This window comes from Phalacrocorax carbo, chromosome 7 (assembly GCF_963921805.1).
Source record: "Phalacrocorax carbo chromosome 7, bPhaCar2.1, whole genome shotgun sequence".
NCBI classification, from domain to species: domain Eukaryota; kingdom Metazoa; phylum Chordata; class Aves; order Suliformes; family Phalacrocoracidae; genus Phalacrocorax; species Phalacrocorax carbo.
Window position 1 is genome coordinate 46,720,692 of NC_087519.1, and position 144,179 is coordinate 46,864,870.

At 42.9% G+C, this 144,179-nt stretch overlaps 3 protein-coding genes across 6 annotated transcripts; 2 read left to right on the top strand and 1 right to left on the bottom strand.

The window, feature by feature from the left end:
- Positions 1-772: 772 nt before the first annotated feature.
- Positions 773-91,674, bottom strand: VEPH1 (ventricular zone expressed PH domain containing 1). Of its 3 annotated transcripts, XM_064457875.1 has the most exons (15): positions 91,380-91,674; positions 88,739-88,809; positions 81,640-81,931; positions 79,433-79,648; positions 74,767-74,941; positions 60,630-60,796; positions 58,860-59,069; positions 50,342-50,562; positions 43,442-43,651; positions 42,129-42,523; positions 27,080-27,219; positions 23,054-23,188; positions 17,506-17,623; positions 5,847-5,983; positions 773-1,108 (listed from the first exon to the last, which is right to left on the bottom strand). In XM_064457875.1, the coding sequence occupies exons 3-15, from the start codon at positions 81,775-81,777 to the stop codon at positions 872-874; spliced, it is 2,499 nt and encodes an 832-aa protein (XP_064313945.1). In that variant the 5' UTR covers positions 81,778-81,931; positions 88,739-88,809; positions 91,380-91,674; the 3' UTR covers positions 773-871. The 3 variants fall into 3 exon arrangements, 2 of the variants coding, with proteins under 2 accessions (XP_064313945.1, XP_064313946.1); XM_064457876.1 differs by lacking the exon at positions 5,847-5,983 and having other exon boundaries at positions 994-1,108; XR_010373899.1 differs by lacking the exons at positions 773-1,108; positions 5,847-5,983; positions 17,506-17,623; ... (2 more) ...; positions 42,129-42,523; positions 43,442-43,651 and having other exon boundaries at positions 50,442-50,562; positions 58,860-58,987.
- Positions 65,228-71,008, top strand: PTX3 (pentraxin 3). Its single transcript, XM_009505489.2, has 3 exons — positions 65,228-65,654; positions 66,058-66,588; positions 69,706-71,008. Exons 1-3 carry the CDS (start codon positions 65,507-65,509, stop codon positions 70,317-70,319), a joined length of 1,293 nt encoding a protein of 430 aa, XP_009503784.2. The 5' UTR covers positions 65,228-65,506; the 3' UTR covers positions 70,320-71,008.
- An 11,524-nt stretch (positions 91,675-103,198) lies between the features above and the next one.
- On the top strand, positions 103,199-121,568 carry LOC104050139 (lysosomal amino acid transporter 1 homolog). 2 transcript variants are annotated; one of them, XR_010373900.1, is made up of 10 exons: positions 103,199-103,532; positions 106,100-106,223; positions 107,645-107,990; positions 109,224-109,353; positions 110,475-110,565; positions 112,316-112,440; positions 113,354-113,449; positions 114,403-114,588; positions 119,578-119,710; positions 120,518-120,607. XR_010373900.1 is itself a non-coding variant. In XM_064457877.1 (9 exons), the coding sequence occupies exons 3-9, from the start codon at positions 107,653-107,655 to the stop codon at positions 120,617-120,619; spliced, it is 1,068 nt and encodes a 355-aa protein (XP_064313947.1). In that variant the 5' UTR covers positions 103,200-103,532; positions 106,100-106,223; positions 107,645-107,652; the 3' UTR covers positions 120,620-121,568. The 2 variants fall into 2 exon arrangements, 1 of the variants encoding a protein (XP_064313947.1); XM_064457877.1 differs by lacking the exon at positions 119,578-119,710 and having other exon boundaries at positions 103,200-103,532; positions 120,518-121,568.
- The last annotated feature ends 22,611 nt before the right edge of the window (positions 121,569-144,179 follow it).

Sequence of the window (144,179 nt, forward strand, 5' to 3'; positions counted from 1 at the left end):
AATTTTTTCCACTCTTTTTGGCTTTTTTTTGCTTTCAGTCTTTTCTACAGCACTTCCTCCACTTCAGAATCATTTGAGAGTAACAAAGAAAGTCAAACAAACTGGGAATTTTCCAAATTTGGAGAAATTTTGAAAAGGTATGAGAGAACACAATTTAAAATAAAATTGAGAAAATTACATTCAGTTATGAAGAGGAGAAAAAGCACAAAAAAGAGGGAAAACCAAAACTGTTAAAATATTTAAAATTTTTTTTTCAGCAGTATTAAATCTTAAAAATGACTCAATTTCAAACCTGAAAGAAGCAGCAAATTTGATTTTTTCAAGACACATAAAAGCAGTAAAAAGATAAAGTACAGTGAGATTAAATAAGAAGGAAAATTATCTTTTTACAGACAGAAAGTGATTGAGAAAAGCAGGAAGTCCTTACACACTTAAATGATCTCAGCAGTGTCCACAGCCACTGAGACCATGTGCATCTCAGAAGCAAAGGCTGAGGTGTTGGGGTCCAAGTTTGTTTCTAACCATGTCTCCTGGCTTGCAGGCCAGTAGGCTGAAGAAAAAAACCCTGCAGCTCACATGTGGTCGTGGAAGCTGCTCCTACACCAGCAAATGTCGCAGTGCCAGGGAGCGCTCCCGCATGGTGGCACTCCATCACCTGGTAGTGCCATCACGGCATTAGGCCTCTTGTGCTGCACAAAGCTCTCCCTGGCCCATGCCAACACTTGGTCTTCCCCAGAGTTTCCTGTGGTCCAGGAGCCGGTGGGGCTTTTGGAGGTAAAAGAGGTCCATGGTATGGCAGTGGGATGCTCTGCGCTGGAGTGGTCCCAGACACATTTGGTTTGCTGACAAGGCCATGGGGGTGCCAGCAGCTCTACAGGTAGGTGGTGGCCTCTCGGCTCTCCCGCTCTCTAGCCTGTGCGACGGCGACATTGATGCACTGGAGCCACTCCTCGGCGTTCTTCTCATCTTTGGCCTTGAAAACATAGGTCTTGCTGTCAGTGAAGATCTCAAAGGCCCGGGGCAGGCTGCGGTCCCTGCGCTTCTTTGCCACCACTTTAACGCTCTGCACCTTGCTGAGCTCAATGGGGCAGTCGTCGGGGTCGTCTTTCTGAAACACAGGGAAGACAAACAGAACCAAGTTCATCTGGTAAAGCTTACGCCCTCTTAATAAACAGTTGATGTCTCTAGAGCTGGAATTTTGTAAACATTGCTCATGTGGGCAAACACACTGATAGGGACTTCCCAAAAGAGCCTTAGGGGAGTTAGAAACCCCCCCTCCTATGCAGCGCCTCACTCACCTACTGAACACCATTGGGTTGGGTGTCATGGTCAACTGCACCCAATGGCCAAGGGTCCACAGTGATGCCCACGAGCCCTCCCCTCACCCCCAGCATCTGCACTTTTTAGTTCCAGCTCCAGCTGTCAACATGGGCTTGGATCTTCCTTCCTGTGGCTTTTAATAATGGTGATCTTTGTTAATGGAGCCATGCACAACTCATGCTGATGGCAAATGCTTCCTAGGTACAAAAATCAGCCAGTCCTCGGGGTCTGAAGAAAGCTCTCTTCTCTTAAGCAGTGATAAGTTTTCCCCTTTTCAGAGTCTCCACCCAAAAATGGAAGCAGCAACTCCTTTTGTTTGTTTTGAAAACAGAACAGATACCTCGAATCTGACCCAGGAATGTGAGGGAAAACATGGCATTTCTCAGTGGGGAATGGAGGATACGGGATATCTCAGTTGCAATTTTATTTGAAAATAAGTAGGTATGTCTAGGAAATCTTAGTGTCATTGTAAGAGATATGACACAGGAGATGGTTGTAGTACGTAGGCTGACGTAAGAGAGAGTTGTACAAAGTCCTGGAAGTTTTCTGCAGAAGAGATTTGTGAACTCATAAAAAATGAACAAATTTGGTCTCCAGGTGAGAAGTTTAAGCCCAAAGCTTTGATTCCTCAAGAATATTTATGTTTCTCCTGTGAGCTGCTTATAATTCTTACCAAGAGGAGTAAGGCAGATTTTCCAAAAGCTTTCTGCTCCTATCATACAGCAAAGATCTGGACTGATCTGAGTGAGAATTAGTGGTTAATTATCTTGCAGGAGCTGAGCATGACTCAGGAGAGGCTGCAGTGTGGGAACTGCTGTCTCCAGGGCTGCTCTGCCTGCCCTAGCTTCGTCTGCTCTCCCAGCAGGCCAGGACTGAAATGCAGGACCGGCGTCGGGCAGGGACACTTCTCCTGCAGTAATGTCTCAGTCCCTCTGGGAAGGAACAAGGAACATTTTACTCTTCTAAGGAAAAGCTGATCTGAAAAGACCATGCAAAAGAAGTCCCAAGCCCAATGGCTGTGATTCCTCTCTGGGATTTGATAGTCTCCTACCCTTACCACTGATCTGCCATTCTTCCACATCCATAAAGAATACCCAGGATGAGTTTCCCAACTTTTAGAGCTCTTCCTTGTTGCATACATAAGTATTATTTGCAGTCAAGGTCTCCTATGTTCCTGAAGTGCCATAATCCCTGGGCAGTCCCTTCCTTTCTGACTTAAACGAGCACTGAAGTCCATCCCTTGACCGGAGAAGCTCTCCAGCAAGAGAGGCTGGCACGAACCCCTCAGCAGGGCCAGTGGCTGGGTGAGCAGACACAGCCCTCTGGGACATGGGAGGTCCCTGGGCTGCAAATGGCAGCGACAGTGCAGAGCACCCGCCTTCCCAGCACATCTTCATCCCCTGGTGTTGCTGTTGCTTATTCTGGAATGGGACACTTTTTTGTCTTTCTCATTCATTCCTTGTCAGGGAGCCCATTCCAGACCAGAAAATTTTTCTTTAAGTGGAAAATTTCCCACTAAAATGTTCCCTCCTGATCAAACAACCTTCCATGAACAGTGACGTTAATCTCCAGCTTCACATGGGAACAAATGTTTCCAGAGCCATCAATGATTCCCCATGCACGACCATGGGACCACAGCAGTGGCCCACCCTCCCCTGCTTCCACGGAGACCGATTAAGGCTTTATCAACAGTATTAAGCTGGCTCTGCACTGAAATCTCACCTGAGATAAACATTAGGAAAATTTTATCACAGAAAACGCAAAGCAACAATAGACTCGAGAACCAAAGCTTTGCACCCATGAGCCAGGCCTTTAGACTTAGAAGCCTATCTAGCAAAATTTATATATTCTCTTCATTCCCACACAGTGTTTAACCTCAAATTGCTAAAGAAGGTTGATTGCACCCTAGGCACATTTCTCTGAAGGAGCTTACCACAATTTTCCAGGAGTTTAGGATGTGGCTCGCTTTCAGACCTCTTGTATTTTGGCTTTCTCTTGCCTCCCCTTTACCCACTGACCATACAGTTGCTTAAACAGAGTGAATATTGTCCACATGGTTACTCTGACAAAAGGGAGGTTCATGGTGGGGCTCCAAGAATAAGCAGGCACAGCCAGCTGGCCACCTCACAGTACCTCCTCTGTGTTAGGTTTGTATTTTCAAGTGAGCAGCGCGTAAAGTCCAAACACCCACGCAGCAACCAGCCCTGCTCCACAATGCCAGAGACGATGGGGCAGAGCTGTCATGCTCAGGCAGGCAAGCACTGTCCGGCCTCAGGGACTGAAACAAGCACCAGATGCAGCTGGGCAGGAGCCTCTACCACTGCTTTAGCCGGCCACAGCCTGCAGCCCTACATCTTGCGGTCCTTTCGGCACCGGTACTCGGCAGCAAGGTGCAGGGCTGCTCCTCCCGCCAGGTGCTGGAGGTGCACAGGAGCAGGATCTGAAAGTCACGCTTTTACTGTCCAAACCACTTCTGTGAGGCTTTATACCTCCAGCCCTGCTTAAAGGCCTTAAAATTTTCTCTTTGATGTCTGCAATAGTCAGCCCAGGGGACGCGTGCAACCTAAACCTGCGGGCTCAGGGTTGGTCCAGGCTGCAACCCAAACAATGGTTAACAGCAGGACTTGACTCTCGAGTTTAGGCCAAAAATGTAGAAGTAACAGGATAGAATGCACCAGCTTGAAAGACTGATTACCCAGACACAATAACCCCGCTGCTGCCCCCAAGGGGCTGGATGCCAGCCTGTTACACTGACAAACCAGTCCAGGTATTTGTGCTCAACTTTTAAAAAAAACAAAGAAGCCTTGAGTTTGCCAATTAGAAAAGGAAGGTTAATCTATATGAATTACACTGTTGAGCAAAATCTGCTGTTGAACAATCTAGTCTGCCAGCTTGACCCGCCTGCCATGCGCTGGACATTCCCCGCGTGAACACGGCGAGCACTGAGAACGCAAATCCAAGGAGGCGATTTCTGCGTGCTAATTGCATCCCAGGAGTAATCAAGGTATTCTGATGTGCCTTATGCCTGGCTTGTTTGGAGAGCTAATTAAAGCCATTCTGATAAATACATTTCTATAAGCCAACCAACTTGCTAAAAAATGACAATTATTCTGGCACTCTTTCAAAAGGGACGTCAGCCAGTACTGAGCTGCAGCTATGGTACATGTATGGATTAAACTGTCTTCAGAATCTCAACTAAAACACCAGAAGAAGTCACTAGAAAGTATGGAAAAAGCTGTTTCATGAACTACTTGCAGTCAGGATGATTGTATTGTCCCACGAAAGGCACATGTTCCTCCTAGGCAGGACACCCTGTTGTATTTCTTATAGGAAAGGGCTGAGGAAGCCATTTAAGCAGCTTAAAGAGCTTCACTAGTTTTCTATAATAATCAAGATTAATTACCAGACATATTAAAGTTTGGCTATAGTTGGAAGACGCTGCTATTTTCAGATTATCTGAGAGAGAGCTCTTGTAACAAAAATAGACTCTTTGGCACAATGTTTGGTAATTCTCATTGTGAAAAGCTGAAGAAAATTAGTTTCTAATAACTGAGAAGTAATAACTAATGAGGCCTGGATTCAGTTACCTGCACTTCCATGCCCTGGGACACACTTGCCTCTGAGCCCTATTGGTATAAATTTCAAACAGTTTCACAGAAATTTCAGCAGAGTGTGTCTGAATTCAGATGAGGGTAGAACTGAAAGCTAAACCCCCTCTGTTCCTTTAGGAACGTTTAGCATCACCTTGCCTTAAACGCACTTGTATTTCCTGCACAAGTAACACCAATTATAATGCCGCAATCTCAAGAACAGTTATTAATGTACAAAAGCAGGCAAGACTTTCCAAAAAGGTGAAGAGTTGCTTGATTTTGGAGGCTGCCCTGAGGTGTTCAGAAGGGCCTGACTCTCCAGGTAAGGTACGCTGAACATAACCATCTCCCCCTGAACACTGCTGGTCCCGTGAGAACTGGGGACCCAGAAGCAACAGCTCACTTGCAGCACATGGGCTGTGGCTGCTACATATTTTCCTGTCCTTTGCCATGCACTTTGCAAGTGGAAAAAAAAATATTTTCCTGAGCAGAATTTATTGAAATTGTGTTTATTCAAGGAAACAAAGAATCACTGGTCAAGACTGGAAACTATTTTTTAACCCACTGTAATTCCTTCAGGAACAGAAGCTTTTGTAATATCTGAGAAGTGACCCTGGGATGCCTCGAGGCAGAGAGGATGGTGCTCAGGCACAATCACCAGCTAGTAGGGTATAAATTACTGAGACATTGGAGTCGCAGTGCTGAGCCCTGGGCATCTGTTGCCTGAACAAGAGCAGCGCCAGTCTAACAGTCTTGAAAATCTCACGTTCTTGATCCAGAGGGAAAAATATAACTAAAGCCAATGTGCAGCCTCTTGACTGAGGTTAGCCATGCAGCGTACAGAGACCAGGGGCAAAGCTGAGTGGTAAAATCCTCTGGGAAATGCGTTGGGGAGGAGGGAAAGAGAGAAATCAAACCGATGGTCTTCTGACTTACGGATTTTCCTTTCCGAAAAAGCAGCTGATTGCCAGCCAGAGTGAAGTAGCGAGTTTTCCACCTTTTGATAAACTTCCACCGGACTTGCTTCTCTTTAAGCTTGCCTTCAATCAGAGGTTGGCCATCCTGATTTACAACTGGGGAGGTGAACACACAACGAGGGGGTTATTTCTGCCCTCCCTTTGCCCCAGCCAAAAGCCAGGCTTTAGCTGCAATGCAGAAAAGACTTTTTGCAGTTTAGCTGCCAGCTCCAAGACCACATTCCTCCTGACCTCAAGCATTCAGCTGTCACTTGAGAAAGGCATTTCAGCCCTTAGTCATGTTTTGCTTGGGAGGCCTAGCAGATGGAGCTGACAGCTCGGACTCTGCTGTCCATCACTTTTTCTGTTCTCTTAGCTATCATGTACTTATCCCCACCATTATGCCTCCCAATTGTTCCTCAGCCCTGCAATAATAATTTATAATTTTATGGAATTGAAAGTAGGCATTTATGTTGTCTCTGAGGCTTTCATCCACACTACCGAGTTCAGTACAGTTATATTCCTGCTGTGCAGAATTTTGGACAGGAATATTTTGGGGATATCACTCTCCGTTAACTGCAATAGCTTGCTTCACTGTGGCAGCAGCCCTATGAAGAAGGAATTAAGAGGCAGCAGCAAGATGTCCATGTGGGACTGACTCGGCGTCATCCATCCCACCAGAACAAGCACCAACCTCTCATAGGTAACTCCAGCCCAGAAATGTGACTTCTTGCTGAGAAAGCGGTTGGCAAGTCCCAGGGCTTTTTCTCCTGGGCATGACCCTTCCCTTCCTCACCCTCCCAAGACACAAATTCTTCCCTTGGGAAAGGGATGTATTTATTATCATCCCTCCCTTATCCAGTGTTTGAGCATTAACCTAGCCCTGCATTTTGTAGCGGTCACTCCCTGTTACAGCTTTATTATCTTTTCTACTGCTCTCTTCAGGAATATTTCAAAAGTCGTTTCACATTAGCAATCCATTTTGTAAAAAATAATCCTTACAGCACACCCAGTTCCTGTAAATCTCACAGCGCTGACCGATTGGGACCGTGATGTTTTCTATCACTTTTGTATTTCTAAAATAACATAATTTATTTTGACATCTGGACTGCCAAAGGCCAGAGCAACTCACAGCTCAGTCCCCAGGGATCCGGTGTCTGTCCTGCATCCTCAGGAACAGGCAGGGTCTTTTCATTATATTATCCATGGAGAACGTTGATGTTTTTACCATCTTGTGGCAAAATTAACTTACAATCTATTAGTGTGTCATTGGCCAATAACACTGCCTCGCCTGTACCCTGGGTGGTAAGAGCTAAAATAGCATTTCTGCCACGCGTGTGCATAAATGCCGTCCTTACTGAGCCTACTTTAAATACAAGATGGGTAACTCTGCCCAAGCCAAGAAAGGAGGAGGAGGAGAGACACAAAAGCTTCTGTCCCACTTGATGACCTGTGCTACAGCGCGTTGCCCAAGAATAATCTAAAATATAATTAAAAATACATAGTGTACAGTATCGAGTTCAATAACCGTAATGACTGTAATTGGCACAGAAGCAGAACTACAGGCACACTCAGCTCCTTTACCTTCAGCTCAGCCACTTTCCAGCCCATTCATCTTCTACAGTGGTCTGAAAAGTGGCTTCAATTTGCCTTAGAAAAATAACTTATGTTTGTCACTACAGATTTTCCTTCAATCAATTCCCTTAAAAATAAAACCCAAATGAAGTCTTTAGGAAAGGGAAAGAAACCCTTTTTTCTCCTATTGCAAAATTATTGCTATATTTAAAATTACTTTCAGAATCCAAAGCACTGCGAGAAATATTGGGAAACCTTGCACTTTCATACACAGCGTGTTCATAAGGTTGTGGCCACCTCTACGAGCAGCCCTGTGAGCATGGTGCTCACCTGTCATCAATATTCACTGGCACTTACCTCGGCTGGAAGCACCCGAGGTTTTGGGAGCTAGAAGATCATTCCCAAACCTTGCACACAAAAAGGAATTTTCCAGCACAAGAAAAGCCCGGCAACCAAGGGGGTCACCATGGGCTTTAAACCACAACCGCAGAACAAACTCGAGCCACTGCCCTTCACATATGGAGCAAACAACATAAAAATTCTCTAATACCACAGCTGGGTTTCTTTTTTCTTTCTCTTCTATTTTTACACTGATAGACAGGACGTGATGGATCAGATAGACTGAAGAGCAGTCCAAGGCGTAAGCAGTCAGACAATAGATGTTTTTTGATGTGATGTTTGATTTGGAGCCCTTCCCAGCATCTGTCAGATGGTCAGTTATCCTCTGGCTGGCCGTGCTTGCATACCTTAGCATGAAAGTTTATCCAGTAACGCTTTTGCTTGAAAGTGTTTGCTATCGTCTGTGCGTGAGCCTTTCAGAGCCTGAAATGCAGTAGGTCGGTGTGGTGCTGAGGATGTGGGGTGAGCAGGGTGGCCAAGCACAGCCACCAAAGGTAGCACCTGGGGTTTCAAAGGCTTTATAGCTTTTTGGACACATACCTCTCATCACTACCTCCTGTCTGGTAGAAGAAAAACAGACAACGCAAATACAATGCATCAGACTGAGATAAAGAATGTATTTTTTCCTCAGCATTGTTTATATTGGCAGAGGGACAGGCTTTGGGGGTCTTCAGTGTGTACTATTTCAATTTCCTCAAGAAGGACTATAAATATTTCTGTCTCTGTAGATAGGGAGTTTTTGGAAGGAGATGGACTGAATGAAAAGGGGGGTGGCTAAGTTTCAGCTTCGATGGGGAACTGCAGCTGTGATTTCCACGATAAAAACAGGTCACGCTCTGCTCCTCGCAGCCCACCGCATCCCTAGCCCGATGCAGCAGCACTTCTCTGCATATTTTCATGCTAGCACTGATGCATCACACCACCCAACCTGACACAGGACAAAGTAAAACAGAGGCTTGCTTTCTCCCTGCATCATTGGTGTCACTGCAAAATGGCACAAATTTACAGGGAAGCTGGTTTGGGGCTGCGCCCATTTCACAACATGTCCTTCCGCGGGATGGAGCCACATTTTACGGTGTGTTCCTTACTCAATAAAAACACAATAAACAGTTGTGTTAAATATTGTTCTCTAAACTACTACAGATACATGTTTTCACCTGTTTTAGAGATTTTCTCAACTGACAATCTTTTCTCTTTTCTCTTTCAGAGAAGCATGGCTGCGGTGGGGGCTGTCTTCAAAGAAATATTCAATTTATGTGAAAATCCTGGAAATGGGACCAAGAAAATGTAAAGCTGAGGGGATTTAAAGTCTTCCTTGGCTATGACGTGCAGTGAAGCGGTGCTTCTGCAAAAGCTCTTTGCTGAGGGCGGCTGCTGGCAGCCTCTGTCCTGCCTCCGTGCCCTGGTGTGCTGCTGGGGATATGCAACCAACAGCACTCAGAATGATGCATCTGGGGCTGGATACTGCATCTGGGGTGGGGCTTTTTAAACCCTCTGCTCATCAGGCTGTGCAAAGGGGAATGGAAAAGGCCACAAGGAGTCCCCTTGCTCTAGGCGGGGAAAACCAAAACAGGGCAGAACACCCAAACTCCATATATCCCTCTGCCTCCCTGGTGTGGGTTTCTCAAGCACTGGTCCAGGGAAGATGCCTTTGTGAAGGAGCCTTGTGCCATGTGGAGCCTCGTGCCCATCCCTGGAGGTATTTAAAAGACATGTAGACGTGACACTTCAGGGCATGGTTTAGGAGACAAGGTAGTGTTGGGTTGACGGTTGGACTTGATGATCTTAGAGGTCTTTTCCAACCTTAATGATTCTATGATTCTATGTGGTCTATGCTGAATTTACACTCATATTGAACACGTAGTATTAACTGCTGATGAATCAATGGCAAAAAAGTCCCGCATAGGCACACTGCCCATTTTCTAGACAAGCAAAACAATATCGTGTGGCAAAGCTCCCTAATAACAACTAACCCTGTTCAAACAGAGCAGAAAGCAGCTGAAATCCAGCTCACGCAGGTAACAAGATGCACGCAAGATATCATCAAATGCCACTGAACAAAAAGGTACTGGAGAAAATAATCCATTTTGAGGAAGTAAAAATCTGGGTTTTTTCAGATAAATTTGTTTCTGCCAAAAAACCTGGTTCCATCAGACTTGATGAGCCTTGGCTTTTTCACCTGAGCAGGACCGTGCAGCCATTTCTGCCTGTGGCTGCGCTGATACCCTGTTCGAGGGGACGCCACCTGCCAACAGCAGCTCCATGGGGGAAATGTACTGGGAACAGAAGGACTGTTTTTCTTTCTAAACAGCTTTCTAAGGCTGTATCAGGTATTATCTGACATTTCTTCAGCTGAGATTTGCTGGGATACCCATAATGGTCATCTTTGGGAGCTGAGCAGAAGAACAGTCCCATAGGGCTGGCAGCTGTCTAGCAGGTCTGAGTACAAGTCCTCGTGCTCTTGCACCAGCCACTTCATATTTGGGTGACTTCATTCCCCATTTATAAAATGAGCATTATAATTTGTCAGATTTGTGAGAATGGATAAAAATTTTTAAATTTTTATAATTAGTTGTAAACAGCATCTAAGCTGATATTTTGCTTATTGTGCAAATGCCTCATCAAATTTCTAACTTAATGATGTACGGGGCAATATCCCTGCCATTCACATAATTTGCCATTCACATGTGCACTCTCTTGGTGGAGGATTTCTCACCATGAGAATATGCAGTTTGATGTCAGGAAATTACCATCTCAGTAGCATGTGGGTGATAATAACAGGGCATGGCTCCATATCGTCTCCCAAGATGAAGTGTCAGAACTACTATGACAAAGTCTACCCCATGAGAGACAGAGAGCAAAAAGCTGTGAATCTGAGAAACTCAAACGAACAGCACCATGTAGCAAGCTTACCTGGAGCGTGCATAAAAGAAAGAGGAGAGAATTTAACTTTAATAAAAAATGACAAAGATAGGACAGGAAAAGAATTTTTACTCCTACATGATAACAATAAAGAATTCATAATGTGCACAGTGCCTTTCAGAGCATGATGACAGCTGTAAAAACATCTAGATACCGCAAAAGAAGGACTTGATATGAAAAGACAATTGCTTAGTGGTTGGGTCTTGTGCATCTACCTGGCTCCTGGTCCGATGGGAATGGCTTTGACACCAATTCCAGTTCAGTAGGAACATGCTTTAACCCAGAATAAGAAGGTGTAAAGCACAAAAAGTTCAGGGACCAGAAGATACTGAGATGGTTGGTGGTCAGGAATGCAACATGAGAAAGGAAGTGAATGCGCAATTTTGGCCTAAAGTGGATTTTTATGGCCATAATCTTCCAAAACCAGGATTTACTAAAGAAATGCTGATCTCTCTTTAAGCACCCGGTGGCTGGAAGCAACGCTAACACAGCACTTCTCATGTACATCCACAAAGAAGCCCATGGGGAATTCTGATGTCAGCTTCCACAGTCATTGTAATGAATCTGATGCCAGTATGTCTGAGGGTCTGATTAGAAGAAAAAGATTCATGAAAGATAAGAATGAAGCTCTTTTCCAATATATTTTCTAAGTCCTTTTGCTTATTTTCATTGCGGTTAACTTCACAGAATCACAGAATAATTCAGCTGGAAGGGTGCTCAAGGGGTCTCTTGTCCAACCTCCTGCTCAAAGCAGGGTCACCTATGGGGTCAGGGTGGGTTGCTCATGAATCTATCCATCCTGGACTTGAAAATCTCAACAATATCTCTAGGCAAGCTGTTCCAATGCTTGATCATCCTCATGATGGGAAAGCTTTCCTTTGTAGCCAGTCTGAACCCCTCTTGTTCCAATTTATGCCTGTTGTCCCTTGCCCTCCCACCACACACTACTGAAAAGAGCATGGCTCTGTCTTCTTGGTGACCTCCTTGTAGTTATGGACAGACTACTATGAAGTCCCCCTTGAGCTCTGCCTGCACTGGCCCTTGCCCTCAGCCCCTTCTCACAGGGCAAGACACCAGTATTGGGGGCTTCAGCCCCCAAATGCCTTGGAGCCTGTCCCAGTAAGGATTGGGACTTCAGTCACCACCATTGAATGCCTGCTATGTGCAAAGTAGGACTACGTGCATGGAGCTCTGTTAGCAAGGGGCATCATGAGTAAATCCGTACTGCCTCAGGAATGCAGAGCTTTACTTTTCTGTCTGAAATCTTCCCAAATCCAAATTCAGTAGCTGTGACCCCCACTGCTTTCCACGGCAGAGCAGGGTTATGTGAAAGAAGCATCTGCACTTCTAATACAATTAGAAGATATATTTTTTTTAAAGCAATCACTTGCCAATTGGGGTGTGCACATTACTTATACACATATTAATTATTGGTAGATTATGCTTATAGTTTTGATTTCTTCACCTTGCATGAATAAGAAAAAATTAAGAGACTTCAGAAGTGTGATACAAGAATGATTTAACACTGATCTTTCATGTGATTAGTCATATCACGGGAAACTAATGAAGTGTATTCTCCTTAATTTGCCCAAGCAAAGATCAAGATATGGCATGATGAAGTCTACAAATAGAGACTTTCTGCATAGCAGGGAAGGCCATAATGTGATGCAATGTTTAGAGATAGGCTAGAAATAAACCCACATTTTAACAGTGTGGTCAAATTACCTGAGCAACAGCTTAGGCATGTCATGGCTTCTCTTCCACTTGACTTTTAAAAATCAGGTTTAGACATCTTTAGAAAAATATGCAAAAGTACTACAGATCAAAGAGAAAACATTTCTTTGATATAAGCATTATTGGACTAAATTCTTTGACTATTGTTATATAGGAGGTCAAATCAGGTGATTGCATCATCTCTGGGTTTGAAATCACTCTGTGTGGTGGTATGCTGACATGTATGATGAGATCTGTAGCTTGGCTTGAAAAAGATTTGAAGAATTCAAAAGGTTATATTTACTATATATTTGTAATTACTTTTTTTTTTTTTACACAGAACACACAATAAATCTAAAAATATTACCTGAACTCAATATGAAGAATTTACTATAAAATATATTGCTTCTTAAACCATCTCAATACAGAAACACTAGCTGCAAAAATCAATTTAACCCTGAATAGTACCCATTGATGTAAGTGCCCATTGGAATTATTTTCTATTTATTGTAACTTGCTTTTTTTGCAGAACTACAATGTGTCAAGCTTTAAGTAGTTTGGGTACTGAATATAAAGTAAAAAACCTTCCAAACTCTTCCAAGATGAACTCAAGGCAGACAAAACCCAAAGATTAAATCTTCCATGTGAAGAAACACAAAATCATCCACAAAAATTCAGTCTGATCATGAATGATCTCAATGATAATAAACTGCTCTTAACTTGAAAGAATGGAATGTGTGGGTGGCAAGCAGACGAAGATAAATGCAATTAACCTCAGGGAATATGGATTCACTCTCTCTCGTTAATCATCACATTTGGTTTTGTTGAAAACCTGGAAAGGACACATTACCGAATGCCACTTTTTATAACGTTCAAGCAAGCCTTATAGCTGGGATATTTTGGTTCACTAGATAATCACCACTGCTAGCAAAAGATAAATGTATTCAGAAGTTAATATGGTGTAGGCTGTTCTGAGCGAATTGCTTTTTTAAAGAGGAATTAATAAAAAACCTCTCAGTTTTACCCGAATCGTTGCCCATGGGCACAATGCCTCTTCTGAAGCCCACAGGGATTACTGCAATTTCTTTGTAAGCTTCCAGAATAGGGAATGTACTGCAATTCCCACTCCAGCTATCAAGTGGTTTTACTGAATTTTTTTTGTGCAAGAGCTTGTGAAGCCAACTGTCAATATAGGAGGTTATGTTGAAACGAGGCTCTGAAAGGCCAGCTTTTCCTAACAAGAGGCACACACTGAATTTACCAAAATTTCCAATGCCTTCTATCTGTGCTTGAATGGTCATCATTTAACAACAAAAAAATACTGTAGCCTGGTTTTCCTAGCTCTGAGACCAGCTACACAGTCAGGGTGCATATGTGTATCTGAGCAGATGAGTAGGATTTGTGGGAATGTTCTTCCTGGGTGGCAGGAAGGAAACAGTTTGGGATTATTTGACAGCACTTCTGGAAAAGTGTGGTTGTGTAAGAAATGCTTTGTAATCAGAAGAATGCATGAGAAGTATTCAAACTTTCTCCGGGTTAATTGCCACTTTGAGTACATCCACCACATTGATTAAGCATAACTGCCTCTCTCCTCACAAACTCAGCCTCCAAGTATAGTCCGGCTCCAAAAATGCAGTTACACCCCCAAAAAAAAAAATCATTGATCTGGCATCCTAAGGCAAGATCAGGGCTTTAAGGCATAATGCTTTCCTGAGTCTGGAGGACAAATGGCATCTTGCAACATGGCATCCAAAAAATGCAACAAAACCCAACATTAACAAAAACCAAAAGACAATAGTAGAAAAAGAATTTGCCTCTGAATTCCTTCCTAAAGAAGAATTTGGTTGCTAAAGAGGATGGCTGAGGGGGAGAAATTACTTTCTTGTCTTTCAAAAGTATCTGAGATTTCAAAAGGTCCGTCCCACTGTGGAATGAAAACAAAAGATGTCTTACAGCCTTTACATTTCTTACCAATTCACAGACACCTCTGAATCCTCTTTCTTGTCACAGATCTTATAAACCCAAAAAGACCCAGTGTCTCCTGCTGTACTATGATTTTTCCCAGATCTACATCACCAGTACCAAGGTGAATCTGTCATCCACCTGCAGATTTTTATTCCATTGAGCACTATCTTCCATGTTCCTTTCCTACACCTGAGCTTTTTTATGACCCATACAATATTTTCTTGAGCTTCTAAAGGCTTTTAGAAGAGAAGAAAATGATGATAATCACAATGTGCCTTTCTTACAAAATTTTCTTTAAACCAAGACAAAGACAGTAATTGCTTATGAAAACGACAGTTACAGTCCAAAAATATTCTGTGCCCAGTTCCTCCCGTCCCTGACCATCCTCAAAGGCATTCCTGAACTCTCAGCCCTGGCTCTAAAACAAAGGGTAAATGGTGTTTTTGTAGGTGTTGACATTAAAGTCTTCTCCCTCCTTTCCTGGGCTATGGCAGCAGAGGCAGCCTGGTGGCTGGGCAGGGAGGAGGACAGGCTGGAAGCCTTTCTAAACAGGTGAGAGGCAGGCAGACCTGTTGGCAGCAATAACCCTGCACCCTGCAAACTCCAGGCACCACCCTTGGTGCCTTCAGCACTTGAGGAAAAAACACCTTCTTCCAAATGTCCAGGCATCCTCCACACTCTTGAGTACTTGTGATACTGGAGAAAGAGAGCAAAGTCTTAACAGCTTCGTACTGTAATTGCATTTTTTTTTCCATTGGACTTTAGTTGGACTTTAGTTGATATCATACATATACAAGCTAGGAAAAAGGTAAATCTAAAAAAAAAAATAATTTGTTTTTCCACTCTGAGGAGAGGCAGTATAATTTACAAGGGCCTATATAAGTAACAGCATATAGGAATGAATGTTCTGCTTTCATTTGTACCCGGATACACTGGGCAAGCTTGATGAGGGCAGACCCCCCTCACCCAGCTGGCCAAGTGCTCCACGCAGAGCAGATTTTGGCACTTCTTGGGAAGGACAGAAGTGCTGCACTGCTGGGTGGAAACCACTCAGGCTGGAGGGCAGAGCTTTGGAAACATTAATCCCTTCCGTTGAGCCTAGTGTGTAAATGGAGAAACGCCTTTACACACTCAGGGAAGTGGGATCAGCACATGCATTTCATTGCAGCCTTTTCACAGTGCTAGAGGAAATGGTGAACCCTTGGGAGCGATGTGACCTCCCTCATCTCTGTGGGCTATTGCGACACCAAATCTACAACCTACAACACTGCAATGGGATTTCTCACCAGCCTGAAATGACGACAAATAAGTGAGAGGCAGCACGCCAAACCCCCACTGCAGGCACTCCACGGCAGGCGTTATGCTCCCACTTCCTGAAGACCATTAGTGTCAGGCAGAATACACAGTTTACCCTACTCAAGATGTCAGCTCAAGTGCTCTGCAAACAGACTCAAGAGCCTCTTTGTCAGTGGTACAGAGAGCGTCCCCACTTTCGTAAGGTCTTGTACTAATCAGAGCACTGAAAAGCTCACTGGAAATTGCTGCCTGCTGTCGCAGTGTTTTATTGCCGTTTGCCTTGAGTTCAGACCCGTTTGAAAATACCAGCTCTATTCTGGTTGTACCAGTGGGGTCTGGATCCCGGTCCCAACACCACACTACTGGCTGTGCCACAGGGGCCTCCCCACACTGTGCCCTGCTTCCAGCCCTTCTTGGACCTCTCCTTGGAGGCTATGGCACATTGGCAGGAGAGCAACAGGGAAGCCGGGCGTCAGCTGTCCTTTGGTGTCTCCAGACTAGTGTCATCAGCAAAACTCATGGCATCAACAACAGAATGGTGTCTCATGTCACCCCCAAGGTTTGCCTTTGCCATCTTCATCTGGCCCGTTGGCTCTAATACAGCTGTCCTACCAGCATAATCAACAGCTTGCTACAAACACTCCCCTTTTAAATGTCTCTGAAAATTCAAAACAAACCTATTTCATTAAGCTTTGAAATTTTAAGCAAGACAGACTCCTTTTCCTTGTAGCTTGACATACATCTACCACTGATGTGATGGACAAACCACAGCAAGACCACAGTACTGAAATGAAATTTCAGCTCAAAGAATAATTCCTTTTATGGTTGTTGAGTCCCAGGCAAGTTGTGGAAGAAGTAAGGTGGTCAAACACCCAAGAAATGAGCACAGGCAGCCCAGCCTGCATCAGAAGCTGTGCCACTCTTGTAAGACTTACTAAATTCAGGGTTGATGAAATATAAAAAGATGCTAGCTGTTAAAATAAATAGCTGAAACAGCCAATTATTGAAAGGGCTGGCCAAAATATTCAAAATTCTTGACAAGAATTGTGCAGGCTTTTACAGAGTGGCAAAAAACATCTAAGAAAAAGGCCATTCCTCCAAATATCAGTATGCTGATCTAAAACACATGGGTATTGGAAGGCTTCAAAAAGGTCACTAGAATCTTTTACCTGGGAAAAAGTGTATTTTCCATTTACCCTTTTTTCTAATATAGCTGAAGTATTATGGCTCTTCTTAAGCATTGCCTGTTCCTAAGAAGATGCGTACTATGGATTCAATTATATTAAAGCAAATAATTCTGAGAATGAAGATGACATGAATCAGGTGTAGTATCCAGGCCAATGTCCCCAATATGTGGCGCCTGTACATTCTACAGAGGACCTGGGACATCATCCAGAAGATGCAGCTCCTTTATCTAGGCACTGAAAGATGGGTGCAGATCCCTCCCACTCCCCAGGGGATAGTAGTCATGCAGATTAAGGAGTCTACATTAATTTTGGATCATATCCCTCTAAGTATATACCAAATAAAGTTCGTGCTTGACACTATTTCTCACCAGAGGTGCTGAGACGAGAAGAGTTTAATGGAGAAGTACGTGGAACTAAAATAGATACTGCCTGTGCTATGCTGGAAAGTTTGCTTTCCTTTTCCCCCAACATCTACCACCGTCACCAGAGACACAGCATTATCTGCAAGCTTTGCTCCATCCTCCACCCACCACAGCTCCACCACCATGCACAGCCCACCAGTGACAAAGGCAGAGCGCTTACCTGTTGCCTTTTCAGGGTTATTGCACATGAAGCACTGCCAAGTTCCTGCTTCCTCACTGTAGCCGAATAAATCAAAGAACCTCACTTCTTCCAGGTGCATCTGCACGTGGTCCAGGTCCTAGGCCAATAATAAGAAAAACCAAACTCACTCACGAGGTGAGCCGCTGCACAGTTAACAGCTCATAACCCGAAATCACAGAGGGATGCCCAGCAGGTGCCAATGAGCATCCTCTTCTGTGTGCCTCCTGTGGGCAAACAACCTGCCAGGGCAAATGGGCTAAGCAGGGCCTTTCTCTCTATCATTGGCTTATATATATATAAATATAGATATATAAAAAGCAAGTCTGTAGGAGACAGAGGACTGATCTGGGGGATTTTCTGCCTCTTCAGCACTGCTGCCAGCAGTGCACTCAGCAGTCCTGCCCAGCACGTTTCCCACCAGCAGAACCACCTTGATTACCTCCAACCCTCTCTCAGGACTTTTTTCAATGGTACGCAAGGTAGTGGTCTCTGTGAACATACTACAGTGCTGGGGACTTCCTCCTGTCCAACTGGATCCCCCATCAGAGCAAGAGTTAGTGGCTGGGGACCACTTTATTTTTATTTTATCTTCTTTTTTTTAATAAGAAAGAATAGAGGCTCTGAACCCAGCCGCCTGTGAGAAGCACTAACACAAATGTTTGATATGAACGTTAATATGAACATTTCCAAAAACCCAGGAAGAACAGGGCTGATTTATCTCACACAAAACACACCCACATAAATGTGATGTTATTCTGCCAATGACAAGCCAGGGAAGTAAAGATTATGCATCTGCAAAGTAAACTGAATGTCTGACTTGATCAAAGAAACCTACAGAAAGTATACTTACAGCTTCGAGTAGGAGAAAAGCCAGAGGCTACTGTTTTTGAGGCAATTAATAACACTGTATAATTCAGTGTATTTTAAACCCTGTTATTTAATTTTAAAGCAGATTGTGATCTGTTAACGTTGGTGTTAAATAACAGCAACCAAGTTACTCACTGCAAACAAAAAGGGAATTGCCAGGACTGCTCAGAAAACACTCCTATTTATTTGCGTGGGGTCTTCACAGATCTGCAACACTGCATGCAGCAGCCCAAAAAAAACAAGGATTTACGCAGTCAGTGGGGGAAATACCATCCCTTGCCAGGGACATTAGTTCAACACACTGAACAAGGCTGTGCAAAGGACAGAGTTGTTTGATTTGGGCCTTTTCAGATAAGCTTTAGCGCAGGAGAGGAAGCAGGAGGCCGGCTGGCTCAGGGTAACCCAGCAGCACGGCATCTCTCCTCCCCAGCCTCTTTCAACCTGGGAAATGGCCAGGAAACAGATGTTTTCACAAGAACTGAAATGCCCAAGACTACTTCAGACCTCCAGCCACCACCCCGGATAACAAACTCAGCTGAGCCAAACATGAAGTTTCAACTTAACGGGGGCTCTCAGGTGCCCCACGCTCTGCATGCCAGAGACCATCTCCTCATGGATTTTAGGCCATCTGAAAGAAGAATGGCAAGGTAGAACGGGGAGCACGACTCATCCCTGAGAAGCTCCAGATGACAGAGGTTTTCTTCCCTTTCCAGCAGGAACATACAGAGAACATTCATGGGAACACACATGCACATGAGAAGACAACGATCACACGACAAAGGTCCCGGATACACGTTGGCTGTTTGCAAGAGGGTGCCGCAGGGCAGCAGCCCCACAGACTATCTCTTCTCTCTGTCCTCGCATGGGAGATGAGCGGCCAGGCTGCAGCAGAGAGGTCACCTGCACTCCCTGGCTGACTTGGTGGGCTCCCTCATAACGCTCAGCCGTGCAATTCCTTATGCATTGCGTGCCCGTTCGCCAGGGTCACGGCTGCACCCGTACCTCTGCGCGGTTGGCTGCTGGGCTGCCCTGCGCCAGCACGCTCAAACTGGCTTATACTGGAGATCATGGGTAAAACTTGGTTATTTTGCTCTGTAACTGCTCTTTATACATTGCTGAAGTTCTTATTTTCCTCAAAAGTGGAATTCTATACATATGAGGAATTTAGCTGGCTGCTGGCTGTGTAGCAGAAGCACTGTGCAGCTTCTTTCTGTATTTCTCCCGCTGGTCTGTGGGTAGTGGATCTGACAGTCTGAGGCTCACTGCCTCCCTTCAGATACTTCATGCATGGCATCGGTATCCCGAGCAGATGCCTTTCTGGGCAGGAGAGCCGACTCCTCGGGAGGGACAGACCACACCAGCCCCCCAGGGTCTCCTCTCTGCTGCGGGCTCCCAATGGAGGGGCAGATGTCACTGCGAGCAGGGGAAGGCAGAGAAGAGCATGGCCAGCAATGCACCCTGCCCCAACGTGCCCTGATCCTCCTCCTGCTGCGGCATCTAGGAGGACACAAGATGGGCAAAATAACAATGGTACTGTTCTCGGTGCATCTGTGCAGGACATTATAAGGGCACATGGATTACACTGAACAAAAAGCCTAGGAGCTTCTCCATGCTGTGACAAAGCTTTTAGTGGCTGCAATGAGCCAACTCCAGACTAAAAGAGAACAAATATAACTGAAATACCAAGGCAGCAATTTTTCTTTTCCAGTCTGTACTCTAATATGCTTGAAATAATCTGCAATAAGCCACTTATTTCAGGAGAGGAAGCACAGGAAAAAAGCCTAATTGGAGAGGAGAGATTTATCTCATCCCCATGCTCCATCATCTTGAAAATTTCAGTGACTCCATTGTGAAAACGTGGCACTTCTTTCTGCTGCGTAAACTGAGATAGCAAACAAAGGAAAGGGAAGAACAGAACTAACAACGGCCTAAAAATGTTAATTATTCTCTTGCAATGCTGCTCAACAAAAGACTCTCTTAAGGCATCACATGGGGCTCATAAAGTAGTCACCATCTCACTCTTCTGACACAGCATGAGTCAACACAAAGAATTCAGCAACAGCTCAAAACTGGCTTAGTTTTTGTAATGTAGCCTGTGTGTACTTTGATAAAGAAGTATGAAGCAACCGAACGGAAATCTGTAAGGATGTACATCTGGAAATACTTTACTTCTGGCACGTACTAAACCGTGTTGTATAAATATTTTTTGTGGCATGAACAGGCTGCCCTGTGAAACACAACATGCTTTCTGTAAGCCAGGTATTCGCTGTGATTCCTTGCACACGTATCCTGGGCCGAATTCAGAAATCGCTGCAGTGATGTAAATCCGAAACTATTTCTCAGAGTTTATTCTGGAACAAATCACTGATGTAATAGGTTTTTCTCCATGTTTGCAAAATGTTTTAGAATACACACTGAAAAAAAGTCTAAATTAATTTACTCTGGATTAGCCACAGGGTCACAAGGCAAAAGCGGAGCAATTGCAGAGCAGTGTTGCAGCACTGATTCCACTGTGGTTCCTGTTGGCTGCCGGGGGTCGGATCTTCCCCACATGCTCACAGCACAGAAATTCCTTGGTTCTGATAAAGCATTCAGACGCTGCTGTCACATGACGCATAAAACTTCATATTAAAATATTATACAGGATGCTGACACCGCATTTATATCAACAGATTTCAAAATATTTTAAATTAAAGGTGCTACACATGTTGAAACAACCACACACCCATAATTTTGCTTCCTGAACTACTGGCAGAGGAATAATATTAATAACTACAATAGTCTTGCCAAATCATTCACAGTATTTGAGGTTCTATTAGCAATGGGAAGAACTTCTGAAATGAAAACTTCAGATTACTGCAGAAACTTAGTCTGTCAAGCAAAGTAAGGACTAGGTCATGCCAGGAATGCTCTGCCTAGATCTTCTGGGAATGTAAAAGCTAAAGGAAACCTTCTTTATGGCAGGCCTAGGTCTCACTCCCAGAAAACTCAGTGGGACTTTTCTCAGTAAACTGAATGGAAATTGCACTAGAAACAAACTCATGTTCTGTATTAATAAGCAAAACCGAACCTGAGAAAGTAAATCCGGCAGCATACTGCGGAGACCAAGGCTGAATATTAGAGTCTTTTACCATTTCAGATGCATTACATCTGCCTGACTGTCTTCAGCCTCCGAAAGCTGTTAGGCATCTGCAGCTCCTGGAGTTTCCAAACTTGAATTCACTGCTTAATTCATTAAATCAGTGATCAGTATCTCATTTTCCAGCTCTGCTATTTTGGGAACTCAGATACTCTTACTGTCACGGAGTGATGAAAGTCCCCAAAATAGGCCAAATGCTATCATCTGAGCAGTAGTAGGATTATGCAACCAATGCACTGGAGACTAATCACATTTCTAGGGTGCTGGACATGTTTTGTAGACTTTGTGTGCATGATGCACTACATCTAATCCTACCCATGAAGGCATGCTCTTCCCTAAGGTCTTTATTCACCCCAAACTCATTTACACTCTATCAACTCTGACTTTCGACTAGTAGATCTTGGCACAGACTCAAGTTAAGCCAGTTTTAAACAAAAAAGCAATTCTAATGCCTTGGGATGAGTTAGGCTAGGATTTCAACAGCAGCTAAAATACTTAGTGCGAGCTCCACTATGTCTAAGTAAAACTGGCCCATAAGCTGGGTCTCAGACATGGGGATCCCCTACTCCTCTTACAAGCCACAGCAGGAGTTCCTACTTCAATGCAACATTATCTTGGGGGTTCAGAAGGTGTTCCTAACAAAACTCCTGTTTTTAAATCAGCCATAACCTTAGTAAATTAATCTTATTTAGTCAGACATTTTCATGCACACAATATTGTGAGACAGAGTATTTTAAAATCATGTTTGACAATTAATTTTATCCAATTGAGTTGGATGGAGATGTTCAGGAATAAACAGATATTTGTTTTACAATCCTACAGCATCCTTTTCCAAGAAGCCTGATTAATAACTTTGAAATAGCATTCACCGAAATCCTGGAGACAGTAAAGAGCTTTGAAAGAGTAACCTTTTAGACTGAGGGGGGTAACTAATGGTGCATGTGCAAATGATCATTTCCATATAATCCAAGTTTGTGTTTAACTAGGTGAACTTCCAGGTGGCTGCCAAACACTCCATAGTGGCAGCTAATCTGAATCTAGAGTTTGAAACTGCAAGGGGGAAAAAATCCATATGTAGCACCACTAATTTTCATCACATCAGGAACAATCAATCCACATGAAGCAGGTAGGAGGGGGTGGTGAACAAGCCTGGAGACCTTTCAAAGCACAAAGTACTAAACAATACTGTGGACCCTCAGAGAGGTTGAAAATATAATAGCTGGTGAACATTTTCAACATCCCCACAAGCTAAGTGCTTCATATAAAAGGGAGGTCAGAGGAACCCACAGTGGATCACTGTATGGCCATCCAGGAGAAGAGGACTTGGCATGGCAGTAAGTGCAAATGCTCAGAAGATGACAGAGTTAAGGCAAAAAAGGGAAGGGGCAGGGAAAGGGGTGTTGTTTTCTGTGTTTTGAGCACAGCAAAGACTTGCTGTAGCTATTTTAAAGGACTTTGTACAGCTGTTCTAAAAGTCAGGGCAAAGTTCTATTTTTTGTTCTGAGAAAAAAAAAAGCTTACCTTTTGGTGTGGAAATGTAGACTGGATCATGGCAGTTTCAAAACTGTGCATCCCCTTGAGCTGCGTCTTCTCCCACAGGGCCTTAAGGACTTGCACAGGGTTACTCTGTATGGACAAAGGTTCTGCAAACAAGCTCTGAAGAAAACAATGAAAACAGAATTTCAAATATTTTATACTTGGCCATTAACAAAGAGCATCTTGTTCTTACACTGGGACAGTTGTGCAAATAACCAGGGATTAGTTAATTTCTTTTTAAGGAGTTATGACAGATCAATACACACACAATTAGATAAATACTTAAATATTTAATTTCCTTTGAGGCTTTTTTTAATTGTACATTACATGGCTTTAAGGTCTGTATCTCACCAAAGATCATCTATCAGTTACCACTACACATAGCAAGTTGCATGTCATTTTTGTATTGAAATGCTAGTTTATCAAAATGTTAGCAGTACTGGCCTCTGTGAACCAGGCGTAGATCTCTGTGACATGCATCTTTTTGGAAAAGACATGTCATTTACCAGTTAATGTGAAGAGATGCTTAGCACCACTGCAGGTTTGTACATGTTTATTTGGACCTGACTGCAGCTCTTGGTCCTTGTGCGGGGAAGGGTAACAGTGCAATGTTTGCGACTGCACTGAACAGACGGGATGAAACACAAGAGAAAAAACTCCGCAGAGCATGTTCAACACAGATTTTGCTGGCAGAGTACTGGAATTTTTGACCCCTGAACATTCACAAGAGAAGTTAAAACCTGTGTTGGGTTTGGCGCTATCACCTCCGAAGCTCCCTATTTCAAAGGACAGCAAAGGTACAACCTAATGCTGCCTTGAATTGCTCTAGTATTTCAACAGTGTTAAGTACTTCATTGTATAAACTGCGCACAAAGTGAATGTTACAAGAACACTACTGAAGCTGAGAGAGCTTAGCATTTCTGCCTCTACTATATCTGCTACATGATCTTGTAATTAAAAAATGCATTTCCATGCAGGAGCCAAGTTAAGAATTTACAAGAAAATCTGATTTTCCATATTTCGAGTATTTGATTTCACAATATGAACAATGTTCTTTTAATGTAGGTTTCCTGGATGGATATTCCTTCTTCTCTTCCTAAGCAGAAACCCAGCGGTCGTAATCCCACTGTCTGGCATCCAACTGACACAGACACGCTTCAGTAAGACGCAACTAGGAATTTTTATCATGGCTGAGGCAATGCATTTTTTCCAGCTAAGCTGTCAGAAACAGCCAGATCATTTTGTCCAAATTAAAAAGGAGAATCAGTCAGCGCCAGACAGCCACCTGGCACGAGATGAGCAACTCTAGGGAAAGGGTTAGAAAGGGACGTGCCAGGTAGCCCTTTGCTTGCCGGTGCTACCACAGTGGTGTGACATTGTCCCACCTGATGAGGAAAATTAAACCATACATCATATAGCATTAGAGGATTATTTTAATGAATGAATCTGTGAAGCAAAGCTTCCTGTCTATCAAATAACCTCTCTAACATCACCCCTTGCTTAATTGTAAGACAATTTCTCAGATCTCCACTGACATGCGCTTCTCTTCCTACTGCCCTATGCTAATAATTTGCCATATCATAACTTCCATCCAAGGGTTTCGAAGCATGATATAACTATTCACTAATATTTTAAAAATTAAATAGAAAGCACGGTCATGAAGTTGAGGATCTGTTCGGGAGACCTGAGAGGAAAAAGTCTCTCTTCTTACTTTTCATTTTGCAGAATACAATGTCAAACACAATATGGAGCAACTAACAAAAAAAGAATAAAAATACAGTAATCAGTATTGAAATCTTCAGAAACCATATATTATTCATCTGTCTGTAAATCTATGACATCTGCTGAAAAACTACATTTTTATCACTAACCTTTCATTTCACTCATTATTAACACATTATTCATATAATTTATGTCAAATTTATCCCTTGTACAATTTCACAGGCTTAAATAACATTATCCCAGGGATGGATTTAGTAGCCTGTATTTAATTTAATAATAGTTATATATCCAGTACTTCAAAGCTGTAGGATTTCAAACAAAAGAAAAACATAAATTATCTGACATTAAACACCGTCCTGATGCACAGCAGGCTTGAACTCTCAGTGCAACACAAGACACAAGAGGAACCTTTTTCTCCCCCGCCCCCCCCCCATAAAAAAGCATATTAAGCACTGTGTTTAGAGCTTGTTTGCAAAGGGGGGATTCTGCTGGGGGCTTCATGGCATGGGAGCCCAGGACCAGGGGTAGCACTAGCACAGCCAGAGCAAACTAGCAGGACTGCAGGTAATACAAGCAAAGCTTTGTAAAGAGTAGCTGCAGTGGGACACATGCAATCACCCAGCCCAGGGCACAGAAAGCCACAGGAATCAGGGGCACCAGTGTCTGGGGCAGCGTCTGAAGGAAGCTGGGCACACGGGGATGGGGAAGGGGGGCGATGGACACCTGCATGCAGAGGAACGGGGAAGGAAAGTAACATCACCCCTGCGAGCTGGGAACTGTGTGAAGCTCAATAGTCCTGATAAAGGATGGAACTGGCAGGGCCAAATTCAGAGTAATGTGGGAAGGGGTTAAAGGGAGAGGTTTTTCAATGAAAAATGTACAGGAAAAGGCAAGGCACAAGGGATTAAAGGTGGAATCAGCAATTACATTGTCAGTAGAACTGATTCAAACCATGAACCACAGACAGAGCAGAGATCATTGTGTTAAAATCTGGTGCAGGGGCAGTGGAGGCTGTGCAGCGGTGAGCGAGGTGGGCTGGATCTACCACCTGTTCCTCTGCTTCTGCTCCCCCTTTCTCATTTTTGTGCATTTTAGCAATTTTGTCCATATTTTTCAACATCTGTTTTCCGCTCATCAGGAATAAAATTATACATTTGCAACATAATTTCTTTTCTCTAGGTCCTGTTAAAATTCAACCTCTTTCTTCAGGTTTTCATTTACAGAGTAATTCACCTCCTTTAATTTCCCCTTTCATCTTGTCTTCTCATTCCTGTTTCTGCCTCTGTTCTTCTTTGCTTCCTCTGCTTTGCTCTGTCACTATCCTCTCCTTCCCTGACCACCTCTCAGCTTGGCTCCTGACCGTCCTCGTTCCTCATCTTCAGCAAAGCCCCCATCCCCACAAACAGCTCACACAGGGACCTCCGGAGCCACGGAGACCACTTCTTGTACTGAGGCACCCAAATACTCCTACTGTCGTGCATTTTTGAAAAACATTTTTTGCATTTATTTCTAGGAGCAAACACAGGGAAGAGTGATTTGAGCTGTTAAATTCACAGCATAACTCGCCATGCATGTTTTAAATTTCAGATAAATCCTTTGAATTTCTAAGGTTGCGTTAGGGTGAGATGAACTGCAGTGAATGGCTCTGCATAGGTTAAGAAACTGAACCTTACTATTTTAACACAAAAGGTATCTGTTTCATCTTCAAGTGTGAATGCAGGGTTTTCTCTTGCAATTTCATACTATTTGTAACCTATTAGGAAATTCCACATATGTCCAAATACTTGGCTGTAATTGGAAATGGTATTAAACATGTGAAAATAGCTCTAGGGTTGGTAGAAGAACAGCACTGATCAGATTTGCAAATCCTGCTCAGTCAAAACTTCTGCAGTAAAAAATCCCAGTGGGTGCTGCACATCTAACCTCAACCTGCAGCGTCAGGTTGATTCTGGTCCCCTGCAAAGCCACTGCAGTGCTCCTGCTTGTTTGCAAGGCACCTGGGACTTACTAGAAGTTTTGCCTGAATAAGCACAATAATGTTTGGTCCCACTTTTTAACCCCAGACTTTACAATCTCTCCAGAGGGTTTGAATTTGTTGTATTTAATAGAAATATAAAAACTTACAAACTGCAAAATCACTTCAATCTACTATAAAGACTTTCTGAGAAATCGCAAGGGTCACAAAGCACTGTGGATTAGACGCATATTTTAAAATTAACCATTAAAACATTTTTTTCCCAAGTACAAAGTTAACAATAGAGTGGTGCCACTAATTTGTATTACACACACCTGCTGAAAGAGGAACATGATATGGATCCACAGTGGAGGCTGCTGGCTGATGAGGGTAAAACTGGATTTACTGTACAGGCAGTAATGGCCCTTCAGAGGACAGCTGAAGAACAGCTTTGCTACACAACTTCTAACAGTATCTAGAAATAAATATACAGAATATTAAAACCAACTACATAAAAGGCAGAAACCTAACTGTCCATTCCCAGTGTACGTGCAATCAAGCCGTGCGTGGGCATACATTTCCACTACGGGGGTATCTCAGTCTGGGTCAACTCCTGCGGCGATCAGAAGAGCCCTGCCGTGTCTGTGCCCTTAAATTAAATGCAAGCCATCTGACAGTACTAGAGAAATTTAGCCTCCAGTGCTTTAAATCTTACGTAGTAATAATTTAGTCCCAAATGCAAAAGGTGCAAGACAGCACAGTCAGGCTGCTTATCTTCTTTGTGCTTTCTCATGCATTCGGTACCATCGTGTAGCTTATCGAACCAGACAGATCTGTCAAAACTGTGCATCACTTATTCTTATTTAAAGAGTTTGTTGGAAAAAACATCCCATATTAGGAAACAGCGTACGGGGTCCTGATATCTGTGGAATCCTTGCCAAGACTTGGCACAGCTGAAAGCTGGTGTGTGTAGGGGATGGAGGAGTGCAGCACGCAGCTCCCAGCCAGGAACAGGCTCATTCAGCCACTGGTAAAAGCTGTGGTACTTTCCCTCTTTGCAGTGGACCCTCCAGGAGCCAAAAGATGCATAAATCGATTTACAACACCACTGTGCATGTACAAGCCGTGTTATAAATTCATCAACAGAAGTACCACAGTTTCAAAGACAGTGAGTGTTCACTGAACCCTGCGACACGGCGGGGAGCCAATGTGCCAGGTCCTGCCCTGCACCACAAGGGCTCCCAGCCACAGCCCCTCTCCCCGTCCACCCAGGACCCCCATCCCAAGCTCAGGTCTGCCTGAACCTGCCCATGCAGAGATGCCTCGGCTACAGACTGGCTTCTAGGGGCTCCAGGTTCTACAAACCCCACTTCTCATCAAGCACATATGCTACAGGTCTGCTTGTCATACCCAATTTTTTTTACACACTAAGCCAGAACACTGGAGCTTTTGTGTCCATTCACTGAGAGGCACAAGACACAAGAGACAGGAATCATTGCTGCTGCCAAACTACAAGGGACAATGCGACAGAGTGACTTGCTCAAATCAGGCTTTGCAGCAAAAAGACACCTGAAGAAGGAAAAGGCATGGAGCCCCAGGTCCAACAGGACAAGGGACCACAAATACATGCACAGTCACACACCGGGAAAGGTGGGATATGTCCATTCACAGCTGTGACTCAGCGCCATGCACAGTCCCAGCTCCAGCGCACTACAGACAAGGTGTCTCCAGTTCTCACTGCTCTGTCAGACACCAGCCATTTATGCCATCTGTGATTGTGTCATCTGTTGATAAAAATCTCACAGTGGTTACATGCAATCTGAAGGTGTCTTTTGGGATCAACAGCGCAGTACAAAAGCCGCATGCTATGCAACGTTACCTGACTCTGAACTTCCCGTGCTGGTTTTAACTGGAAATGAAGGCCCTGAGATACATGATTCTGCTTTTGCAAAATACTGACCTTGAACCCTCGTTTTCTGTCTTTGGATGACTACTCATAATGATAACAGCATGTTAGGCATAACTTAGTCAGCCTTCTTTATTAACTTAAAATAGTGATATCATTTCACAGCCCCTTTGAACAGGACCAAGCAGCTATCCAAGATAAAAAGGCATGGAAAACAAAAGATGAAGATCCTTAGATGATGACCTTGATGCAAACACGGGAGAGCTGAACTTGGAAGGGGAGGGGAACAACCGGCCCCACCCGCTGCTGCTGCCACTGCACTTGTTTCCTAGCTAAAGAGAGAAATGACACACAGAGACAGACAGACAAGCCACCCTGCACTTGCAGATCAGCCCGCGAGACTGATCCATGCACAAAGGCACCGGAACTCACCTCTCCTGTGGCCCTGTCCTGCAAGCATCTGCAGAGTCAAAGCCAAAGCACTTTCAAGGCGAACAGAGAGCAGCGTGGGCTCCTGCAGTCGGCCAGCCAGGTCTCACCGTACAGCTTCCACAAAATGAATCACGCAGTTGAGAAGGCTGACTTGGGCCAGCTGTGCAGGGAGCATTACTCAGAGTCTTGTGCTATCCTGGTGAGTCACCGTGCAATGAAGGTGTAAGAATAAAATGCTGTAAGAAAATATCCTAACTGGAAAACTGAGTTGTAACCTTTTAGAAAACATGGCTAATGGGAGACAGTTTAAAGAGCACAGCCTTCTAGAGCTACTGATGATGAGAGCCAGCAACAGGGAAGACTGATATCAGAAGGCAGCCATTCTGTCCAATAGGAGACCATCTTGAAATACTTGTTGGTTTTGACATTTTTAATCTAGTCAAGTTGTGGATGCACAGGAGGGAAATGTAATAAATTCTGTATTTCACATAAAAACACCACGTATGAGGAATGAGTTTACCAGAGGTACAAAAGGATGGGTCCCTTGAGCAAAAGTATCAATGGATCAGATTGTCACTAAAATCACAGAAAATTAAAAACTTGGATGTTGGAACCTGCTGAAGATGCTACAGAGAGGCCAGATGGCTGTTAGGCTGGGGGGAAAAAAACTTCAGAAGCTGGCAAGTGGAAACCACTTTCTTATCCTTTGACAAAGCTGTTTAAATTTGCCGAGAAAAGGAAGTCACCAGTGTCAAGCTGGGACTGCAGAGCTCACTGAGACTCCACTGTAGCACAAGAGAGAGGATCTGACATGACATGTAAAGGCACAGGAAGATTAAAGTTAGACTCCACAAAAACCAGTAGAGTCACTACACATACTGTGGGGAAACACACGCAAGCCAAGAAAATGCATAATATTTGGAAGTGAACACAAGAACCCAACCAGATTGTACAAACTGTAGAGAAAAGGATGATAACAGCACTGCTTCCTCAGAGGATCACTTACATGGTATCATCAGCAACATTACAGCAGATGAAGCTTGGATTATCTGGAAACCAATGGGGTATTCATTAATCTTTAATCATAGACAGGTTCATAAGCCAATATGGGGCCCGAAGGAGAAAACAGAAGAAAAGCCACAGGCACTAGGAGGTCAGAGGGTCAGACCAGGCAGTGAGTGCTTTCCTCCCAGGCAAGGGAGTTCATGAACCAGGTCAAAATGACATTGAGCGGAACAGGGCTACAAACATCATCCAGATCATTCCCCTGCAAAGACACAGGAGGAAGGACTTAGACCAGCCCCAGCTCTCCTAAACCATGGGCAAGCCAACAAGAAAGCCCGTCCATATTTGTCTCTAGAAAGTGCATTTAGTAGAGGGCAACTTTGAAGATATTTCCCTTGCTCTGAGACAGTGATGGAAAAAGGAGCTGAACTGGGGCCACTGCTCTTGGCTTCGCTGAACATACCAAAAAAAGAGGCACACTCACTGATGTTAGGAAACACAGCACTCTTTCCTCTTGCATGAGCCTGAGAAATGGATATATTACAGGAGAATGCTGCCTTGAGGAAGGGAAGAATCCACATGAAGTGGTGGCTTGATGCAACATTGGGCATTTGTAGGCTGCTGTTTGAAGAAGACAATATTGATTTGTGCACATTGACTAAATCCTGTGGGATGTCAAAGTGCCACTTGGGCCGTGTCAATCGCCCAAGTGCAAAGATCCTCTAAGATCTACAATGAGGCAATATTAGAAGCATGCGTATGACCGTAAGCTTTGAGCAGTAGAAAGCCAGGGCTTAAAGTTAAACCAACATAGAAACAAATGCTGCTAAACTGAGATAACAGTTCTGAAAAGAAAACTAACTTAGCTGCAGATCACAGATATATCATGCCCACAAGCGATACACTCACCTTAGCAGGAAAACGATGGGGCATAAAAATCTACTACTCTTGGATTAGTGGCTATGGGGAAAATTTGAGTTTAACCTAATTACCCAAATCTGCTGGTTCATACCCATGCCTGCCAGTGTTCATGTTCAATATAAATAAGGAGTCTGAGAAACTGAAGGGGTTAATGAGAGTGACCTTAAGTCCTGCGACACATTAAAGCACAAAACTAAATGACATCTCCAAGGAGGCTGTTGACAGAATGCTCTTTCAACAGCATGGTCCAATCTACAGACCCCTGGCTTATGCATCACAGATGCTAACAAAACCTTAACTTCAATACACTCAACCAGAAGTAGAGGCTTGGCCTTGGTCCATGTGTGTGAAAAGTTTAATGCTTCATTTTGGGAAATCACTCTTAGCTAAAAGTGACCATAAACCATGTAGTACTGCTACTGCAAAAAGGAGCTGGCAGTCAATGCCTTCCTCTTCTGTAAGTACAGCCATTATTTTTTCATTTACAAATGTATGAATTGACAAGAAACCTGGGAGGTATTTAAAGGCTGCAGGCCAGCTTTGGAGTGCATTAAACAACCATGCAAGGCAGCAGAGTCCAGAGCTAGATTTCTTGTCACCCACAGTAAGTCCACATCAAGCTGACTGAATGCCACCTGGGCAGTCTCCCACAGAAGTCATTGTGGCAGCCAGCAGAAGGTGGCAGAGCTCCAGGATACCAGCCCCTGGTTAGCAATTAAGAAAGGGTGCCCAGCACTAGGTGAGATTGTGTTTGATCGGACTGTGAAAGAGGTTCCTAAATGCTGCAGAACAAAAAATTGCAAAGGATATATGGAGAGATACAAAAACCTAACAAATTGCTTAGCCAGACATTGTGGATGATGCTGAGAAAAGTACTGAGGCTGATAATACATGTCAGCTCTGGAGTCCATGCTGGCTGAGCAAAAAGTTAGTTCCTGGAAAAAAGCAGCATTCATTTATCAATAGCAACTGAAAAAAGCCTCCTACTCAGTCAATCTTCAAACCTTTGGTATGAGATGTGTGATTACTCATAGCTCCTTCTGCTGCATTTGATATGCTGAATTGGGCAACGTCTGATAACAAGCCAAAGTTTACATGTGCTTTTCAATGGTTTGCAATGAACTACCAGTATCAACATATAACATATAACAGCTAACCTCAGTTATCCCAAAGTCAGTGGAAAGTGATATCTAAATGTGAGATTGGCACACTGGATGTACACACACTGCAGAATAACCAGTGGCCCGTTGTATCACTCCCACACTCATGCACAGAGACAGACCTCTAACTAATAATACGAACTGTAGTAGTCACACAGGTTGAGTCATAGTCTTCCAAAATTTGACAGCATCCACTGAAGTTGAAGGAGCAGAACCGAAAGCACTGCCTTCCTGCAGTACTGCCCACTGGAGCACTTCCCACCCAGGAACGTACACTCCTGACACAAGAAGCCAAGTGCTCAAGTTCCTGGCCAAAGTTTTGAGAGATCTTTAACCACTGCACCTTTCTCTTTCTAACATTATGAATAATAAAATAAGTTTAAATTTTTATTCAAATGTAACCATGACAGTGGAGTTCTCTTGTACTACGTCCCATATAAAAACATTGCAGATGTAAATATTATTCAACAGGTTATCAGTCTGTTGTGCTTAAAATATCCCCCAAAGTCTCAGTATTATATATGGCAAGTGTTATCCTAACACCAGCTGTTGTCAGACACTAATGTTTGCATGCTACATTTTCATTTTTAAGAAGCCAAACCAAAGCACTGAATGTTTCTAGAAGTGACACTATTACTGTTTAAAAGTATTTCCCCACTCGTGTAGCAATATTGATTCAGAGTCTATGTACTGTATCCCACTGTAGCGGAGTAATAACATTCACCATGGGTTTTGATATTTCTAATATAATATTGTACTTTTATAATATCTTATTCAAGGATCCCAAAGAACCATTACTGAAACCTTAAAATGTCCATCACAGGAGGTCATTTTTGCTGTACCTTGTGGATAAGTTAGAAGTGTGGCAGGATCATTTAGGAGCGAAGCATACACGTAACACATCTGTGTTCATACTTGTGCTCAGACACACTCTGAGAATGAAAAAGGTGCTTTTATAATCATTGTACTATTTACAAATTGCATGTACTTATGTACTCAGTATGATACACAGCTTAAGAAGATATGCTTTGGGCTTTCCTGAAACACATGTACATAAATTGGCTGAGCTTTAGGTAAGCTCTGTTGCATACTTTTCCCAGTCCATCATTGAAATGTTATATAAAATACCATGAACCAAATATACAACCTTGTGTAATCCCAATGGATTTCAGAAGAGTTAAAGCAGAGGTCATACAACATAGCAAGACCTGTTCACACCTGTGAAACTTGAAGGCAGTCATTTCTAGGGAAAACAACTCTCTGCATTTGCACTTGGCAATGTGCTGTGGCTGACAAAGGGGAATCTGATGAGTGAGCAGGGATCAGGTCTGTAGGCTTAGCTAGAAAAGGGGAGCATACAAAAATTTTTGCTAGGAAGAACAAAAATTAATCACTTGCAGGCTTGAGTTAACAGAAAAGCTTTGACGGTGAAAAAAAACCAGTCTTAGACTACAAAGGTAGAGACAACTCAGTTCCCTGAATCTCTGTGTAACTTCCCCATGTGGAAACACGTAACCACTCACCCTGACTTCACCTGGTAAGGAAAGATGAGTTTAGACCCAAAGAAACTTTCCAGATATCAGTAAGATACAACACACGGGAGATTCCTGTCAACAAACCTACTTGCTCTGCAACAGCTCCCCAGCACATGGCACATCTTGGCGAATGCCAGTAATCCAATATTGACTAAAGGTGCTTTTGATGTGATTTAAAGCAATGAAGTCCAAATTATGGCAAACATGGATCTGCAACTCTTTAAAATAATTGGTCAAAAGTATGCAAGGGAGAGAGGAAGGAAAAAATTAACTAATTTCCCTGAGGACATTAAGCTTATTACATTGGTCACATTTACAGACTCTAGAACCAGTTTTGTAGTTTAAAAACTACTGTCACTTGTAAATGTGGAAAGCAAATTTGAAGCAGGGTGTTTATGCCACTTCTGTTTCACTGAGTATCCTGTCCCTTCTGACGCAAATTAGGATTTATGGAAACAGCATATCAACCACTAGATCTATGATTCTAATAGCACTTCCATACTGCACAGGCTCATTGAGGCTTTCACTGTGGAAAAATAAAACGAAAAGAAAAAGCCCTGGAAACAGACTTGTCTTACAACTATTTAGGAGTGCTAGCTCTTGGAGCTGGACGATGGATATGATCATTTCGCTTGGGCCAGGAAAATCCCTCATACATTTCAACACATCAAAAGATACTGCACCAGGAGTAAAGGGACAGTTCGGGGACAAGATATGACACCAGGTATGTCTTCATTGTGGCACTGTCATGGGTAAATGCACACACCGCCTTGGTCTGAATGCCAGTCACCCCCATAGCTGTGCTGCTGCTGTATTACTTGCATGAAAAATGAGTTTCTCACACACCGGTGAGCTGCTGTCAGCTGAGCCACGCTCTGACTTTCTCAGAGGGAATTACGGCACATCTTCGTAAAGAAAGATGAGTTCTCCTCCTTCCTCAGCCTGGCTTTGGCTTGGTTTGGAAGGAGAGTCCGAGTTACACAAGGAAAGGATTTTAAAACGTGAATAACACGTGAAAGGCAACGCAAGGCACAAAACCACCCACATAGTCACCAAAAGCCCCAAATCGCAGAGACTAATCAAGACCCCAAGAAAACCCTCCTCCAGTCAAGGAATATTTCTCATCACATTTGTTGGCAAGTCTCAAACTTCTAGCAAGAGAATAAGCAAAAACTTGTTTTTCCTGCAGGAGGCAAGAGAATATATGTGGCAATTTTAAAGTTCACTACTAAGTGGTTGTGCCTGTGGAAAAAGAACAAAATAGAAGCAGAAGAATGTCAGTAGAGTTGTTGTTTATTCCAGCTTAACATGCTGGGCTAAACCAAGAGCGACATAGGCAAGTAGGTACAGAGTCACTGGTTCTGGGAACAACTAATGCATTATTTGGTTTATATTGATAATCCTTTACTATTAAATAAAATCTGTTAATAGGAGGAAAAGCATCCTCATAAATTTCCCAAATAGAATCAAACCCACCCATAAACATAAACCGGAGCATGAGAAATGTATAGAACTTTTAAAATTTCACTTTTAAGCCTTTTTCAGCTTCCTCAGTTTCCTCTTCCTGATCTCTTGCGTTTGGATTACAAATAAGTATGCAAGCAATAAATATAGGAAAAAAGGAAAATTTTTAAAGCAAACAGCTTCAAGAAATGCTGATTTATATTTTTTTAACACTCCTAGCTTTGCATGCGTGCTACAACTCAGTCCAATAGATTTCACCTCCAGTAAATGACACAAAAATTAATGGAGAAGGCATGACTGTACTGGGGTCTGGACAGCCACTACAATGCACTCAGTACACTGAGTCCAAATCTGAGTGGCAAAAGCCACATTTGAGAACATACAGATTAGCTTAACTTTATAAAACCTTTTGCCATCAGGGTAATGAAAAGCCTGTGTCATTTGGGAAGGTACGACAGTAAAACATTCCTGCCGCATTGTCCCATCTTGAGAAGCAAAAGTGCATTTACCTTTCCGCTGTCTGTATCAATGTCTGAAGTACAAAGAGCCTATAAGGCATGTGCAGGAAAGCAGGGTCCTGGGAAAACATCCCACTCCTGCCACTGCCTGCTTCCTCGGCGTCCCAGCCACATCCCTCAGCTGCCTCTGCCCAGCACCCCCAGCCTGGCAGGGGGCTGCCGGCTCACCCTGCCTGCACAGTGAGCACAGGCAGCTCCTGGAGGAACCGCTAGGTCTGTCCTGGTCCGACCCAGAAGCTCAGAAGTCAAAGTCCTCTGGTTTGGCTTTCCCCCTACCGGTGAGTGATAACACCACGTGACCAGGAATCTCCCAGCTGCCAGGTAAAGCGCATCTGGAGACCAGCCTGTTTAAACCGATGCTTCTAGATTAAGTGTGAAGCACATATGATTTGCTATTATCACGTATGTGAGGGCAGCAAGTTACGAGCATGTTCATGCTCCTATCACGCTCCCCGTTGCGCTGGGAGTTTCTCCACAGTCTGAGCATGCAGATCACCATGAGCACGATGACCATCCTGTGAGTTAGCACTTCCATTCTCACTCCAAGCCCTCACATTTGGGATGCATTTGAAATACCAGTCCTGTAGAATAAAATGCCAACTAATATTTCTTTTTTGGCCTAGGAGCAGCGGAGCTCATCTCTGGAAACACTGGCCTGAGCCTATGCAACTTTGTGGTCCCACTGAAGGAGCAGAGGTCCATCTGTTCCAAATCAACATTTGGCTTAAGGAATGCTGGAATTTATCAGACCGGTGCAGGGGCAAGCACTGCAGGGGAGCAATGAACTTTTCCATCTACACCGTCATATGGTACCGATTATCTCTCAGTACAGCATGAAACATAATAACAACCAGATTTAGGGCCAGCATACTGCAACCTGTTTCCCCTGCTGCCTCCTCCTCTTTCAGCATTCAGTCATTAATCCCACAAAATATTTGCTGTTTGTATTTCCTTCTGTAGTGTGCCAAGGAGCCAGGATTGACCTACTACGATAAAATGGTTATAATATTTTTCACTGGATGGCCTAGTGTTTTGAATACAGCTTCAGTGACCAAGGACTGAATGATGTACTAGATCTCCCTGGGCTCTACCTTTTTAAAAAGGAGGCTAGGCAGGCTGGAGATGTGCAAATCCTTTAGTACCCTCTAGACACATATATTATCAAATGCTTGCTTTCCAACAGCTCACTTGACACTCAGTGCTCTGAGCTGTAGGCATTAACGGTGGCATTTTTATCCCAATTATCTAAAGAGCAAGTAGAACTAGACTGGAAAACGAGGACCTGCCCTCAAGTTATAATCAAATCCAGCAGCCATACAGGCTTCTGTCTGGGAACCATCTGACACCAGCCACTCCCAGAGGCAGGATACGTATAGCCATGCATTTGATCCACCATCCCTACGCATCTTGGAAACAAGAAGAATAAGTAAAAAATCATCCAACATGCAGGGTTCAAGGTGAGACCGAGCAAGACTAGAGTAGGTGGAGCCTGCCCGCTGCTCAGGAGCCCTGTGCTGCATGCAGGGGTAACTGGGGCTACACCAGGTAAAGCAGAGTGGACTCAGGTCTCAGCTGGATGTTGTGACACTCCCAAAGCCAACTCTGGAAGGTCATAACACCAATAATGCCTAGTACAGGAATGCCATCTTTCACCTAAGCCTTTCAAAGCAACCTCCTCAAACCACTGCCAGCCCTACGTTCCCAGAAGGGGACATGAGACCTAGAAGGGCTGAAGGACCTTCCAGAGAACGCCTACTGCAGCCAGCGGAGAAACTGCAAATGCAGCGGGGAGATCTTGAACACAGGCTCTTGTTCTCAATCACTGGGACCCCAGCCACACTGAGGCAGCAGAAAGCCTGCCCAGTGTATGCTGAAGAGCAATAACCAAACTCGGGAGCATTCAGGAAATTATAGATGCACAAGTCTGAGCCACTGCGATCGGCAAGATCCTGGATAAGATCCGATAAGATATAAGATCACAATCCATCTGGAAAAATACGGGCTGATGAAAATTACTTTGCTTAGCTCCATGAAAGCTAAAGTGCCTGACAAATATGGTGGTGCTTTTTTATTTTTTTCCTCTTCTTTTGAGGAAAATATCCACAGGATTAAGATAATTAAAGTGATGAACGTGACATAAAAGAATGTCTAAAATTGCTTATAGTATGGCAAAGTGGTTCAAACTAAGCAGGAACTGAACCAAACCATCAGTCCCAGAATGAAACAAGCTAAAATAAGTAGATTTTTGTGGTTTCAGATGCCTCCTTTCTGCCCCAGTTTAAATCCCCTGCCTGACTGCAGTGTTAGTTCCAAAAGATTCACTTGTGCACATAAACACGTGCCTCTGGTAAGCTGTTGTGTCTTCTCCGTTCTTCAAAACATCCTCAACCTGACCATTTTCTTAGTATAAGACATTCTGGCCAATAGCCCAGAAGCTCTGCTTCTGCTGTAGGATCATCACCCAATTCACAACTCTCCTCTGCCTGAAGCACATGCAGCCAAAACCAGCAAATGCTAAATGAGGTAACAGAGCTGAGGACATGTCAATATTTCAATGTGTATAGGAGGCATCTTCAAACTGTCATGGACAGATCATTGATCCACTCTACAATTCTTAACCTTCACAGCTGTAAAAATCTTAAAAACTTAAGGTAATATTATATCAATTTTGACATATAGTATAATTTGAATGAGCTAATAAGTCAACAAGGAGACTGAAAAAGTACACCCTGTAAAGCAAAAATATTTTGTGAGGGCTAAGACCTACTCAGCAAATGTCTGACTCAATAGCGAAAAAGAAAATTTGCAAATTACAGAGCAGAGGATGCAAAGACATGCAGGGGGCCTGGAGTGGTCATCAGATCTGCCCCCTTGCCCAGACTCAGAGTCAAGAGTGCCTATGACATTGGGAGTTGTAGCAGCAGTACAGTTCTACAAGCTTCAGAAGAAATAAAATCTTATATTAAATCAACTGATGTGTGCTGAAAAAACAGAAGTGTTTTTAGGACCACCAACCCTTCTTCAGATCTGTCAAACTTTGCAGCCTTTCCTTGTCTGGGCCAGATTTCCAGGTTTTTTAATGTGCTTCTAACCTCCACAACCTCCTCTACCAGCACAAGCTAGAGAGTTTTTTCTACTGTTTAAGCTCAATCTTTTTAATTGGTATTTAAGCTCATTATTTCTTGCCTTGTCCAGCATGGGCTGTTCCCTTAACTGTCTTGCACATAGCTGAAAATTGTTATCAAGTCCTCCTTCAGTTTTCTCCTACTTTAGTTAAGAAACCAAATTTTCTCAGTTTTTCTCCTTTAAGAGGATGTTGGAATGGAAATTCTGATTCAAGACAGAAAGCCCCACCTGTACGTTGTTGTGGTACTGGCTCACAAAGGGCAAGTAAGAGAGCTGCGAGCAAGGAGTGCAAGAACAGAACAAGCACACAGCAGTAATTTCTCTCCTGCTCTCCTGGTACCTCTGTCTGTGGCTCCAGCATTTCCAGAGTGAGGGATGGTATTATTTTGATAACCCTTGAATGTCTCTAATCCGTGAATTTACCTAATCACTTTTGAAACCAGGTACCCTTTCAGCATACCTAATGTACTGTAGCAATCAGTTCTGCCATTTAATTACACGTATCTAATGATGTGTTAATGGGGGCCTATTTTGTGTATTTTGAATTTGCTTCCTGACAACTTCATTACATGTTCTCTAGTACCTGTATTAGGACAGACAGTGAGCCACCACTCCCAATTAATCATCTCAGTCATTCAGGATATTGCAAATCCCTATCAGCTGTCTCTTCTCCAGACTGTGGAGTCCCAGTCCATTTTTCTTCATAGGGAGGTCTCTGATTAGCCTCGTACTCCTGTTACCAGTCTCCCTTGTCCTTCAAGACTCAGGCTCCAATTAATGCAGACAATGACATAATTACGTCATTTGATGTATCTTTTTTCTTAATTCTTCTCTTGACCGTTTGCTTTTTTTTGTCAGCTGCTGAGCACTGAAATGAATGTCCTCTGTTATTCTGCAAGGCAGTGACCCTCTACAGGGAAAACCTCAGCAGCCTCCTGCTTTCATTCCTACTGCTCTTGCCATTAGTGCCCCAGATCTGGCAGGGGCCGTGCACACTAATTCTGGATGTATCCAAAGGCACGTAAGCTCCTTCTGTCCTCACCAGTACGTCATCGCAGCATCCCTGAAGGGATGCCACCCAGTCTCAATTTTAAGCAATAAGGAATTCACCGTGTTCACAGACAGTTTGCCCAAAGGTTAGACATCATTGTCATCATTAGAAAAACAAGCAGGGGTTTGAATTCTGTTTAAGTGAAGTGAAGTGAACAGAATTTGGCCCATCATTACTTAGAAATTCTTACAACTGACATTAACGCTCTGTTGATCTGTGTGTGAGCTGCTGCTTGAAAGCTCAGGAAAGGCATGACTCTAATAAGAGGTATGTGGGGAAATCTGCACTCCCCATTGTTAGCAAACTGAAGTGCTATTTCACAACACATTTTGCCACTATTTCCTTCAAGTATTCTGTTTCATGGGAGATTGCCCTGAAGTGCCTATCTTTTCATATTTTCCCTGGTTTACATATTAAATTTCCAGTTCAGCAAACTCCTATATAGCCAACATAAAATTAGCCAACTATGTATATTAATATTTTCTAACATTTTCTTACCATTTTTGGAACATCTTATTTGAAACATAAAACAGATATGGTAATCACAGAAGTCCAATAACTTCATGGTTTTTGATGGAGTGGTTTATGTAATATCTGAGATATTAACAAAGCTGTCCCCTGTGTAATGAGCCAGACTGCATTTCTTCAACTCCTTTAGAATGAGCCACATAAATCTCCTGTTCTGCACATGTGTCCCTACTCAAAGAATTTCCTTAAGAATGCTAGTTGAGGATTTTCAGGAAATTACAATAGTTCGAATGAATTTAGAAATAGTCACATGCTTAGAACATATCATAATATGTACTTCAGAAAGGAAACTGAGCAATACATTTAAAAACATTCAGCATATTGTATTTGATTAATGCAAGGTCGTAGCATTCAGTGCTTCAAGCCAGATTGTTCACTCTTTTGTTTCCATTGTAATTTTATGAAACAGAAGTTTTATCATTTATTCAACCAAATAACTATTTCAAATAGAAAACCTGGAATTTAAGATATTTAGGAAATGCTTCAGAAACATAAGCCTTTCAAATAAATACAGTTATATCCCTTTAATGAGTGGAAACTACTTTTCAACTTCTTGACCACTGAAAAAGCAAACAAACAAATCTTTAATCAACAAACGTTGATATTTGGTGGACCTGAAGTTACATAATATTAGAAGATGACATTTTAAGTGGCTGCAAATTAATTTTATTTATTGAGTCAGCTACTCTTTGAAATCACGTGGCCTATGAAAGGTTGAGCCGTAAATTGCTCACGACATCCAGCAAGTGGTTAGATGCACACAAGTTCACATTAAAGAGAGTGACTGCTGCTCAGTATAAGCAAGAGGCTCACAACCCAACCTCAAGAAAAAGAGGAGTATCAAAGAACCATCTTGCAGTGTATCACTTATCTCCCCCTTCAGTCTCACAAAACCAGTTTTCATGCACTTGACAACAAATACCCACCCTGATGAAAGCAGAAAACATTAAACAGCCCCAGGGAAGTGGTGAGATAGGATCCAACCCAAAATGAAGCACTGGGGATCTCATTCTGCTGTTTAGGCCTTTAAGGAACTTTGTATTTGGGCTTGAATGTGTTGACCTGAGGGTCCTGACGTGCTTCACTTCTGATGTATCTTGTAAGTTAACTGATTTAATATTATCCTGTTAATGAGGAAAGATACCCAGATTTTCTCTAACCAACCCAACAGGCCAAGAAAGAGGCTTAAGTATTATCATGTGCTTACCCACACGCCTGTGTAGCTGAGTCTGACCCATGGCACATGCACTCTGTTGCACTCAACTCTCTGTGACTGTTAACACAGCTCCATAACTTACAGCCTGGAACTGGGTGACAGTCAGGAGGAGAAAGACAGAAAGGCACACTCCCCTTGCGTGCCTGCCCTGCAGATGTGCCCAGAGGCACTGCCAGCCCTAGGCAACAGCCATGGCTTTTCAGCTCAGTGTGACAGGTCGTGCCCTTTTCCAGAGACCTCTGGGTTTGTTCCCTATGACAGCCAAAAGACAATCCTGACATTAACCTCATGGGAATCTGGGGTAGGTGAGGGTTGCACTATATCCCCAAAGGAAAAGAACAACAGTCTTGGAAGATTTCAAAACACTGCAGTTTGTGAACAACATTGTTTTATAAAACTAATGTTCCTCCCCATCCATGAGCTCTGCTCTAGAGGATATTTGCTGCCCATCTGCCTGAACCCCATGATGACTTTCAGTGTAGTGTTGAAGTTCTCATAATTGGAAAGGCTCAGACCTCTTACCTTCAATTACACACTGATCTGGGATAGGAATTTTCCTCCCCATCTCCGTGACATATGCTTTCACTTTACCCAGGTTTTCCTTCAAGTGCAAGTAGAGCTTGTCCTGGTATTCCATGGGGCTCGTCATGGCCTCTGTGCTTCCTTCATGGGTCTTTTCTTTAGCAGATTCTGGCAAATTTGCTGATTCCATGTAATCGATGCTTTGGTGAGAAACCAAAGGATTTCCCAGTTGCATTGCTTCAGTATCCACACTAAAAGGCAACTTGTCATTTTCTTGGCTAATGTAGATCTCGGCAAAGGAGATACCAGCAGTTATCTCCCCATTCTCTTCCTCCTGTCCGCTCTCTGAGTTTACCCCCCTCATGCGGACTGCATGCAAGGCAAGGCTTTTGGACCTGGAAGGCAATTAAGGAAAGGAAAAATATTTTGGAATACAGGTAAGACACAAAAATCATCTGAACACATGCTCTTCTGAGTTACTTCTGTCTAGCTGGTTCAGAGAGCTGAGCATGGGGCTCACTTAGCCAGAGGCAAGTATCTTTTGATAAATATACATTTCAAAAGCAAAACTCAAGCCACAGCTTTAATAAGCAAATGAAACTACATAATATCCATATATCACAACATCTGCATGCCATGGACAGAGCTAGTCAACCAATACGCAAGAAACGTATAAACCCAGCTCTGGAGTACATGTTTATTGATCACATCATAAAAATGCCATCCAGCAGCCATTTAACTGAACCAAGATTCAGTCTCCAGTTCTTCATTGCTCTGTACCTGTACACTGCAGATGAAGTTAAGCCTCCATAAGAGTAAGAAAGGTAGAAGTGAGGTGACTGAAAGGGCAAATACTGGAACAGGAAGAGAAAACCTCTGCTGTGAAGCTGCGGTGCATAGGCAGCCTAAGGGCAGCGCGGGTGCACGATGCTGTCTACGTCCTTATCTCACCCAGGGTCCCGGGAGAGCCGCACTCTTCGCACGCAGGTCATGGGCAAAATCTGATTCAAACATCTGATACATATTGTTAGCAATAATACACAAGAAAGGTCTCCGTATCTTCCTTTCTAGTAATATCTGTATGCAAATATCTTCCCATCCCTTGTGCTGTTTTAGGGCGCAGAAGAGATTAAATAAATAATTTAGAATTATTTTATTCAGCCTTTGAATTCATGGATATAAGACTTCATTAAAATTAGACTTATGATGCCCATAGGTATCATGCAAGTGGAACAAATTCTCAGTGTTTGGATAAAGTTTTATTACAAAACTGATATTCATGAAAACCACTCACACATTTTACAGAGCCATACCTGTTAAATCTCATATCCTTCCTTTCTTCTTTAGAAACCTGGCCTAAACTGTATCTCCGCACTGAGCCAGGAGTACCGCTGTCGACATTTATTTTCTCTTCAAAGGCCTGTATTTTAACTTGCAGCTTTTCATCTTCTTCATTTCCATTCATAACAGATTTTAAATCATCCAGTGGTACAGGAGATTCTGTTTCAGTATCATTTTCCATCCTGAGGAATTAGAAAGCAGAGATTTAACTCTGGCACACTGTGTTCATAGTGATACTGATGCTGCATTTCTGCCTGTGACCTGTATTATGTATCTGGTAAAATAATTATATTTCAGTAGAGATTCTCTTAGAGGTTGATTAATCACTTTCAGAAACATCTTCTAGATCAATGACTCTGTCAGATGGATCAGAAACATTGAACATATCTGACAACACTGGATTAGACACTGTGTGTTCTGTATCTGCATAAGCAAAACCCAACTCTTTCCCTGATAGTGCCATAGCAAAATTTTTTCAGCTGAACTTAAACCATTCTCTCGAGCTTGCTAAACAGCAACTTATTACATTATTTTCATAAACCAAAAGTTGAGCTAATTGTGGCATTTATAGAAGTCTGTGGTTTTAAATGTTTGACGAAAGTACATGCAGTTCCTACTGAATTATTGTACTCTGAGTACAAAAATATCTTTAAAAACTCAGCACATGGACAGAAACAGGCTCAGAAAAGTTCTAAGCAATGTGACTGAAGTTCAGCAAAAGAGAAAGAAAATGGAGAGTTAAAATGTACTTGTAGGACTGCAGGACAAGCTGTTTCATTTTAAGTTCACTTCTTATGTTAGTCTAGAATACATAACCTTTTACTGCAAAATTTTAAGATAACTTTAAAATAAATTGAAGGGAAGCTGTTCATCTTAAAGGACAAAAATAAATCTGCTGTCAGATGTACTGCTGGTAAAAATTTGCTTTCTAGTGATTAAAATATCCTCTGGCCAGTGAAAAACATCTTCATTGGAAGGCCAGCAGTGCTGCCGCAGGGGCAGTAATCGCTACCAGCCAAAGCCCTGTGGCACAGGGGAAACCCTCTGCAGAAGGGTCCAGGGTGAAAGACCCACCACCCCAACCCAGGGCAAGGGGAGGCACACCGATGTCATACCCTACTCCAAGTGCAGCCGTTTCCATGCCCAAAACCAGGTGTCCTAGATTAAGGTTTTCAGTCCGAGTGCTGGATTCCCCAAAACAAGGCTTCTGAAAACAGTTTGCTGGGTTCCTACACAGCTCACAGCCCGTGGCAAGACTCAGCTCTCCTCTGAATATTGGGTCATTTGCCAGAAACCTAAACCTTGGATATCCATGCTTTTCCTTGAAGATGCTGCTTGGTCTTTATGCAGGCAGGACTGAATTTCCCAGGGGCCCAAGCGCATACTATAGCACTGTTGCTCCTTCTCCTCTTCTTCAGGATGGTGCCTTTTGCTGAGGATTTATATGTTCCCATCTTACTCCTGCAGCTATGGAGTAACTGGACCAAAAAATCATGCAGGCAGTACAAATACCATCAGAAATCTCTTAGAGTTTTAAGCGGTATTTGACAGTATTTCCTTTTCAAACTCTACCCACAGCTCTAAAACAAGCTCATTTTGCTTCTGATTATTCATTCGGGTGGGGTTTGGGGTTTTTGTTTTGTTTTGTTTTTTTCTGACAAGCTAAATCTGTAAAATATGGATATGGAAAGCCACAAATGAGAGTTTTAACATAGCACTTTCAAAGCAGCAGAGTCTCAACAAGTCGTGCTCACAGTTGGGAAGCCTATTAAAAACTCCCAAATACTGCAAATTACCAATTGTTGGAACAAATCATATTTTAAAAAAAACAACCAACCATCACAAAATGCACTTTTTAATTTGTTTTGATAAAGGCAGTTCAGGATATTTCTCAGGGGAGTTGGCAAGTTTTGTCTTATTTTGGTTTTAATTTAGGCAAGATCTCATATTAACAATGCAGAACACTTCAAAAAAAATTATTCTTCTGTAGTAAAGAACCTCAGTATGACCTTTGCTAACAAATCTTTCTGGAGATGTGGGACAAGATTTAATTTATTAGAAAGCTGTCACTCTAACATAACTCTCAACACTGCTCCTATTGTGGGAACTAAGCACCAAGAAAAACATGTTACATATGTATATATATATATATAAAACCCTCTGGCTACAGAGAGGAGATTGATGGACTGATGGGGCTTATGAATGACAGGCTTAAACCAGCAAGCCTTGATGGTGTTTGGAAATAAAAACGGCCTTTTATAACGCACCTTTTTGCCCAGCATCCTCCCACTGAGCTCTGATGGCTTTGTGAAGGAAAGAAAAGAAAATGCTACTGCTAAAGAAACACATTAATGAACCCTATTTGCCGTATGTAAAGCAGCAGTAAGTTAGAGCATACAGGACTCATTGCTGCCTGGTGCTCCTCAAAACCACCACCTTGGTTTTGACGCTGTTGGTGCCCAGGATTTCAGAGCAGCTGCAAGCACTGTGGGAGGGAAGCAGAGTGCTTGGCCCTGGGCATGCAGGGCACAACTTGCTGTCATGTGTACCCACTTTGCACTCACGTCAATTCCCATAAAGCCAAAGCACATACCCTAAGCTAAATGTTCAATGAAGCCTCCACCCCATGCCCAACAGGATGCCTGGCAGGCCTTCCTGCTGGCCTCCCCTTCCAGCAGCAGTAAAATAAACTATTGTTTGAAATCTTGGCAAGAGACATTCAGTACATTGCTGAGGTTGCTGGAGCAAGATCAGTTTACACCAAAGCTCAGGCTGTTTTTGAGAGGAAAAGGATGCACAAACCTATCAAGAACTCATAAGAACCTGGCTTACAAAGATAGCACTATGCTACTCATTATTTCACTGCTTTTAAATTCTCTGTAGAAAGAGATCTAAATATACAGGGGTCAGCAAGTCAAAAGTGATACATTAATTTGAGGAGCATTTTTTCCAAACCACCAGCACCATTATCAACATCACCAGTCAGGTGCTTAAAATGGGAAAGAGAGCATACACAACTAGAAATTGCTAAAACTACGCTTGGTGTGGGATTGTTTCCAGGGCCTCAAGTCTGTGAGGGTGGAGGCAACACGAATGGATCAAGTGCAGGTCCTTGTGGTTCGTCAATGCACAGACACAATCATCTCCTCAAATATGATGGAAGCACAGATTTGAAGGTGGTTAGTGCTGGGTAGCAACCCCAAAACCTCCAGCACACAGTCGGGAAGCCCATCAAGAACTTCCACATATTACTAGGAACTGACTATGGACAATCATCAGCTAGATAATGTTCAAGGCTGAGGTACCACAGGGAGCTGGAGGTTGCATCCTCCAGCACTTCACACACAGCACCACTGACAGCCTCTGCGCTCACAGGTACTAATGGGGGAGGCCAGAACATTTTGATAGCTGATGCTGGTGGACACAGGCAGTGGCATGTGCTGCCTGCAGGGCTGCTGCTCCTGGCAGTCAGGCAGGACAGAGTGGCAAGGGGAGTGCCGCTTCATGCAGACAGATGTCTTGGTACCTGCACTGAGTTAAATGGCACCATTAGTCCCTTACCAACACAGGAAAGTCTTAGATGCTATTACAGCTCTCTTCACTGCTACAAATGTTGATTTAAAGAAGGACAAATAGGGTAGAAAATTAAAGGCAAATGAATGCTAAATCAATACTCTATGATACTCTATTTGTTAGACCTATCCTCTCCTTTAAGGAGAAAAGATTATTTCATCCCACCACTACACTAAAACGAGTAGCTGATATAGTCTGTTACACGGAACAAGGGCTTGGAAGTGTCATTAAATTTTCTTTCTTTCTTGCCTTCTTTTAATTGACCATGCTATACACTTCTAGGCTGGATCAGTCCATTAAGGCTTGGTATGTGTTCTTAAAAAGCACCTCTAAGACGGAATAACTTGCAATTTTGTGACAGTAAGGGGCAACAGAGCATCGCATGGTTTTAATTATACTCTCCACTAACTGCATGTAAAATTCCCTGTGTCAAACAACTCCAAGCCAGCCATCACTCTGCAGAAATCAGTTTCTTCTTGTGTAAACACATGATTCTGGAAGGAATGGTTATAATCCAGCCACACATTTTAAAATTCTGTTTTCCTTTCACAGCATAAATACTCTGGATTGCTGCTCTTTAAAAAACACTGCAATTCAGTAACTGCAGCAGCTCTCAAGCTACAAGGGTATTTCCATTTGACATCTGGACCAGTCCCACTTAGGCTCGTGCAAGTCAGAAGAAACTCCACTTAAATCAATGGAAACTCTCATTTTAGCCTTAACCGCTGCTTCATACTTGTTCTTGTCTGATCTAGCTGATACTGTGTTTGATTCAGGCCTGAAATGCAAACCCAAAGAGTACCTAAAAACTGTAATTGTGAAAAATCAGTGTTTCACTCTGATCTCTCATAGTCATGTTGAGATAATAAGACAATGACAGTGCGAGCGTACAGGGAATCGGGGTGGCAGAGGATTAGGCAGATGAAGGAGGAAAAAAGAAAATAATAAATAAATAAATCAGATAGAAAATAAGGACTAATTTCAGGAAGGATTGTTTGATAGGGTCCAGACCCTGCCACTAGCCCGAGACAGCTACGTGCGGGGCAGACCCTGCTGCGACAGACACGTCCCAGGACACCATTCCCTACCCAGAGGAGCATCAGGAACAGGCTTTCCTTCCCATCACTTCTGGCTACACTCTCAACCGCCTCGTGGTGAGCACGACTGCTTCACAGGGCCTGTCCAGTCTCATAAAAGCAGCAATTTATCCACAGAAATGTTAAAAATTGCTAACAACAAAACAAACATCATGGAGGAATGTCTATTTGAAGTTCCTTCCACTGCAGACATAAGACCAAACTCTGCTCTTGCTGAGAACAGAATAAACTCTGAGCAGCTCCACTGCAGCCCTGGGATAAGGTGGGTGTATTTCCATCACCTGCCCCTACATATTACCCTCCAGAGTCTGGCCCCTGACCCCAGAGCAACTTTCACACTCCAAAGACAGCAGTTACATTTTCATTCACTTACATGCATGGATGTGTTCAAACTTGTCACTCAGAAGCAAATACAACTTAAACAAGCAAACAACCAAAGACTTTTCCTTTCATGCTCAGTTTAATCTGGAGAGGTTTTTTTTCCTGAAGGAAAATAAGGATTTTTTTTTTGAAAAAGGCACTGAAAAATATTATTTCCTCCCTTCTCCTCCCCCAGACTCTCCATCCAAACAGTGTTTTACATCTGTAACCACACACACAGAGATGAAGAAGCTTCTATTCCTCAGCAAAGCAAGTCCTTAACAAAGGGTAATTTTTGAGAGAAATGGAGAAACACATCAACAACATTTTAATGAAATCCTTGTCTTGTTTTTTACCAGCTGTAGTGGTGTTAGGTTCACAAGATAAGGAATAGGAATATCACAACATTTTAGCAAATAAAGTATTTTTTCTACCATAATGAAGGCACATGGTGGTCTGCATGAATAATTATTATGCTTTGCTAGTGAAGCCTCCATTTCTGCATTGCTTCACTGCAGTTCCCAGAACATGACATCCTTCTGGTCCCTTTCACTAAGTGACATCTGGCATACTCTTCTTCACAGTTGAACTTGACTAGTTTGGAAAATGAGTATATCATTTCATGCTCACTTTCCTTTTTTCCACTTAGGCTTTTTCACTGTCTTCCATGAAACTTTTCATAAAACGAGTGCCAAGGGCTTGATTTCAGCAGAGGTTTCTGCCACCAGGTGAAGTTTGGATGTTTCTCGCAGCCTTGTAAAATGAGGGACTATATCAGAGTTCCTCTCCTTTTTCATTTTTAACTCTCTCCAGGATACCAATTAATTGTTTCTTGAATGACCTCAATGTTTTGGCTCCAACTCCACATGTCTGTCTCCAAAGCTATCCTTCACGGTTATGAGTTTCCTGACATCTGTGTTAAACTTTATCACAGAATTACTATTCCTTCATGCCCTCTTGACCTATTTCAGTATACACAAGGCTAATTATAAGCCTCTCCCTAATTAAAAGTGACTACCATCATATATTTAAATAACACTTATATTCTTACTATGATGAACGCAGCAACTCTCCCAATGATTTAACCTTAGGATATGTATTTAAAAGAAGCTGAGTGAGCAGAACATCTTTTTATATAAGCCTGAGAAATTTTTTTCAGACTTTTTTAGCAAACCTTCGTCAGGGAGCTACGCCAGTCATTGTTCTCATCAGCTTCACTGGTTATCTTCTAGCATAAACTCAATGATAATTGTGTAGCCTGACTTCACTGATTTATTTTTAACTGAAGCTTTTTAGATTGCCTTAGTCTATTTATCTGAGTCATGGCTTTCTTCCTCTTCCTCAAGTGCTAAAACTTGAACAGCTTCTTTATTCTTCAGTGCCAAATGACGCAATTTCTGTTGTACAATATTCAGAGGTCATTCTGCCTGGTAGCATGAAGTTGGCATCTGCAGTGCACCTACAGCTCTTATTGCCACCCTTTAATTACAGATTTCTGCTTTACTGACAGTCTTCATTCTGCTTCCATTTGAAATGCATACCTCAGGTTACTTCTATAAGTAGGGACGCTGCCCATCAGATGTCTGTAAACTATTTTGTTTGCTTACCTGACCTTACAAATTGCACAATCCAATGGCTGAGCGACTATATACTGGGACAATACAAGAGGGGTATCAAGATCAATTTGAAAACAGTAATGTAGCAACTTGTAGGAACTGCAGTACATCTTACTTGCAGCTGATTGTTCATTCATTGCAACCTGAATATATTTAATATAAATTTTTACTGCCTCACACAGGCATGGAGATGGCTTTAGCTTTCTCACACAAAAACTAGCTTTACCTGGCTACAGACGTGTTGTCGTTCTCTAGCTGTCGGATGAGGAGCTTGGCTATGGCCGTGAAACTGTTGCTCATGCGGTAGATATCTCTGCTCTGGGTGCCCAAGATGTTCGAGAAGGTGTCAGTGAGACTCTTAATTTCCAGCAAAAGAATATGGTGAAATGAGTGCTCCATGTTGGCCAGCTGGTTCACCAAATACATCAGGCATATCCTGGCTCTCTCCTAGAGATAAAAACAATTTTAAACAAATTAATTCATTGTTTGCTTCTGCAAAGGAGATTTGTGTGCATGCTGCTGATTAAGCATTACTAGTGGCTACCCCACGATAACTGACAAAAAAGGCAGCTGCATCAAACACAGGGTTTATTTTTTGTACTACTGATGTTACATTTATTCCTCTTGGTATCACCTAGCCTAACTTCAGTACACCTTGTCTCCTCCTCAAACCTAGAGACGGAGTCCCTAAAGCCTCTTTGAAGGCTGTAGGGTTATAGACCAGCCTGACTCAGTGATCAGAGCACCAGCAGCAGACCTAGCTCCCCTTTCATCTTTGATGAGCCTTACAAGCCTGGCCAAGCTACTTCACCTCCCTATACCCAGTTCCTGTGCCCCTTTTTTGTGCATTCTATGCTGTTTGTGGCACGCAAACTCTCCTGTAAGGGGTTAAGTGCTCACACACGCTGCTCTAGTTCACAGAGGCTTCCCCCCCAGGGTTTTTTCCTCATGTCTGTACCTCACCTGTTGCACATTGAGCTTGCAGAGGCATTAGCATGGGTACAAACATTATAACCTCCTGGCAGACTTCAGCTCAACAGCCCTGCGGCTCAGGTCCACACTGGTTTGTGGCATGGCATGACCCATGAGCGCCTGCACTTTTGTGTCTTTGTTACAGCCTCATTGTATTAATGGGCTAATGTCCAGATTTTTGCTTTCCATGTTACTCTCCACTCCATAACTGCAAATAATCAAGGGTCACCAGGCAATTGCAGTGAATGCTGAGTATGCCATTAGCTGTTACAAGTACTTTGCCAGGAGTGAAGGTCTATTTTTCAGACCATAAAACGTTTCCCAGTCATTACTTCCTTTCTGGACCTGTTGGGTGTTACTGATCTGCTATATTTAGCAGAGTCACCTAAGAGCCTGTCATCACCAGTGCTACCCAGACTGAGCAGGACTCCTCCAGCACAGCATCGGCAGATGAGCGAGGTGCAGCAGGCAGGAGCAGGGGGACTATCAGCATCTCTTCTCGCTAATGGTGAGAGGTTAAAGTACCTCGTAAATCACAGGGGTTCTCTCCTTTCATAGCAATTCATTTAGAAGCAACACTTAGATTAGACCCATGACTAACACTGCAACAAAGAGAAGTTTACAATGAAATTTCGTTTTAAGATCTCATCACACGCGATAAGGCGCTGTCTGGCAGCTGTATCAATCACTGCCAATGCATTGAAGTCTGATATGCCCTCTGTAGCCAAAGTTTTGCTAGCCAATTTTTCATGGGGGTTGTGATCTAGTGCACAAATATGCACAAATTAGGATTAAAGGGGCTCTTTCAGACCATAATATTAAACATGCAAATGTTTTCTAGCAAAGATACTTTATCATCTCTGCTTGGCAAGGGCGCACAATTCCAGTTCCAACTATTTCTGTATGTACATGTACAAATTCACATACTAAAACAGAAACCCCAAAGGTGAAGAAATGCATTAGCTTTCTTCTGTTTTGTTATAATTGTCTTAAGTGTATTAGGTTCCACAATTCTAAAAGTATCTAAGTGGGAAAAGCAGCAGAGAAAGAAGTTATTAACTCGGGAGCTTATATCAGATCCTCCGCTGGGGTAACCAGGTATGGCTCCACTCACTGAAACCCGGTTGGTGCTCAGCATATTGTTACAGAAATTGGGAGATATTTTGTTTTTAAAGCCTGTGCTGAAACACAAGCAAAGGCAATTTAGGAAAATAAAAATTCTCTTCTTCCCAAGGGTTAGCAGAAAAGGAGGGCAAGTCATGTGCAGTACACATCCTCAAACTGCAGGACAATACTATGATTACCTCTTTTCTTCTGGGACCGAGTAACAGAAGAGAAAAAATTGCAGAAAGTTTGATTCCAAGCATAGCTGGGCCATAAAAATACATGGGGGACTTAGGCAGAACATGGCTCGAGTGTCACAAGCAAGACATTTTTTGAAGAAAAAGTCAACTTATTTCAAACAAAAGAGGATCTGCTACACCATGCCATGACAGAGATAAATGAGAAAAGCGTATCAGACAAATTGCTTCCCTTCAGCCATATGGGGAAAAACTACAGCTCCGTCCTCAGATGGGCTGTGATGGTGTGACGGAATGAGCTTTTTTCTCAATGGCTTGAAAGAGGTTGACGTTTTGGTACATATCCACTTGTTTATTTGGAAGACAATCCTCCCTCCAAGAGATAAACATAGGCTCAATTAACGTTTAAAACACATTTTTGTTTCCTAAACAAACTGTGCAGCAGACGTAACTGGAAAAGAAGTTTTGACCATTTTCATGTCACTTTGATCCAGCTGGAGTGTCTCCAGCCATACTGAAATGCTGCTACTCGCCTGGAGTGAGGTAAAAGAACAATAAACTTTACTAAGTAATATAATATGTAACCGTTATACAAAACAAAATTACAGCAAAATAGCTCAACATGAAAGCAGTCATTAACCCTGCCACAATTTTTATTCAAAAATTTTCAGAAAGCCTATTTGGATATACATAACCCATTGTTATTTTAATAATGCTTATTTTAAGTATTCATGTATTTTTTTCATAAGCATCCCTTGCATTTTATGGCATTACATCTGCCAGTAGGTAAAGATCTAAAATACAAGCAATGAGGTGTGGCTAAGCATTTTGCTTTATCTTAAAATCAGGCTCAGGAGGCTACACTAAGAGATCACAAGGCTTTCAGAAGTAACTCCCATTTCCAGTTGGTTCAAAATGTACAGTTATTGGAAAAAAATTATTAAATGATCGATTGACCTACTCCCCAACATGGTGTTGTTTTGCAGAAATTTACGGTTAAGGAGCAAGTTCTGATTTCGGCTTCACCCATGAGACTGTCACTGACATCAACAGAAGTGGTGTGTATAAACAAGGGGGCAACCTTTAAAATAAAGGGATCTCTTTTCAGCCAAACCTCTCATCTCTCCAGGGGTCTGTCTGAACTGCCAAGGCAGAGAGTGCAGTTCAGTGAAAGCACAAGAGGTTGCTTCTAGAAGCCAGCAGAAAGGATTTTCTGCTCGTATCTGCAATCTATACCATAAAGGGCCAAGTCTCAATCCTTGCCACCTCTTTTCCCCAAGTAAATCACTCAGTGAAATAAAATGTCAGTGTACAAAATTCCTACATTCATACACTACCATTGTAGTATTGTTTCCCACTTATTTTGCTTCTCCGGGAAGGGGGTGCTGATGCTGATTCACGCCTGTAAGTAAGAGCCAGCAGCACATCTGTAACACGGCTCCGTCACAGGAAACGGAAGAGGGGAAGAATGACAGCAGAGGTTTCCAGGAAAGCATTGCCACGCTGGGCTGCGAGACGAGACCGTCAGCAGTGCATGTGTCTGCAGGGCCCATTTTGCTGCTTGCGCATTTCTACTTGGACCTGATCTAAATAAAGTAACTTGTTTCAATAATGCTTGTAATTTAGCAGTTACACTTAGAGTATTATTTTAATTCTTCTTGTGGGTGCACTGATTGTTATATACTGAGCAATCTGTCCAGCTTTTATGATGTGAGATGTGTTTCTACTTATTTTATTGCAAGCTGATTGCATTGCAGTGAGTGATGACCCATACATCAGTGACAGCCATGACATTTTTTTTTCCTTTCAAGAAGCCTGATCTGCATGGGAACATACAGAGACATGACCTGTCTCTTAGCTCATGAATGGTGGGGGCAAAATCTGCACAAGGAACTGCCAGAGTAAAGCAAACAAAACCTTTACAAGGGAAAAGGACTCTGAGAGATCCATTTTATTACTAAACACACAAGAACCACAAGGACCCTTCAGTCACGACATCTGGTCTGATTCAACCCCAGGCAATTGTGGACCAACGAGTGTCCTACCAAAGTAGCTCCTCAAACCCCCAATGAAACTGTGGGCCACAAAGCACTCAAAGTCCCTGAAATAAAATAGAAAATTCTTAGGGTAAAGAGATAAAACTCAGAAGTAGAAGGTAAGAGAAAGACCATCAATTATAACTTCTGTGAAGGAAGAGGAAACTTCCTATGTGAAAACACCCACGTGATGTGGGGAACAGGCCACATCCCACATCACAGAAGAGGCAAAGGCCCCATGAAAACAGAAGTATTTGACAAGGAGACATGGAGAAAATTGGAAACTTTAAATACCTCCCCCCCAAAAATGGTGAACTAGCCTTGGCTCCAGCATGAAATGCCAGCCATCACCCAAGCATATTTTAAGCCTCTTTCCACACCGTTTATACCAGAGGGAATAACAACTGAACTGGTGGCATGGCACTGCCAGAAGCACATCCAAACCCTTTGAGAGTATCAGTGACACAGAGGTACTGCTCCCCTCTGAGGAAAGGCAGGAGGCACCAGGTCTTCCAGGAGAGAGCAGCGGTGCTGGCAGAGGCAGCTGCCAGACTGCTCACAAGCAGAGCTGGGGCAGCCATAGCGATGCAGATGGTGCCTGAGACCTACTTGCTCCTCAGGATGCCCCAAAGCTCCTGTATATCGTGCTTGGACCTCTCCTCACCTGGAGAGCTTGCCTTTTTACACCTAAATATTCTACCTGGCTTGAGTCACAGCATTAAGAGCCTCTATCTGCCACCTTGGCTCCTCTGCCCAGCACAGAGGAGACCAGACAGAGCGGGGACAACCTCCAGAGAAGATCCAGTGCTGAGGTTTCATTGTGTGTAACCTGTGCCCACAGTGACAGCACTGTGCAAGCCTGACACTGATCTTAGGAGCCTCACGGACTGATGTGGCTCAAAGGTGATTGCAGAAACAAAATGAAGTCACTGGAGCACTGGTAACTACTTACACATTTCAATCAGGGCAGATCTTCCATAATTCATTTTTTAGAAAACAAGAGAGGAGAGGAGCCATTCATCTCAGGTTGGAAAGTTTACCTCTGCCACCCTTTACATGTTGCTTTTATCAATGTTTTTGAGCATCTAGTGAAAGGTCTCCTGTGTGCCACTAAAACAGAGCCCACTACAAACAAATGAAAAGCGTGCCATCCCTCCAAACACACAGCAGCTGTGGCAGCAGAGCGGGCTGGAATGCAGTCTGCTGCTAAGTCAGCAGCTTACAGCTTCTTAGAAAAATAAGACATATGACACGGGACATAATGCCAGTTACTCGACACTTACAAGAGAGAGACTGGAGGTTATTCAGTGCAAACTCGCCCAGGCTGTGTGTGTATCTACGTGTATCTGCACAAATAATCAGATTTAAAAATATAGGGAGAAAATGTTCTGCAAATAATATCTTTGTAAACTTTACTGTAGTCTATAGTTTCCAACAATATATGAAATACAACATGTCCAGTTGGTTCCTTGCTTACTCTTGGTATTGGTATAAAACAATAACAACAAAAGGCACAATAAATTCAGTCCCTTTTACGTAGCAGAACAGAGCAGAAAAGGGGCCTCAGAGACACTCACATGGGAAAAGCTGGTTCAACATGCTACAGAATCCTAATTATATCCTTAAATTCTGATCCCAGCTATGCTTATTTGAGGATTAGCTAGTTATAAGCTCTAAAGTTTCTAGGAGAGGTTGACTCTTAAGTACTAAACACATAACTAAATGTGGTCAGCTGCGGTTCTTATAAAGGTAAATTTTGCTGGGGTGATGTAAGTACACAAGGAGAGAACAACAAACTTCACTTGGCTCACAGTCTTCAATGTGAGTTTGGCTTCTCCCCCCACCCCCTGCAACAGAAATAAGATTTACAAAGCCAAACCAAGTCTGGTTTTGATTCTTACAAGATAAATTGCATTTTAAATGAATACGAAGCTCAAGATCAGCAGAAACAGCAAGTGTAGTGTCTTCTGTGCTGTACCCACAGCAATCAGACACCCGTTGCCCAGCTAATACACACTCAAAACTAACTGCCAAAGGAGAAAGGATTCACTTATTGCAACAAGCGAAATATGACTGGCATGGATGGATGTCATGCAAGCGAACAGGAGTGCGGAGGGGCTACCTCCTGACCCTCCCCACGTCTCCCACCAGACTCCCCTGCTCCACAATATCTACTTAAGAGTATTACCGAGACAATTCTGAATTATTAAAAAGGTTGTGCAAAGGAAAACGTCCCCTTAACTTCCCTGCATTTCTCACGTGTCTTGTTTTATCTTCAGAAACACCTAACAGGGCATAATGCCCTACGATGGGTTTGTCCAATGTGCCTACACCAGGGTAGGTGATATGCTTCAAGTTGCACCGCCAATCCTTCCTCTTCGAGCACAGCCGTTGCCCGAACGCACCGACAGCTTTTGGCGAGCTGTGGTACAGGGCGCGGAGCCTAGCCCCCCCAACAACACCCACTGCCGAGATTTAAGGGACTAACTTTGGCTAGGGGCCAAAAGAAACTGTTTTCTCTGGAGACAAAAGCCCCTCTGGAGATCCTCCAATGACCACTAAACGTTGATGAGAGCACATCGCTATCTGTATCTAAACAAGTAAATAGAAAAACTGTCATCTTAATGACAGAGGATGACTATACAGAGGATTTTCCCACACACAGTGAAATAATGCAAGTTTTCTCCCCTCCTCCCTCCAAACTGGCCTCCAGCGGAGTCAAAGGAAGGACAACCAAAAAGTCTGACTCAGAAAGGCAAAACCTGCAGTGAAATCTCTAGCTTTTACGCGAATTCCAGTTGACTTAGTGCAAGTTTTGCCTCAAGGATCACTGAAAGGACACAGAAACTGCATGATTCAGCTCCTTGCTGAAATAAATTATTCAGGTTACTGCATGGCAGGTATCAGTGCCACACTTCAGCAAATGCTTAGATTTATTACATGTCATTCATTTTCTGCTACATAATCGAGTTTTGTCACAGCCATAAAAATTTGAACTATTTACCAGAAACCCTTTGAGTTCAGCAGAACATTAATTTTGCCTTTTCAGAACCATGATTTGATGTGGAAGGAAAATGTCTATTAACAGTGGTGAAAGACACACAAGCTCATACCTGGGAATGAAAATAAAATCTCATTAAAAATCATGATGTGTCATAGTAAGTCTAACCAGTTTGGTGTCCTGAGGACACCCAAGGTCTTGAATAATCAGGTAGTTTACAAGCTCGTGGTGATAATCTGCTCCAGGCTGTATTTTTAGGAGCTGGGGATAGCAGCAGGATAAGATGGGTCTTGTTGGGGTCTAAGGCATTTCCCAGTCCCAGCGGGACAGGGCTAACATCGGATCTTGATGAGCAGCATCCCTCGCTGCTGGGGACACAGGGATCTTTGGGCTGCTCATCAGAGCTGGTATTTTGGGGAGAACACAGGGCTCTGAGACCTGACCTGCCTGACAGTTCCTGTACACACAGTGTGCTCGGGTCTGTTCGTAGCACCTGGATTAGGTGAACATCACTCCTGCATCCAGACCACACAGTTACAACTAAAGCAAAAACTGCAGTGCAAATTCATTACAGTGCCATGAAAATCCCATAATTTTTTTGGAGTTTGTCACTGTAAATCCTTTGGGTCAGATCCCAAACCAAGAAATTCCTGTGATGAGGCTTGAGCCCAGCATCACCACTGAGTGTTTTCATTATAGAGACATTTGTCTGAAGTATCTAATTAACTACGGCTACAAGCCAAAAATATCTGGATTACACTATACCAAGGAGTTCATATTTCACTGCATGATTACAGCATTCTTGTATGTTATCATACAAAGGGTGTGCAAAATATGTGTTTCTTTTTCTCTGCCTTTCATTTCACATATGGGTACACTGCAACCGAACTTAGCTAAGCCCTTGGAATAACAATTATGTGCTTTTATCAAATAGGAGTTTTAGCCATTCCATAAAAAGACAATTCATATAAACAGAACATATATGTGCATAGACCAGATACACAGTAAATAATAATAATAATACTAATAATAATAATTTTTACAGTTATGAGAGTTTAAATGTTTATCTTTTTCATGCTCATTAATCTCTTCTAGAAGTTTCTTTTTTCCCCCACTAACCTAAACCCCATTTCTGCAGTGACCCTTTACTACATGACTGTTCCTTGCTTAGAAGATCGAAACACAGTCTCAGTCACTAAAATACCACATCTGATTTTTGTGGTACTTGCTCTCCTGGTCATACTGGTTTTACAGACTAGACCTATCGTGGTCTTAGGACCAGGAATATGTTCTGGTAGGGCAGTCTGGTTGCTTGTGAAGGAGGGAATACTTAGATGTGTTACTTTATACATGATTTAAGAAAAAAAACCAAACAACAACCAAGCAACCCAATTCCAAAACAAACTAACCAAGTTATTTTGTTTTTGAACTTACCTCATCAATATGTCCAACGGCTCCAAAGATTTTTGCTGTTTGCCCAATAAAACTTGGAAAACTCTCACTGATTTCTTTCAGCATCGGCAGAAAAGTGGCTAAGGCTGTTGGTTCATAGCTGGATATTTCTATAAGAATGTTTAGAATAATGTCACTATGGTTAGGGTCTCTCAAGTGTCCAAATAAAAATGGAATACAGTCTTGCAGCACCTATTAAAAAATCAGACAGAAACAAATTGTGAATGTATTTTTAATTGTGAATACATATAACCAAAGAGGTACTGCACATTAGAGTGATAAAAATGAAACACTAGACTTTGATTTAGTAAAATAGTTTTCTACCCTTGCTGACCTTTGCACAGAGCTATTGCTGAGGTCAATCAGAGTTCAGCTCAACATATGGAATAAGGGTAAGCTGTAGCCTTGAAATATTGCAGTTATGCATATATAAATGAGGAAATGCCCAATTGTTAAAAAAAGGAAAAAGAAAACCAAAACAACCCACCCTCACCAAATATTTCCCTTGCTCTGGGCCAGTCCTACACTTTTTTGATTAAAGCAACATAGGAGTTAGCCTTCTCCAATGATACAGTAAATTGAAGTACTAGTAGAAATTTTTTGTTTCCACCGGCAACTAGATAATATGACAAGGTTAATAGCTGAAACAGAGGGAAAAATAAGAGGCAAGATCCTCATTGCACAAAAAGGTTCTGTAGGGAAGTTGTCATTTCTTGTAACAACACAATTTTCAAGAGGCTAAAAGTGTAGTCCTTAAAATCATCTTACAAACAGGATACAGTGTATACAACCATCTAGTGAACTATTAATCTTCACATAAACACGTGTACACTAATGCACCTCTGCTTCAGTGAAACCATTGCGTCTGTGTAAAAGACATTTCAGCACTTCATGGGGCATGAAGCGACCCATTCTTCTGTCTTTTTGGTTTTTTTTGAGGATTATCAGTTTTAGCAAGTCGAGACCTATTGCTCTGGCAAAATACTGCAGGTGGGTGGCTGAATAAATTGTTAGTAGTAATAAATGATAAAAATAGTAATAACAATAATACAATGCAACTTTAGACATGTCGGCTCCAGGATGGAGCCCCACAATAGCCAGCGGTGCACCCCAGCCCTCTGCAGCTGGTAAGTGCCTTGCTTCCGAAAAGGAGCTCTATTTCATCTGGGATTGAGTATTTTGATAAAGTTGCCTTGGCTAGCTGGGGGAAGATACTACTGTTATAGATTCTTCTTTTCCAAAGATTTTATGAATTCCATAAATTCACAGAGGTAGTTTTGTGCCTTGTTCTAATGTGCTGGGTGCTGTCATTGACATGCAACTCTCAAAGCATGATATATTTTGCCTTAGTTAATTAACCTCCATCTCACTCCTAATCAATTCCTAAGTAATTTTGATTTTCCTTGATATGTAATTTAATACAGTTCATATATTCTAACCGTAACATCATTATGGTAATTCCTATTCAGCTGACACAGGAAGAGCCAAAAAGGTAGAAAACTGGTTTAACACAAACATTTTGGTCCAGCAGAGTCATTGTTATGTTCTCTTTATGATTAGATGGAGAATTTGGAACAAAATTAAAGAATTCATGGGGAATTAGCATAGGAAAGCACTGTCACGCATGTCAGGGACTCCTCACTGTTCGGAGAGCAGCTAGCAGACAGACATTGCCAAGTCATCTGAAACAAATAAACTCCTCCAAAAGGAGGTGCAACGTTTAGCAGTAAAATCTTCCAAACACAGTTTTACCCCCAGTTCTTTTTTTCTAGCCACGATCTGGAAGAGCCTGAGGAGGTGGTGTTGTTCAGCTTGATCCAGCTGAGCCATCAATGCCACCAGCTCCCTCAGATGAAGGTTTATTGACTGTGGTTGCTTCTCATACAGAGCAGGCAGGACACGGAGCAGCATTGAGTTCCCTGAGGACAGAGCAAATGAGAGGCCAGTGACTTACTATCAGTCAATACCCTACAGCTGGAGAGAGCCCTACAAAATCAGCACACACCTGGAGACACCAGTTTTTAAGAATCATCAGTACAAAAACAGGGAGGCATAAAACACACTGGAGAGAAATATATACTGGGCCAAGAAGGCAAATACATAACCCAAATAGAATGAATGAATCATCGCAGGTATAACAATGTCGGTGTTAAAAAAAAAAAAGAAAATCTTATCAATTATTGTTTTCATTCTCAGGTACAGTATCATGAGAAGGATGCTTAATGAGCTTTCAGATTTGGATGGTACAATGTTGAGTCCAAGATCAAACAAAGTGTGATTTAAATTAACCAAAAAGAAAAAGGCTAGAAAGCACATAAAAGCTATATTTCTCCTTTGTTGAGATTCAGACTTTCAAATTAAATAAGCAGCATATGGAAAGAATAGTTGGTTATTAAGAGAACTAAATATGCATGACAGTAAATTTGAACATGAATAGTTAAGGATGCCATTTCCAGGAATAGAAAGGAGCCAGAGAGAGTCAACTGCAGACAGACAAAGATATGCAGAACCCTCTCTCACACATTTTCTTAAGATGTCTGTGCATAACTCAATTTGAAGCCCAGGCTTACACCAAAAAATATATAACTTCACATTGCTGTACATGCCTGCCTCAATATATTTAAGTTTCGCTTGAACAACATATGGAAAACATCTGCCTATTGCAATATAGTATGGCTCCTTTTTGTAAACCCTTGAAAGTCCTTAAGGTCTCTTTGGATTTGGTTTCCAATAGGAACTAGCACTCTGGCCTGCTGCTTTTTCTCCCATTTAAATCTGAGCCTTATAATTTTGGAAGATAAGCAGGTCACTTCATGGATGGTAGAAAAAGGATATATGGGTCAGACTGGACCACATCATGTTCTTGCCAAACACAGAAAACGCACCCCAAGACACTGTTAGGTCTTGCAACATCACCTCTGAGCCAAGTCACTAATGTATAATTCATTGCAGGTTCAGACAACTTTTAGCTGAACGGTTTGTAATGATCCCTAAGGGGTCCTTATGCTTCACAGAAGTGCCTCCACACTATCCAACCAGCCATGCTTCTGCATCTTATCCTGAAGCATTTATTCTGCTTGAAGATTGTTGGCTTCTCCTTGAAGGTAGCTCTGAGCCCTCCCTACAAGCACTGCAGTCCTAGAGGCAAGGTTCAGACCCCACCTCTAGTCCCATAGATGTGGTGAACTTCTGTCTTGTTTTGTTCTATATATAAAGCACAAAGGCCAGTTGCAAAGGCAAGATATTTGCTGATTAATTACCCTAAGCAGAGCAGTAAACTGTTCAGTTCTGGCCATGATCTAGCCACATTCTTTGTGCAAATCTCTTCCTGATGTTACAAGTGAGTCTGCAAAGAAAAGCGTCACTTTTTTTACAAGTGTCACTAACGTACCGTGGGATTCACGCAACGTGCAAATTCACCCAAAGTTAGAACTAAAACGGTGAGAGGGCATATTTACTTGGACTTTTCTAGACTCATATCTGAGTTTGAAATTGAATAATTTTGTAACCAAATACACTAAAATACTTTCTTCTCTGGATAATTTAGTGCTTACAGGAATAAGTCCTTTCTTTGCACTTGCACACGTTTTGTTTCCACTAGAAGTTTTCTGCCCGTATAGAGCAGAGCCCTTAAGCTCCAGTCGAATTTCAGCAGTGGTAACAATTGCAAAAGATGGAATTGCCATGATCTTTGCAAAATTCATCTCAGCTGTAAAAGTTTAGAGGGAAGGAATTCAGAGAAGAACAAAAACTAGCAACTTTATACAAGTAACCACAGCCATTAGCCCAAGACATGCTATTGCCTAAGCTGGGGTGTCACAGGTAGGAAGGTATCTGGAAAGCAAGACTAATTATTCAATCTAAGAAAACAGGCATTTTAAGTAATGGATGTATTAAAGGAGCAGTGCAATTTGACATGACACAACATGATGGGTTGCAGCCATGAAGCTTCTCTGAAGAAAAATACTTTGTACAAATGCAAATTTGGGCAATATCTTCCAGTTATCATACAGCAAATATACTGGTTTTATATTCACTAACCAAGATGAATGAAAAGCAAAGGCAAAACACTCCCATCACTTTGGAGTGATATTTAAATGACCTCACTAACATGGAATTTCTTTTAATTGAATAACCAGTCTATACAAACTTGTAAACAATCCAGGCAGACATCACAGTTTGTGTCTGTTCTTCATATAACTTATGAAAGGTTTGAAGCACAATCCAATTCACTATTTTCTTGTATATGCATGTGTCAGGTTAGCTCTGAGTATATCTTGCCATTTGTTTGCCACACCTTTTCAGTTTCTAAGGGATTTACGCACATGCAGCTCACCAACCTTTTGATTCTCAGACCTTGGGCTGTCAGAGGTGATATTGTGACCATTCCCAAGTAATTAACTTTTTTCCACATTGCTTCATCTGTCCCAGTCTAAACTAAGAGCCTGAAAAGTACATTTGTTTTCTCAGAATAGAAAAACATTATATTCAACTCCTTAATTACCTTCTTTCCCTCTTCCTTCCCCTACCACCCTTACCCCCAATACTTTCCAGATTAGATTTTCTCGGACTTTCCAAGCAGACCACACACTGGGAATTATGCAATTCAGGCAGAAACTAGCGTACGGTTGGGGACACTCAATGGCTTTGCACTGCTGGCTGCAAGTCAGGCAGGGAAGAGGCACGTACAGCAGGAGCAACCACAGCCACGTGCTGTGATGGTGCCGGCCCTCCCCGGCTGCCCCAGGACCGTGCCCTGGGCACACTTTGGCCATGTTCCCTGCACGCAGGAATTACAAATGCTGCCTTGTGCTCAGTCTCTGCTGCACAGAGAGCTTGTTAAAAAAATGAACCTGGTAGCACACTGCAAATGTAACATGGACTGAAGAGCTCTCAGAATTACACAGCAGTGTTTCAACATTCACTCCAAGCTGCGTATTCAAACATAAAAGCCCATGCACCAAGCCTAGTTTTTTTTTTCACTGGGATGACTCAAGTTAGGCACATACCTCCCCAAAAATGTTCACCCCTACTCTACCAAACTTTTGAGTTTTCGAATATATTGCCTCAGTGTTACTATTTATTATTTGTGCTTCCAGGAGAGCAGCTGGAGGCCCCACAGTGGCAGGAGCCCCATATACACAGTGTGGGACAGTGAGACTCTGGCACGTAGGAATAGCACAGTACTGTGGCCAGCAGCCCAACGCGCAAGTGGCCCAGGATTGCACAAGCAAGGCTGGGTACTGGGAGGCATCTGGTGCAGCAGCACCAGGTCCTTGGCAGCCTTCTGCAGCCCCCAGAGCAAGGGGTTGCCCTGGGGCGCGTGGAGCAAGCCTGGAGGAACCGGGGAGCAGGCAACCCCTGCCTTACCTGCCTCCCAGCAAAAGGCAACACCTGTGAAGTGCCTCCTGGTCCCCGCTGCAGGACAGGACAATGGTTGAGGCCACGCACACCATCTCTGCTGCCTGTGCAGCCACACCTCCCACTCATGGCCCAGGTGTCAGAGGCAGAATGAGCAAGAACAGAAGCACAGGGCCCTCTTTACACACTCCTGTGTACAGCGATAAGGGGCTGAACGAGGCTCAAATGGAACAGGAACACAGACTACAATTTAGATGCAATTATGTGGGGATTTTTTTTGTTATTCCCTGAATATTTCATAGCCAAGATAATTTGTACCATATTATCCCTAACCTCACCTAAGCAGTACATCTCTGAAATAATTAATGACCCATTGAACTGATAAACTTTCCAGGATTTAAAACAGATTAACACCAATAACAATAACATTTAGCATTACATTGATGGCTAATCCAATGGTGCCTTGTTTTGTTTTTCAGAAGTTAACAGAAACAATTCTAATCACGCAGCTGCTAATCTACATGCTCCCAAAACAAGATACTACCAGTAACATATTATCCACATAGTTATGATGTTATTATTGGTAATTAGGCGTAGAAAAGCAAAACTCTAGCAAGCTGTCTTTATAAATTCTCCTTTATTGGTTAAAGCAATAAACTGTTAGTATATAACAGAAGTTTTTATACATAACTATCAAAAAACGCTACAATATTTAGGTTAAACCATACATGTGTATCCAAACCAACTTGAGGTATGTTTATTTTTCTACCATTCCCCTCCAGAGCACTGGCACATACCAGCTACAAAATGAGTTTGCAGAGAACACTCTCCTTTCCACAAATAACACAAAATAACACAACCCATGCAGCCAGTGCCTGTAGGCAGCAAACCCCAAGTGATTTCATCCCCGGCTCTCACCGTCGCATTGCTGCACATTACAGCAATCTGCTCTCAAGAGGAAGCAGCAGCTTGCAATAGCAGCTTTCCCCGTTTCTTCCCCTCCACGAGTCAGTACATCTCCCCCCAGTGCAAACCTGGAAGGCTGGAATTGAGCAAGCTGCACGCCCCCTTCTCCTCTCAGCCAAAACCAACAGTCAGAAGTGCTCTTATTACAACACTGGCACTAGCATTGCTCATTCATTCAAGCTGAGGCGCTCGGAGCATTTATTAGGGGCTCGCTGCGTCTCGCTTGTAGTCTTGTCTCTGCTGAAGTCTGACTTAGACTTCAGATCCAGACAGCCCAGCTATTTTCAGGAAGCAGCTAGAGAATGCTGCCCCAAGAAATACTTGCTCTGCTTATGCTGTTCTGTATTTTCAGGGCTTCTGTTTCTGTTCTGGATGAAGATGATGACTATGACCTCATGTTGGTGAATCTGGATAACGAAATTGAAGGTCCAGTTCTTGGTACTGAGGAAAGTAAGTAGATTTAAACTAAACTTGTGTTAGGTGCAGAATTGCAGTCTGTGTTGTCTAGCTCTTGTAACAGTTACTATTACAAACATATCTTTTTTTTTTTTCAGAGGAAGATGCATGTGCCTGTATGAGTAGATTAGTATGGACAGCAAATGCTAAAGGACTTGGATGGTGCGCCTTGGAATTAGCTTTATACTTTTTTCAGGTTTCCTGCAAAAGACTGCCAATGACAGTTTTAGAATTGCTCTAATACACACTACTTTACTTTTCTGTTTTGATATAGAGGGAAACACATAGACAGTCTGGAGTATGTAAGCCTTGCACAGAGCCAGATTTTTGTCAAATACTCCTCCTGTTTAAAAATATAAGTGCAAAGGAATAGTAACATCTGTATCTTCCATTCCAGCTGCTTCATGCGACTGCCAGCGAGAGCACACTGAGTGGGACAAGCTCTTCATCATGCTTGAGAACTCGCAGATGAAAGAGAACATGATGCTGCAGGCAATGGATGACATCCTGAAAGTAGACCAGCAGACCCTGAAAGCAGAGCTGAGCCAGCTCACCACCAACCTCACAGGCACCTTTGCCGCCGCAGTTGAGCAAGTCACCTCCCATGTCATGTCACAGGTAGTGCAGGCACTTGCAAGGAACAGTGATCAAGCTGAAGAAGCCAAGAAGCTTCATGACTCTGAGCGAGGAAAGGTCCTCGAGCACATTGTTCTTCTGAGCCACAATGTGTCCAGCAGGCTTAGCCGGCTAGAGAGTGCTTGGCTGAGGAGGTCTGAGGCAGAGGCTCAGGAGACAGCATTTCAGCAGGATAAATTCAGTCCCAGAGGAGACAATCTCATTTTGAACTCTCTGTGGAAAGAGCTACAGCAAACCAGAGCTGAGCTGAAGGCATCGCAGAAATGGGCAGCTCAGCACTTACTGCCTGCAGGTAAGTCCATGCCTGCTATGCTTTACTGTAGAGCTCTCTTTGGTGGGCCTGTCCAAACAGACATCCTATAAACACCCCACTTAATCACCTTCTTCTGCATATGATTCCAAAGCAATCTTATGAACAACACAGCAGCTTTGAGCAGCCTGTACATAGAGGGAGGAAACCCATTAACTGTTCTCAAAAAACAGGTGCTGAGCTTTTCAAACGTGGGATCAAAGAAGGGTTTGATCACAGCCCTTACACAGGACAAAGCCATCTAGGATCCCACCTCCTGCAGGCTCTCCCAGATCAGAACAGTTGCCAGAGAGCAGCAAACATATTTTAAACATACAAATTACGTTCTCTCACCTTTTACCTTCCCAGCTGGTAACTCCCACGCATACGTGCTAGTCACTGAGCTCTCCTGTTTCTCTTCATGCATGTACCCACTCCTTCCTCTTCCTAAACTAAATGTCGTCTCCTCACTGACTTCAGCTGGCCAAGAGCAGCACTAGATCCGAGAACACGCTGCTGCTGTCAACCAGCTAAGCACGCTTACCGCAGCAGGGAGGGCACATTCACTGCATGCCACTGTCAGGACAGAGAATTTCCTCAAGCATGGAAAAATTAATAACACTGGAGTATTGTTGACGATTTTTTTTCCCTTCCAAAATGTTTGCATCGGTCAGCAAGCGAGGTGGCGAGGCCATAGAAAGATGAGCTCATATCTCAAATTTCATGTCAGTTTTTCTGTACACTGTAACGTGACACCCAAAATGTAGCTAAAGCAACTTGGGTTTGGCAGAGCAGACCACCATCTATTTGAAGGGTGGGTGCAAAATTGCTACATGCACAATATAACTGCATTGAATGTAACTCTGCCTACCAGATCACTACCACTGCGTGTCTTCGAAATGTTGGCATGCCTTTAATGAACATCTTTTCCACAAATATAAGTTACTGCAGCTTAAAAACCTCACAGAAATCTACACTCGCAGAATCCCACGGGTGTGTGTTAAGTTAGGGGCGCAGCTACAGCAGCCTTGCCAGTGACCCTTAGCAACACCACCAGCGTGAGCTCTGACACAGGTGAGCAAGGAGCGCTTCTTGTAACTGCTAAAGCAAAGGAAACAACTCGCACAAGCCTATTACAACACAAACACAATATAACAATAATTTACATCAACATATTTTACAATCTAACATGAATCTATCCTTTCATGTAGGACATGGATTCAGCTTTATAAATAAATTGCTTTTACTCCTTTATTTAGTCATCCTTGTGTACTAGGAGATCTTACAGCATATTCCTTTTTTTCCCCCAAACACGTGAATCTTGCCTTCCAGAAAGCATGATCTCATTCTTTATCTCTCTCCTGTAACATGGCCAGCCTCATAGTCAGTTACTCTGCACTAGGTGAGAGCAAAAAAAACTTGATCAGCTTTAAGGATCTCAGTCTCATTAGTGGAAATCCACATTATTTCCACTAGTTCCTACAAAGTTTTATATTAAATGTTCTTATTTTTTTAATTCAAAAGATACATTCTATTTAAGTACTTCCAGAGTGTGTCTCTGGAAATTTTTTTTCAAGGGAATTTTTAGCAACTGACTTTAATTTCTCACGTCTTGAATTACTGCCAGCCATACTCGAGGGATTTTCTAATCACACTTCTTGTTCGTCAGTGAGGCTGTTTTAAATTTTGTTTAGCCTTGATAATAAAACTGAAAGATTACTAATTAAAAGCTTTTTCACAATAGTGTTCCTAAGTAGCATTTTAAGGAGTATCCCCAACAGTTGCTCGCTGCTTCTGCCCCTCCTCAAAAGGGCCAATGAAGAAATGTAAAATCTACTCAAAGTTGAAAGGAAGCAGTCTATGAAATAACACAGCAGCGCAATCCTGGAGGACACAAAGAGTCCTTCATTCACTGAAGCAGAAATTTCCACACACTTTTTAGACATTTTAGATCCTCTAGCTTGTTTAAACAGGAAATGAACTAGCATAATCGGAGGCTGCTTTTCCCCTATGTTGCTTAGAATAGTAAGTTATATATGACTAGAGAACAGTACATAGACATAGAATACCAAAAAGAGCTTGGGTTTAGTGATCATCAGTTAGTTTTCTAAGTTTCATAAATTTCTGATAGTGCTTTTAACTAATCCACATATTGATTAATTGCAGATGAGAGATTGTTTTAAAAATATCAGTTCATCTTATACATTTCCTATGCTTAACAAGTGCACATGAAAGTTACTGTAAAAAAAACAAACAGCCTAAATGAGAATAACTTGGAAAAATGCAGCCATATTGCAGAAGTGCTTACATGCACCCTAAAGGCAGGGTCAGAAAAGGGACACATCTCAGCGTGCTTCTGCCAACCCTCCCTGCACCTGCTTTTCAGTAGCCCCTGTCCCCCTCTCCTCCGCTACCTGCTTATCCACAGGACAACCGCAGGACACTACGTAACTGCTCACGACAACTACCCAGCGGCTCCATTCCTCCAGCGGCAGCAGCAGTCTCACACTGCTATCCCAAGTACAGCACAGTAGCTAAACCTGCGATTTGATAGATCACTGAACCCATCCCCTCACAGTAATGTTGCTGTTTTCATCAATCCATACTGAAAAAGAACATGGAGGTTAAAACAAGACCTAAATGAAACAGAGAGAGGAGTACCTGACAGAATTACCTAATGTATAGTGCTAACTTCTCTGGGTGACCCAACAAAAGAGCAGCTCTCCTAGGAGGCACATCAGAGCAGAAGGCACCTGCCCCGCACACACCCTCGGGGAAGCCCAACTTCCCAAGGCAAGCACCAGGGCAGACAGGCAGCATTAAACCTAAATGCCACTTTGTATAGCACAGGACTAATACAACACACTGCTTCTGAGGCAAGGGAAGAGCTAAGCCTCGTTCCTCCAGCCTGATTAGCCTCTAGACCCATTGCCATAGTGTTTGGCAAATTCGTCCATCAGATCTGACAGCTTCTTCAAAGCATCCTGCATCCCACTGGATGAGCTGAGCTCTCAGCTCCCTTTGAGAAGCCCAGGAGTAAGCGTTATGTCAAGGGTCCTAATTGTGCATGTACAAACAGACCAGTTTTTATTTATCTAACAATCTGTCTAACTTTTTCAGGGTGTGAAACAGCAATTCTATTCCCCATGCGTTCAAAAAAGATATTTGGGAGCGTTCACCCAACTGCTGGAATGACGCTTCACTCCTTTACTGCTTGTGTCTGGATCAAGGTGACTGAGGCTTTGGACAAAACTGTTGTCTTCTCCTATGGAACCAAGTTAAATCCATATGAAATCCAGCTTTATCTCAGCTGGGAATCTGCAGTGCTTGTTGTTGGTGGTGACCAGCACAAGTTAGCTGTCAAAAATGTAGTTGTTTCTGGGAAGTGGATCCACCTCTGCGGTGCCTGGAGCTCGGAGAATGGATACGCATCTCTCTGGGTGAAGGGAGAGCTCGCAGCCACCGCCTTGGACATTGCTGATGCTCACACCATTCCAGATGGAGGGATTTTGCAGATCGGCCAAGAAAAGAACGGCTGCTGCATTGGAGGTGGATTTGATGAAGCTTTAGCCTTCTCTGGAAAATTAACTGGCTTTAACATGTGGGACAGAGTGCTCAGTGCCAAAGAGATAGCAGCGCAGAGCGGAGAAGACGCATGCAGTATCAGGGGCAACATCATCGGGTGGGGGGTCACAGAAGTTTTGCCATATGGAGGAGCCCAGTACGTCTCTTAAATTCTGGCAAGGCAGTTTCTGAAGCAGAGAGCAGAGTATTTCATGAAGAGCTGAAGGCCAAGTAAACAGAGCCGTAGGAGCCCACCTCTCTCGAATTCCCAAGGAAGATTAGCATTGCAAGTTTACAAAATGAGGTACTGTGGAGACGGGATTTGGCCTCTGCCTGCTGTTTTGGCAAAACACTGAAAACAAACCCACATCAAGGCATGACATCGGAAAAGCTGTTCCTGAGGTCAGATGACCCCTGTCTAGCATAGTTTTTTCTGATGTATAAAGTGCCACTGTGGACATTCTGGAGCTGAGCAGTGCTCCTGGCATCCCTGCTGAAGCAAACGCATCAGGTATCTGACTGACCAGTCTCTGCATAACTGACATAAAGCTGCACATCTTCCCAGCTCCTCCAGTCATTGCTTTTTATAGTGAGTTGTACAGAGGAACCTCATAAGCCAAGAAATGTGTTGTTTATTAATTGTTGTTAGTAATTGGTAGGCTATAACAAAACTAGCTCCTTGTTTGAAGCATTATTTATGCCACGGATTGACCTGACATATAAAAGTAATATCCCCCATCATAACCTGATGTTACATTTTGAGAAAATGCAGCTGTATTATATTGTAAATTTACTTTGTTATAATTCTATTGAAAATATTTTTGTAAAGTTTTTCTATAAATAAAGATTCTTTACTAAACTAAAACTTTCCATGCTTCTCATGACCTGAAACTCTGAAAGTAAATAGCAGTTGGGAATTTTTCCATGTTTTGAACCACACAGTTTTAGCTGCTAATAGAAAAAGAACAGAAATATCAACACCTCATACCAAGACCCTCAGAGGACCAAAATCAAGCGTCAGCCAGAGACAGCTTTAAAGCCCATCATGATAACAACCCCTCTTGTGAATGCTGCCGTGTGCAAGGGTCTACCACTCTAGGAGTTCTCCCATGTGGACATGGTCACTTGTACAGAAGAGGTGCTTTGACACACTGACACATGTGCATTGACCTGAGGCTGTGCTAGCATGGCGCTTGGAGGCTGAAAGAAGGACTGGTTTTGAGATATGCCCAAATAAAAATCCATCAGTACTCCATGCATAATGCTGGCCATCTGAGGAGGACATGCTCGGTTTAAAGATACGCATAGATATCCAAAGTAACCAGCTTGTCTGATGCTAACAGGAGGTTTGTACAAGGCAGAACTGATGACAGCGGCTTGCTTCTCTCACATTCACAAGCTTATCCAAAACCCAATAAAAACATAGGGCTGTATACAGTGCATAAGCAGCAGATGCAGAGAGCCAAGATGCTGGTGGTGATTTGCTTGTAGAACACAGAGCAGAAGTAGACAAAGATGAATAGTTATTCACTGGATATGTAACCATTTATGACAAGAATGATTATTCACTACCTGCTCAAGCCTCTGAACAAGGTACCGTGGAGAATGTCTTATTCAAAACACTTCTTACTTCCACTAGAAGCAGCCCACCCTTCTGCTCTATTCACATGTTTCTCTTGCTCATTCTCTACAGATGTCCTAATCATGTACTTTGAAAAGTTTCTTGACATGCTGCTGCTATGCTTATTCCTGAATATGATGCAGCTACCAGAGCCTTCCTTCCATGATACAAAGGTAGTAAGAAAAAAGCTATGATGAGGTAATTGCCACTTTACTATGCCATTCAAGGGGGTTGTCCTTCATAGCTCAAGTTATGATCTGCTCCAAAGTTTTGGCAACACTGTTTAAGGTAAAAATAACTGCTCTGATTGCTGGAATTTCTCCTATTACCTTGCAATAATAAAAAAAAGGTATCTAAATTATAAATGCTTAGTAATAAGCATGACAAAAATCCCTTACTAAATAACTGCAGATAACCTTAACTACAGAACAATGAAAGATTACCTCCGTTCATCTGCTGTCATCCAGAAAACAGGTCTTGAGTTAAGAAAAACACTTGAGGTCCCAACATTGTGCAAGGGCAAAACCACTCAAATCCTCTTTCCATACAGTGCCCTCCATTAAATGAAAACAAATGTCTCTGAAACGCAGCAGAAAAAGCAAAATCCTCCAAAAGATTACCAGAAGTCCTTCCTGGCTACTTTTCTTCCTGTACCTCATACCTGAAATGCTTCGTCTTGGAAGTAGCCTTTTCCTATCTCTCTTCTGGTTTGGCAGATAACCAAATGCAAAGCCAGTCCTTTCATTCTCACTGACTCAGCTGGAAAACTCTCCTCTTTCCAATTGCTTTGCTCTTCCTTTATCACGCTGCAGACTACCAGAGCTTTCCCACAGTCTAGTCCCCTCCAGCCCAGCATCACAAGTCACCTCCACCAGCACACTTCTCTTTCCTTCCTATCTTAACTATATTTTTCTTTATCAACAGTTACTTTGCATGTTTGGAAAACACCAAGTAAATAGTATTTTGGGGGAGTTTGGGCTCCAAATATGGAAAAGCCACTGCAACCCTGCTCTGGCACTGCAAACATGGAAATGAAGGAGCAAGCACAAGACATGCATGCCCGGAGTATGCTGCTGACCCCAGTCCTGCTCTCTAACAAGCCTCTGCTGAATGCAACATCCACATCTCTTGCCTGAGCTCCTCTGGAAGGTGGAGCAGCTGTGGGACTCTCACATTACAGCAACGACTGCAGGGTTGTTTTGACTCTATCCCCTGGAGACAGGAATAAATCTGCCTGATCCCTTACACTGATGGAAAGTGTCAGCACAGGGCCTGTCAGCATCATGGGCATGGTACAGAATTTGCATGTTTAGAAGCTGAGTTCACGCTAACTGGAACAGAGTAGTTAAACACTCTTTCTAAAGAGCTCTTTTTTAGCTAATAAGATAAGAAACTGATTATGCATCCAAACAGTTGCCCCAAGTAATCAAAAAATCCAGTTAGCTCTCAAACACTTGCAGGCAACGGGCCAAAGTCTACTATCAGTCTCACTGGTGCCATTAGGCTGAGCCCCGTCTGTGCAGCACCAGAACAAGGCCCTTTGTCTCCACACTGCTTTGTAAATCTATCCTCAGCAGCTTATCCTCTTGCTTGCCTTCTCCCTTCAGCAAACACTCAGTCTTTAAGCATCGTTCTTAGCCTGCTGCAAACCTTTTCACGCCTGAAATACAAATTATGTACAATGCAATTAAGCCGGTATGCAAAACAGAGCACTTTGCCTATTCAGAGTGCCCTCTTCCAGTCTGGAATTTCCAAATATGATGTCCGCAGCAACATCTGCTGGTAGAATAACATAAATACACAAAAACGAGCAGCAACAGTCATAATGAAACCTTCAGTTGTGGGTGTTAATCACTTTTCCTAAACCTATGACTACACCATAAAACCTGTTTCACTTTATTTCTTTCTATTAACAGCACTACAAGTGGTAATGCACAACACTAACACATAAATACTAATGTCACATGTCTTAAAAGGATTATCCATGCGGCTTTGTAAATTGTTAGCAATATTCTGTTCCTGGACTCTGCTCAATTAGTATTATCACATAGCTCATATATATTTATCATTATCATATTTATCACACATTTGTCCTTAGACAAAGCAAACAGAAATATGCACACTCTTACCATAATGCCTTAACAACAAAATTACTTTCTAGCTTAGCTATCCCTCTGTAAGACGCCTAAAAATAACTACATTCCATTTATATTTTTTAATAAATACAGAATGCACACATTTAATTTGCAGGCTTAAGATCTTCATAACAACGTTCTTGGAATTAGACAGCTATTGCTACTTATTGCTATTACCCGTACTTGAAGAAAAGCAAATAGTGGTTTTGCTACTGCAATAGCACTGTAATGCAACAAATACTGTGTACTTTACTACTTCAACTAAATTGGACTGCCTTTTGTAGAGGTATGAATATTTTTGACTTTTCAAACCACAAAAGTGAAATGTATGGAGTTTAGCGACAATATTCTAAGTAAAGCTAATAACGTAGGCAAAATTAAAGAACCACTACAGAACTTTTATATCTTACATCTGGCTGTTTTGCCACAGAATGGGATTCATTTCACCCCCATTTATATTTTGGAGTATTGCCAATGACACTGATAGAAAGGATAAGAGCCCAGTAACTAGTGTCTCATACCATGGGTTATAATTTGAAGTCCATTAGTACGGTATACCAACACGTGCAGATGTATTTCCTGCCCTGTGGATCACCCAATCTATAATGAAACTGCCAGAGTCAACAACATTCTGTAAAATCACATGTTCTTGAAAGGTCTTCCTTGATGTAGTCTGTTATTTGATTGTGGTCTAACATGTTTTATCACATGTTTATAGATATGTCCATTTGTATGCTTTATATATACATGCCTCATACATGTTTTTACGTAAATGTGTTTGTATATATGCCCAACAGAGCCTAACTAATCTAATGGCGGGCATGCTGCAGGACTAAATCCAAAATCTCAGTGTGTTCCTACCTTGAAGGACACTTTTGACAATGGTGTCTGTGTGATCAGCCAGCAGATCCACTTTAGTAATTGCAGCCAAGGATAGATAACTTGACATGTTTCTGCACAGTTCCTTATTGCCCCTCTGAAGAAATTTCACCGCCACTGGGACAGCTAAGGCCATTACTGGAGGTTGATTGTAATTCTGTAAAAACATGAAAACACACTGAAAAATAAGCAGCTGAAAAAAAAAAATTATTAAAATAAAGTCCCATGCTGATCAGAGTAGAAAAACAAAAATCAAAACAACAAGGGGGCAGGAAGGCAAAAAACACGTCATGAAAGGTTACATTTTGGTAACACCACTGAGGGCAGACTTCAAAGAAAGAGCGAGTAAGGAAATTTAAAAGTACTGCAACCAGGAGATACTAATAATGCACCTATTTTTGTCTTCTGCAAGAGGAGAAAACACAATATTAAGTGCGCTAGTTAAATGTTAACTGCTGTAACATTTCTCACAAGACATTTTGCGTTTGGTGCTCTCAGAGAAGACAGCAGAAGCTGTATCCATCACCCACACAGAGTAAGCAATTTTCATCCCAAAGTGTAGGAAACATGTCAGAGCAGTTACTCATGCTGTTGACTGGTAAATATTGCTCCCTGCAGTAAGAGACAACGCTGCTGCCTGTCGTTCCTGTGCTGCAGTGACCTGCCCCGCTCCGACGTCCAGCCCCGAGCAGGGCAGCCCAATGCGCAGCCACAGAGTCAAGGCTCAGGGAAGCTTAATTTCGAGCATGGGTAAATCTTCCCCAGCACATGTCACAGCTTACCTCATCTAAACCAAAGTGTGTTACTACTTTGAATTTTGGCCTATCTTGGTGCTGGCAGAGACTGTGTGAAGAAAGGACTCCCCTATTCCCAGAACAGGATCTCATGCTAAGCCACTGGGATTAAACCAAAGGCAAAGAGGAAAGAGTATAATGAGTAAGTGGGAGACTAGCTTACAGGGTAAAAGCTTTAGTATTGATAATCAATTTTCCTCTAATAATTTAGATTTCCTTTCTTAAACTCCAGTCAATTTCTCTGAACATTGCAGGACAACTGAAATTTTTCAAGACAGCAAACTTCTGTCCTCAAAATGTCACCAAGCTTCAGTGATCTCAGGAATACCTGCACATACACTTAAGTTTTGACAATAAGGTCAGAAAAGGTTTTCTGCAACTATTTGTATATGTGAAATTGTGTGTACAGATTATACACATCTATTGCCCATTAAGTTCCCATCATAACTGCCCTTGAAACCAATAGGATATGTTTAAGTGTAACTAAGGTCCTACATTCTTTCTGGATCCTCCTTAATCAGTGCTTTTCTCTCATCTCCACTCAGTTTTGAGCATCTCTTTGAAACTGGAGTACATCATTGTTCTTGAAAATAATCCTGCAATATGATTATATTTAATTAGCATCTGAAATCACATGCAACCACTGGAATCCAGATGTTGCAGAAAGCAACAAAACAGTGCAAAGAAAGGCAGTCCAGACTTAACACATGCTCATTCTGGAGCAGCACTGAAAAAAATAAATCAAATTTAGACTTGAGAAAAAACAAATCTGTCATTCCTTATACCCTGCTATATTGCCTCTTAGGCCAGCTCTGCCTCCATCAGCAGTAATTGCCTTTGAGGCCATTAGCCTCATAGAGAGCAAGACTGACCCTATTAAGGCTGCATTGTGCTACTCAACCAATGCCAAAGAGCTGAGTTTAACCAGCTATGAGGATTTTTCCTTGCAGCAGAGATCTGCTGAGCAGTGGAGTGCTGCAGCTCCTCTGGGACAGCCCCTCACTGCCAGCCCCTAAGGAAGAAGGGGCTGCAGCAACTCCTACGTGTTAAGATAGCTCATCGTGACAACTGCTATATGACCAAAAACTGCATCTTTAGTGAGAAAAGCCCTTAAAATTAATAGAGCTTTATGCAGCAGCATGTTTAAATCAACATAATGTCTCATTATATTTGGCTGAGAGACACTACTGAGTAGGAGCCAAATTCTGCCTCCAAGATACGCTCTAGGACTCCACGCAGAAAGAAGGGGAAAGATAAGGTTTGGCCCTCTGACTAGGGTTTAAAAGATCTAAGACAATTCTAAAGAACAAATTTTTTTTTCCTACAGAAAGATAAAATACTTAGTAAGAAAAGGTTTGAATTCAGAGAGAAGGAGAAAGGTTTCATTTGTTCCATTATAAATATCAGGGCATGAATGCACGCTTATGAAAGTGCAAAGGTGTCAATGAAAAACAGATTTCAATAATATGATATAGCGATGGTTGCAAACCTAGGGGACCTCCCTGCTGCTAATATCAACAGAAACATGCTGTGAGATTCAACCCAGCTGTCAGATATTCATTACTACTTCAACTATCCCTCACATATTGTATAAAAACTCATTTTATGCCTTCCTTTTTTTATGCAAAGGAACCTGCTGATAATAGCTCTGTGTCAGTGAGCATAACTTTCTCATTTTATTTCGATGAACTTTCCTGAAGTAATCTGCAATACAGTGCAATCCCTAAAACATTTGGATATGAGGTAGCCTGATTTAGGCACACAGTTGCCAACAGCACAAACTGAAAGCTTAGACGAGCCATTGCATACTTTAATATTCCCATGAAATATGCTTTCTAAAGTACCAAAAGACAAAATATGATTTTACAATGGACAGTCTCTCATCTGGAGAGTTTAAGCTGTGCTGCTACTGGTATCCAAACCCAGTTACTGTCTCACCTCCAGGGACCCAAGTCAGAAAGGGAGATTAGGCAACACCTCGAGGAGTGCATTGCCTGTCAGGAAGCATGGTCCCTACCAAAGCCAGTCATTCACAGAGAAAGGCAGTGGGGACACATCCCTGTGATACACCACTGACCTCCACAGGATGCGTTAACAGTGCCCTGCGCTGGGGTGCAGCTCATGGATCACAGCTCAGGGATGCTGGCGCAGTGCAGAAGAAATCTTGCTAAGCCTCATCCAGAGTCTTGACCAAATGTCTGGCTGGAATAAACCTCTCTGCTTCTCAAACCAAAATCAACAAGAACCTGGGCTTCAGAAAAGGAGTTTTTGCCTCCATTTAATATTTTGCTATAATATGCTTTTTTTGAGCATCTTCAGAGTGACAGTCTGGGAGTAAACAGAACTGAGCATTGTAAAGTAAAATTTCATTCAAGCAAATTCAATATTGATGTTATTTTTCTGAAACTCTTTGTTTCTTTTGGGCTTTAAACACTTTCAGCTAAACTAGATGAGGAGCCTCAATCAGTCTACGGAACACCATATCCTACAAGGGGCTAAGCAGTACCTTTCATGGAACAGTGACATACTTGTGCCACTATTGCTTGAATTTTTATAATGAAAGAACAAAAAACCCACCACATCTGATTTAAAAGGCAGAGGTAAAGAAAGGAACTACGAAACAGCAGATGTACTGCAGACATCCCCCCAGAGCAGACTGTATGGAAAGGCACCTCACAGCAACCATTTCTCTGTCTGACGAGGAGCTGGTCCCCATGAATTGTGCCCTTAGCTGAAACTCTGGAAACAACCCTGATTTCTGCTTCCAGTTACATAACTGTGCACATAGGTTTCTCTGTGGGTCTCTCCACTGTGTTATATTGCTTTCCCATCACGGAATGATAGTGCCTGCAGTCGTGGCTGAAAATAACAACCAACCAACCAACAAACCCAACAACAACAACAAAAAACCAAACCATCACCAAAAAAAAAAGCCAAACCAAAAGCACCAACCCCACAAACAACAAAAAGCCACAAAGCTAAAAAAAACACCCCAAAGTCATCCTGATTTAATACCAGATTCCCCCTCCCCCTGCTTTAAATGGCTTTTCACCCTCAGCTTACTTTCTTAGAAAGCCTTGGAATAGCCCATTCCTATCCCCAAAAGGCTGCTATATATTAAGATGTCTTCTTTTTAGCCTTGCATTCACAGGGAGTGACAGTTCATAGACTAATGAGTTCAAATAGGACCCAGTTTCAGCTGTTCTTCTAGCAAATGTTTCTGGGACCTAAATACTTGTTGTTGATCACTCTAGCATTTAGTAAAATATTTTGTGAAATAATTCCAACACTCCTGGCCAGAGCATAACCACTTTCTAGTCCTCCAGAGTAGCAGCAATCAGATTTTAGTTCAAAAGTCAATTTTCTGTGTGGTATCTGGACTCGGCTTTTACAATCAAAATGTTAAGGGAGATCCTCCTTACTGACAACATATCTAATAACCTAAATTTCATGTCATTAAACTCTTTGACATTTTGCTGCCTTCTAGAATGATTCAAAAGAATAACCTCTTCCCTGATATTAAAAGTTTTCAAACAAATCCTTCTGTAACCACAGAAAATGATAGTCTTACGTTTCCCACTTTAATACTAACATGAAATGCAAATACTTAGAAATAATGGAGCATTAAAGTAATGAAGTCTGGCACTAAACAGTCAAGACACTTCTAAAGATAAGGAAGCTGCCAAAATTTTTGATTCACTGCAACAGGTGCCATATACATGTAACAATATACATTAATAATTGGGATCATATTCTTGGTTTTAAACAAATGCAACCTCTCCCATGCACTCTCAGAAAACATAAAGTACAACTGCATTTTAAAAGATTAAAATGATCTTTCAGCTCAGACGTACCTGCAAGATACAGCTCATGATATCAGATGCAATTTTTGCATGTGGTGTGTCCTCATCTTTTCCAGAAGGCTTCAGGTTGTGTTCTAGACACGACTCCCAGAGAGCCACGAGGGCCTTCCCGTGCTTTTCTATGGATGCTGTCTCCCTGATGGCAGTGGTGATGCGAGTGATGCAGATTTCCACCACAGCCTGGTCATTGTCATTGGTCTGGTAGTCCTGGTTCAAATGAAAAGATATTTGCCAACGAATGCCCATCCTTTTCAAGGAGCCTGCAAAGTTAGCCTGAAGACATTAATTTTTCGTAACTGTCCGGTGTCCACTTTCTCACCTCCACCTTTCCAACAAACATTTAGTGTGATTAGATACATAAATCAGTCATCCCATAGACAATTCACTGATTTAGGCCTTAATTCTTGTTATTTTAAAGGTATGGATTATGTTAACAAATTATTTTTAGGAGTTTGTCTTGAAGCATTGCGTTTTTGACCAGGGATTGGAGCCACACAGACCTCTCATCCCACAACTGTCCTAAAATTGAAACTGGAATTGTTATATCCACGATAGATGTAGCCAAATGCAGGGCCCCGAATATTTCACATCATGTTAAGTCCCTGATGTAAACACAGTTAGTTTCAATTAGTATCAATGTAACATAATTTATCATAAAATCCTGTAATCCCCCATAATAACTGTCACAGATGCCACACGGATGTGAAATGGCAGTGCTTTGCTGTAACTTAAGACCCAGAATACACAATTACTGTCCCTTGGCCTAACTCTTGCTTTTCCACCCTAAAAACTAATTAAGATAGAAGACAGACTGATGTATTAATCAAAAGTCATTGTTTTCACTAGATAAAGCATGGTCATTTTTAAAGGGCTGGAGCCAGGTTCAGGACTAGCTTGCAGAAGTGCAGCTCCAGGGTTAGCCCTGGGGACTCTGCGCTGCAACATTTGGGTCTGCCTCAAAGCAGTTCTCTGCCTTTATTCACAGCTAGCCTTTTACATGCTTTGCCTGGCGTGACAGAAAAATCCAGGCACTTATTAAAGAAAACAAAACACTTACACTTTTTCGTTTGTATAGGATTACCTATTGATAAGGGGGTGAACAAATTAACAGCTGCTGGCTGGGACGGCACAAGAGTGAACCCCTGGCAAGAGTCGCAGTCGCTGGCTGCGCGGGGACACGGAGGGCAGAGCGGTCCTGTCTGCACTGCTGTGAAACTCCTCACATTTGGGGAAAAACATATGTCAAATCCGGACTGCTCAGACTGCAGGCAGGGGCAGCGCTGGAGCAGCTCCCCGATCTCCAGAGCCCTCTGGTGGGAATCCCCGCTCAGCAGCTCGGAGGTGGGGGACAGCTCTGCAGGATGCTTTAGCTACTTAATGCAGACCGGTGTGTTTGTGAAAACATTTTGTAGCAAATTCAGGCCTTTCCTCGCCAAAAGTGTATTCGGGGGAATCTGTGTAAGATTCCTGATAATCTGCAGCTAGGTGAGTCGAAGTACATCACAAACAGCAGAGGCAATGGCCATAATAACTTGATTAATGTTCTGAGAAACTGTGCAGATGTAATTGCTGTCAAAGAAGCGACCAAAGAGAAGAGCCAGCGTACAGTGGCTGTCCTGATGGATGAGTCGGTTCTTGTTGCAACCAGCAACACCATGATCAATGCTCTGAGAGTCAGGGGTTTGAACATTGCCAAAACTGATTTCTATAATGATGTGCTATATGAAGTGTCAGAAAAGTGCAGTTGTGAGAACATGTAGGTGTTGCTAATTCCATATCCTAAGGCTCAAAAAAAGATTTTCCCTTCCCTTCAGCAGACTGGAAGCAGGAAGGATAAAGAACTTTTTTTTTTTTGGATAGCACTTTAAAGAGTTTACCAAAATCCGTGAATCTACCATCATTCAGAACACTTTCTGCTGCAGACAGAATATATACCATGTACCTGTAACCTCCTGTTAATCTTCAATAAGCCTTAAATAACTATTTAACTAAAATTATTATAAAGATGAACCTGAAATATCTTTAAAAGAAATCTAGCAAGTGGGAACTGGATTTGTTTACCACATTTTTAAATCTTACACTTTGCTCAGAAATCTTGAGGATTTTTTATAAACTTAAACTGTGTATGTCCCTGTCTTTAATATTTTACTTATACTTTTAATCTCATAAAAAAGTATTAAAGGTTGTGTTTCACTTACCGCAGATGAACTGATTATTCTTATTTGTTCAAGAGCTTCTGAGAGGCTTCCTTCGATTTCAGCATCCTCTAAGGAGAACAGATCCCCTGCACGTGAAAGGTCCTTTTGTGCCAAAACCAGCCCAAACAGATGATGCATGGCTGTGTTCGCTGCCACTCAGCCGGACCTCTGCACGCACCGCATGCATGAACGACTCAGATCAGGACAGAATGGAAACAATCCTGTAGACTGGCAATCAACTTAATATGAAGAATAAATCCTGGGCATATTTCAGGACTTCCTTGGCCCCAGTCTAAAAGGGGGGAGGGAAAGAGGGGAATTAGCAAATGCATTGACTGTCATATTCCAGTTTAGCAATGATTTTTTAAATGGTGTATGCAAGCAGATTCAGGATCCCCTGATCCAGGGACATCCTTAAGCATGTACCACGAACTGCATGTTGAAGGACCTTTTGCCCTCAAACACTAAATAGCTTAAAATTAGCTAAATAATACATAACTTTTAATAAATAAAACCAAGGTGGTTTTTTTTTTTTTTCATTTCAATGCATATCACCTGAGCAGGATGGTGACTGGACTAACTGATAAGGATTACAAACTGCCTTTCTGTGGTAGTAGCAGAGCAGAGCTAGAGGAGGCGGGTGAAGCCACTTCGGTTTGTTTTCTGGGTTGTTGTGTTTTGCCTCCAGAAATACACTATTAGCAAGATTAAGAAGATAATGATTTTTGTTTAGAAAAGCAGTCAGTTTTGTTGCCAAAATGATCCCTGCAGTCTTTTCAACTCATGTAAAACAAACACTTGGCTGAGCTGAAACTATGCGCTTCTCCTTGTCTGGGGAATTTAACAGAAGCCAAGCCAAGTGGGGCTGGGCTCGGCACCACACACACTCATGAAAGAGGAGAGTCCTGCACTTGTGCTCCAAAACTTTTGGTGTTTAAAGCAGACACAGACAAGACATTTGCCTTTATCATAGGAGAAGTTTCTTTTTTTCTACATTTCAGAAATGCTTTTTTTTATTCTAAGATTGCCAGGACTTGCCTCATGCTGATGGGTCCCCTCTGCTCATACATCTTTGAAGTGAGGGTCTTCTCGGCCAACCTCAGTGCATATGAGAAAGGGACCAACAGCACAGGGTCCTTCAAGGCCAGAACATCCCACAGGGCTTGGACACCCTCCTTGGAGGGTTTGTACTCGCCAAGACACGTAAAACTCCATGAAGGCAGAAAATGTCTGTCCTTGAGTCTTCCAAGGGTCTCCATGATAGCCCTACCAGTAGGAACAGAACAAGGGCAGTCCCTCCTCCCTCCACTCCCAGTTGTACTGCACTTCTTCCATCCTTTCCCACCAAAACTATTTATGATGACAAAGAAACCCAGCAAGACACAATTTCTCAGCCCCAAAGAGCACCTTTAAGCGTGGGGCCCTCCATGGGCTGCTGGCACTTCAGGCAGAGCTGCAAGGGAAGTGGGGCGGTGGAAGACCAGAAGGCTGTGCTGCCATCCAGTGAGACAGGCTGGAGAGCTGGGCCGAGGGGAACCTGATGAAATTCAACAAGAGCAAGTGCAAGGTCCTGCACCTGGGTGGGAACAACCCCATGCACCAGTACAGGCTGGGGGCTGAACCACTGGAAAGCAGCTCTGTTGAGAAGGACCTGGGAGTGCTGGTGGACAACAAGCTGACCATGAGCCAGCAACGTGCCCTTGTGGCCAAGAAGGCCAACGGTATCCTGGGGTGCATTAAAAGGAGTGTGGCCAGCAGGTCAAGAGAGGTTATCCTCCCCCTCTACTCTGCCCTGGTGAGACCACATTTGGAGTACTGTCTCCAGTGTCGGCACCCCAGTTTAAGAAGGATGTGGAACTGCTTGAGCAAGTCCAGCAGAGAGCTACCAAGATGGTCAGGGGGCTGGAGCATCTCCCTTATGAGGAAAGGCTGAGAGACCCGGGTATGTTCAGCCTGGAGAAGAAAAGACTGAGGGAGGATCTAATAAATACCTATAAATATCTAAAGGGTGGGTGTCAGGATGATGGGACTAGGCTCTTTTCAATAGTGCCCAACGACAGGCCAAGGGGCAATGGGCACAAGTTGGAACACAGGGAGTTCCACCTCAATATGGGAAAAAACCCCTTCCCTGGGCGGGTGCCAGAGCAGTGGCACAGGCTGCCCGGGGAGGCTGTGGGGTCCCTTCCCTGGAGACATTCACCCCCTGCCTGGACGCGGTCCTGTGCCCCTGCTCTGGGTGTCCCTGCTCACGCAGGGGGTTGGACAAGATGATCTCCAGAGGTCCCTTCCAACCCCTGCCATTCTGGGATTCTGTGAAGAGCCTGCTGCTTGAGACCCTGCTGAGAATGGGGTGAACCACACAGAGGGCATTCACCAGCACTCACAGCAGCCATGCTGGCTAGAAGTACACTGAGCTTCTGCCAGCCAAAGGTGATGCAAAGACACATATCACCATGGCCCTGTGTGAGCTCAGATGCACATGAAAGGAGAGGTTACAAATGGGAATGCCTCTGTGTCCGGGGAAGATGCTGCACAGTTCAACGACCTCACCCCACACAAACTCTGCTCGATGGTCACCTCAAGCTCCCTTTAGCTGTAACTGCATCTGTGTTGGCTATCTTTCACTACACAGGTGATCATTCTCACTCCTTCAACACCGACATCTTCCGCATCATCAGTATTTTCTCCACGATGAAGCATGTGGAGATAAACACAGTATCATTCCGAGAAACTACAAAGTAGGCTGTTGTTAGATGCTGTTTTGTCTTTCTGAACTGAAGTAAACATACCTAAATGTAAAGGACATACACATATATACATTTGTATAAATGTGTATGTCCTTTATATTTAGGTACACAACAATCGAAATAAAGTTTCAGCTTAGCCACTAGTGGCTGTCTTTGCAGGAATACAACAGATACATGACTATCCAGCTGACAAAATTATGACATCAAGGTAGGCACACACTAAATATGACACCTATTAGTTCAAGAGTTTGAGTTAACTTCAAATGTTATGCATTGGAAAAGCAGTTATTAGAACTGGATCAGTCTGCCTTTGTTTGTGCACATCGCTTAAATGACCTAGTCTGTGATTCCAATGAGTAAAATTTCCCTGTAGCAGAGCAAAGAGGAATACAGAGGAAAGAGAAATGTCTGAGATTGGACATATATTAGTTGAAGTAAAAATATAGGAGAAAAGGGAATCTTATGAAAAATAGGCTATTTGTAATCTGGACAGAGTAGTGAAAAGGCTGGGTAAGTGGGACAAATTAAGGACTCAAGCATTACCACATTTTCCATGCAGCCTTGCATTACATGAACCTGCTGCAGCAGCGTACAGCCACAGTCACCCCGATGGCATGTGCCAAACGGGCAGGCAGAGAACTCCTGCCTGCTGGAGCACTTGGCGGCCTGCAGGTAGCTCTGTGCAGATGTGTATTTAACACAGGCATAGCTTAACATAAGAACACGTATTAAAATAAAAACATTATGTCACAAACAAAAACTTTCCCTCTGTCTTCACTTATTAATCTAATACAGAATATTTACTGATTTTTGAGGCTAGGAAGAGATCTACCAAGGATGACTTCCAGATGGACCGTGTGGACTCACAGCCAATTCCTCTAGGTTCTTCTCTTGAGTTGATGAACAAAGTACTACACTGTGACAAACTAGATCACTTATTTGAGATACAGAGTTTCCTTAATCCCTGTTTCTCTGTTCTTTGCTATTTTTCAGGGAAAAAACCTAAAAATGTCAAATAAGGGGCAAAACCAATGCAAAACACTGAGAACCTTCTGGAAATAACTCAGTGAAACAATATCTATTTTAATAGCATAGACAGCACCTTGCACTTGATCTGCCATAAACCCGACTGTAAGGGTTTTTTTAATTTTCCCAAATCTATCGATATCATTACACAGGACTTTTTGTCTAATTATTTGCAAGAAGACAGAAGCAGAAAAGAGCTAATAAGGTTGCAAACCCCGAAGCACAACAGGCTAGATCCTCCTGACAATTGCTATGGCAGAAATCATCAGACACGGAACTGAAGGGGATGGTGGAAGTACAGAGGGGATTGGGCCCGTCATAGTCATACTCAGCAATTCTCAAATTCAAAACTAAAGGTTCAAAAAGCCACAGACACAAACTGATTTTTGTTTTACCTGTTCATTATTCCACAACGACATCCTCAATGATGGTTACAGGTGCAAAGCTTGTGTTCTTGGAAACAAAGCCTGTCCATTTGCTTTGCTCTCCTGCTACCCTAGGCAGCATCCGAGGGCACAGCAAGTGGAAAGCTGGGGAATCGGGTGGCAAGCAGTGAACCTGAAGCTGTTAATTGCAGTGCCAGGAGTAAGGCATTTCAGGAATGCAGACTAAAGCAGCCTAAAAGTTACCAATGGCTCCATCAGGTGACTAAAGGAACCTAAACACAGAAAGGCCTTATCTCTGAATGAAACTCTGTTTCTAGGACAAAATACAAAGCCTGCTCCACTTGAGAGCAGTTGTTTTTAATAGAGAAAACAGGACTCTCTGTGTTAGTGGAAAGCTATCCTTCCCTGGGAAGAAGGTAAAAAAAAAACCCTCAGTAAGCTCACACTGTTTGAAAGGAAAAGAACAAGTGAACAAACTTGCTACAGAAGAGATTTTCTGTCCAAAGGAATAAAAGCTATCATTCTGTAACACTTTACATGAATACAAAAGAGGGCCTGAAGTTTGCTTTGGCTTTTAACATTACTCTCATAAGCAGCACAGCAAAATCTGTGCACATATTTTAGAAAAATGCTCTAGCAACGGAGATCCATTTGAACCCTCCCTTTGATCAGCTGCCCTGAAACACAGCAGTCCCTTCTCGGCCTTCTGCAAATTACATTCTACTCGATGTGCTTCTGCAGAAGAAGAGTTTCTCGGGAAGGCCCTCTTCTCTACCTGATGAACAGACACTTTTCATGGAAGTTTTACAGACAACTCTAACGACAATACAGAAAAACATTTACTTACTATAAGCTCTTTGAAATGGAATTATAGCAAATCTTCTTAACATTTACATTACATAACAGAGCTGAAAATACTTTTCTTGCGTAGGTCTTAAAAGGAGATAATTGTCCCTTAAGCATCTCCTGCTCACTACAAGATTTTTTCCTACTTATAGGTATCTGGCACTGAGTAAAATGAAAAACATAATACATGTATCTTCTAAAATGTCATCTTTTTACAATTTTTTTTTTCATTAAAAAGGGCCAGTCATTTATCGGACGATAAAATTGCATCAGAATATGGTTCCTGAGATGCCTTATTACCTTGACTCCACATCACCTATCCGTACCTTATTCAGAAAGGACAGAGATTACTGTGTCTGTCAGATCAGTGTCTGAGACAGATCAGACTTATATTTGTGTCCCATGTACACAAACAATGGAAAAGAGGCAAACGGTCTTGCCAAAGTTTGTATATCCTGTGTGTCTCCCCATCAGCACAGTGTCTGTGGGGGTTCACAACAGGGATCCATACCTACCTATGGTCAAAACGTTGAAACAAAGCAGTGAATCCAACTCGTGTAATGAACTTCAAGTCATCATTATGCAGGCAAAAAATACTCAGCTTGTAACATAGGCCATTTCCACTCGTTCGCGGTGCAGTCCCACATCTAATTCAAAGTTTTGATTCTGACTTTTAACATCCAGTTTCCCTTTTCATGACAAGCTGAAAGAGCCATACATTCCCTGGGACCTTGAAGCTGTTCCACTCCAAGGTGAGTCTCTCAACTTGCTGGAGGCACAGCTTTCTTACCAAAGCTCCTTATCAGAAGCAATCAGAATAAAAGCTAGCCTGACAGGTTTCAGAGCTTGAAGCAACTGAATTGGTCTGTTTGCAAAATAATTCCCCCAATAAAAGATGATTAACAATAAAAATTCCATGTAAAAGGGCAGTTGGACCTAAAGGCATCCAAAAGCCAATTGAACTTTGAGCTAAAAGACTGTCTTACAGTTTTATCAGGAACTCAGATTCTGCAGAATGACATTAGAAGGACCAAAAAAAAAAAACCAACCTCAAACCATTTTTACATTTATAGTGAAGGAAATTCTACAAGAAATCAGAAAAAAATTCCTTAACTTTCAAAAGACTTGAAATTAAAGTATGGTTGCTTGATTTTACCAGATGGTGCTATCCCACTGAAAGCTAAAGCACGACCTTCAAAGAACTGTGCAATGATATTGTTAATCTAGTTCCATGCTAAGCACATAAATCGAGAAACTTCCCCCTCAATATATTTAAGGAATTTTAGGAAACGCAGGCCACGTAGAGTTCATGTTAAGTGAACCTCCCAGTGTTCTTCTAGTTGGTTCACTGCAAAGCAAGAGACAATTAAAACCTTACTATACTGTTGAACCAACCTTGTACATGAACTTACATAATATTGCACTTCAGAAGGACGTTAAGTGCACACAGTACTAAGTCCTGACCTAATGCACCCTTGAAGCAAAATCCGTAACTCACCACCATCAGGGGTAGTCTCTGCAGGCTCTCAAAGCCACCAGCCAGTTGCGGCTGCAAGTACAAACCATCGCCTTGCTGAAGCCGCGCCAAGGACAGATGATATTCCAAACCCAGCATGCAGCCAGGGCTCCCAAGTGGGACCTGGTCACGTTACTCGATTCATTCAGTACTTCCCAAGACCCATTCGCCTCTGTAACACTCAGCTTGCCCTGGGCACCCTGCACAGTTCTCCTGAAATGCTGCAGCACAGCTCCCAGCTGGAGCACTTCCAGCTGGTGCTTCTTTTTCTGTACTGAGGGACCAAGCAACCACAGATGCCAAAACTCTCTGGCATCTTAATATTTAAAGAAATATTAAAGAAAGAAATCTAAATTTTATAAACTGAGCACCTGGTTCAAAAAAGTAACTTAGATTTAAAAGTCAATAAAATTACATAGCAGAGGAAGGTGATCTGAGAATTCCCCTTAAGTGGAGAGACTTGTGTTAAAGGACTGGGAAGCCACAGGTCTTGCTTTACCATGGTGATCTTGGGCAAATCAGAGACCAATGCTTTGACTACCTACAGAAAGGAAAAGAAAAAAAATCAATTTCCTTACCTCACAGACATGTTGCCATGCTTAATACACTGGATTGTATGAAGTGCTTTGGATGCCTGAGATGAAAGACGCTATAGGAAAGTAAAAGCAAAATAGTATTAGTAACTCTTTGCCTTTTCAGCACTCTGCATGCAGACTATAAAATATATGCTGCATGATACCTCCAGGAATACCACTGTGTATTTTGCCAAACAGGGTTTAATATTTAGGACCTGGTCCCATAAAAAACAAACAGGACGGCAGCGCTACTAAACCCTGTGGGAGCTTGTGATGTTATTCACACATGCATGGACTGAACAAAGCGAGGTTTAGATTTCCATTCTCTCTGCGGGTGGGGACAAATGTTTTCAACAACTGCATATTTAGCTTTATTTTTCTTTTCCATGAATGGGAGGAAGATTAGAATAATCTCCAAAGCAAACTTTTATTCTGGGCATATGATAGGATTCCCTTCTCTTGAAATCCTTCTCCACCATCTCACAGGGAAAATCTGTTTTGTGGAATTACAAGAAGTATGTTTCAAACAGTTACAGAAGTTTGTAATATCTCCAAGACTGCTGGATACTTCCTTCCCCACATGCCCCCATCCTGGAAAAAACGAAAGCCTGGATACATTTCCTGGTTATTTTCAGCCTGAAACTTTCCCAAGAACATTCACATATGGAATATATGGACAGAATATTGCAAGATATTTCAGAGAGCTTTCCCCCTCTGTGTTATACTAATAATTTGATTTATTTTTATGTTTGAAAAGCATTTACTCACCAAAATCGAGCAGTCTTTCAAAACTTCTAAATAAAGTTCTCACATTTTTCAGTGAAAGAAAAGGATTAAAGATTATATTGAAAGAGCATCATTTTCACACAGGGTGAATAGACTACAGCAGTTCCCATGGGATCAGCTGCATATATTTAAACTCTTCCCACAAGACAACCATTGTTTCCTACAAGCCTCTCTGGTTTTTTTCTGTCATGACAGGTTTCCACACTTCATGTCATCTAGAAATCCCATGGATGCTGAGCTAGACCAGATGATGAAACAATAAATTATGAAGTCTACTAATTAGGGTAGGGTTAAAAATGTTTTTTGCTAATGAAACACCTTGCTGCAGCCCTGGGAGCTGTGAACTGACTTGCTCTCAACATCCAGTTCCTATACACAAGGAAGCAGTATTCTTATTTGAGGCAACTGCAAAATAATCAGAGGAATTATAGAGATTCTTTTAAGATCTGTCTCTCCTACCAGAACTGCAGGGCTATATCACTATCTTCAGTTTGAAGTAAGTTCAGTGTTCTTCCTAGATGTGTAAACCATCACGTAAATATTCTCCCCTGCGATAAACTGCCTTAATCAGTAGGTTTTACAGGTCAGATGCTGCTTTAAGTGAATCAGATTTCACAGATCTCCGAGACAATTCTGGCTGCACAACCCATGCAGAGCCCAACTGATGCAGAGTGATAAGAATGTACTCAGAAACTTGCTAAAGTGCTACTTTTGCAAAAAAGAATTTATAACTTGAGCAAATTTACATGTATGTATATGTATCTGCTTGATAACCTATGTGCTGTTGAGACAGTTTTCTACAATTTTCACTGTGTAAGGAGTCACAAAGGTTCATATTTGACTGCTGTTCCAGAACACACCAATGCTATATATAACACTTCATAAGACTTAATATACTTTAAATTCAGTAAGACAGGTTTGTAAGAATTCTATTTCTAAGTATCTTCATGATATTAAAATATTATGCTAAAATAAACAACACACTGCTAATACGGAATAAATTGCTTCATATAACAAATACCAATACACTCATTGTCATGGTGATGCTGTCAAAAGCTGGTCATTTTCAAGTGTTGCTTAATGAGCTTTCATATCTGTGACAAATTTTCAAGACTCTAGTGATGTTAAGGAAAAATAACTTGTTATGAAATTTTATAAAATGTATAAATAAGTATTTCTGTCTAAAGAGAGTGAAAGACTAAATGGAACAGGGCATGAGGGACTACAGGATAGGATCTCTAAGAATGCCATACTGGGAGTGAAAATTGGACTAGAGCAATAAATTCGGAGTTACTGTCCCTCAAAGTCTCCTGAAACAGCAGTCGCTGAACAATCATTGAACATCCCAAGGTTCCTCCCAGGTACCTGGCAGTCCATTCCAGTTTCTCTTCAGCAGACATTTTAATAGGGCCAACAGCTTCCCCAGCCTGCATTTTCAAAGTTTCCCTAAGGTAAGGCAATACTTCTACAGCACTGGGCACAAAGTGCCTCCGGAGCATGGGGAAGAAAGTGAAACATTTGAGCCCCAGGATGAGTCAAGAGCTCTGCAAGATTAATGTACATGCTGTCACACACCACAATACACAGGCACTGCTTTCTCTTTTTGTGGCACTTCAACCTAACTTACAATGTTTTTCACAAGCATCATTGTAATACATCCATACATATAATAACCACAGTTCCTGCATTCACAGAAAAACCAGTAACAGTCACATTATTAAAGACTACATTTCCTACACTCTCAAAAACCTCTTCAATTATTTAATATTTGGATCTGCTACTCAATTTCTTCCCATGCAGTATTTTATTCATTACTGAAAATGTTACATGAATGCATATTTAAGTTAGTTATTCATACCTCTCAGAAGAGAAACCTCTGAAAAACATTAATAATTGAAGGCAAATTGTCGCTCTTTAGAGAAATTCTGATAAAATCCATTACAGTTGTCAGTCCCCCTTCCATCCCCCTGACTCTGGTATGCAAGGCTGCTGGCTCAGTGCACAGCCTTGTCAAACCAACCGTACAGTCTATTCAGTTACCCTGGAGTTGTCATGTGGAATCAAGCAAACAAATATCTTCTCTCCATTTTCCCCATCTCCAGCACTCAAAAACAGATCAGAACTAATTCTTCACAAAGCTTAACTTCAGCAGCAGCTTGAGTGAAAATGCTCTGAGCCTGATATGGAATTTGAATTAGTTAAAAGGATTTATCAACAGCCAGTGGTTACATTCAGTTAATTAATAACTTGCTTAAGAGTAACAAGGAAATTGCAGAAGTTAATATTACTTATGGGGCCTCTTCTCAGAAGTTGGTGAGAAGGCCAGACCCTTTCAGTGTCTTTGGAGGAACGTTAGCCAGAAGAAAATTCAGGAAAGAGTAGGACACTGGAGAAAATGCATCCTTTCACACCCATCGCTTCGCACCAAATTGCAGAACTTCAGCCAGCCCATAGAAAGCATAACTGCCCAGGTGGAACCAGTGCCCAGAACCTACCTGAACACCTCCAAAGATTGGCAGCCATAGCAGAGAAATGATTTCTAAATCATTCCAGCAACATTCTTCACGCAAGCTGAGCATGCTTTCCTTGCACATTAACAACGTCTGTATACTTTTCCCCTTAAATTTTCTTTGATAAATAAATTCCAGATGCCCAACAAATCAACTGTAACTAAAGCCTACCCTAGAGACAGACCCTAAGGATCTTCATGGAACTGATACTTGCTGTGTCCTCCTTCCCTGGGAGAGCCTAGGAGCAAACCCACACCGGGAGTGTCCCAGCACTGACATTTTCTAATAATGGCCAAAGTAACATCAAACGAACCAACTCTCAGAACAGCAAAGTGTAAGGTCAAGCACCCTTAGCCAGCAGCTGGGAGAAAAGAAAGACTGTTTGCCCAGAGATAATGAGGAGGCATGTTTGTACCATTCCTGTTAGGGCTTTTGTCCTTTTGCAATACATAAAGGATTTATAAATTACACAGTTTAAAAAAAAAAAAAAAAAAGAAATTGCTCCATAGAATACGCACTCAGTTGTAGGAGTCCTCAATTCTGATGGCAAATCCTCCAAATAGCTCTTTTGTTCCTGTTCACTCCACCATGGCCTCTGCAACCAAATACAAAATTAATGGTGGGTGAACACATACTTTTAATGATGTTAAGTCATCGTTGTTGTTTTTTTAAATAAAATGCAATTGTGTGTTCTCTACATCTTCCCTTTAACTTAGTATGCATATGAAGAACACAGGTTGCTTCTCTCCTACCTCTATGAGACTGTAAAAAACTTGCAAGCAGATAGCAGAACATAAATATTCTCACTCTAAAAATCATTTTCTAAACAAGAGGTTTAAAAAAAAAAAGGTTTCAAAAGGCAGCATGGTCTAACTAGGAGGAGAGCATAAACAAGGGTCTGGGATTTTACTTCTGCATGTGTAAACTACTTAAGTCATCGTACTGTAGGAATTAAGAGGCTGATTCCTTCACTCACTGCAAGCCTGCTTTTGACTTCTAATAGCAACCAAAGTAATATTTCTCCCCAGTGTCTGACAATATTTTAATTTTTCATGTGCAAGGAAAAGTAGAACAACAAGCTGGTTTTGTACTTACTCAAACACAACCACAGTTGTGGCTAATGACATTCCTCAGAAGATTTTTTTTCTGATAACTATGCTGAAAGGATGAGACTAGTGTTGGCTGCCTTCTCGGACAACCCGTTCTCTTAATGTCATGAGGTGGCCAGGAGAAAGGGGTCCCCCACACAGAATATCTCTTACTCTGAAGTGAATGTGCTCTGCTCCCAGAATCATCTGTACAGTCAGAAAGAAAACCAAGACAGACAGCAGGCTGGGGAATATAAGGCAGCAAAGTAAGGGCTGGGTGAGAGACCCAAACAAGCAAGATGAATTTACTTTATGAAAATAGTTTTTCCCATACTAGAAAAAACTTGGTTTAAACTTTTATTATAATAGCTACAGTAAATTTATGTCCTTTTTAAACAAAGCCCTGAAAATATTTATTTTGTTAGACTTATTTAAATAAACATCCTGTTAAGAAAGAGACATGTTATGGTTCTCTCTCCAACTAATTGGTGAAGAGAAAGAGAATATTCCATATTCATTGCATTTAGCCTAAATGAGTCATGTTATCTTCTACCCAGACAAAGCATTCTCATTTTAATAACAACAATACTGACAGCTACAATACTGTTCTTGCAGAAGTTTGCTTGTAAATAATTAACAATAGTTGTATAATGACAGTGGGTTTTTTGATAGCTCTATTAATTTCACAGTCAGGCTGCAGTCTCTTTAATTTAGGGTATTCATAAAACTCCAACCCCCTCCCAACCTACTAACATAAAAGGCTAATGGAAAAAACAGGTTTACATCCTTGCAGTCTGTCTCAATGCCAAAAATCTGTTGTACACCAACAGTCAACCATGGAAAACCAAGGAGAATAACATAGAAATCACAGATTATACCCTCAAATGGTATACGTGTTTGACTAATAGTTGCCTGATTTTGAAGTTAAAGTCTGCATTGCAATAAATAACAAGTTCACATAGCAAAATTCTGTTCTGTGTTGTAGGACCTCGTGGTCAGTCGCTGGTGGTGGCACTGTCAGAAGACACATTCAGCGCAGGATGGGGCACCACCTATTACTGTCCTTTAGCTATGTGCACTCATGCCTCTCAAAATCTTGCCAAGCAAGACACAGATGAATGTTTTTTTTTAAAAACATATTTTTAAAAACCTGGCAACATTCCTCTGATTCTGATGGAATCAACAAGGACACAAATACCTGAAGGACCTTGAAAATGTTTCCCATATAAGCAAGTTCTTTATCTATCACATGCCATATACTTCACTAATTAACAGCTACATCTTTTACATAGATAATAGAAATTTTGTCCAAGAACTGTAGAGCTGGATGCAATGTTTCCTCTACCATAGTAGGAGATATCCAATTTGATTTTTTCTCCTTCAGATAACACATCCTGGTGTTTCCATTCCTGTGAGGATGAAATATTTTCCTCCACAAATAACAGAGCCTCTCAAAAGCCCACTGAAATTAATGGAGAGACTCTTATTATCATTACAAGGATCTATAGTCTTTAGTTCTCCCAGTAGGTATTTCCTGAAGTTACCTTATGCCCGTTTGCTGTCCCAAAGAAGCAGATAATGACACAGACATTTATTAAGTCATCTTTGGTTTCTATATGGAGCAGGTAACAAGAAGCATTTCTGGACCATGCATTTGACTGGAAGCAAACCAATACTTAGTGTACTTGCATAGTTTCATACAGTAAGTGTAGGATTGTAAACTGTCCTGCCAAATAAGAAAATGTTAGAAGTCAACCTAATATTTCTATCAAACTCCATATTAATTACTAAAGCTATTTTCTAACTATTCTCATTTTTTTCCCTACTAAGTATTGCTTACACTCCAATTACTGGCAAAGCACAGCAATCTTGTTTGATACTTTAAGAATAGCTGTTTATTTCTAAAGGCAAATCCTGTGTACCAAGTCAAAGCTCCTGTTGAAATTAAAAGAGGTTTTCCCTGAATGAAGTCTAAAAACTATAGGATTTAACCCATTGTCTCAGTGGAGCTAGACCCTGCCTCACCACTGTTGCTGTTCGTTAGTCAGGTTCGTAGGTGCTTATTGCCTGGCAGCCCTATCTTGTAACAATACACAGAGCTCATTAGCAGCTGCACTGCTCCAAAAGGCTCATCTGCATCACAAAAGACAACATCTGCTGTGCATCTAGGTGCCATCTTGTTGATAAAGTATATCAGAAATAGAAGAGTTTCATACTCATTTCTTTATAGCCACTGCTGTTTTAGAGACAGTTCCAAAATACACATAGACAACAACCAAATGGCACTGCAGGTCCATCTGACAGTACTTCAGATGCTCTGCAGCCTCCCTTGCTGTGATGGACAAACTGCAAACACACTCAATCTATTTTTTTTACATATACATGCATGCACACACACTCTTACATCCTGCATATCAGATAACATTTGCGTTACCCACCCGCATCATTTTCCAGTTGAACTGCATATTTTATTACTTCAGGCATCTATTTCCATTCACTTCATTTCCCACATACAGGGCTTTCTTAATTGAGCTGCATACTTTATGAACTGTGTTAATTGAGCTGCATAACTCCACTGCTGAGTTTTTATATTCTGTACCAAGCAGAATATTGAGCGTTGGATTTGTGCCACTGGAGTTAAAGTACTCCTCAGCCTGCAGAGTTTGTAACAGTTCTGCTTGTATTTTTCACTTCTTAGATTTCTGTATGGTTTTCCTACTGTGTGATACCCAAATGAGTTGAAATCTGTATTTGGCTTAAGCAAAAGTTTTTTTAAGGACAGCCAGGACACATTAATTAAACTGTTGACGACAGCCTGAGTAACCCTTGCATTCTGTCCCTGAGTGCAGAAGTCAAGAAAACTTACCCTAAGAGAGCAAAGGCAGCTACTCCCACGCAGAATAAAAACTGGCTGACGACAAGGGACTGTTCCAATAGGTACTCACGCTCCTGGTTTCTGGTTAAGAGCCAGAAGCCTTTAAAAGGGTCCTAGAAGCAGGAAGGAAAAGCAGTATTGATAAGTAACCATGAGGACATGGTGTTCTCAGCTTCCACAAGTTAAGAGCCCAGCAATCAGGGCATGCCTGCTGCAGAGAGACACAGTGTCTGGAGCCAAGACTGGTTCTGCACAGCACCCAGCTGTTTCTCATCCTAATTAAGTCCATAGGCTAACAGTAATTATTAATATTAAACACCTACCCTCCAAAGCTACTAATGAAACCAGATAATCTGTACCATAGATGCACATTTAAAATTAATACAGGAATTTACGCTAACTTGCAAGAAAAAGAAGCAGTACGCACTGATACAATGTGTTCATGCCTTTCTTGCGCACAGGTTCTCCTTTTGGCTATGGATAGATGACACAGTAAGAGCCAGTATTTAAAAAACAGTAAAACATCTGTTCAGATGCTTAATAAGCTTACCATCATTAACAGTATACCTCAGAGATGAGCACAATGCTTTGAAAGACAAAGAAGAAGAGTACTTCCACCAGAAACTCTAATTTCAATAACAGCATCAGGGCTAAGTAGTGGCAATTATTTGAAGACTTAAGGAAACCAGTCAGGAAAAAAAAAAACCACCCAAAAAACCCCACAACCACAAATACACACACACACAAAAAAAAATCCAAAACAAAAAAAGAGAGGCAGCACTTCATGGGACAAGTTATGTAAATGAATTAATATCGGCACTAATATGGCTATGTAAATGCCTTTCCAGGAAAAAGTTCCCTTTGCTAGATTTGTAGAAGAAAGCTTCTATATAAATAAATGGGCATGAAACCATAGAAACGTAGGATTGGAAAGTGCTCAAGAGATTATCTAACCTACCTCCTCATGCTGAGGCAAGAGTTGTCAGGTCTAAGCACACCTGATATTTGTTCTGATCTTGTTTCCATAAGCAAAACTTTTCAACACTTCATAATTAGGAATTTACCCAGTTGCCAAAGATTTCTTCCTACTCCATTAGAAACAGAGGACAACAGATCACTGTTTTGTTATGGTGTTTGACTTTATGATTCTTTGCTCTCTTAAACATCTCCTTCTGGAGCAAACATCTCCTTCAGCATTCTGGTTGAGTATCCTCTGTACTCTCTTTTCTGAAATTTTCCCAGCCCATTTCCACAGGGCACTTGTGCCATCACGGGGCAGCAGGCATCTGCTGACTACAGCAGCGTACCAACTGGTACCAGGTGTACCAACAGGGTACCAGGGTGCTCGAGCTGTCCATCCTCCTGCCAAGCGAGGCGGCATGCAGCCGAAGCCTCCCTGCCCCGGCTCCTGGCCACAAAAGCATCTTGACTTTTGTGACATGGTCAGAACAACCAGTTTGGTTCATTACCCTGAGCCAGCTGCAGTGATCAAGCATAAGGCTGCCAAAAGGTACCCTCCAGGCAGCACATTTTATCAGCCCCCTGTCCTGCTTCTTGGCCATCCTCACTTCCTCTGCCTTGTGCATGCCTCTCCGTACACAAAACTAGTATTACCATTACCTAGGTAAACTCAGTTTTATATAGTATTACAGATAGAGTTGTCTAGATATAGCCGGCCTTGCAAGAGTCCCCTCCCCAGAAGGTCCCCGTATTCCCCCTAAATTATCCGTGAGGTTTGATTGTTTCCCTAATGGCCCCTCTTATCCAGCCGTGTAACCCAGCCCTCCCCCATACCTGTAACTTCTGTTGGCTTTTGTTAGCGTCTCATACCATTATCTGTCACATCTGGCATTTTCACACATGTGCTTTTCCACACCCTGTTCACTTGGCTTAACTTCAGGCCAGAGCCCGAGCAAAATTTGCCTCACAAAATTTTCATGACCTCAGTTTCTTTGTGGTTTGGGTTGTTGGGTTGGGGTTTTTTGTTGTTAGTTGGGTTTGTTTATGGGGTTGGGGTTTTTTTTTTGGGGTGGTACTGCTGTATTTGTTGTCTTTTGCCTTAAGCATTCCACCTAGCCCGAGAACCTCCTACTCCACAGACGTGGCACACCGCCAACAGCAGGGGCTCCAGAGTGAAACTGACTCCCTGAATTCTCAAAACATCTTGCAGAGAAATCATTCTTCTCTCATAAACTAAAAATTTAAACCAATAGTTTCTGCAACATAAGTTAACATCTGATCCTCTGTGTCCAAAATGTGGTTCTCAGATTTTCCCCAGCAGGTCTGAATTTATCAAATAGTGAAGTGTATACATTGTATTAAAGTCAAGTAATAGAAAATTCAGTTCACCTTTCAAGTCCAACTCAGCAGTAAACTGATTCCATTTTGCTGTCAATTATGTTAGGAAGAAAAAGGAGAAAATAGAAAAAAAAATCAGATTAACACATTCTGAGATAAATGGTATTTCAGATAAGTTTAATCTTACTTTTGAAAGGTGCAAACTCATCACATATATCTACATGGAGAACTCTGCAGAACACCTGGAAGACTCAACACCAAAACAGTAACGTCATCATCTAACTGTGTTAGGGTCTTCTTTTTTTTCTGCAGCAGGACTCAAGGGACAAGACAAGAAATTAGGCTGGGGCCTGAAATTCCCATATCCAGTCTAACAGTCTTTAACCACAAAGGTAATTTTCTCCTAATCCTCAAGTCTTCCTCATCAGACTGTACATGATCCTCTCTCTTCTTGGAAGCACAAGAATTAAAGAAAGAAAAGACCTGGAAAAAGATTGAAACCCATACAAACTACAGGTAGATACCATGAACTTAGGAGACATTGTTAAGAGATACCAGATCTTAAGTCAACAGATTCTTGAACTTAACTTTAACTATAAACAGTCTGAGTAAACAGACTGAGTAACAGTCTCAGTCTTTTTAATTATTCATTGCCCCATTTCACAGAGTCAGAGAATCACAGCCTGGTTGAGATTGGAAGGCACCTCCAGTGACCATCTAGTCCAACCCCCTGCTCGCAGCAGGGTGAGCCAGAGCAGGTTGGTCAGGCTCGCTTCCAGCTGGACTTTGAACACCTCCAAGAATGGAGAGTACACAGCCCCTCCGGCCAACCTGTTCCAGCATTAGACTTGCCCGAGTAAAACAGTTTTTCCTTACATTTAACTGGAATTGCCTGTATTTCTATTTGTGTGCACTGTCCTCTGTCCTGTCACTGGATACTGCTGAGAGGAGTCTTGCTTCACTCCTCCCCATCAGGTATTTATATACATTGACAAGATCTCCCTGAGCCTCCTCTTCTCCATACTAAGCAGTCTCAGCTCTCTCAGGCTCTCCCTCTGTATGCTCAGATGCTCCCACCCCCTAATCACCTTTGCAGGACTCACTTCAGGATGTCCTGGTGTGCTGTTGTCTGCCTCTGCTGCAAGGGCACATTGCTGGCTCATGAGCCAACAAAAGACCTCTGTATCCATAAACTTCTGTACATGCTGGTTCAGCTTTCCACACATTGTTTTCAAATGTTTTCATTCACTACTTTTGAGTATCAGGCTTTAGAACAATATAAGCAGGCACTATAGAGAAAAGTCATGGCTGTCACAACTGGGCTCAACCTCATTACAACAAGACATAAGTGCGATACTGGTATTGTAATATATAGTGACTTAAAAAGAGAAAAAGGATTGATATTCCAGAGTTAAAACTGATCAAACAGAACTGTCAGCCTTACCTGGAAGTTTTCCGATGCTTAAATAAATCTTCTCCAATCCCATGTTCTCATTTACTCTTGCAAAGGAACTCTTTCCTACTGGTTACCATAATAATGTTCTGACAATAGAGAGGGTGATAATAGAGAGGTAAAAAAAGCACAGCATTTTCTTGTCTAAATAATATCCAACATCAGTTCCATTTATCACATCTCATTGACAGAAAAAAACCTGTGAAGCCTTCCTGAATGTCTTCAAATCTCTGATGAATTTCATCAGCATTATTTCACCTGAAAAATTATAAAATCTACTTCAAATTTGCAGTCCAATGGTACCTTCACCTCCCCTACATTATGCTCCCAGAAAACAGTTAATGTCATGCATATATACAGACCATGGACTTTTTTTATTTTAATGGCAAGGCAACAAAGAAATTCACTTAATGACAAGTTCTTGGACTAATGTATTATTAATTCTGTTATGTGACAGTAGAACAAAATTGTATCCATAAATATATAATGTTGTACACCACTTTTTAATGTAGCTTACATTTATGAAATAATTGGCTGTCTTTCACCACATTATCCTCTCTTTAGTCACTTTTTTTTTTTAAAGCAGATGTCATAAAATGCAGTTTGTGACACAGAAGATGTGTTCATTCCAGGAACAGAGACAGTAACTGGCCTGGATAAACCCATACATTTCAACCTCTGTTTTTGAAAATGTTTTCTAGTCTCTGGAAGGATTTTGGAGGTATATTTACAGTGTTTTTCCACACATAAATTGCTACTTTACTCCTTTTTCCTCGTGATTAATGTTATATATTTTTAAATATATTAACTCACTTGAGGTCAACAAATCATATCTAATTGTCAGTGTACTTACACTCATCTATTTAGTGATATGGGGTTTTGACTTAAATAAAAATACTCAAAACTCCTTACTCTGTGTCCTAAAGCAAGGTAAGCCACGAGCAGAGAGACATCTCAGCACAGGCAGTGCCCTCGCCAGCAGGGTTCAGCCTCTCAGGCTCTGAACGCAGCCAGCAGAGCTGGGTGCAGGGAACACCAGCCACTAACGGTCCCAGGAGAGTCAAGCAGAGACCCAAGTCCCAGATACACGCAGGGAGACCAGCCAGGAGCAAAAGGAGACAAGGACAGACACAGGACTGGTGACAAGGCTATAACATAGGTCCAAAGCCCATACAGGGAACAGGGCTGGATGCAAGCTATAATGTGCTTGCACAAAGGGTCCATCCAGGAGCCCAGGTGCTAACAGCTTCAGTCTGAGGCCTACCCAGGACCGAGGGACTCACCTTGAGCTGAACTGGGACCCCTGGGCAGGTGTGGGTGGAGGCCCCAGGTGAGGCTGGGCAGGGCCATCAAGGCCTATCAGAGCCCTCAGAGCACAAACACTTTCCAGGTTCCGTTACCAGTTTGCTCAAGTTGTGTTGGTCTTCATAAATTGCTATGAGAAGCACTTGCAGATAATTTATACTCTCCAGTCACCTGTACAGTCTCTCCAGTTACTGCCTTTTCATGCTTCAGGTTCACAACCCATTCTGGGTTAGGTACCATGTGGGTTACTTATACCGAGAGGGCTTTTCTTTAGGCAGTGGGGAGGTGTAGGAAATGAGTCCTCTGCAGTCTTGCTGCCAGTACAGCCCCTCCTGCAGCGCGGGTGGCTCCTTCCATCCTGCTCCCCTCTTCTCTGGTGCTGCACCAGACATAAGACCTGATTCTGTCTGCACAGGTGAGGAGACTCCAGCTAGCAGGCTCTGTAACAACAGGCACCGCCTCAGCATCTCAGCCAAAACATTGTACGGCACGTAACAAACCCCATTCCTTCCACAAGTCTGTATGCTACTAAAAATTTTACAAATATGCATGCTTTTGCCCATCAACAACAGATGAGTCTCATGGACATAAACAGGGAATTTCACAGTGCCAGACAAATGCTGCTCAGCTGCCAAAACCAACAATGAATCATTGCTTGAGCAGCAATTAAACTAGAACAATGCAGATACCAGAGCTTTCCTTTAATCATTCTCCCAGCCCTGTGTTAATTAGCTAGGCTGCAGTAACTAGAGAACTGATGAGCCTATATGAGAATAAAATGTAAAATTATATTAAAAATTCAGTAAATTATACAACACCCTTTCCTATCAAAATATTTTAAAATATTCATGTCCAAAAGTATGTATGCTACAAAGATCCCAGGATTGTTCTCTATACTTCTTTGTATCATGGATCACTAACTGTCATTACATATCAAATTAAACGGCGGCATTTAAGAGCTGCCAAGGCTCAGCAAGCTGGCACTACCGCCACAGTGGAAAGGTCACCATGGTGTTTAGTCACCATGTTTCAGGCATCCAGAGCAGAGGCTGGGTTTGCAAAGGGCACATTGGCTTCACCCCTGTGGTAACTGAATGGCCAGGGGCCTCTTCATGCAAAACCTTGCTTCGCCATTTCTCCCGATGGCTGCTCTGCTATGTACACTATACAGGCCTGAAAGCCACATTTTTGTATAAAAGAGGGGCAGCACTGCTGACATAACTGCCTAGGTCTTCAAAAATAACAGTTGTTTGCATCTTGTTAGCATATGCACCACTTCCAGCAGGAGCAGGGCAGTGACGGTGCCCCTGTGCTCGGCACTGGTGAGGCCCCACCTCGAATGCTGGGTTCAGGTTTGGGCCCCTCGGGACAAGAAGGACATTGAGGTCCTGGAGCGTGTCCAGAGAAGGGCAATGGAGCTGGGGAAGGGTCTGGAGAACAAGTGTGATGAGGAGCAGCTGAGGGAACTGGGGTGGTTTAGCCTGGAGAAGAGGAGGCTGAGGGGAGCCCTTCTCGCTCTCTGCAGCTACCTGAAAGGAGGCTGTAGTGAGGTGGGTGTTGGTCTCTTCTCCCAAGTCACTAGTGATAGGATGAGAGGAAATGGCCTCAAGCTGCATCAGGGGAGGTTTAGATTGGATATTAGGAAATATCACTTCATTGAAAGAGTGGTCAGGCACTGGAACAGGCTGCCCAGAGAGGTGGTGGAGTCACCGTCCCTGGGGGTGTTCAAAACATGTGTAGACGTGGCATTTAAGAACATGGTTTAGAAAACACAGGGGTGTTGGGTTGGTGGTTGGACTTGATGATCTTAGAGGTCTTTTCCAACCTTAATGATTCTATTATTCAGGTGCCTTCCTCTGCACAGGGCTGAGCCTTCCACCTGAAAGGCACAAGAAGGATAACCAAGATTTCTCACAGCAGCATGCCTGGGGATATTTGCTCCTTGCAACTCGAAGCGCCGCTGCCTCTTCAGCCTCAGACTCCTCCATGGAAATTCATCCTGGGGGCGACCTCGGCCTCAGCCTCGAGGCTGCCGCTCCCACTCGCCGGCGGGAGGCAGATGCGCAGCGCGGCCTGGGCTGAGGCGGGGGGGCCCGGCCGTGAGCGCGGCTCCGCCGCCCGCCCGCCCACAGAGGGCGCCCCGGCCCCGCCGCTGCGGCGGCTGATGGCGGTGCCGGGCGCGGCGCGGGCCTGCCGAGGGAAGGGGAGGAAGAGGAGGGGTGGAGCGGCCCGGCCCTCTCTCCCTCCCTCTCGTCTCCCCGCCGCGCTGCGGGGAGGGGGGCGGCTGCGGGCGCGGCCGGCTCCCGGAGGCTGCGGGGGTTCCCCCGACGCCCTCCGGCGGGTGGTGGCCGCCGTGCGGCAGGGCTCTTCGGTGCGGCGAAACCGCCCTCCGGTGGCGGCGGCGGCGCGGGGCGAGGTGTGCGGCGTGCGGCGCCGCGCGGGCCCGCCGGATCCCCGGAGCAGCAGCAGCAGCTCTCGCCAGGTCGGTGCCTGCCCCGCTCCGGCGCGTGTGTTCGCCTCCGCAGCCAGGCCCCAGCTGGTGCCGCGGCCCTCGACAGCCCGCTCGCTGCCGAGCACGCTTTGCCGCCTGCGTGGAACCAGAGAGCCGCTGCCCTCTCCTAAAGCCAGCCTTGATTATTACTCCTTTAACGTTGCCTCCCCCGTTCCCGTTTCTGTGGCGGGCAGGTGCTGTCACCGTCCGGGGTGCGGAGGCCAGGCCCGGCGGGGTTCGCAGGCTGCCGTGAGGCTGCAGCCGCCCCTTGGGCCCGCCTCCCGGCAGGGATGGCGCTCGCCGGGGCCGGGGCGCCTGCCGGGCTCGTCCCGGGAAAGGCCCTTCCTTAGGGGTGGGTTTTTTTAAAATAAGCTAAGCTGGAAGTGTTCTGTCAGAACCGGGCTTGGTTTCCAGGTAAAATTTAATCGTGCTTTATCATCAGCTCTGAATTCAGAGCCTGCACTCGCAGTCGGGCTTGTGCTTAGAGAGTAGCTGGAGACAAAGTATGATGACCAGGTTAATATTAGGAGGTGTTTCAGAAACCCTGAATTACTCCTTAGCTCAGCTCCACTTCTTTTTTTTTTTTCTTTTTTTTTTCTTTTCCCGAGGAGTAATTAAATTATAAATACTGTACAACTGAGCATCCTTTTGTATTTCCAGCTGTTACTAGCTGCTATTTGGAGAACTTGCAAATCTGCCAAACACACACGCCTGACATCTTTACACATTACTAGCGGTGGCTGGTTACTTGATGTCCGGGAACATGCAGCAGCCAGAACACCTGGGTGTTCATGGCAGCTTGGCAACTGGAGAGGCAGAGAATCTGTGGCAAGTCACCCAAGTTCCAGCAAAGGCTTGCTTTTCCTCATCTGCGCTGTGAAGCAATTCTTAATGAAGTGGATTTCACTTTTAAACCATTAACTATTTCTGTTTGCACATTTTCACTCCAGAATAAGGGATTAAAATAAGAAAAAGGGTGTCCAAAGAGGAGTCTCAAGCTACTGATTCCTTGTTACTAAATATCTTAACCAGAACGGTTTTATTTCTGGCTAAGAGAATACTAAACCCTTTTAGAAAGGTATGATATCAAGGCTTCAAGGTAACTGTTTTGTGAAAATAATACATTTACTGTAGTTTTCCAAATGGTAACAACTAGTATTTGGGTAGTAATCTAAGAAAGAATATGAGGTTACAGGTGAGGAATTGTTAAAGGAACATAAATCACTGTTTAATATTATTTTCTTTTCTCATCATTGACAGCTTAAATACTGTAGGAAGAAAAGAAATGTCATAGCAATCATCTTATCCTGTTTTCAAGTGGAAAGCATTTAATGCAACAGTGGAAAAGTAAAAGCTTTATTTTAAATGCTGAGGAAAAAGTTCAATGCAAGACTGTATATATCTGGGGAGGAAACCATCTGGACTGGTCAAGCTCAAACACGATTATTCTTTTGAGCAGAAAACATAGTTACAGTTCAGTGTCAGAAGGCGTAGATTATTTGGTGAAAGGTATATCCTAATGTGGCACACCCAGCCCAGGTGTGAAAATCACCGAAGATCAAACAGTGACACCATTGCCTTTCACCTTCCCAGCAACGGCAGGAGGAGTTCAGGTTTTGTGGCCGATATGTTCAGTTGACAGCATCTGGTTGTGCTAGCCGCTGGTGGAATTGTTGGGTTTGGTGATAGGGCTCAGAGCATTTTGCTGAGGATCTAAGAGAAATAGCAGTTATTGTAAGATTAAAACTACAGTCACAAGGACTGGCAGCAGGGACATTATTCTGCTGCATAGATGGTAAGTAATAACAACCCATGAATACACACATGCTGTAAATGTGCTAAGTGTGTTGTGTGGCAGGAGGCCAGAGCTCAAGTCTTCAGTCATCTGGGAAGTGTAAGTGGCCTGTCTAATTCCTACCACTTTTTAAACTGTTTGGTTTTCTGTAATAGCTGCAGGGTTTTGGAGCAGGGTATAGCATAAGATCAGGTGGTTGAGTCTGAATTGCCTTGTTTAGACTTGCTACCACATAGTCCTTGATCTTACAAGAGAACTTTTGCATGCGTGAGTCCAACTGCAGTTATGATATTCAGACATGGTTTTAAATACCATGTTAAACCTAATTTTTCAGGCATGGTTTTAAAATACCATGTACAATCTTTTTTCTTTTTTTTTTTTTAATCTGACATATTTTGCTTATCTTGAAATGGGCATTTTCAGGATGAAGCTTAATAAATTGTATAAGTTTTTTGTTTACAATGTTTATGAGTGGGTGAAAGTTCATGCCTAAAACCTGCCCCCGAAGCAGTATGTGTGCTTTGATGTTTTCCCTTTTTTAGTGGGTGGTAAAACCCCGCTCAGCCACAGAGTACCAGAACAGGAAAGCTTACTTGAAACATTACTCACAACTTCTTTTAACTTCAAAAATTATTCTCAAAGATGGCTACAAAGTCTAATAACTTCACCAGTATAAGCTGAATAAGATGACTATATCTAATAGGTTAAGGTGAACTCTCAGTGCGTGAATACATGATCATTGTTTATCGTTTAATTGGTTTAGGTCCCATGACAACAGTTCTCTTGAGAGGCAGCCAGTTTCTGCAGAAAACTTGTTCCAGCATTTAACGCCACAGATACCTGAAGCCTCATGAGAAGAAAAAACAAGTTTCTTGACAACTAGAAAAGTGAGTCCTAGCTTTACAGTGAATGATGCTCTATGAAAACAAACTTTGTGAGACTTTTATCGAGATCTGAAAGTAGTTTGAAGCATAACGAGGGTGGCTCCAACCTGTTACATTGCAGAAAGGGTATATTGTCAGCCCTCCTAAGCCCTGTCCCCATGTGTGTGGAGTGAATAACACCAAAAATCCCAGTCACGAACATCAGGCCTTTGGTGACTGTTGTCTGTGAGATGCTGCATAACTTTATTCACTTCTAGAGGGATGCACTTACACCTCAGTATTACCTCTTCCTGTCTCTTGAATTTGCTGTGCATCCGAGATCTTCCAAAAGGTCTTAGAATTTTTCACCGTCTGTCTTATTACTGGTTCTACATCTGGCTTTATATACTAAGCAGGTGAACCTACTAGCATAGTCCTTATTTTGTTGGGTTTTTCTTTTTTAAACAGTGCATTTGCTCTGGCTTTTTTCCTTCATAGCGAGTTGATTTTAGACTCTCTTGTATGAAGAATTATTAAACTTCTGAGGACTTAAATTATCATCCAGAATGAGTAGGATATCAGCTGGTTTTTGTCAGCAGGAAGCTTCAAGGAATAGTAATAGACAGTTCTGCATTTCTGTTAAAATTTTCTTCAATTTTGTAATTGTTAGCCTTCTAAGTAAATATTAAAATTTCAAATAGGATGTGTATTTCAGCAGGAACAAAAAAATCCAGATTTATTATAATTGGATCAAGAAGATATTTTTAAAGGTTAAACCTAACTCTCCCTTCCTTCAAAATTTAAGCCGTATTGTACTATGATGTTTCATTTTGGGGGCAGGAGTACCCTACGTTTGTCTTCTGCAAGTTTCTTATGCTTTCTGTCTTTCCTCTGGAGAATTAAATAATGCAAACGGTTTGACACTATGTTGAATCACTAGTTAGTGGGATGGGCTAGCTAGATTCAAGTAGAGCTGAGACCTCATCTGGAATCTGAGTCAAGTGACCTCTTTTTCATAACATTACCCAGAAATCAGTTGTATAGAAAATGACATTGTATTTATGTTTGTGAGTGTGAGTAGAGTGTTCAGAATCTGGGCTAGCACCATTAAAGAAAGTACTGTTACTTTATTGGCATAATGTTGAACCTGAAAATCAGAGTTTTGGTCTTAAGTGCAGATAAATTGCTTGGTTTACCCTGTAGCTGATTGCTGGCACCCAGTGTAACTGGCAGTCTCAGTTTAACGCAACCTCAGACTAAAATGCGGTAGTGATATAAATCTGGAATGTTGCGTGTTTGTCAAGAGCTAGTAAATGCGATGGACTGCAACTTATTTTTCTTTCCTGGAAGTCTAACTTCTCTTCTGTAAGCAATAAATACAAGCAGGCATTGTACAGTTAATGCCTTATTCACACTGGCTATGTTTATTTCTTTGAATTTGGCAGGTTCGTTTATGAGATTGGAAATAACCGTGATATCAAGCATCCGTCTGGATGCAGAGGTCTTTTCACAGAGGATATTCAGCATTGGTAAACGGATTTGCAGATTTGCATGGAGTAAAAATGGAGGCAGAAATAAACTTCTGAAATTGAATCTCGGTCCAAGAATGATGGCTTCTCAGCTGTATACACGTGCCTTCAATATCTCCCCAATAGAGAACAGGAGATTGTGCATAAATGGAACACCATGGATTTGGCATCTCCTAGAAGAATGTGTCGAGAATGCGTGGGAGTATTGGAGCGTTGTCATAGGACTGATTTCCATTGTCTGTTTTCTGTTTGCTGCACTACCGTAAGTTTAAAGTCTTAAGCAGTCCTTAGATTCAAACATAAGTAATCTTGCCTGAAGCCTTGTTCAAAAGCTGCCTTTTTTTTTTTTTTTTATCTTGGATAGGTTTCTCTATCTGCATAATACAGATATAATATGCCAGAGAAGCATGTTGTTCATGTTTGCAACAATATTTGGTGGTTGACAAATGCGCTTGATGTACTGTTCCGTTGTACTGACTTGACACTAATCTCTGCCACTTAGAGCAAATGAGAATAAATCACCTCTCTTATCTTCCCCACCCTGAGATGTGCGTGCACACGCAGGCACACTTGCAGCAGAAGCTGGCTCAGGGTTTATTTAAACCACATGCCATGCCACCAGTACTGTTGTGCTGGCTCCTGCCAATGAAATTTGGCCTGAGAAAAGGTTAGAAACAGCACATGAGTTAGCACTTCAGTAGTGCTAAATCAGTCGCTGTTTGGTCCCTGGCACTCGGTTCAAATTTCAAATATGTAGGTAGGAGATGATAAAGAAAAAGTAGAAATGCTCCCAGCAGGTGAAAACGCCTGAAACAAAATGGGATTGACTCCAAAGTCTGTCCCCATAAGGGGGATATAATTTACTGAACTAGTAAAAGGGCTATGGAAATCAAGCAAAATAAAACCACTCGTAGTAAGCTGTTGAGCTTCAAAAATATTAGTTGAAAGGGTGCTTTACATTAAAACTGTCATGTTAGTGAGCATGGAATTCATCAAGATATGTCTAATGGACTCACATTTGGGATTGCTTCATAGTCCCCATTGTGAATCTGAGGCACAGCTCGCCAATTTAGAGGCATAAGCGTAGTTGTCAGCTCTTTCAGAAGCTTTGTTCGTTCTTAGACCTTGTGTTAAACAACAGTGTTTTTTCGTATTGCAGTATTTTAAAGGCTGTTATTTACAGCAGATGAATATAAAATGCTTATGGCATAGTTCTGGTGTCCAGAAAATGGTGTTTCAGTACAGGCTACAAAAAAGGAGCACATGCAAGCAGTAATGAGGTTGTGATTTGAGTCTTTTGTTATGTTAGAGTAAGGCATGGTGAGCTATAGTGATAGAGTTCTTCTTCAAAAGGTAAGTGGAGTATTGCTGTGATAGGTCTCTTGTGGCTGGAGTTTTAATCTTTCTTTATTCAGATTTTGAAAAATGTACTTCTGAGCTTATTAAACATTTTTTGCTTATGCTATTTTACAATTACTTCTGGAATTTGTGCCAGTCAAATTTACGTTGCCTGTCAGAATGGAAGAGTGGATCAAGCGCTGTCTTTGGGCTTTCTGCTGTGTTGGATAGCTGGAGATGTTACAAATTTCGTAGGCTGCTATTTAACAAATCAACTGCCAATTCAGGTAATTGCCAATATTCCTACTTTTTGATTTATCCTTTTCAAACTGTCTCTTTAAACTCTAAGATAACTTAATATCGCACGGTGTAGTACATATGGGAAAGAAAATAGTTTTGTATTCTGTTCACTGATCTAATCATCTATAAAATCAACCATAATTTCCACAATATTTCCACTGATAGTGTTATAGGAACCATTCCACACTTGCAGTTAACATTCAGAGAGACTTACTGGGTTTTACTCAGTGATGAATGAAGTGGGGAGTTTTCATCTGAGCTTCAGCTTCGAAGTAAGCTTGCAGAGCAAATAGGGCTGGAAGGAAGTTGTGTTCTTTAGCTTGTAATAGATTGAGCTGTTTTGGGGCAGCTGCTCTTTAAACTTCATCATGGTGTTTTGGGGGTGGGTTTTTTTTGTTTTGTTTTTTTAAGAAAACTTTATTTACAGTGAAATACTAGTTAAAAGCTGTTAATGTCTGACTGATTTGAAAATATATTTCCTTCATTAAGGGGTGGGTTTCTATGAAAGGAACAGACATTTTCAGTGATACGTTAATTGTGTCCAAAACTTTATCTGCAGTTTTTATTTTTAACTCTTAATTAAAAGAGAAAGAGGTAAGTGTCAGCCACCTGCAGAAGTTTTCACAAGCTGGAGATGGACCCAAGGGTGGACAGAGTTGTCTTCTCTTTTACAACTTAACAAGTGGCCCTAACTGTTCCCTCTCCCCATTATGAAAAAGGGACAAGAGAATGTCAGTTTTGTCTTACTGAGGGAAGAGGCACCGAGTAAGATTAGTAGCTTCCACAGTGCTGGGAAACTAGGTGGAACAGGCTGAAGCTTCAGGGCGGGAAGGATTTATCAGTTTGCCCAGGTAGGAATCTGTGCTATGCATCCTGGAAAATGACCAGCCATTGAAATTGTGTCAGCAAGTCCCTGTTGCATAAGGTTTACACTGTATTAATCTGCAGCAGTGTAACTTGTTTTGTGCTGGAAACGCTTGCTTTTCTTTTTTTTGGCAATGCCTTGCTATTTGTCATTCGCATTATGATTACAAAGTAAAATTTCCATGCAGTGAAGGTATTTTGAACTATTTGTATATTGAACAAGGAAATGTATCTTCTCTTTCAGATTGTCACTGCCATTTTTTATGTTAACATGGATATAATTATGATTTCACAATTTGTCTACTATAAGCTCAAGAATCAGAAGATGACGAAATGTAAGTTTTCTCAACAATTTACATGTTCTCCATAATGTAGCACACTCTTTACTATGATATTTTCTACAGTATTTAAATACATTTTTTCAGAGGGATCAAAAAAATAGAGTGCACAAATTCTGGTTGAAGTTTAGGCCTATTGCTTCCAGTTTTCTCAGGCTCTTGTGAAAATCCTGTCCTTTCTCTTCTCTGTCTTTCTTTTTTCTTACCCACATAGTAACTGTAAATATTTTCAATGTAGTACTTTCAGTTCATATAGACATAAAAAAAGGCAGTAATTTTGTGGAATCTAGTTCTGTATTTTAACTTACTCCATGGTCTTACTCTCTACTTACAGCTATCTAAATATCTGTGTAAGCTGAAAGCAAGCATTATTTGTGTGGTTCAGTTAGTTCCCTCCATGTTGAATGAAACTGGACTTTATTTGCTTATAGCATAAAATATCTTGGCATCTTCATGTGTTCTGTTTCAATACATACAGTTAAAAACATATTCAAGGGGAATGAAATTACTTGATTTGTGCTTCATAAAATCCTGGCAGCAGTTGCACTATTCAGCCTACCAATGGGCTACTGTTTTGACTGAAATGGAAGACAGAAAGCTCTGTTCACATTGTATCAACTCAAAAACATTAACTCATCAATCTAGAAAAAAAATAGCATCAAAGAAAATCCATGGTGCAGCAGAGGTAACAAAAAGCTGAAGTAAAACAGATGCATGCCCAGCAGACTAAATGGGGATAAAGCAGACCAATTCAATATGGAACTGATAATAAACCTGGAGATAGGTCAGTGCTGAAGATATTTCCTTCCTGTTGCCTACTCTTGAAAACAAACACAGGCTTTTGTACATTTTCACTGCCAGTGCCTGTTTCAGCTCAATGGTTTGCATAGCTGGAGAGGGAGGAATGGTACTGTGGTTAAAGCTGTGCAAGAGGGCTTTTCAGTACCCAGCTCCGGAGCAGTTACCCTAGACAAGTTGGTTAATTTTGCATCTCAAAAAGCAGCCTGTGGAAACAGCACTGTGTGTTATTTAGACTACAGGTCTTTAGGACAGGCTTACTAATGTGGTAGAGCCATTTGTTCCACCAGTAACAGTGACTGCAGGGCTTTACCAGGTACAGAAAGATTCAGAAGATAGTGTAGCTCTAGAGTTCTGCAGGATTGTCCGACACATTAAAGTTGTCTTGTAGGTGTCTGTGGAGACTGGCTAGATGGAGTCTGTGTCTTTGAGCTGTATTGAGATTCACATATTCAGTATCTAGCCAACCATGGATGTAAAGGCTGATTCAGCAGAGCACTTAGATCATGTATTTACCTTAAAGATATTTTTGTTAATTTATATTTCAAGTATCCTTACTTTTGAAGTTTTTAATCAAGATGTGCTGAAAGAAGCGGTCCCATTCTGTTCTACTTAGTGGTTTTCTGTTTATCAGCTGTTATTTAATAGTAAACTATTAGGAGTTATTACGAGAGATAAGCTGAGTATGAAATTTTTTCTCAGTAGCAATGCCTTTTTAAGGAGTTCCCCTCCTGTTCCTGCGCTGCTACCCTCAGTTGCTGCACAAAGACACAGCACAGCTACGACAGTGAGCAGAGCCTAGAAGAAAGAGGTGGACTTACGTTGCCACGAAGAAAGATATACATGAAATTGTACCTTTAAATTTATGTATTTATATTGCAAACAAAAAGTAAACTTATATCAGCAGCGGATGTTATTTTTCAGCTAATTTGTTTGTATCTCATTCTAGGCAGCAAAAGCCTGAAGAATTTCTGTATTACCTGGATCATGGTGTGTATAGCACTGTGTGTTATTTTACCCTGTCAACTGTTACTAAGAAACCAAGACCAAAGTACAGTTATCAAAAGGAGTAATGTAAGTTCTTACCTGCTTCCATTCAAAAAAAAATCCCACCCAAAAGTGCCTTGAAAAGATTGTGTACTCTGAACTTTAAAGAAATTTGGGTGATGTTTTTGACAATGGTTTAGAAATCATAAATGTGGCTCTAGGTAGATGTTCTAACTATGGACCATACATCCCAAACTAAAGAAGTTATAAAATTGCTTCTTTTTTCACAATTTTCGGTTTCCGTATTTGGGGCTTATTCTGTCCCTTGGGTCATTAGGGCGTGCTGCTCTGCTAAATACCACGTATACGTGTTGTGTTTCTGCTTGTATTAAATACTGTAGACATCCATGTAGAGACTTCACACTCACAAGTGAAATCAATAAAAGCGGAAAATTACAATTGTACCTGCTGCTGCTGTCATTTCAGCAGGGAAGTTCACAGGCTGTTCTAGCAATTTTATGGCCTTCATAGTAATGCCAGTAAAATAATTGTAATCCAGCAACATCGCCCAGCAGGGAAGCAGCTTATTTTCAAAACACAGCTAGACTGAGAAAACTAACAACTCTTAAACTGTGAAAAATGAGTATTTTGCTTTCTCTGGACAGGATGATTCATTTTGTTAGTGGCTCTAGCTACAGTTCTTAGTTTTGGTTTGAATTATTGTGCCCAGGCTTTTTTAGCAGGAGGACTGGATTGATACTGCTGTTCTGTCCTAAAGCCGGGCACTAGTTTTGATCTCGGTCATGGCAATGACGCAGCAGTGTGCATTGTTGTGAGATAAAGATTAAACCCTTTCTAGCACTCTTTGGTCATTTGAAGAGCAGCACTGAACTGCTTTGAAAGGAGTTCTGTCCAGAAAATCAGCCAGTGGACTCTCAGTTTAATCCTCTGAAATGCCTGAAAACAGTCTTGCCAAAATATATGTACCTTTCTTTTTCAGAGCTCTCTTGATATGATTGAAATGTCAGGCTTCATTTGTGGCTATATATCCTGTGTGTTTTACTTGGGAAGTAGATTTCCTCAGCTGTATAAAAATGTAAGTAGGTTTTTGGCTAAGTACACTTGTGTATTTTACAAAATACTCTCTGCTGCGTTAGATGCTGGATTCTCCCTAACAGTGAGCCCTCTTGAACTTGAAAGCCTGCTTTGCTTTTGTGACTGGCTAAAATGATGAAGAAAAAAAAAGGTTTTCTCACCTTCAGAGGAGGATGTTGAGAATTTTAGGAAAATTATGGTCTTCGATTTACTGGAAGAGGATTGACTGGCTGGGGAAGAGGAATCCTTCACATCTGCATTTGTTTGATATAAGCAGAAACATACTTTCTGTGATTGGTGTAATGAGCAAGTGATATCTCCCCTTTTCTTTGTACAAACTATTCTACCTTAAGTAACCAACCATGGGATCAAAAGTTAGAGGAAAATTAGTTTAGAATTTTAGCCCTTTTTCACAAAGATGCCATGACTGACACTTTTTTCCCTCACAGCTTCTTCACTATCAGTATATGGGGGGGGACACGACACACAAACCCAAACCAACAAAAAAAAAAAAAAACACAACAAAAGATCTGAAGGTTTTACAGGTGTTTTACTTGATTATGGAGATGATTAGTTCATTTCCAAGCTTATTCATATTCCCCTTCTACCTTTTCCTTCACAGCTGGTATACCACAATATTTTCAAAAAGGTCTGCTAAACAGACTGATAAAGCAGCAGGTTTCTTAAGAGATAAATATCATTTGGAAGCAGATTGTCCTTGCTGCTTTGCACTTACATAAAAATTACATAACTGGACCTGCTTTTAAGAACTATAATAATAATTTCTGTAGTTTTCAGCAATATGTGCTGAAAGTACGAAGTTCAGAGGATTCAGAGCCCAGGAAGAGATAGACAAGAATGACTAAAGGTCTTTGGATGTGTTATACTACAAAATGCCAAAATTATCTGTAGCTGGCTGCTGTGATACGTGTTTTAATGTTTCTTTGTATTTAGTTCCGAAGAAGATCAACAGAAGGCACCTCTTACCTGCTGTTTGCATTAGCCATGATGGGAAACTGTACATACGGACTCAGTCTTGTTTTAAAGATGCCTGATACTGAATCATTCCGAGCCCTCTACTTTTTACACCATCTTCCATGGCTTATTGGGAGCTTTGGAGTTTTGTTTCTAGACATTTTTGTATCCTTTTCCTGGTATAGTGAGAGTTTCTCAGTATAGGTGTGTTAATAAGTAGATAAGAAATTAAGTGGATGTTTTTTAAAAGCAAAATTTTTTGATTGGGTCTAACCTGATCATAAATATTAATTTCTTTGAACAATAATTTCTATGCTTGTTATTCTTGTCAAGAAATATTATTATAAAAAGTTTATAGAAAATATCTGTATTAAAGCTACATTGCATAGGTTAATTTATGTCTTGTAGCCAATATGTAGTATACTAAAAGTTGAGGGAAGGAGTTTTGCACATTGTGGCTGTTTTCCTTATGTTTGCTTGTCTGATACATGTAAAAAACCCCAAACAAAACAAACCCCAAACCTGCTTGTTTTTAAACGCAAATATACAATTATAGCTCTGAGAATTTGGTTAAATTGTAAATGTTATTGCAAGATTGCATTAACGTCAGAGACAAACAATGAGGTTTTGGCAAACTTCGTTTCAGAAAATAGCACTTAACAAAGAAATGCTGCAGCTACCCTTAACTGTATAATTCGGGGCAAAATCAGATGTATTGAGACACTGAGTGCCTCTCAAAACCAGCAGCTATGACCGTTGACTCATGCTAAGGACCGTGCAGTTACGTAGATTAATATGCTAGTTTCTTGAAAGTCCTGAGCAAAACTAAATGCTATATATATATTCTTATATTCAGGGGTCATACATAAGATGCCCACAGTATATTAGTTATTGTTAGTCATGCTCATTCTAGATTAAGCATTAGCATTCTGTGATCAAGAAATCGAAAGCAAAATGTTTAGACTAATGTTGTACTTTTGCCTAGTGAATGGTAATGTGGTGGTCCTTGGTCTTACTGTTTGCTATAGGTTTATAGTCACCTGTCTTGTTACTATAGCTTGTATTTCACTTAGAAAATCTCTTCTTTATACTATTTTGATTCTTCCTAAAGTAAGAATTTTAGTTTTGTGTCTGAAAACATCTTGGTACTTAGGTCCATGAATTCAACCTATAAAACAGGATAAAATGAGGAGTGATTTCAGGACCATGCTGAAGCATATTGTGTTAATCCGTTCCATATTAAAAGGACGTTCTTTACCAGATTTACCTGGAACCGTTCCAGAAGTTATGATTCCCAGGCATCAGTCTTGTCTTTCTGATTAAAGTAATTTCATAAGCCACTCCAATTAGACTAGCGATGGGACAGCAAACCCTGGCCTTTGGATGGACCGTTAAATTATAATGTCATTCAGAAAAGCCATCTGTGCTTTTTGCATCTCCAGCCATGGCGATTTAAGTGGGAAGTTTAGTTAAACATTCTGCCTTGTGGGAACATAATACTTCACTACAGTGGTGAGACTAAACTGTGGTTCGTGGCCCATTTTGAAATCAACTGTACTTTTATCTTTTATGAGACAATGTAGTTTCTTTTGCATGAGCAGACTGTAGGGATTCAGGGTTCCTAGCCCATGTGGCTGGTTTGAGCGCTCAGGCCTTTTGTTCTATGAACGAAGCAGTGACTCTTTCTTCCAGCCCCGCAGCTGGAAACATAAACCAGCCAATATTTATTTACCAAAAAAAACCCTAGAACTTGATCTTGATGACCCTTACAGTACATTATATGCATATTTGCAGATGCCTTTCTGTGATGTACTCTGAAAAGGAACTTGGCCACAAACCACCCCCTTCTCTGACCCTGCCCCAGGATTGCAGTGCCAGTGTGCACATGACATTCATTTCTGGGTTCTGTCTTGATTGGAGTCTGAATCCAATCTTGCTAATAGTCCTCCAGTTCAATTTGTATTGAAAACAGATGCTTCCAAATCAGGTTGAGGAGCTTATAGGAATCTAGTCAAGTATGTAGTGTTAGTTGAAAATGTATGAAGTATTTGTAATCAAGAGCGAACAAAAGCAGACCTCCTGCTTTGAGAAGCCCTGAAGGTATGGAAGTCAAAGCTTTTAAAGACAGCTTCATTACTGTCTCTTGCCAAGCAAGAAAATCAAAACCCTAACAAACTGGTATGTCATGTTGGACCAGTAAATGAAGCACAGGATCACCTGGGTTTTAGAAAACAGAGGAATTAAACCAAAAAGTCATAATTTCTAAGAGGGAGGTGTTTCATAATTGCTCATTTGTGTAAAAGACAGTCTCTGTTTTGAGGAGTGGTTGCAGAAATTGCCTAATCCTAGAAGACCTTATTCCTGATAGTGTCTAGAGTTTCATTAGGTGGAAAGTAAACTCTCATTTCTCAAGGTCCAAGCAAGGATTAAGAGTTCACTTACTCTGTGTCTGCTGCAGTATTCTTTTGCTTCCATCTGACACGGCTGGCATTGACTATTTTTAGAAACAAATGGACTCCAGATCATTGCTGGAACAGCAGCTCCAGCGTTACTTAGTGCAGGATTACACTGGAGTTCTTTCAGCTCAGCTTAACAGGGTAACATGGTCATCCTGTTCCCTTGGTGTCCAAAGTTAAAGTTACTTGGTTTCACAATAAGCCAGTTATTTTCAATAAAAGAAGCATCCAATTGTTTGTAAAGTATGAATTTTCATTTTAAGAGGAATTTCATATTTCACATTTGAATTAGAAATTGGACGCTATTTTCTTCTGCAGGAAATGTTTCCTTCCAGCTACTGCTTTGCAGTGGAAGGTGGTTGGAGCTTCTCAAGAAACCACAAAGCCCAGGGCTTAAACGGGCCTGATAGGGCGCTTCGTCCGTCAGAGACACTTAGTCCAGGTTTGCATATCATAAAGTTCCATGGTGGACCTTATTAGAGCTTTATTTTATGTGCATGATTACTTCATGTTTCACTTGTACATGAGGATGCAATGCTACATATTTTAAATTACTAAATCAGTTGAGCAGTTCTGCCTGTAGACTTAGCAGCAGCCATCACTAAGTTTCCAAGAGGCTGAATCTAGTGCAAGTTTTTCCAGAAAACTTTGTCCTTTTTCTGTAAGTCTTCTACCCTCTTTCACCCTGCTTCCTTCCTCCCCTGCTCCCACCAAAACCAAACAACTCTGCTTTGTGTTTAGTTCAGACAAAGCCCTTTACCAAGATTTTTGGCTTTTTTTTTTTTTTTACTTGACATCACCCTATTGTCAGAGAACTGTGTTCAAATCCTCCACATGTACTTCTTTTCATTAAGTGTAGCCAGGTTGTTACTAGATAGCCAAAGTATATTCAACAAGAGCCAAGCTGTTGTACACAGACTCTTGCGCCTTTTGTGATTTTCAGGGCAACCACTTGGAATCCATTATATACTTCTACAAAACATCGCACTTTGCAATTTAATTACACTGGGCAAAGAATGTAAGTCTGACCTGACAATTCAGCCAGGAGAGTTTCCCAGGCAAACATACAACTTCTTCTCTGTGCTCCTGTGACTACCTGCTTTTGTCTCAAAGCTGTTTCATTTTTTGGATTGTCATTAAATTGTTTAATGACACACGAGTTCAGTGGCTGTCATAAACTTTACCCTGAGAAGTCACTTTAGTTGTCTCCTCCACTTTGGGCTGTCTGCACGCTTAGGTCTTAAAGTTTCCCCCAGAAAGTCAGACTTGAGCAGAAAGTTAGTTTCTATATTAAGTAGTCTTGGCAGTTTAGCATTTATTTAAAAAATATGAGCAGCTGAGTACATATGCTACAAAAACATATTCTGGAAATACCGTTTGATAAGCTCTGCATTTGTGTTTATAACTTATCCCTCCTTAAAAGCTTTGTTGCTGTTGCCAACGTGGTGGCTAAGAGCGATAATGCATAGTGCTACAGCCCAGGCTTGTCCCAAGCCCACAGTATGATTTCAGCAACTTTGATTCCCAGTTCACTGCTTCTTTTTCCACCAGTGCAACTATTAAGACCTGGGGAGGTGCTCAGCTGCAAGTACAGTAGGCCCTATAAAAAAGAAAGAAAAAAACAGCAGGAAATTTAAGTGGTAGCTATATATGCTATAAAACTCATTTGCTAAGCTCTAAGAAGAAAGCATTCCCCACATAATGCTATAGAAAGACTAAAAAAAGGAGTGCTGACCTGCTGTCTCTGAAGGAAATCCTGTCTAGTCTTTAGTTGGGGGGCCTCAGAGGTGGGATGCTGGAAAGCTTTGGGAAGGTGGGATAATTCTTGGGGCTCTGCCTAGGATGTAGAGAGTTTCCTCCTCATTCATCCAGGCCTCTCAGAAAGCTTTTTTTTTTTTCCCCTCCTTGTTTTTATAAATAATTCATACATTAGCCTCAAACTTCTCACAACCATTGTCTAACAGCCAAGTTTTTTTAACTGATCTAAAATGTTCCTGCTAGAATTCTTTATGTCAGGTTTCCTCCCAGAGAAACTTTCATATTTAAACAGGATTTTACATGTAACAGTAGTGGTGATCCAGGCTCTATGAAAGCTGAACTTACATGAGTGTACACTGGAATTTGTAGAAGGTACCTGGGTATACAGATGGCCACTTGATTCTACACCACATAACCTTTAAACATGCTGTCGTGCAGATCCTTACATTGGAGGCTCCCTAACTGACTTGACCTACTGCACCTGCTTCCACCCATCTAATGTCCTTCTCAAAACTTTCTTCACCGAAGTTGGAGAGCGAGTAATGCTGGGTTTAGCACAGTCTGCTGCTGAAATCACTCCCTCTTTTACAAAAAGAAAACAAAAGTGCCCAAAGTGAGCGAAAAAAGTAGGAGCCATAGAGCCTGCTGTACAGAGAGTATTGCCACTTTGCTGGCTGCTGGTGGCTTGCCTCGGTGAAGGCAGGCTTCTGGTACCTGCTGCTTTGCATTCCACATCATTTCCGTATCGATTTACTGTGACTAGAAGTCTTTATTCTGTAGATGGTATGCATATTTCCTAGAACAGAAGAGAATACCTAAGGGAAGGGCATAGCTGGATGGGCTTGCATGATATCTTTATATCGTAAAATTATATCTCCATCAGAAAACAGTGTTTTGTATGAAGTTCAGTATTCAAGTATAAAATTCCTTAACTACCTAGCAAAAATACTGAAGAGTAAGACATCTCTCCTGTCTGTTCTAAATTCATACCCCCATAATTTTTTTTTTAATTTAAAGGTTATGTATGGTCACTGCCAATAATTTTGTTGGAGATCTGGAACCATCAGGAAAAAGTATGAGTACATAATGTTAATTCTTTATAGATTAGCACTATTTCCAATGGTCTAAAATAGAAATAATTATGTCTCATTGCACAATCGTGTGTTGAAAACAGCGTTGAAAATTGAGTCATAGCATTGTCTGTGTGTCAGTGCTTGCCTAGAATTTTGCATGACATGAGAATTTTGTTTTCTGATCAGGCCGTGCTGATCTATTGCCAAGAAGAGTTCTTAATGACTTCCCCTCCTTACCAGCATCCACCCTCAGCCTGCAGTATTTAGACCACCGAGGCTGGAGTAGTGCAGGGCCGTATCTTTGATTCCACATTTTTCCTAAATGAACCTTGTTCCTATTCTGCTTCTAAGTACTTCCACGCTTAAGACCCTTGCAAGCATGAAGATGAGGTAGTGAAAGATATTTTCATGTGTGTTTGAGCCATGTAACCAAGGGGAACTGAAGCTTTGAGTTAAAACTTTTCTGTATGTTCCCTTTTCTAGTGTTGCAAGTAAAATATGGTTAAACTTTTTGCCATGAAGTACTGAAAATGAGCGTTAAGTAGGATTTGGAAGAGGTTATATGCTAATGTAGAAAATTCCACAGATGGGATTAAATAAATGGATAATACTTACGCTACAGTACATGAATTAGATACAGCAAGTTTTAAGCTTTCCTCTGCGGACTGTGGTATTCAGAGTCTGTGCCAGAACTAAATGGATGGCTGCTCTTATTCTATGCAGCTTATTTTGGTTTTAATTGAAAGCAAGTACTGCAAATGCTACCTCTCTATCCTAGTTAATTATTTCCTTACCCCAAAATAACAGGTGACTGTGCAATTCATCCTGTATCATCCGCACAAGGAAAGACAATCTGGTTTAGTAGCACTGGAAGTGGAACCATTGCTGGTGAGCGAGGAAGCTGCCTAGTGTCGGGCTGGATTCGGCTCCCGTTTTCATTGGATTTTGCTCCTGGTTGGCTTTGACAAACAGTTAAGATGGCAGTTGCTTAGGGACCAGATTTATTACTTATTTGTTATTATTTATTTTGTCATTAATTTGTCATTACTTGCTTGCAAATGACAGGCTGATAATAAAATATTTAATATTTGCGGGGTTGTTTCAGGATCAATACAAATTTTTTGTTCCCTGACTTTTTCCCATTTTTGCTGCTTCTCCCCAAAGCGTGAAATGGAGCCACAGCAATAGCTGCTGTAGAAGTATTTTATTTGGCATCGTGATACAGCGCGTATCATGGCATGACTATTTTTAGATGAACATGTACAGCTAGGTAACAGTAGCGTGGCTGGTTTCAAAACACTGGATGAGATTACTGACGTGCCTTGAACCCAGCCTGGAGTTACAGGCTGCTCAGTCCAGTTGCACTGTGTGCGAGATCTGGCCTTTTTTATTCATGTTCGATTTTTGTATGCGTCAGAAATAAAAACATCCTGTAATAAGTAACCTCAGTGCAGAGGATCCGTTGTTGGTGCAACAGCAGAATCCTGGTGGAAGCTGGTGGGAGCCTCACGTACAGCTCATTGCAGAGCACCGCCGGGCGTTTCATTTTTAAGAGTTAAAGCATTCGTATGTGAATGCCTGTGTGTTCCAAGGCATGTCATTACTGTATGTCATCATATACCCCATATAATGTTTTTGTACAACGTGCTTTTTTCTTTGCAAGCTTCTGGTTTAGATAAGTACAAAAAGAAAAAAAAATTAGTACTTAAGGAGTCTGTACCTTGCAGTGGCAGAGTTTTTGCAGTACTGTGCTGTCTGAAGAAAACTTTTAATAAAATCTCAAAGAGTAAACTTGTTAATATTTCATTGAATATATGTATAATGATTTACTCTTCAATAAATAAGTTTGTGAACAGAAGGGCTGGGTTTTTATAAAGGTCAGTATGAGCATTTTACACATTTGTGGGCTTATCGTGAGGCTCATTCCCTGTGATTTCAGGTGATGGTTAAAGGGACATGATTTAAATTTTGTTTTTAAATAATAAAAATGAATACATTTCTTTTTAAATAATGAAAGAAACTGATGAGTGCAATGGATCATATCTAAACTGCTGCCAAAAGCGCACATGAAAAATGAAGCATTTTTCTCACTGAACTTTTGTAGAACTTCACGTACCACCGATAAAAGCGCGTGAAACTGGGTTGGGGTGCTGTTGGAGGGGTGGGGGCACTCTTGTCCCTGCTGCTGTATGTGCAAATCCAATTTCGACTTGTGGTGCAGCAATAACTTACATGAGTAACTGAATTCGGTGGCTTTGCTAGAAATGAACTGGGTCCCGTCAAGCGATGACTGGCTGTGACGTGGTGGATTAGGCGTCAGTGGCACAATGTGCCGTGGGAGCATGAACGCATTCCGGGGGCTCTGTGGGTCCGGATCGCTTACGGTCCTGCTGCAACCCGAAAATACTGCTCGGTAATCCCCGTGTCAGCGGTGCTGGTTTAGGCAGCGCCGCAGTAGCTGAGTAAAAGGGATTTGCTAAGTCGTATTGTGAAAAGCCGAGTACTTGTGAAACGTTCTACGGCTCTGCGAGACGCTGAGGGTTTATGCGAGATCTGCCCCGATGAAGTCGGTCACTTTATTAGTGTCAGTATGTACTTAGAGCGAACATGTTTTCCCTGATTTCTGAAGCGAGCAGAGGGTATTAGAAGTTAACCTTTTGGGTACATAAATTAAAATGCAATTTGTCACACTTGCAGATTTATATGCTGTTCGCATGAGATTATCAAACTCTTGCCTGACTGGTGATTGAAACCATGACTTGTTACTTTTCAATGCAGTTGGAATTTGTTCTTACATCATTTCTTCAAAGATTATTTCCCCTCTTATTGCTATATGTGATCCTATTTTGGGATGTCTTTTTATCCCCATTTCATACAGCTGTTTATTAGAACAGCCAAATACAGGTTCTATAAAGTTACTGTGATTTGAGAATTTTGATAGAAAATAATCTAACTTTTAAAATGTCAAGCAATGATAGTTATTTATTAATATATATGTAATAATTAGTGTATGGGATAACTGAATACTTGAGAAAACATTCTTTCCGATAAGCTATTTGACTGAAAGAGCTGATCAAATACACAGAGCTGTCCTTGCTGTTTCCTACGGCCTATTAGGTCTTTGTCATCCCTTTGCTCAGCCCACAATAATTTTCTCAGAACCAGACCCTGGCACGTCAGAATGAGAAGTTAGAGCCGTGCCCAGATACACCAGGTTAGAGACCTGGCAGATCCTGATCACCTCATCATTAATCTCAGACAGGAAAATACAGCGTGTAGCTTCTATCACAGCTATTTGGTCGGAAAGCAAAAAGTGTCTTAATCTTCTCGCTTTAAGCTACTAATTCTTCCCCCATGCTGCATGTAATCCAAGATGAACGGCATTGTTTTCTACTTTTATTTTTTTAACTATCATGGAAATCTCATTAACTAAAGGAAACATCTAAAATGTCTTCAGGGCTTTATTTTTAAACAAATTAATCAAATAATTTAGTTAACATAGTTCTCCATGTCCACAGAAGATTATCCCAGGAATAGAGTTACTCCTGGCCATTACACACCAGTTTTGATCACTTGTTTCAGTAAGAAAAAACATGTACTTAATTCTCCACTTCTGATTATCTATTGAAATTGTAAATTCGCCAGTGTTTTTTCTAAATTCATGCTTGTATTCTTGCTGGCAAAAAAAAATCTATTATTAGTCCAAAGGAAACAAGGTCCGTTCGTCTAGTAGGAAGCACGGAGCAAAAGCTGGCGCTGTTGGCTGCTCCAGGATCTCATTCCCTCCGTTTCCTACGAACTAGCTTTTAAGTTCTGCAGCATCTTACAGAAGCAACAGAAGATGCTCCCACAAGGTTTTTAGTACAGTACCTTCTAGGGGGGGTTTGTTTACAGGTATACCAAAACTACAAGAAAAACCGCCTTATTTTCAGGTTCAAGCCAACGCCTTGTCTCCCTTTGCCATCAGTGCCATGACGTGCAAGGTCGTTGCTCTGTCTCTGGGAAGCCTCAGAGACAAGAATATCCACGACTGGGCAACAGCCTTCTTGTTCTGATTACTCTGCCATTATCTGCTTATTTATCCCTCTGTAACCCCAGAGATGCAAGAGAAATCTGTTGTTTGTTACAGTAGCAGTTACCAGAGATATGAAATAGCATTTTCCTAACAGAGCAATGTTTGTGCTGGAGAAAAATGGCAGCTGTGCCTTGTGCCGCTTGCTTTGTTGCTGCCTCTTTGTGTGACTTAACACACCCGTGATGTTTTAGGTTTATGGATGTTTAAGTTAAGAGTTAAACATCTCTGCGGCACTGTATGGAAGAAGCTGCAGGTTAAGTTAATCAAAGCTTTAACTGAGGGAACCCTAAGAAACTGTTACCCACATCCCACGTTGGGTCCCTTCAAATGACATTTATTAGTACTCAGGTAACAGACAACAAAGCAGACTTAATGGATAACAAGGAAAAGACACGGAAAACGCTTGGGCCGACAGCTGCAGCGAGCTGCTGCCACGATGCTGAGCCAGGGCATCGCGGGTCCGCGCATCCCGTGCCAGCTGCGCCTGCTTCCCAAAGTGAGCACAGGGAAGTCCCCCAGCGGCACAAATACTTCCCCAGGCTTCCTCATGGCAGAAGGCTGGGAAATCAATGCCCTGCACGTGAAGGATGCCAGTCCTGTGGGGAGGGGTGGGTAGGGCTGCCGGTCCCTGCGAGCAGGGGAGCGGAGCACAGCGCTGCCACAGTGGGAGGAGAGAGGCGGCTTTGGTACCCAGCCGGGAAAGGAGCAGTGATGCAGCCCTGCTCAGCCCGCAGCCGCCTCCCGCTATGGGGGCAAGGTCTGGGTGAGATCCAGAAGTTTCGTTCCAAAAGGCACTGGTATGGTTCCTGGCTGTGGATGTGCCCTTGCTCCCTACAGTGGCTGTGCAGTCTGGAGGCTGGTGCTCCCTGGGCTCGGGGAGCCTCGGGCAGCATCCGTGCTGCCAGTGGAGCCCAGTTCCCACAGTGCCCTGTGCTTGGATGAGCGGCGGCTGCCGCTGGACAGAGCCACCGAGGGTACCACGTAGTCCTGGCAAGAGATGGGCATGTACCCAGAGCTGTCAGTGCAGCACAGCGCTTCCTCCAACGCGTCCGGATCCTTCCCCTGAAAGCTCCTCAGTACTGCAGCAAGGGCTGCTCCAGCTTCTCCAAATCCTGGTTCGTGAGCGTTTCCCAGCCATTTGTCTGACGGGTGTTACTGGGCCCCATCACCACCAGGACAGGTAAATCCAACCACTGCTGTGGTGTGTTTTAAGAAAATGTAAATGGTGATGGGGACAATTTGTGAATATTAATAGCTTGTAGTACTTCGGTGTCCATCCATGTGGCTGCTTGCTAGGTGCTGCTGAAAATATATGGTATGGAGACAAGGCATTGATTCATATTGTGATGAGGGGTGGTCACCATAATGTGCTCCAAACAGCTTTTAAACAATGACTGCGGAGGAATTAAGACCAGTTAAATAATACTCCTAATGATAAACCATTAAAATCAGGTTGACTTTTAGATTCTAGCAATTGTATAAGACAAGGTGATTACACTCGTAGTATTGATAATCATTAAAATAGATTAAACTATCAACTGGGAAATAATAAACGCTGGTTGACTCCAGCAGAAGTGCTGGTTTGACTTTACAGCAGTGCCCCTCCTACTCCCTGAAACTTCTTGCTGCTACGGGGAGATTCAGGCAGGTACCAGTTACTGTTCTTCATAAGCATCATGTGCCTCAAAATTAGCAACTACTGTAACAGCACATTTTATCTTTAAATGCCTTTGGCGTTGGTTGCAGACTCCAGGAAGAAAGAAGCATTGCATCATTTTGTCTGAATTGCTAGTGGGCCACAGGCTTGTACCCCCTCCTGCTTGGAGCCCAAGCCAGTGCTTGGCTGAAGGACGTCTTCAGGGTCTTAACACACTCAGAGGGAACAGCCCTCACTGGGAAACGAGCCTTTATTCCTCAGCACAACCTCAGCATCTCTCTCTGCATTTCCTTCAGCAGCAGCCTGAACTTTCTCCTCTTAAAGGATGTTCTTATATATATGGCATAAAGTGACTCGTACATGAAATGACTCAGTTCTTCAGACGAAACTGATCATATGGAACTGCCTAAGCTACTTGTAGGTCCTGCAAGCCTCAGCAAAGCCTTAGCGTCCGAGGTGGAGCACAGACGGACCCGAGGTAGCCCTAAACCCACCACCCCCATGGGCCAGGCATCTCGCACGGACTAACACTGTCTCCTGAGGCGACATTGGCTCGGCAGGAGGTAGGACACTGAGCTGAAGCCGGGCAGGTTCAGGGAAGGCTGGGGACTCCTCCCAGGCACCACAGCCCCCCAGGGCAGAGCACTCGCTGTGGATGGTGTGGGGGGGAACACTGGAGAAGAGTGGTTGGGCAGGATGACATGGTCCTCCGCAGTCCCCCTCCTCCAGGACTGTCCCCTAGCTCTGAGGTAATGGGATCTACAGCAAAACCAAAGACTTTTGCAGGACCAGTAGTAAGTGAAGATAATGGGAATGACCAGAAAAGCCAATGAAGGGGGGTGCAATGCTGCAGGAGAGAGGGAGGTGTGTGTGAAGGGGAGGAGAAACCACCTAGTCAGAATTGATCATTTTTGCCATCGGCAGCACTTGCTGCCTGATGGACTGGCCATAACACAGAAGCTTGATGTTAAAAATATCCTCCATATCAACAACAAAAGGTGTTTTGCAAGCGGGGAGGATGGATGATGCAGAAGAGTTCTTGGGAATGTTGGAGGAGAAATTGCTCAGTGTTCAAAACGGCTTCTTGGAAATACAGTGTCCAGCTCCAGAGCTCTCTCTGAGCAGCTTTTTAGTCAGTACTCTACCCTCCGCCCTTTGCCGTGATGCAGTCTGGCTGTATTCGGGGTGCTCTAGTGAAGTGTGGCTGCTGGTTTGCTACGGGGATATCGAACACTCACTTGTCTGTGCCTTCAATTGCAAAGGGCTTCTTTAAATTGATTACTGGTCTGGCTCAAGTTATTGTATGATCCTGTAAATATAGAGAGAAGATGGGCATTTTATGATGTCTGACTTCCCTACAATATTTTTTTATTAAGTAAACTGTAATGGAAATATTGGGTTTTCATTTCTTGCTTGCTTCTTTCCCAACAATTGCCAGTAAATCAAAGTTGCAAAAAGCCATCTCTCCCTCTGCGCTGGCAGAGCTAACGGCAGCCTGGTGGTCACTTACTTTTGGAAATTATATCGCCTTATTTCTAGACACTCAGCAGACTTCAGTGCTGATGTATTGACATTTGCAGCTTTCAGGAAATAGTGGAGGATAGCATTTCCAGCAGAAAAATGCCTATATTTTAAAATAAGGACTGCCAGTTGTAGTTACGCCAATTTGCTGAGATACAAAAGTGCCACGCTTAGAAAGCAAGCAAGTATTTCTTCCCCTCTTCTTCCAGCACCTCTGCTTGCTTGCGTGTCTTCATACAGCACATCAGGTGTGTGGGATAGTACAGAAGCCTGCTGCAAGCCCCTTGCCATGGGGCCAGCAGGGCTGGGCTCAGGGCACCTCTCCAATAACGCATCTAAGGACCTACAGCTGGGTGTTTTGACCCTCTTTGTAGCATGGGCTCATTTGAGTCGGCCCTGAACAAATATATGGAGTCAATGATGTCTAAGCACATCTATGATGATTAATTTGGAGATGAGTCCTGCAGTACGGCCTTGTCTCCCAGAGCTCTCCCTGGGTTGTGAGCAAGCAAAAACTCATATGGAAAGAAAGTTTAAATGCTGAACATAGACATAGAAGTGCAGAAAAAATTTCTTTTTTTTAAAGTACGAAAACTGGGAGCTTTTTACAAGTCCTAGGGTGCTGCAGTCATCTCTTATTTATATATTTACCGTGAAGAAGCAAGAAATGTAGGATGTGGGATAAAAAGGTAATGGGCTGTGGACTTACTGGCAGCTGCAGGGGCAGAGCTGCTGTCAAGCTGTGAGCCGGACCTCACTCTGCTCAGCCAGACCACACCAGCACTTCACGACTGGTTTATTTTGTTGAACCAAAGCTGTAGTGAAAGCAGTTCCTTCCATGTTTATCTTTGCTCATTGTTTTTTTCCTAAATACTAAGGTTGTTCAACTAATCGTCAAAGCACCTGTCTCCAAACACAGGCAGGGCCCGACACAGGCTGCGCGCTCTCGTCCCTGCCCTGTGCTGCGATGCCGGACCGAGCCACACTCTTGTGAAACCTCCTGTTAAACCTTTGTAATGTCATATGCTTAAAACTAGAAAGAAGCCGGCCCCGGCTCAGCCCCGGGTTTATTTAAGGATACATGCCCATAGCGACTCTCCCTCGTGCCACGTATTTGGTCGCTGGAGCCGCATGCCCATTTCATCAGGCTGGCCTGGCTCGCTGCCACGGTTGTGCTGGTTGCATGCTGGCCTTGTTCTTCAAACCCCCTTGGATGCAGCCCTTCAACACCAGGGTTCTCCGCAGAAGAGCCACGGCTCTCCAGCACATCCGCTTTCATTTCTCCTTTGTAGTGTATGAGCACAACTGCAGGGCGAATGCTTCATCCTCGGTCGCTCCTCAGCGCTCTGCTTCTCTTCTGCACGTGTCCTTTATCAACAAGTACATGTCCTTTGTCCGTCATTGCTGCATCAGGCCAGGGGACTTAGTGCCTTGAGTGGGTGACGGGCATGCGGTGGCAGAGAGCTGGGAGCCCCGTGGCGTGCGGGGGCTGGACAGGGCATCGCTGCCTGCTCTGTGGGATGAAGCTGCAAGCCCACGGTCCCAACCCAGACAGAGCCGTTCCCACCAGATGGAGCAGTTGCCGTTCCAGTGCTGCCAAGCTGTGAAACCCCAAACCCTGCGGTGCCCCGAGGGGCTGCATCCCCCGGCCCAAGGACAGACCCTGCAGTGCACCCTCACAAAGTGCCCTCCGAGCACCCCGGCTGATCTCGTTTTTGCTCCCGGGGTGTAAATCTGGAACAAAAGTCACATTGCTGTGAGAGCTGAGCTGAAGCACTGCCTCTGATTTGGTCCTTTGCTTTGCATTTTGGCAGCTCCTCGCTTTTTGAGCGTGCCCAAGCTGCTGTCCATGTTTTTTCTAACTTTGCCATTCGCAGTATGGGCCGGGCACAGGGGATTGGTGCTTTTTTAGCAAACTGTCTCTTTTCACCTGGTTTGGCAAAAATGCCAAACAGGTGTTTAAAAATCATGCAACACTTAAAAGTAAAACGTGACCTAGCTGTACCTTTCCCAGGTGGGAGCAGACAGCATGCTGCCACGCCACCGTCACCCTCCCACAGCCACCGGCTGGGGCACGGCGACCGAGGTGCACGGATCTGGCAGCTCACCCTGCATCAGACCAGGTTGTACTTTAGTTCCACAGATGTCACCGACAATGTGGCGTGGGCAAGGTGTACCTGTGTGGGGCCAGGTGTGGTATTTGACCTGGTGGGTGTGTTCCCAGAGCTGCAGCAAGCAGGTAAGGAGAGACAACCTGGCAATGAGCCGAATAACTGGCCACCATCTCGGAGGGTCTGTGCTGACCATGCATTTGCAAAACTACTATTGTTTTGCTAAGTGTATGCTTGTTAACAGAAACATGGAAGGAATGATGCCAAACTGCAGCAGGGTTTTTAAGCCCTCATTACCCAAATTTTCCTGAGAAGCTACTCTCCACATAAGAGAGGGGAGCTGCTTAGTTGGGTGATGCCCCCCAGCAGTGGGATGCTCAGGGTGCTGTGCCACCCTTGCCCATTCTGGCATGCTTGGAGGCACCAGGGCTGCACGAGAGCCTGGAAAATCATCAGTGTTGAGCTTACCCATCTTATCTGCACTTTGCCCTGAATCCCTGGTCCCTTGCTCCTCATGCATCTGACAGCAGCTCTGTGAAGGAAAGCAGGGAGTTTTCCCCCAGCCCTGGTGCAGAGAGATGCTGCTCTGCAGGAGGACAACCCATGATGTTGGCTCCACACATATCGCTGACCGGTACCTTCATGTCCTGTTGGAATGGGAGTAGGAAACCTCTTCAAATTACCAAACTTAGGGCTCCTTGACTTTGCTTTACTATTGCTTTAAAAAAATTGCTCCTGACCCTTTTGGCCTTCTTGCAAGGTTTGCATATTGCCATGGATTGATGATACCTTCTTCCTGCATACTGGTACTTTCATGATAATCAGGCTTGAGTTTTCCATCTGATCTGCTGGACGTGAAGCTTGCAGTTGAAGTAACCCCAAAAGCTGAAAGGCTCAGCCTGAGCTCCAGATGTTGCAGTTCAGAACTGGCTCTGTGCGGGTGAAATGTAAAGTTATGATTTATTATTGCATGCAATGTAATTCATTTTTACATTGAAAGTAATATTATGTTATATAATCAAATCTCATGTGTTTTTTATTGCATTCTCTCCCTGCACAGATGTGGAAGCTTTACTTCTCTCCTGGTGAATAATGTTCTTCGTGCTTTTCCTGGTGGGGCTGTGGAGACCTGCTTGCGAGATGGTGAGCAACACTGGGGAGCAGGCAGCCCTCCTGCCTGGGGGCAGGAGGGATGGGATGGGGCAAAGTCCCTCCAAAGGAAACAAACATTTTTTTGCCCATTTGCACCTATAAAACTGCAGTAACTTCTGAAAAATGTGACCTCAGAGCAGCCGAGCTGGCCGGCAGTGGGACAGGAGCCGTGGCTTGTCCTGGGAGATGTGTCTCAGCAAAACATTGGAATGAAATGCTTGGACATCGAATTGCTGCTACTGCTACAAAAAAAAAAAACACAGAAGGATGCTGTGGGCCTTGGAAACCACTCACTTCTTGTGCATGTAACTCTCCCAGACCTATTTGCTGCCTTTTCCTGGTGCTCTTGGGAGCACCACCGCAGGCAGGGCAGGCGGGCAGAGGCCCTTCTCTGCAAAAAGACAAAAGAGACGAAAGACAGAAAAAAGACAGGTTTCTACAGTGCTGCCTGGGTGCCAAAATACAGATTTAGGTGCTGCTAAAATACAAATCTTGCTGCTCCATGCAACAACCTGCAGCACGAGGGCTTTCATCTGCCGCCCTCCCTGCCAAACAGCTTTCCATTTGGCAGAGCATCTCGCGGCGAGCCTAGGCCGTGCTCTGCCAGCGCGCGCTGCCCAAAGAGCGCAGTCCGTCCGTGTCCTGCTTAAAATCCACGTCTTACCGAAAGAACATAGGATTTTTTTTTATGCAAGTCGCGCTGCGTTGAGCCCACATCACTAATGTATGCCCTGCTCCATATTGTACACCATGTCTGGCTCAATTTAGAAACAGCATGAGCTAAAGGGTCTGGGAATGGGGTCTGCATTGCACCGAGGTCTACAGGTCTTCAGTGCCAACTCCAATTGCTGCACACACAGAGCATTTAGTTTAGAATAGATTATAATATATATTCCAGATGTATTAAGCTTTAGAGCATGTCTTTTCTCCTAATCTTCCCCGTGCCAACATGTATCAGTTCAATCTCCCTACCTACAACAGACAAATTATTTTAGTTGTGCTTTGGAGCCCAATGTAACCGACAGCAAACATAACGCAATCCTGGCGGCTATCACTGCTGCGTGAAGATGCCCCAAGCACAGAGCTGGAGATGGGTTTTATTTTAAGCCCTCTTTATTCAATATTTCATGTTATACTTAAAACCAAGTATATGATGGGGACATATTAAATGTTGACCTTCTTGCTCAACCATCTGCTAATGTAATTTTTGGTACCACATCACGGGGAAACTCTGAATTCTTTTGTCGTTATGTAAAAGTGCTGTCACAAACCCAAGCAAGTTTTCAGTGTGATGAGACCCTTAAAAAGAGGGATTTTTCGTTGTTGTTACTGATGCCTTCTGAAAAGGATATCCTTAAGATATAGTAACAACTATAGCTGCCAGTATTCTGAACTGCTCTGATGGCTTATACTGCAAAGGCAGCCTTGACAATGATGGATAACCTCTGCAACTTCTCAGCAGCGGGTTTGGTTTATCCTGCCTTTGCTTTGTGTTTGTGTCAGGTTTTTCACTTGGGGCTACACTCAGCCTTCATATGCTCGCCGCCCGCCTCCCTCCTCCCTGCCACAGCAGCACAGGCAGGGCGGCTGCTGGAGGTGTGTGTTTTATTCCCATCCCCAAAGCCCCCAGGCAGCACCCCTGAAACCTCATGGGAAAGCACTGGGACACCCTGGTTGGCAAGATTTTGCTCTTGCAAGTGAATTTGGGTAAAAGAAGGCTGGGAGCCTGCAGCATAGGGGTTATTCTTCAACAACTCCATGTGTATGCCAGAGCAAACTGTCTGCAAATGATGCTGGGAGAAGCAAAGCCTTTCAGGAGCCTGTTTCTTATAGGCAAACACCTTTAGGTGAAGAGCAGACCTCACCAAGATGTCCATTGTGCCCCTGGTCTTTGCAGCCACCATGTCTGATAGTGCAGGGCTTTCCACTGTCTCTCGTCCGTGACTTCTTTTTCCTCAGATCTGTTTAAGTTCTTTGTTTGGTTTTGCTTGAAATGTCTTAATAAAATCCCTGCTCTAATATAGAAGGACTTTTCTTGACAGCTTAGTAGTACTTGTATAAACTCATTGATTTCATTAAGGTTATCTGGTCGTAGCAAGAAAATTAGTGTGCACTTGGGAGTGAGGATTTAGGGGAGTTGTTTTGTTGTGTTTGAGGTCTTGGAGAGGAGACAAGTGAGTGCTTTGGCCATATTGCTGAAGTAATAAAACCTTTATAGACATGGGAAATGGCCCATGAGACTTTGTAAAATCTTCTTCGCTTAAAAGGAATTGGCTAGGCAATCGCTTTAAAAAGGAAAGAATCAAAAGATGTGGGAAAAGGATTGATGGCAAGTGGAGTGAAGGCGCTGAGACAGAAAGCTTTATCCCTGAGGTCACCTTGAGGTTGTCCTTGAGGTTGTTATCCTTGGTTGACTGTGGGCTCTGGGGCAGGAGCCGTTCCTCACCCGCGCAGAGCCAGCAGCTCAGGGCAGAGACAGCAGCCCCAGCCCCGCGAGCAATGGTGGCGTAGCTGGACAACACCAGCGAGGACACACGAGCTGTGGTTCAGACCAAAGAGATTTGAGCATCTTCTGATACAGGTGTGGTAATTAACGCTGTTGTGGTTCGTCACCATGCCCTCTTTCCTGCTCCCCGCACTTGCAGGGTGACACATTCCTACTTACTGCCTGCGGAGACAACAGGGCTTCCTTTCGCACAACTTAGCATTAATAACAAAAAGCTAGCAAATTATAAGAAAAAAATCTGGGAAACTTCTGCTACCTGGTGCTCTCCATCAGGGGAAGAAAGGAAGCAGTGACCACGGCAGGCTGTGCTGGCTGGGGCTTGGCTTGGGGGGAGACCAGCAGGGGGGTCCCCTCCACCCTTCCTCATCCTGCAACCAGGGTACCCGATTTTACCTTCCAGTGACCAAGTCCTCATCATCACAGTCATCAGGACAAGCACTGCCAATGCCAGTTCTTCAGGGGTGCCTGAAGTGTCCCACACAGGCCAGGTATTTGAGTGCAAGCCCACCTCTAATTAATAGCATTATTTGCTTAAACGGATCAATGTCTGTCCTTGACCTCAATGCACAATTTAAGCTATTACTGTATCACTAAATATGAAGTGAACTATAATACATTTGAGAGGCAAACCACTTATATCGAACCCAGTAATACAGATGAGAATCTTTTATTACATCCAGTGAAGGCTGTGTGGTTATATTTAAATACTCCAACTGCTGAAGGCTGCAATGAAAGACTTTTCCACAGCTAATTTACCGAGGAGCATTGAGGAGGCTAACCCGTGCCTCCAGCACACATCTCTCCCAAGAAGAAAAATTGTTTTGGAGTGAGGAGCTCTGCTATTCGTGATTAAAATAGTTCACTTGATGTATGCTGAAAATAGTGGTTGCAATAAATACGTGGAGCTATACATGTGAGAGGAAAAACTAAGAGCAAGGTACAAGATACACAGAAGGTTTGTAGTCATGGCTTGGGGTCTGCTGGTGGTATCATCCCTTCCGTGCGGGGCAGGGGATGTGCCCCGGGCAAAATGAACAGCAAAAAACCCGCAGGGTGCTGTCTCAGTGCTCATCAAACCCAGCGCAATCCTGATTAAGAGACTGTCTCCAATAGAAGCGACGAACAAGGAGCTGTGATAACTAACTGAAGGCTTCTTCTCAGTAACGCACTTCTAATTAGCGGCAAGTTTAAAAGTCTCCTCTAGCACATGGGTAAACAATCTGTTGGAGTAATATAGGGGTTGTCAATTATGCTTTTATGTTCAAAAAAGCCTGTATTGTACTCTGGGTCAATGAGAATCTGTGAGAGGTGAGGACTGGTCAATACTCGTGGCCTAAGGTCTGCAGAAATCTCCATAACATAGAAATGGGTTCTGCAGGGACAGGAATGCTAAAAGGAGGCACCACCACTTCAGGCAATCACTGGTGTGGTGCTCCGTGCACCATAAACATCATCATTAGAGGTGTACTATTATACTTTCCTATTATACTTCGCTTAAGAACAAAAAAAAAAACCACCCTAAAAAAGTACAAGTACTGGGAAAAGAAAACAGTACTGCTGGTACCAGTTCTGCTGTCAGTCAGGTTGGCTTCCTCCAACCCATCACTGTGGGTGTGCATGGCTTCCTTAAACTGATGGCCTTTCTTCTGTGGGTCAGTCTGATGTACCGCACGGTGCTGTAGCTTTCATGGCCACTAGATGCTTTAGATCAGTTTTATAAATTCATTATATATTTGAGGGGAAAAATGGGGTTTGGGGCCAGTTTTCCTCTCTGTGCAAACCTTCTCCCCAGGAATGCTCTCCTGGCTCTGACTGCTGTGCAGAAGGAGGGTTTTTCATTTACAGTCCCAAAGGTAAAGTTGTTAGTGAATGCTGAGCATTCCTCTTTAGTCTAAATTAATTAAATGACACAGTATCTATTGTATGAAATAAATGGGGATCATTTTACATGGTCTACTGTATACAGCGATTATAATGTGTGATCTTTCTAGAGAAATATGGGAAAACAATGTCCTTCGCTGACACAGGCACAGCGTTCCCCTGCTCTGTAATACATCTCCTTGTTAAGCGGTAATGCAATGTAATCCGCAGCGACTTAATAACTAACATGACAGATGTATAATCTAGAGTAATGTAAAACGTTGTAAGCACAAGATGCATGTGACTATCCTTCATCTGAAACATGTGTAAATCACCAGCGTTCCCGTGCCCCCAGCAGCAAAAAAAACTGCACCCGTGCCGGTGGAAATGCAGACGATCAGCACGTGAACGCTGAAATGCTGCCCGTGTTTTCAATCTGCATTAAATAATTATGCAATCAGATCTCCATCGATACCCATAACCCAAATTAGTTTACTATAAATCAAGTCTGGTTTGCTAAGGCTTCCTCCCTGGCTGGTAAGCTTCGCTGCCTCCCGACAGGCATTCTCTGAGTATTTCAGAAAGAAAGGCTTTACACTTGCTGATAGCCCACCTTAGCAGCACTCCAAATATGCATTTACTGTGAATTGCAAGTTTTTTTATACTGAAAACAGTGATGTGGTGTGAAACGTCACAGCAATACACAGCCATCAGATGGAGGAGAGGGGCCGCAGCACGCGTCCACCCCACCACGGCCACCCGCTGCTGCTCCCGGCACAAGAAACTGAGGTTTCTCTTTGGAGTCATTATTAAATCTTTAGAAAGTGTTACTGAGGGAGGAGCATCAGCCCAAATTCATCATAAATAATTTTAAATAATAACACCACAGTCAATAAAACACATGGAGGAGGAGGAGTTTTGGAAATTCCCTTGGAAAAGAGCCAGCTCCTCTCAGAAAAAATTATCCTACAAAATGCTTATAGCACTGGCGAGCAGCTGCGGGGGCGCGGGGGGGCAGTCCCAGAGATGTGCCCAGGAGCCAGCGGCCCAGCCCCACGCAGGGTGCGGCCCTGGGGCGTGGGCCAGGCCTCCCCTGGGGCTGATGTGCCATGTGTGATGCCGACACAGAAAACAGTCGTTTTAATGTCTTTTTATTAAGTTTCATTTAGTCTATGCTTGATTACCACAAGTGGGTATCCCAAAGCTCCTTTCACCCTTTCTCCTTCTAAAAGTTTGCTTATATAAAACACCTCATAGTAGGCAGGAAAAGTTATAGGCTGTGTGAATGTATACACTTACTCCTTGTATGTGTAGTATGCAGTGTCTTACACCAAGGAACTTTCTGAGATATTGTCCTGGAAAGGAAAAACTATTCAATATTTTTTAAAAAAAAAAAAAAGATTCAATTTGGGGTCTGTAGTATGTTACATTTCCAACATTTCTGAGAGTCGTTGCTTCTTTTCATGCTGGTGGTACTGTTGTTGGGGTACATCGCTTCCTCAGTCCCTCCACATCTCCAGCAGGAGCTTGCGGGGCTGGCTGCTTGGGGTTTGCTTGGGGTGGAGGGCACACATAGAAATGCATTTAGGAGAGGGTATACCTTTATTTTTTCCATTCCTCAGGAATGCAGTGCTGTGGGCTCAGAGGGCCGCAGCTGTAAATCTGGCTGGGATATAATGTCTTCATACAGGAGACGAAAGGTTAAATCACCTGTGGCCAGGGTTGCAGCACTTGTGCTGGTGCATAATCCCTGCTTTGTGGCACTGTCAGGGGCACTATCAACCCAGAGACGTGCCCAAATGCGCAGCTGCGGGGAAGGTCGGTCTGAGCCAGGATCCGCCCTTCCACCCCTTCTGTGTTGGAGTAGAAGCAGCCATGAGATAAATGTTTTTGAGCATCTGAGTTCAGACTTGTCAAGAAATTGTGTTGATAATGGGTTTTTTGTGGAATTTCTCAGCACTTGGTTACACACACTGCTGATGCTTTCAGAAAGAGCAAATGGTTTTTGTGCTTTCCAACTACACTGAGCTTGGACTCCTGACACTTGATATAAACCCTGTCCCAGCCGGGCTCTTTGCAGTTGCTCTGAAGGAAAATGGAAATATGAGGGAAATACATAAAAAGGGAAATCAAACAGAGTACAAAGAAATGGAGAGCCAAATTTTAGGGAGAGTTGCACACAGTGCTTCCACTCCGGTGCTCTCTGTGTTCATATAGTCTTACTTTGACTCATCCTATGACTCCTGCTGCGGCAGAAGGATTCCAACAAAGCAGTTCAAATACAAATATTATGTTAAAGTGGACAAATCAACAGAATTCTTCAACTAGTGCAGAAACAGTCTTAGTAAAGTAAGCGTGTGTAGCATTTCAGCTATTAATGTGTTAGTCCCTAACAACATGTCTCATTCTTTGAAACAGCAGAAATGCCTGATTTGGAATGCTCCTGTTTAGGTAAGAAAATAAAAAGCTCTTCCAAATAATAGTTTTTCTTAATCTCCAGTGAAATGACACGGAAACCTGTGCAGGGTGGTTTGACACATTACTCCCGCTGCCCGGGATCCACTCCTGCTCCGTGCAGCACCCGGGCCCACACTCCCCACAGGTCTGGGGCAGGGCTCCCCGAGCCGACCCTGCACCCTGTGTCCCCACTGCTGCCAGGGGTGGAAGGGGCACTTGGTGCCTCATTTGCATAAGAACTTCATTAACAAGTAATTAAATGGTAGGAGCTGACAGGCCCCACACGTGGCATCTCTGGGAGCCGTTCACTGAGCAGGCAGAGCAGTGGTAGATGGGCAAGATCTTACCATGGAGAAGTCAAAGAGCTTTTAATGAAAACGGTGACACTGTTTTATATGTATTTTCTTAAAATAACCTCTATGATGCACCAGAGCCACATTTTGTAGATTTTATCAGTCCTTCTATTGACTAATATGATTTTATATGTAGTGCCTTTGCCACGCACATGCTGGGAGCAATGGCACAAACCTCGTTGGGTTGGGAGATGGGGTCTGGCCATGAACCAGCACGCCGGGCTGTGTTTGACACTGTTGATTTGAGAAATGCTACTTGGGTATCAATTTAAAAACCATAAGATACATTCTCAGGAGTTTGACAGTGGTGTGGGGCACACAGGGGTGCACCCTGGCCGCCGTGAGTGCTGTGTGGGCAGGGGTCCTTGCCTGCCATACCTCTCCTGCCTCCCAGCTAGGCTCGCCTTCACTGTTGGGTTTTGGCTGATAATTTGGTTTCACAGAGCTACCTGGGAAGTGACTTTTCATCTAAGATGACTAAAGAAACATAAATCCATCCTTTAAGCATAGAACAATCCATCCTTTAACCATACTGATACAGCAGTAGCATCCTGAGCAAACGGCTGCCACAGCCACACCACCGTGTTGGAGTGACATTCCCATATCCAGCAACGAAAACCTATTTTGGCAGCACAAACCCTTCCCCACTCACTGGCTACAGGTGACAGATGCAGTTGCCAGTGCTGGGAGAGCAGCAGCAAGAGGGCACGTGCGCCATCAACATGAACTCCCTCCGGGTGCTGGTGGACATCCTGGTAGTGCACAGGTGGGGAGGAGCGCACAGCCCCACGTCGGAGCTACGCTGGCTTTTCATCCCTGCCGTCACTGCAGCCCAGGCAGGCGGCTCCGTGCTCGGGAGCTGGTTTAAATAAACAGGGAGGTGGATGTGTCCTCCCAGCTGTGCTGACTGACACCACGGAACGAATAAGCGGTTAAATATTGATATAAATATTTAAACTTCACTTACGGCCTTCAGCGTCTATTTACTTGAAAATATCCCCTTAGAAAGTTTATTCGACATGATCTGCAAGTCAAACAACTTTTCAAAAGGTGCACCGAGGGAAACACAAAGGACCAAAACTCCCTTTATATTGTTACGGGGTCATACCTTAAGCCTGCTTTAAAAAATGGGTGGCGAGTGTGGACCAGGGGGCTGCTGGGCACGGAGGGCGAGAGGAGAGTGGGGGCCAGGGCAGCCGTGCCCGGTGCTGCCCGCCGGCACAGCGGCTGCCTGCCCGGCAGGGATAGGCACTCACTGCAGCCTGGGGAGAGAGGAGGCACATGAAAGCGGGTCTGGATTTGCCTTGCAATGACAGCTGCATATTAATCTAAAGAATTTCTGAAAAATCAAAAAGACATTTTTCAGCAAAATACACCCCTAGAGCCTCAATCATAAAGCAAGGGAATAAACTTGAAACAGGATTGATTTCATCTTAAAGGGAATATTTCTTTGAAATGCTACCAACTGCAGTTGTCTTATTTGGTTTTCAATACTATAACAAAATTGTGCCATATTGTGTCAAGTAAGGAGATAATATAACAGCTTTAAACAAATTTTGTAATTATGGGATCAATCAGAAATGAATTAAAACCCTGTGCATTAGGTAAGTCATGCCACTGAATACTGAGTAGCTCCAAATACCGGCTCCCAGCCCGTCTCCAGCGGCCGCTGTCCTAAACCTGTGAGTTTGGTGTGACACCAGCCGTGGGACACAGGGGATGCAGCAATCCCCAGCAAGTGCTCCTGGCCTGGGGAAAGAAGCATGAGGTACAGCATCTTGATTAAAAGCAAAGAAAATAAAAAGAAAATCATAAAACCCCCAAAGCAATCTGTGCCAACAGAACAAAGCCATCAGTTCTGCCAAAAGCCTATGTTTTGGATGAGTTTTTAAATGTTTTTCTCTGCACAGCAACGCTGGTCATTCTCTCACGCTGTCGGGTATTTTTCCCATTGTTTTCTTACCCGGTTTCAAATCTCCACAAGCCACAGTGCAGCGAGGTGCAATATTAGTGAATACTGAACCCACTGTGAATAGTGTGAATATTGTTAAAATAGAGTGAATATAGACCCCACTTCAGTTATGGGACAGCTCTGGTGTTCAGGAAGGAGTTTTCCTGCTCTTTTTCTTCATTCCATCACCACAAAGCCTCCCTGGGCTGCGGAGGATGGGGGATTATTTCAGTCAAGCTTCAACAGCCTTTAACCATATCCCTTTGCTAAAGTTTTTTTCACTGCTGAGACAGTCGTGTAAATATTTTCAGGGCCCTGGGCACTGGACTTACTGGGGAAAATAAAGGAACTTGAAGGATGTGGCACCTTTGCCCTTGTCCCTGTTGGTGGCAGCTCCGCTTGCCTTATGGGAAAACAGAGCCCGGGAATCCCGGCACCACAGCTGTCTTCTCAAGAACTTGGGGTGATTATTGTCTCTTGTGCAAATTCATTAAATGATATTAAATATCCTTTACTCACCAATGTCATATACGCATGCATGCAGAAGTTAATGAGTAGCAAAAGATATTAATGAATAGCAAATTTTCTAGCAAAATTTGCATTCATTTTCTTCAACAAGCTTGATGCAAAGTCTCCTTTGTCTGGATTCAGTAAAACTCCCTTCTTTTACCACTATAAATATTTGACAAAATAAGACCATACTCTCTCCCTGCTTCCACCCAGGAGCTGCCCCACGGGCCAGCTGCCAGCTGTGGGCCAGAGCTTCGAAGGCACCCCCATCAGCTGCCTCCCTCTCACTGAAAGTGAATTAGTGCAACAAAAGCTTTCTGCATAGGAAAGTATTGGGTACTCTGGAGACAAATCCTTCAGTGTGGGGTGTGTGGATGCACAGTTTCACATGGGCCACCGACACTTGCCACCGACTCCCTGAAGGAGACTACAACAGCTCTGGACTAAAGCAAACACCTACGTAAATTTTCATCCTAATGAGCTTCTTGAATAATTTCTTTTACTGTTCTTTAAAAATATATATATATAAAAAAATCAAATGAGGTTTGGAGTTGCTGGGATACCGGGATGAAACTGGGAGAACTGCCTTATCCCACTGTGGTGTCGGGGCAGCATGGGTGCTGTGGGAGGTGCTTCTTACCAGGGCTGGCCCTGGGTTGGGGCAGCTCCTGCAAGGGTTTCTCACCTCCTGCCCAACCCGCCTGGTCAGCACATGGGAAAACCCCTGTATAACCCAGCGTGGACCTTCCCAGGGCTGGCCCAGGGTTTGCCTCAGTGGGCAGGAGGAGACCCTGGGGCACACTGGAGCTTCCACTTTGCAGAAAATACTGCAATTGCTTTAAATGTGTTGTCAGAAATAAGGAAATAAGTCATTTTTCTGTTTCTTTTCTTATTCATTTAAATGGGAAGAAACCAGGGAAAGGTTTATTTAAGTGCTCCTACAGGCTCTTGAGCCTCCCCACAACTGCTCTCTTCTTCTGCTGAAGCACAAAACCAGGCAGGTGAGTGCAGTCATGGTGCAGCGGGACGTCAGTGCTCTCGGGAAGGTGAGCAATGCCGTTTTGGTGGAGTTTCTGAAGGCTTTAAAGAGCTCGTCTCTGAACAGGGGCAGGGAACAGTCTATTTTCTTGAAACTCGGGCTTCACAGAGAGCCCCGTTCTCCCATGACATCTTCAAACGCGGTGCCAGCAGAGGCGGCGCGGCTGCGATTGAAACCGCCGGTTTGTCGGAAGCCACAGCCAGCGTGGGTCCTGCAGGGACTGGGATGGGGAGCAGAGATGAAATATGCTCTGCTCCTTAGAAGCTTGGTCCTCTCCTTCCTCTGCCTCCCATCATCAATTTCGTTAAAAATGTGATGTTTCTTCTTTCCCTTGCTTCTCAGACTGGTCCTTTGCTTGTGCAGGAGGCTCTGCGAGCAGCATGGGGGCTCCCAGCCCAGTTCCCACCTGTCCAGCCACAGGCATCAGTCATCTCAAGTGCTGGGGGTGCCAGGGATACCCTAGGAGTGTGTTTGTCCCTCTCCGTTCCTCCTCCAGTGGCCCATGGGCTTAGTAGCAAATACTGAACAGCATTGTTTTTATAAATAAGCCTCTCGGTTTTCATCCCTTAGGAAGTAACTGGCCTCTGGGGTGAGGTTCTTCAGTGCCACGTGTCTGCTTCTGCTTTCCAAAGCAACTTCTGCAAACTCAGCAGAGGTATTTGGTGAGGTGAGGTGAAAATAAGCACAACTTCAAGCTCACAGGGAGCTGAATCCCTAAAGGAGGCATCCATCTCCTAAGTTAGGAGCACACTTCTGCAGTGAAGTGACCTGCACTTTGGCCTCACACGCCCCAGGGCTTCCTGCTGGGAGGTGCTGATGGGTGGCGGGAGGGCTCCCCGTGTTGGCACTCCCCTCTGGCACTGCCCTGCAGGGACACGCTGACAGTCCCCACCTAGCCATGGTCACAGGGGGACCGCGCCCCCTGAGTTAGTGTTATGCCTGGACCTTGCATACCAATTCCTAACAAAAACCAGAACTGTCCAGACAGGGATGAGCATATCACCTCATGGTTGCTGAATACAAGGATTTAATGCCAGGATTTTCTCTGTATCTCACATTGCATTCCCGGTACCTCTTGGCTCTCCATGTCCGCAGAAGTGCTGGCTTGAGGAGTGTGAGATGGATTTTACTTCCGTGCTTGTCCTGCCACGAGCTGCTCTAGGGTCATGGCTGGGATTTCAATTACAAATTGCAGCATGTGGCCAAGGCCAACCAGCAAGGGTGTGCCCGCGGGGATGGTGGGCTGCGAGCGCTGAGTGTGACTCCGGATAACCCCACAGGCACCGTGTCCCCACGCCGGTGCTGCTGAGCACACCAGCTGCGCCCTGGCGAGCAGCCTTGCAGAGCTCGGGCTCCCGCACACTTGAATCGCATGGCTTTCTGCTCCAGAAAATTGTTTGACAAAGAATCGCTTACTGATGCTGGAGACATGGGTCAGTAAAACCACCTCCATTCTGCCCTGGGTGGTCGCCTGCACATGCAAAATGTTCACCACTGAGTCTGCAGGTGCTTCTGCGTTAGGTGACTGATTTTCCTCAGGTGAGTAGTCTTTTTTTTGGTTTCAAGCAAGCAATGCACTTGCACAAGTGGTTTGCAGGACTAAGCCGCTGGCTGCACATCTCTTACATCCCCCCAGGGAAATGAAAAATTTTCTTAAAGGACTTTTTATAATGATTTATTTTTTTAAAAAAAGTGCTTTCAAAGCAGTCATGAAGGGAAAGCAGCAGAAGATGGAAAACTGCAGAGGGCGATGGGGCAGACGGGACGGAGAGTCTCAATGATCACAAATGGATTGCCGGAAACCACGGTGCAGCGGCTCAGGGTGCACCAACACAGGTCTCAGCCCTGCACCCCTGGAGAGAAGTTCAGCCTCCTCCCTGCCCATCAGGCTGTAGTTAGAGTTATCTCCAAGAGATCCCACAGTGAGGGTTTCCCACGTATGTGCAGCCAAGGCTTTTCCAGGAGTCTGGTGCTGTGCACCTGCAACCAGAGCTCAGCTTCCAGAGGTGATTGCACTGAAGCAAGACACAGTTTGGAGCTCAGCTCAGCCCAGCAGCAGTCCTTGTACCTTCTCCTCACGAGCAACAATGCAAATGAATGGTTTTGCAGCTTGTCGGATAAATACAATGTTTGTTCTTCCTAATGGATTTCAGCAAGATATGGTAAATATTAACTCCCAGGTGGGGCAAAATGCATAATTCATCAGCTAGCACATTCTGACTGCTCTGTCTCTCTCATGATTAACATGTAAGGTATTCATTATATTTTTCAGCTGGTGTGTAGACGAGTGTAGAAAGTTATGCAGATGAATACCAAGCACCAGTGTTATATAAAATCACCCCGTGCCATCGCAAGACCTGTGACGCAGCCATCATCCCTGCTGCACTGGGAGGTTTCTGGGGTTGGGTAGGTACACGTTGGTCACTCTGTGACCCCGGTACTTCTTGCTGTAGAGGGCGGGTGCTTTTCCTGCTGCAGCCATGCCCAGGTTCATCAAAACAGCCACTGTCAACCAGCCAGCAGCCCTTCTGGTTCTGCAAGCTCGGGTTTGTCATCTCACCCTCTTATCAACATGCTCTTGAAGGGAAATGACACTTGGCCAAAGAAACTGCTTACGTTACTGACAGCATCCACCGTGGGGCCACAAAATATGGTGCCTGATCCATAAGTGACTCAATAACTTTTCTACTCTCTCCTTTTCAGGCAAAATTAAATCTCTTCCCATGCTAATGGATCTTCCTCCTCACCCGTTACATCTCTGACATGTGAAAGACACGTTTGTCCATCTTTTTCTTCTGAAAGCTCAACACACAAAGGCAGGCACTGATAACTTCAACCTGCAAGACCCTTGAGCATCACCGACCCTCATCCTTCTGCATCTGCTCTCCCAGCTGCACAGGCTCCACCAAGCATGGCCACACCTGTGAACCACTCTGGTTTTCAAGCTATTTCCAGCATCAGATGTATCTTCTTAGGGTTGTCACAGTCCTTGTTGTCTTAGATCCAAAATAGCAAAACCAGACCTTCCACCTGCTTTTTCCAGATGAAAGGAGGACTCCTGTACTTGCTGTGCTCTCCTGCCTCTTGGGTGGACCTAGTCAAGAACCAAATAAGCTGCCAGTATTTTCTTTACCCACACTAATTTACTGTCAAAATGTTAACATTTTTATGTTTGCATCCTAAAGGGTGTAATTCAGTGGGCATGAAATAATGCTGTGTCCACGAGAAGGCTGCTGAGCAGCCCCGGGGGCTGGAGGTGAGTGGTGCTGCTCATGAA

Excerpts from the sequence above, each read along its gene's own strand:
- PTX3 (XM_009505489.2), top strand. The coding sequence starts at position 65,507 with ATGCTGCCCCAAGAAATACTTGCTCTGCTTATGCTGTTCTGTATTTTC. Across the intron at positions 65,655-66,057 it reads AGTTCTTGGTACTGAGGAAA|CTGCTTCATGCGACTGCCAG; the intron begins GTAAGTAGATTT and ends CTTCCATTCCAG. Across the intron at positions 66,589-69,705 it reads TCAGCACTTACTGCCTGCAG|GGTGTGAAACAGCAATTCTA; the intron begins GTAAGTCCATGC and ends TAACTTTTTCAG.
- VEPH1 (XM_064457875.1), bottom strand. The coding sequence starts at position 81,777 with ATGCATCATCTGTTTGGGCTGGTTTTGGCACAAAAGGACCTTTCACGT. Across the intron at positions 59,070-60,629 it reads CTAGAAAAAAAGAACTGGGG|GTGCTGCAAGACTGTATTCC; the intron begins GTAAAACTGTGT and ends ATTTTTTAATAG. Across the intron at positions 27,220-42,128 it reads AGATCAGTGTGTAATTGAAG|ATACTGTTAGAAGTTGTGTA; the intron begins GTAAGAGGTCTG and ends ATTTATTTCTAG.
- LOC104050139 (XM_064457877.1), top strand. The coding sequence starts at position 107,653 with ATGAGATTGGAAATAACCGTGATATCAAGCATCCGTCTGGATGCAGAG. Across the intron at positions 113,450-114,402 it reads TTCCTCAGCTGTATAAAAAT|TTCCGAAGAAGATCAACAGA; the intron begins GTAAGTAGGTTT and ends CTTTGTATTTAG. Across the intron at positions 114,589-120,517 it reads TTTTGTTTCTAGACATTTTT|GTGACTGTGCAATTCATCCT; the intron begins GTATCCTTTTCC and ends CCAAAATAACAG.